Source organism: Periophthalmus magnuspinnatus, chromosome 7 (assembly GCF_009829125.3).
Source record: "Periophthalmus magnuspinnatus isolate fPerMag1 chromosome 7, fPerMag1.2.pri, whole genome shotgun sequence".
Taxonomy (NCBI): Eukaryota; Metazoa; Chordata; class Actinopteri; order Gobiiformes; family Gobiidae; genus Periophthalmus; species Periophthalmus magnuspinnatus.
Window position 1 is genome coordinate 23,670,256 of NC_047132.1, and position 144,179 is coordinate 23,814,434.

Sequence of the window (144,179 nt, forward strand, 5' to 3'; positions counted from 1 at the left end):
ATTGACTTGAATTAAAAGTCAGTGTAAAAAGTGCATTTTTAGCAAAGATTCCAGGGAAGTAGCAGCTCTGATGTCTAACACGAGGGCGTTCTGTGGTTTGGGGCCCACTACTACAAAGGCTCTATCTTCTCTAGTTTTGAGTCTGGCCCTTGGGCCGTCTACAAGCAGCAGGGCCAATGACCTGAGTGTTCTGCCAAGAGCGTGCGGCGTAAGCAATTCATATAAATCAGAAGGTGTCGGATCATGAAGAGATTTAAAAACAAATAATACAAGCTTAAACTGGAAAAACCACAGGGAGCCAGTGGAGGGAGGACAGCACAGGGGTGATGTGCTCCTGGCATCTCATTCCTGTGAGGGGGCGTGCAGCTGCATTTTGAACCAGCTGTAGATGGTAATTGAAGCACTGGTCAAACCCGTCATACAGTGAGTCACAATATATGTAATGTAATTATGCATGGACTACCTTTTTCAGCTGATTAGGAGGCAGGAAACGCTTGACCGTCCCCAAAAGTCTGAGCTGGACAAAGCTGGTTTCTTACAAACAAGCAGGAGCAGGTGGACAGCTGATTAAAAACACTGTTAAAAGAAGTCAGATTGGAATCTCCAAACACCACAATTTGCAATTCTTTGTCATTTAGGTTATTCAGTCTTTTACATTTCTGTAGTGCTTGAGCAGTTTGTTTTAGCATTGAGCAGCAAATAAATCTGCACATCATCAGCAAAGCAATGAAATGAAATCATATATTTTTCAAAATTTGAACCCAAACACTTGAGCACAGTGCCTTTAAACCTTGCACATGTCTCAAGCCTTGAACGGAAGGATTTTGTGCAGTGTCAAGTGCTGCTGTCAGACCACCAGTCAGAAGAGCTACCACAATCAGAAATTAAAAGCAGATTGTTAAAAAAAAAATTTAAACTTGAATTTTCTGTGCTGTGCAAAGATTTAAAACCAGACTGGCCGTCTTTAAAAAAAACAAATAAATCTTTAAAAATCTAAGCTAGCAGTACAAGGGACAGTGTGAGACTCTTCAGACATAGTTATGGACTAAAAGTTCATAAACAGGCACAGGTACAAGGAGAAACAACACTGGGCTCTCAGGCAGTTCAAATGGAAACAGAGCGAACGCTAGACACCCTATCACTGAAAAAAGTACAACATTTGACACAGAGAGAACAGTGCATGGAAAAATATTAGAATGTTCATGAAGATTTACAATCTTGTTCAGGACATTAAATAAAACTTGATGCTTGATGAGTATTGCACATAGGTATTGTTGAATGACACATGTTCAGTGTTAACAGTGTTCATTGTACAGTCTGACAGCAGCAGGAAGGAAAGACCTGCGAAACCTCTCCTTCACACAGCGAGGGTGAATCAGTCTGTCACTGAAGCTGCTCTCCAGGGCAGACAGAGCGTCCTGCAGGGGGTGAGACTCATGGCCCAGCATAGAAAAGACCTTAGCCAGGACCCTCCTGTCCCCCACCTCCTGCACTGAGTCCAGAGGACAGCCCAGGATGGAGCTGGACTTCTTCATGACCTTGTCCAGCTTCTTCCTCTCCCTCTCTGTGATGCTGCTGTTCCAACAGACCACACCGTACAGGATGGCTGATACCACCACAGAGTCATAGAAGGTCTTCAGGAGTGGCCCTCTCACTCCAAAAGACCTGAGTCTCCTCAGGAGATAGAGCCTGCTCTGACCCTTCCTGTACAGTCCATCTGTGTTGTGAGTCCAGTCCAGTTTGTTGTTCAGATGAACACCCAGGTACTTGTATGAGTCCACTCTCTCAATGTCCCTTCCCTGGATGTTCACTGAGGGGGTAGTAGAGTGGCGTCTGCAGAAGTCACAGTCAAATAATCCAATTTCAATGCAATATCAGCCACAAAGTCAAAGAAATCCTTGATAAGACTTAAAGCCTCAGTATGTAACTTTTTGGGAAAAAATTGACTAAAATAAAAATATGTTTTTTTCCTTATGGATATGTTTATTGCCCAGAAAAAAATTGAAAAACATGCTTTCTTACTTTCTTACTATTTCCACAAACCTGACTCATTTGATCTGGAGGAGGATTTTTTCCTGCCTGTTTCCATAGAAATGTCGTTTCTTTAGTGATAATAGTCCACAATATGCCACAAAATGTATTTATCTCCATAGAGAATGTTCTTAAGTATGGTTTTAAATTTCTATTTCCATGGAGCTGACTTTCCATTCCCAGAAAAAAACAAACTGTATTAACAAATTATAAGATTTTTAAGTGCCAACTTTGGTTCATCAATGGATACCTAAAAAGGCAAAGTAAAAAATAATAATAATCCAGAAAGGGTGTGTATGTGTGTGTGATTGGATTCTACATCTCTCTCTCTTGACAGCTCAGTATTATCTGTTAGTGTGATGAAAATATATTGGTCTCCAGTTTAATCTGCTTATCTCCTGTGTCCACAACCTTTCTGTACCTGATAATGAAAGTTATGTAACCTCTTTTATTAAACGCCAACATCTTGAGCGCAGGAAGATAAATCACAAGACCATAATCCTACATAATACTACTGTTTATTAGCTATTAGGTTATTTCATTTTCACTTTGGCTGTTATTTTGAACACCTTGGATTACATTAGCAGTATTCTCATTGTAGTTATGGTGAGTTACGACAGCAAAGAAGTCAACTACAATAGAACAAACGAAAGCAGGTCTTGCAGCGATGTAAAGAAAAGAGCCTAAACTGTGTGCTGTAAATTGAAATACAGACCTTGACAGAAGATATATGCGACTTGAAAGACCACTAATGCACCTTCTATTCAATTATGGTGTTTATCAGCTTGTATTGATCAGACCACAAAACAAAAAACATGCACTTAACCACTTTTTCTCCATTAAAACTAGTTTATCATTACATGTCTAACCCCAGAGAAAGTAAATAACAGGGTTAGGGCCAGAAAAATCTAGATTTATATAAAAAAATTATTATTAAGTCCAACCACAATACTGCCAATGTGGGTTATGGGGTAGAAATAGCCAGATATTCACTAATCTGGATGCCACCTTGCTGTTTATAAAGGATGCAGACTTGGATAAGCCTAGTCAAGCATGAAATCTCTGGAGCCATGCTGAAATCAAAGAAAGGAACATTTAATTCTCTGGGAAATTCTACTAACTCCAGAACTAAACTTTTTATCCAGTCATTCTAGAAGTTAATAATAGCTTTGTTATTATAGTATTATAGTATTGGGCAGATATCATATACTGTCAGAAGTCAGTCAAAAGCTGCTACTGCACTGCCCTTAGCGTGAGATCAGGAGTTTGATCACTGGAGTGGCATCAAAACACCAGGGGTATTTTTGTTTATCCTTATTAAGTAATGTGATATAGTGTAACCTTTGCCAAATGTAGTTTAAATACAGGTTGTCAAATGATTAATAACCAGATAAGGCTGGACAATATGGTGAGAAAAATCAAACTGTGATCTTGGCCCGTTATTGAGATGAAGTGCTTCTCTGTTTAATTTGGCTCTATGCTCAAACAGGCATTTACTTAATCTCCACCGTGGTGAGTGACAGGTGGGATTAACCAATCACAGTGAAGTATAAGACTTTCAGAAGAAGCAAATACCTTTTTTTTTTTTTGCATATTGCCTGCTATACCAGGATACTAAAACTACTGTCAAAACTACAAATCTCATCTTTCCTGGATAGTTTTAAAAATCGATTCATCTATATCAGAACAAGTACATGGTGACATATCAAGAAACTCTGAGTCTATAGAATGTATTATGCTTGTGTGTATGTATGTCTGTTTTGTGTTGTACTGTGACCAGGGGCGGTGCCAGTGGAGGCTTTATGGGGCACTAGCCTCCCCTAGAAAGGCCAGTGCTCCCCCTTATTGCCCTTAAAGATTTTTGCCCACTTTCATAGGACATCCAATTTAAAAAAAAAAAAAAAAGGTAACCGCAGAGTGTATAAAATGAAACTACAATAAAACAGCACAGCAAACATGGTAGGTGTTAAAAGGCTCTAAATAAATATGTTAAGTGAGCACATCGTACACCTTAGCTCCTCCAACCAAAAATATCTGGTGCTGCCCCTAATTGTGACCTGTGAAATAGCGTGCCTTTTTAAACTTACTACTGGGAATACAAACTTCCCTGCAAGATAAGTCAAGCAACCAACTTAAATGTAGCAAATCAGTGTTTGTAGGACGCTTTGTAAGGAACTTGACATTTTTGTATGGAAACATTTAAAATATTAGTCTTTTTTCAAATATTTCCACAACTATCATCCTGACAAATGCTTGGTTTCACTTTTAATTAAGTATACTCACCTATCTTTATCCGTTTTGTGAGTGGGCCGACACTTTCTTTTTAGTTGAAAGCCTGCTGTTTTCTCCTATCTGAATCCTGGGCAGCTCTAGCCATTAGCTGGGTTAAAGAAGAGACCCTTAGCCTGAAATATACAGTGCCTTACATACTAAAAAGAGTTGACATTCCCCATGGTTCTGAACTGTGAGTCTCTGCAGGCAACGCAACCTACTTAACTACGGAAAGGACAGATTAAGGTATTCTGTAGCTTTAGGTAAGTCTAGTAATTGGAGATTTCTAATTATATGTTTGCAGCACTATGCACTTCTGAAGATGATCTGAAACTAAAAAAGGAGGGATAAATGCTGCGTGGATAAGAAAAAGTGAAGGGGAAATTAGTTTATAGGAAAAATGGGGTAAAATAATAATTGTATTACAAATAATTTTGGATTGGATATACATTAGTTAAGACCAAAAAGCAGACATTTAAGTGGCAATAGCACAGTTATCTCAAAACAACTATGAGGATGTGTTAGTGGCATAGTGATTACTGCTTCTTCCTCACTACAAGAAGGTTTTTGGGTTCAATTCACCATGAATAGAAATGAAAATTATGCCAGTTGGTTTTCTCTGTGTACTACATTCTTTCCTCAGGACTACGTTTCCTCCTGGACCATGTAAAGATATTTTTAATCTCAGAGTCTTCATTTAAGGTGGGGTTCATTTAAACTGAAGTTAACAAAACATGATGAGTTTATGCGCTTAATGGTAAAGTATTACGTATGTGTATGTATATGTGTGTGTGTTTGTATATGAATATGTGTATGTGTGTGTATGTATTTGGTGGGGACAATGCAATCAGACAATCAGTATAGCAAGTAATAATTTTCAACTCCCGCCCCTGGTTGACCTGTTCTACGCTCCAATGCATAATACAAGACATAATCCAACACATAAAAAAACTCCAAAACATTCATCTATATCAGGGGTGTCAAACTCATTTTCACCGAGGGCCACATCAACAAAATGGTTGCTCTCAAAGGGCCAGATGTAACTATAAAATAAATGTCACTACTTATAAATGTTGCACATGAATTTGCATAGATACGAAAAAATGGCTGTCAGTCATATTTTTTAATTTACTTTGTCGAGAGCCACATAAAATAACGTGGAGGGCAGCATTTAGCCCACAGGCCTTGAGTTTGACACATGTGATCTATATAAACACAAGAGGACAATTTTACATTTTCAATACTCATTTCCCTCACACTGTTTACATGTGATACATTTTTGGTTTGGTTTTCTTAAAGGGGAACATTTTAAACTCAGAAATTTCTATGTTCCAGACCTCTTATATGAAAACGCTGACCAAAGAATACAACATGACTTGCCTGTGTTTTAGAGACCAAGCTGCACGGTCTTGAATAGAAACTGCTGTTTAGTCTTGAATGCACTGATCAATATTTAGACTCAGTAAAATATATTTCTGTCGCATGACCTTGCAAATTGGTTGTGTAAAAAGTTTATGTGTAAATTACCCCTGAGCTGGAGCTATAAACAGACAAATGGGATTAGATTCTTGCGATCCATGTTTGTAACCATGCTTTGCCTTCACTGGTTTATTGCATAGTTAAAGTGCGTAAGTGTTCAGTCCAATTCATAGTTTGTTTTCTTCAAGGTCATTTGTATAATAAAGACTTTTGTCACTGAAGTCAACAAGTTTGTTACACAATGGCAATTGCAATAAGCAGAACCATAGAGGAATGCAATAGTAGATGAATAGCAGCTATGTGTTATATTTTCCCCTTGGGTAGTAATGTTTGATTTTTCTACATTATTATGTCTTTGTGCTGAAGTATTCACCTGTTCTTATTTCAGATTTACTTCCTTTCTGTGTCTCCTGCCTTTGTGATTGTCTGCCCCACCCTAATGTATGACACCTTTGCCCTATTGTGTCTCCTCCCATAGTATTTATACCCCTCCTAACCCTTCTTTGCCACCTCTCTAGCATTTTGTGTGATTTTTGGATTTGATCACTGCTTGCTTGTTACTCGAGATTGCCCCATTGAACACCTGCCCCACTGAACACCTTTGCCTATGTATTTTTGCATGCTATATTCACGTAAAGACTTCTGAAATCAGTCTGCTCTTGTGCCTTCCCTGGAATTGAGTCCTGGGCCCTATTTCACAAAGCAGGTTGACCCTGTTTAATACTTGACTCAGAGTTTTCCAACTCAGACAGGACCAGGGAGTAGAGTTAGACCACTTAGAATTTGTTCACATTGAATTAAGCTGAGAAAAGAAGCAACCATCAATGAATCCCAGAAAAGAGGATTCACCATGGCAACAGTAAACCAGAGGGGGCTTCAAGTACCATCTTAGAGGTCATGTGACAATGGACAGGTTTAAGTCAGGTTTGATATTAAAATGGGATGTTAAGTAATACTTTAATGATGCAAAACTCAGATATGGTTTGTACTACAGCTCATAAAACACAAAAATGTTATACATCATCATTGTGCATATAAAGGTCTGATATATATTTGAACATTTGGAGTGCAGTAACACAAAATGTACTTAACGTGACATTAAATACATTTATTAAATTATGGCAAGAATTCAGGCCACAACCCAATTACTGGATCTATTTGCTTAATATCAAGTTAATAATCCAAACCAATTTAAGACGTTATTATGAACAGGAAATTGTGTTATATTAAAAATTTGAAATTGATGTCTCATAGCTCCTTCCTGCTGGTTAGGAATCTCCCGAGATTCCTATGCTAAAGGAACTATGAAAGGAAGCATGCATTTTGACTTAAAGAGCTAAAAGCTTCGTGGCTAATTTGACTAATTCGGAACGAGCCCTGTGCTGGACCAGGTTAGGTTCACAGAGTGACATACCTTGGTGCCTGACTCAGGGTTTAGGTTAACTCTCTCTGTGAATCTGCAAACTCTGAGTTGAAGTCTTTTCATGGTTAACCAACATTATGAAGCTAATGCATAGATTCAAGCCATGTTTTACTCTTTGATAGACACTTTTGGGATTGGTGATGGGATAAAGAGACCATTGGCAGCAGGAGTGAATGAAAAATGTAACAAATTATGACACCACCTACAGTACTAGCTGCATAACTACATTAACGGTGTTGTTATTCAGAAACTGCTTTTCTGTTTAGCACTGTCTGACCTGCATAGAAAAGTCCTCCCTCTCTAGTGTAAAAACACATTCAGACAGGTTCTCATTTGATTCCAGGACTTGACAGGCTCTTTCTGTGTGAAGTTATTTATGTTGTTTCCTTAAGGGGCTTTGGTTTCCCTCACCTCCAGAGCAGAGGGTCAGGCTAACTTGAAATCAAAGAAGCTCAAGACTTAACTTTTCTTCTGATCAATGACATTTTGTTGTTCAATTTATGTATAAAGCTTTACTTTTACTTACAACGGACATTAATTGCCGTTATTACCGCTAATCAGAACCATTATACCGTTGTGAATTTCCTATATTTAAAAAAAAATCTTCATACTCCATTCTACTGTTTCCTGATCTATTATAATGTTGTTTCCTCATCAAAAATATAGCTGGAGTTATGTTTTATTTCATTCCCACATATTTAACACACAAACCCTGAATTTTTAGTTGAGTTCTTCTCTCAAACGGAAAACACTCTGTTCCACCTTGTGATGTCATGTGGTAATACAGGAAGTGCCCCACAGTGTTTTTTAAAATTGTATACACCTTCGCTAGAAACATTTGGATCATTTCAGTCAGGAATTGCCAATTTCTACTGAACAAAAGATAAAAGGCAGCTGTTAACATCATGACATCACGAGGTGGAATGGACCATTTTGAGTTTTGGACATGTAGACCGACCAATAATAAATGGTCACTCCAACATATGTGAATGAAACAAAACACAGCTCTGGGTATGTTTTTGACATGGTAACAACATTTTAACATGGCTTAAACCTCACAAGCATCATGTTTGTGTTATATAGGACCTTTGATTACTTTTGTATGTGATCCTGACACTAAAGGGTCAATGCGCTACATTCTGTGCAACGCTTCACCTCCTACACTCTCCTTTGTACTGTATGGACTACGTAGGAGGAAACATGATGTGAATAGAAGAGTGAAAGAATGAAGAAGGTTAAACTGAAGAAGATGAACAGAGACTGTTAACTCAAGGCTCAAACACCAATGTACTATTCATTCGAAGGAAATTGACTTGGTGAGAACTGTCAAAGCTCTCACTTAACTTAAGGGCAGGCATTTTACTGTATCTTTATTCATGTGCATTCTCTCCATTTAAATAAACGAATAAAATAAATGTCATGTAGGACACAAAAACATTAAAATGTTGATCCTATATATGTATAAAAATGACATAAACCATCTATATTACCTTTTCAGTTTAAAAATTGGCATGTAATTTAAGAGATAATCCAAAAAACTGAAATGATTTGCTTTGGACCAACGTAGATGAAGCCGGATAAACAAGTTCAGACCAATATATTTGACCTCTCCGATCATAAAGAACAGGAGCTGAATATGATGGCCTTCCTTCAGTGTGCCTTTGTGTATTTCCTTGAGTCATTGGAACAGTCATTTGCCAACAGAGATTCTAACCTGCACAAGTTTTCAAATATTTGCATGGCTGACAAAGAAGTGGCTGATATCTAATAAGTTTGTACACATTAGGGATGAATGTAATTTGAATGACCAGTAGAATGTGTGGGGTAGGATGGGCTTATGTATTTGTCTGTATGCTGTTTGTAGTATTTGAACCCGATCCAAGGTAATATCTGTTTTAATTCATTTGTGGTCAGTTTATCTTTATACATTGAATTCATATTTTCAGGATTTCCACCAACCTGGTCAGAGACTACAGGTGAATATTAGTATTCGTGCTATAACCTGGCACCAGCGTCTCTCCTATGACTTGTCTTCGTTAATGTATTGTTGTGCACAGACCCTATACAAATAATAACCATACCATACCAGGATGCTGTCTTCTACACCAAATCTACTCCTGACAAGCATGGTGAGGATTTTGTTCTTTGAATTTTCTAGTGCATTTGCTGTGCACTGGGAACTGCACCTGCTCCTTTCCTCTACACTCACACTCGTCTGATTTCCAGTATAAATCTTATACTTGTAACATCCAAATATATTCAGACGACACACAGCCATTGTAGCTTGCGTTAAAAACAACCAAGAAGTGGAGTACAGGGAATTCATCACAGCTTTTGGGGAAAGAAGTATCAAGAATGCCCTTGTAGTGAACACAAGCGACACAACTTTCAACTTTTATAAGAAAAAGAACACTCTCCGGCTATTCCAAAACACAAATGAGCAGGACAATGAAGCTATGACCCACTTTCCTTTGCTCTGTCCCTCTCTGTTTCTCTGTTGCTGCTTTGGTTCTGAAAATATTTAAATATACAACATCCCACTGTCTCCTCAAAACTGATCATGTCCAAATGAGGAATCTGCATTGTCGAAATCCACATTCCATGCTAGTCCTGTAATGTCAAGGGAACATTAGGGATGTGCAAATAATTTGTTCTCCGTGACAGGGCAAACAGACGCTTTGGACTGGCCAGTGTAATAGAGGACACATGTACAGGGAGAGATGGTGAGGAGAAGGAGGACAGTCCAGAGCAGAGCTGGGAGCACATGAGTAATGAGTGTGGAGCGCATACAGCTGATTGAACCGCTGGTAGAGTGGATAACTTCTGAAATGCTGCTCTGGAGAGGGCTGCAGGATTAACATGGGGGTTCAAATCATACACATGATGCACTGCAGTAGAATTTGCTCTAGTGGCACCATAATCAACTAGTGGAAAACTCACATATTCAAATCATTTTACAGCAAAATGAATGTGATATCCTGAACTAAAACATGTATTACAATACATTACCATTCACAAACATAAAGGGATGCTGTAACCTATTTACCTCCAGTTAAACCCATGAATAAAAAAAAACAACCAGAAAATGATAAAAACATTTAATAAAACTTTAATAGGAATTCCACCTGAACTTTTGAGTCTAATTAAAAGCCCCTAAATCTAACTGTACTGATATTTGCTCCAGCTTTACCATGGGAATTGTGAAAATCCAACAATGTTCAATCTACTGTCTATCAGATGATCCTCTGCTGTATTTATCAAAAATAATCTAGGCGGGACTTGAAAACTGATTTTCCTCCTTTGTCTGTTCTCAATTATAATTAGAGACAGCAGCTTCACAAAAAGCCCAGTCATTTGTGTGTAATCCAAAGGAAAAAGGATTCAGCTTGTTGAGGGTCATTTTAGGGGAGAAAAGGACAGATTTGTAAGGGGTTAAAGCTACCATCATTAAAGCTGACCCAGCCCTTTTGTACACCAAAAGATGCTATTTACATTACTGCAGTCTGGTGGTGCTTCAGCTTTGGCCTGACAGAAGAAGACCAGAGAGCATAGGTGAGCCCTAGACTGTATAAAGAAGTGGACATTGCCTATAGCGTTCTGCTCCCGTCAAATGAAGCTTATAGAGGCTAAGTTATAGGGGTGAATTTGGAGTTGAGTTTTATATATTTGGAATTCTGACTGCGAGTATCATAGCAACCAAAGAGCCAATCTGGAGCGGATCTGTGGAAGGTAATGCCCGCCCCCTGCTAAACCAGCGGGACAGGAGACAATAGGAAAATAAAAATACCTTGATCACGTAGAGCGGGTTAATATGAACATTTTAAGACCAAAATGATGACACTGACAGCAGCACTTCAGAGAGATGACAGTTTTCTAACGTAAATTGAATTGGAGCCCGTGTCAATGGAGCCAGAAGCGCGCCCATGGTCACTTCCTGCTTGGAACACGGCAGCTAGCAGGTTAGTTAGGTCCATTTATATATACCGTTTATGGGTGACCCTGAATAAAGGCGAGATCAGGTGAGGGCGAACTGGTTTCACATCTGTTATCTACTGGCGAAAAACAAACAAACAATCAAAACAAAACAAAAAACTTGCTGATGGTACTTTTCATGTAATATTTAATATAGTACTAAAACACTGATGGACTAATTTCATGATGAATTTCTGTCACAAAGAAATTACTGTTTCATGTTGCAAATGTTACAGTAATGTTACATTATTGTGCAAATGTTACAATAATGTGTTTTATGTATTGTAATGTATTTTAGCTGTTAGGATGTAACTTCAGTGTTGTGACCCACATAATTAACATCAGTTTATTAGCTGTTTACTTTATTTATTTGGTACTGTATAACCCAAGAGTGCATAAAGCAAAAACATGCAAAAAAATTTTAAATAAGTAGATATGATATGAGAATAGGTTAAATTATGGTTTAGGTTAAGTTACGGTTTGAGAAATCATGTGTGTGTGTGTGTATGTGTGTGTTTGTGGTGGGGGGCATGAACCATGGGACCCTGCTGCTGCACTGTGCTGTTACAAGTGAGGCAGCGAGCACAGGCCAAAGACATAATGTGCTTTTTCAGCCTCAGGGTCAAGATCAGTCAGAAAAAAAATCACAGATGCATCAATGGAAAAAAAATATATATATAGGAAACAGTACTGGCCTGTTTTTTGTAGTATACAGTATAATAAGGTGATAGCTGCCATGTAGTGTAATTGCAAGATGACATAATGACTCTTTTCCACCTTTAAGACGCTCAAAGCACTTTACATCAAGGAACCACTCACCCATTCACACACATATTCATACACCAATATACACAGCCACTAGGGCCACAGTAGATCTAAGCTACTGTTGCCTGATTGAGATACATAAGTGTAATACTGTGGAACATTCCAAGCCAAGCGATAACATCTCCAAGAGCTGGTAGCATGCCCTGCACCAAAAATATAGTAGAATATTTATCTTAACATCTTTCAATTTTTGAGCTTTGAGAGAGAACCTGCCAGGAGGTTAATTACAGTAAAACAAATAGTTGAGTAGATGTCATTAGTTTGTTAAACCCACTTTGTCTTCAATACAGTGTTCTGCAGTTGAGCTGATAATTACCTTGTGAAGATCTAACCCAAACCCATAACCTCAATTACTCTGGGGCAGCCTGTTAAACAGACCAATCCTGATTTTAATGGGATCTGAGGGCTCTCACTGTAATTCACGAAACTGCTGCCAGCCATTACTCTCAATAATCTACAGGTGCACTTGTGAGGCCAGAGCAGGTGTGTGGCATTATGACTTGTAGCTCCTTTTTTTTGTCTTTTTATATACTGTGCTTAAAGGGGCCATGTTACACTTCATTCTGACCTATGCTATAATGTTTCCTCATTAAAAAACATACCTGGCGTTTTGTTTTGTTTCATTCCCACATGTTTAACAAATAATCCCTGCAAATTTAGGAGTTTTCATCTCAAACAGAAAACACTCTGTTCCACCTTGTGATGTCATGTGGTAATACAGGAAGTGCTCTACTGTGTTTATAAACTCCATACACCTTCACTGTAATGATTTTGATGTCAGCCCTGAAATTACCAATCTCTACTGAACTAAAGATAAAAGGAGCTTTTAACTTGGAAACTACCACTACATGACATCACAAGGTGGAAAAGAGCATTTTGAGCATTGGCAATGTAGACAGACTAATAAAAGGATTACTCAAAGATGTGTGAATGAAACATGAATGAATATGCAGCCTAAATCAAACCCTTCTGAATTTCAGCTATACTTTACTCAGTATTTGAGAGTTGGGCAATGCACACTGTTCTACAGTTGTACTTCAGACAATCTGCAGTACAGCTCCTTCTGGCTATGCTTTGTTCCTTCTGACCCTGTGTAACGACCTGGGACGTGCCATGCTACTCTAGGTGTCATGTTTAAGGTATAATAAGGATGAGATGAGACACAAATCCCACAAGAGGATACAAGACTTGAGATTTTGACACATTTTAAGGCACTGTCCCCAATTTTTAAAGGCTTAAAACAGAACCAGTTCATTTCGATGGTTTGCAGAGGTCCAGAGTTGTTCCTCACTTTCCTAATCAGAATCAGAATCAGAATCAGAAGACTTTTATTGCCATAGTCTGTGAACACAGTTCACAAACTAGGAACTTGATTCGGTGAAATGCATTCCTAGCATCCTAATTATCCTAATTATCCTAATTACTTTCAGAAGCCAGAGCTGAGCTTTACAGCCATAGTGATAACAACAGTAAACAGTTCTACTTCCTGGTTGACAGAGGGAAAAAATACTTTCTAATTTAATGCAGAGAGCACATAGTAGTCTCATTTCTAACCCTAAGAACTGCTTTTAAAATACATGTGTAGGTCTACTGAGGCAAAACTCTCTTTAATAGCCTATTGGATAAATTGGTCGGAGTTGATGATTTTTGCTTCACAATTGTCAGTTTATTAGAATTTTGAATTTCAATACTTTCCCCCTATTGTATAGCATTGCTTAAAAAAAAAAAAAAAAAAAAACACCTTCCAAAGGAGACAGACTTTATTTTGTTCACACCAGATTTAAACACACGGAAAATAAATCTCATGAGATCATTTTCCACAAGTCTGCGCAATCTTGTGAAAATTTTACCAGGTGAGATCTTGTGGCATGAGAGCTTATCCCATCCCTTTGTAGTACTGTTTTTTTTTTTTTTTTTTTCTTATATCAGAGCTGCAGGTGGTCATAATGTTGGCTAGCTAGTACACTGATTTATATCATACATTTTTTACATGCTTGAAGAACACATAGGACTTTGATCAGTAGTGCTGTTGGTCAGAGGTTGACCAAACAATATTGTGGGTCAGTAGTTCTTCTGTCTGGGGACAGTGAAGCCTGTGCGGCTAACACGGCTGGCCACGAGCTCCTCACAGAGACTCCGGTGAGACTGGGTCACAGAACAGTTCACACTAAATTACAATGGACGTTCACAATGAGACCAGAGTCACAGAAGACTTCCTCCACTTGCCCTACACGTGTGTGGTTTGTGTGGGGGCTGGAGCTGCATGTTGAGTGCTTGGGCTGACAAATGCATACTGACAGAATTATACTCAGTTATAGGTCTCAGATAATGTAACACTTTGATCTGACAATAGATCTCATAACTAACCATCTCATGCCATAGTAAATCACATGCTTGCATAATCTCACAGATGCAGAGAAAAGACTCATTTTAAATCAAGCTATTGCAGTTTTTAGTGATGGACTTTTGGCTCTTTTGTGGGATCTGAATCTCTTGGACCCGTTCATTTCAAAGAGCCGTTCAAAACACTGGCTCTTTTTATATTTAATTTTATGACAGAAGCCAATGCAAAAACTCACTTTATCTACAAACTAATCCCAGAGAGAGAGATGACCAAGGCTCGGATCTGTTCAAAATGGTTCAAGCTGAGAATGGTAGTGGATTTACCCTCGGAAATGATGAAATTTTAAATAAAATGTTGCACTACAATAATAAACTGTTATTATGATAGTAAATATGTTTTTGAGCTTGCTCTGCTTCTGTTCTGCTTCTTGTGTTGGTTCATTGGATCAGTTTGAAAATGCATAAAATGCATAAAAATTTGAAAGAAAAAGATTTGGATTTTTTAAAACATGAGGACCAGATCCATCCGTTCACATTAAGGAACTGTTCAAAAGAGCCAACTCACTCCCGAACATGCAGTGACTAGTAGCTTTTAATACAGATTAAACAAAAGGTTTAGGTGTGGTAAATAAATAAAAAAAAAAAATCTAAATACTGTATTTTATAGTTACCCCAGTGTATACAGTCAACCAGGATCATTGCTTCCAGTATTTAATATTTTCTGGCAAATCCAGCCTGATATCGCAGGCACCAAATGATATAAGTCTGTACGTCCTCGACTGTCCCAAACCCGCTCAAACGTGATCGTGCAATTAGTTTGTTTTTTTTGTTTTTTTTTGCAGTGATACATGTTAAACAAAGAAGCTCATTGGTCAGCTATGATTTACAAATAAAAGCACATTTCTCTCACAACAGAGTTTAGTGTTTTGTCCATTCATTTAGCAGAAATCCACAATGTTTTTCAGCCCTTGTGATATTTTTTTCCTTTATTTATTCTGATATTGACAGACCACGTGTGTCCCTGATTGGTTAATCCACCCGTTTACCGCACCCATTTGAAAACAGGGAGATTCACTGGGGACCAGACTCACATCTTCGTAAAGTATTGAAGCAGTGAGTATTCTGAATCCAGGCAAGTATTTAACCGTAACTTTGAGTAATGTATAATATAAATATGTTTCATTATTCATATTTTTTCCTTTCCTTTATGCATTTGGTAGTTACCACTGTTTGAACTTACATAAAATAAAGTCCTCCCTTTTAAAATAAAACGGCAATCCATTTTTCAATTATATTTCTGTACAATTGCAATAAAGATAAAAGCAAATGGGACTAATATAATTCTGACTAAAGATTAAACTAGATTATAATGCTGAAACTGCATTTTAGATAATGCAAGATGCCAATGTAGAACTCTAACCAATTTATCTCAAATCCATCTGCTTGCTTTTATGGTTATTGTAAAAAAAAAAAAAAAAAAAAAAAAAAAGCTTCATTTCTTCTATTGGCAAAAATCTGTTCATTTCTTTCCACAAGAATTTCATACTATCTGCACTAGGAATGATTTTAAATTCCTGCTTTAGCTCTGTATCTGTACCAGCAGGCGTACCAGCAGGCACCCAGATGCATTGTGGGTAACAGGCAAACATGAAACCAAAAACCAAGGCCAAAAAGACGTGTAATTTTGGAAAAGTCAGAGTATTTAAAAGCATTGCCGTTGGCGTCTTTGCACACAATCAGTGAAGTGGCTCATACATATTCATTGGGGAGATCCTCGTGGAGATGCATAATGGTGCCCTGATGGTGTGTAATTATGTCTGAGATCAGACAGGTTAATCAGAGAGACTGTTTCCATAGGCATTGCTAACATTTTGAAATGACAAGATTTAGACGTGGGTTTCAAAAAACTGTAAATAGTCATTTTACCCAACAAGCTTTAAGGGGGGCAAACTGAAGTATTGTGTTAAATAACATGTAATTATCACTACCCCCGGGTGCTACACTTGAGCAAACATAAAAACTGGAACAGATTTTTTACTTAGTCTGTTTTTGTTGTGAGAGACATGTGGTTGTTTTTTGCAGAACGTTGGGTACAGTATAGTCTTTGTGAACCAATAGTGATGAACTTTGTAAATATTTAAAGGTCTTATATTGACTCTTGTTTGTTTTATACCATGGTGTAATGCTGTTACCTCATCAAAAACATAGCTTGAGTTGTGTTTTGTTTATTAGTCTGTCTACATCTCCAAAGCACAAAATGCTCTGTTCCAACTTGTGATGTCATGTAGCGGGAAATGGTCATAGTTAATGGTCACATTTTTATTTTTATTTTAGCGCTTTTCTACCTTCAAGACACTCAAAGCACTTTACATCAAAGAACCACTCACCCATTCACACATTCACACATTCATACACCAATGTACATAGACCAGTGGTTCTTAACCTGGGTTCGATCGAACCCTAGGGGTTCGGTGAGTCAGTCCCAGGGGTTCGGCGGAGGTCAAGACACGCACCCGACTCATATGACTCGACTGCGAGCGTCTCCAGACGCTAGCCGTGTCCTAATTCGACAAATGCACCCTTTGCTGTGCCTATCTAACACTGCTCCCTCTAAGCTGTGCGCGTGCTCAATTGCACACTGCTGACACGGTCTCCGCGCACAGAAAATCTGTGCTGCGCACAAACAAATGGAATCAGAATTGAAAATAAAATAAACACACAACAATTCATTCTGCGCTATTTTTCAATGTGAGTCAGTGAGTGTGACAGGGGACGAGCTGCTCCAGACAATTATATGATTCACATACGTATTTGTGCAGCTTATCAACGTTATTGACAGGCTTCTCATGAGCCGCTACCAGAGTTTTAGCCGATGTGGACTGAAAACTCGCTGAAGATTCTAAATGCCGTTTAACCCCTTAATGTGCCGACGGCCCGCCCTCGGGCAAAGATCCGTTCCTGATCGGTAAGCGTGGTTTATTCTGCTATTGACTTAATTGTGGGTCAAATGTGTATTATGTGTAATCATTAGCATTAGCTAATGCCAATCTGCAGTAATAGAGCAGCTGGGTGTGCAGATACAGATTCCTCTCAGTGTGTATTGGTCATTGAATACTGTCACTTCGAACGGCATAAAAACATACAACGACATAAAAACGAAGAAAAGGAACAGACTTTGCTGTGAAAATGACATGAGAGTGGCCAAGGTGAAGCCCTGCATTTCTGACCTGGTCTCTCAAAGGCAACAACAGAAGTCACACTGATTTGCAGTAAATATTCATTATTGTAGCCTAATGGAAATTAGATGATGGGTGTGTGTTAAAATGTAAAAAATAATAAAAAGCATAAATACAGTAAGTTCATTATTGGAATACATAATACAATACAAAATTAAAATAATTTCAGTGTGGTAGTATTAAAAAAGGTAATGTCCTTGTTAAAAGGTATGTATGTAATTTGTTGTGAGTTTATGCATTGTATTGGTTTTATTCTTTGAACACAGTGATGTTAATACACGGTTTATTTTGTGCACCAGTAAAACATACATGTCTTGAATTTGAAAAAAAAAATAATTTATTCTTCAATAAAGAAGGGTTCGGTGAATGTGCATATGGAACCGGTGGGGTTCAGTACCTCCAACAAGGTTAAGAACCACTGACATAGACAATGGAGGCGTACATTGGTGTATTCATCAGTGGGAGCTGGAATTGCACCATCAACCTGTGGGTCAGTGGATCTGACTATTCTACCAATGATGTTGATGTCGACAGCGTGATTCAAACTGCCAAACTTCAGATAGTGGACAAACACCAACTGAGCTACTGTCGCCCCAGTAGTTTTCCAGTTAACAGCTACATTTTACATTTTGTTCTGTAGAGATTGATCATTCCAGGGCTGAAATTATCCAAAAGATTCTAGTGAAGGTGAATGAAGTCTGTGTAATCCCTCAGTCATCCAGGTCTGATCCATAGTAAAAGTGTGTGTTTTTAAAGATCAGCAGCAATCTACCGGTAATCTGACCAGAACTGAAGAAGCGGCTTCGATGAGCAGCGAAACGTCTTCAATCCTACAACTTTTTGTCCAGTTAAGAGATTTTACTTTTTTTTATGAAGATGTATGAAGTTTACAAACACAGTGGAGCACGTCCTGTATTATCACATGACATCACAAGGTGGAACAAAGTGTTGTGTGTTAAATATGTGTGAATGAAATGAAACAAAACACAAATCCACGTATGTTTTACCTGGATCATAACCTAGATCAGAAAATAGTATAATATAGGCCCTTTAAAGTTTACATTTTTACGTATTTATAATTTTTTAACAATTTGAATTCATTGAGAAAACTGAAATTGTGGGGTAAGGTGCAGTCTACAAACAGTTTGCTCACACCTTGGACAAGTGAGAAATCAGGCCTGTGAAATGCTAATCAGGCACATCGCAGCAGTGGGGGATGCCATCAGAGGACAATAGGATGGATTGGAATAACACATTATGAAGCTGGCAGGTAAACAAAGACAGCGCCATTTCAGGTATAACTCCTACTTTGGGTGTGACTAATCTAGCTAGGGGCACTATAAATTCTGTCTTCCGCATGGCAGTCGAAACACACGTTCAGATGAGTACTAGTGTTGCAACTTTTGGCTCCTTTACGGGATTCGAATCTTTTGGATCTGTTCCTTTTAAAGAGCTGTTTTAAAGACTGGCTCTTTTACTATGTATTTATATGACAGAAGCCAATGTGAGAACTCAACAAAACAAACAACAAACTAATAAAGCGTAACAAACTGTTCAAAAGAGCCAACTCGATCACGGACATCACATCACTAATACTACTACATTGGACCATTTCTCTTTTTTTTAAAATAATAACATAAAATATTAAATAATGTATTTTAGAAGTTTTAGAATGCCTTTTTTTTATTTAAGACACAATTTGAGATTAGTAAAACGCTTATAAAAACTTGCTGCAAATATACAAATCCATTCTTCTTCTCCATCTTGTAAAAGTACTTTTCTTGCCCTAAACTATCTTGATTTAATCACTGGGCCAATGCAATATGATAAACAAAATATATTGCTACAAGTTATCTGTGAAAACATCTGCTGATTCAAACTCTACATTGTTTATCTAATACATTTAAAAAAAGATATATGGTCACATTCATGCACATGATCACTGTCAAAGAAAGCCTTATCTGAATGTGTCCACTGCATTTCTGTACAAAGTTGTAGATCCATTGATGAATACTCTTGTTCTTGTAGTCACATGTAGTGTCACATTCAGAACGCATGATGCTAATGTCCTGGGAGAGCAGACACCCCTCACTTAGATCCGTACCACTGGTTAAGGTCTGTACTAAAGAGTTATGTACTGCACATGCTGCTACTTCCACATGCTCCGTCTGCATATACACAATACATGAGCTCAGAGCAGCCTTCTTCCCCCTAACAACCGCTTTTTTCACCTCTAGATATCCAGCCCATGATTACATAAGAGCCAGCCCAACCCTCCCTTGCTTCTCTCCAGGGACACATCTCAGCTGGTTAGTCAGGGACAGTAGCTACGCGTCAAATGTGAATATAATGAAAAATCGCAATATATTTTCTATGACCATGAGAATATATAGTGGATGTAAATCTTTACTTGATTGCAGCCACAAGCAGTACTCAGTATTCATTGTGTCAATTAAGGGCGATAGCAATAAAACAGCCCTGAGTGTGACAAACACTTCTGAAAATTGCTCTTCAACAACAGCAAATCAATTTATAGCTGTTATGTTTCATGTATTAGAGCGAAACGTGTCTCGCCTCAGTACAGATATACTGTATAAGGGTCTTGAGGCCAAATGCACTGTGTATTATCTGCATCTGCAATGTGTTTTACTGTCATATGATCAGGAAGTGCACAGTTAGCATGCTAGTTGCTGTCAGCATTACTGTGATGCAAAAAAACTCCGTTCTGGCATCTGAAAAAGCTTATCAGCTCATCACGGTGAGTAATTAGGATGTTTAGAATGCATACATGAGGGTAAATGAGGAATAACTTTGGATCACTGCAAACAGTTTAATATACTGAGTTTAGTTCTGTTTTTCATATTTCTCAAACATAACTGTATGTACCTTGTTTTGCTGGTCTTGCTTTTCTCCCAGCGGTGGATGAGGCGTTGTTTTGTAACTAAAGATAATAAACATTTCTAGCATGTGTCAGAAATGCTGGGGTTTTGTGTAGCAGAATGAGAAGAATGGTCAGTGCGGATTCCTCTACTTTGTGCTAAAAGGCACACACCGCTGTCAGCATCCAGCTAAAATTTTAAGATAAAACTTTGTGAGCTACATTGTCAACTTTTGTTTGTGAATGTAAACAAGTCCCATGGCAAGTTTGGTTCATATAAAATAATACATGCTGTGACAGAGGGAACATGCTCTTTCCAAACTACATTTCTTCTGTTATTCTTTATAGTTGTGTCTGAAGAGTGGACTCAAACCAAACTGAAGATTTTCTAGTTTCAGCGTAAATGCTTATGTTACGTTGCTTATGTCAAAGACCTTAAATAAGCTCAAACCAATGTGTGTTTGTATGTTTTTTTTCTATAATATTTAACATCAGTACCGAATGTGGGATTAAACACAACCACAGCCACAGTCCAAACACGTCGTGAAACTGGACAGAGCCTGGACAACCTAACGAGGGAGAGAGGGAGGAGGACGTATGACAAACAACTTGACTTGCACTTCAAGGCTGTACATCAGGCTGAGAACTAAGCGGAGTGGAGGCATGTGACGTCACAGGCCTTTGAAAATGCAGTGGGAGAGTTTAACCACAGTTGGCAGCACATATGGTTTTTGACTGTGACATTACCCTAGTTTGCATTAAAATGGCAAATAAATTGACTAGGAGCAGCTATATAATGCCATGTACACAAAAAACAGTTGATTTAGTGTTTTGCTAGTTCCCTTTAAAGTCTCAACTTCAACATTTGAATCCTTCTAACTGCACTTCTAAACACATACAACAACCAAACTAGCAAAAGCATAGATATATATATACCCACTCCACTATTTCATTGAAACATTCTGTTTTTATCCAGACAGAGAACCGGCACAAATATGTTATGAGTGTGTGACTGTATTTAAAGAGATGGTATTTTACTTCTATGGGGTATTAACTGTCAACACATAACACATTTAGATCACCATGTTAACTTCTACTGTTTTGAAAATGCAAAGTTTGCCAAAAAGCATGTATTAACAAGTTTTCTCTTTGATTTTTGATGCTCTGAGTCTCCTCTCCAATTGCTCTGTGCGCTAAGTCACGCCCCCTTCAGAGCACTATCACAACACAATCCGGTTTATCACGTTGTTGTGTATAGTTTTGTATCATGCTTTTCTTCATTTATGGAGAATTTTCACGTGGGATCATGGATGACGTCAGCTTGTGGTCAAAATCTTACAGCTAACAGTAAGGAGGGTTTGAACAGGGCTCCTGAGAGATCGCTCAAAAACTCAAACATGCATGGACGACATCTAAAACTTCTTCAGGCATATTTTTGATGAGGGAGTAACATTATAATATGGTAGAAAGCTCAAAAATTGATTTGTGTAATACCCCTCTTTACCAAACACATTTTCAGCAGTTAAAGTATTTCTGAGGCGGATGTTCACTGGCTGTCATAATGGCACAGAGACAGATGAAACAGTACAAACACCAAAGAGAATTCCTTGTTCAGCCCTGAGCTCCTTAAAACCGAACACATTCTACATTCAAACACTTGCCTGTAAGGCTGTTGTAGCGTTGTCACCTGATAATGTAACTTATATATGAATCAAATCAATTATGGTCACACGTTCCTTCACACGCTGCTTGTACTTAAAGAGGAAGACAGCTGTATTCGTGTCTCTTGTCTCCGTTGTCTCTCTGCATTATGCTAGTAGCTGATCTCAGGGTGCCGCAGACCCAATGTACTCCCGGCATCGTGCCTTTGCTGGTGGCAGTACTGCTCTGACTGGAGCAAAGATTAACCATGACATACTGCTTGCACTTGCACTTCAAAGACCTGTGGACCTCAGCTGCAAACCATTCAAAATGCAATGCTGTGCAAAGTCAGGGTTTAATATCAGAGGTTTGGGAGATTATTAAGTAGATGTGTCAATAAGAGATACATGATGGCACATTTCTAATATCGCTGCAAAAGACCAGAGGTGAATGATCTATCAGTGGGTCAGTGTAACAATGTTCCTTAATGTGAACAGTTGGAACATTTTTTTTTAAAGAACTGAATCTTTTTCTTTCCAAAGCTGGTACATATTTACACTGATTAAAGTTGAACCAACACTAGAATCAGCACATACTTTATCATAATTTCAAAGGGTAAAGTCACTCCTACTCTCAGTTTGAACTAGTTTAAACATATCTGAACCTTTGTTGTTTCTCTCTGGGAATAGTTTGTTGTTAAATGAGTTCTCACATTGGCTTTTGTCATGTAAATAAATGGTAAAAGAGCCTTCTGAACGGCTCTTTCAAAACAACGGATTCAGAAGACTCAGATCCGACAAAGGAGCCGAAAGTCCCATCACTAGTGTAATCCCGCATTCGCTCAGGAGTGGAAAAGGTATCAGAGGTACAATGTTTTTGAAATCGAGATGTTTCGAAATCATTTCCAATCAGAAGGTACTAGACGAAGAAGCAAAAATCTATCCTGCCCTTTGAAGTGAGCTTCTACCCATGAGGAGTGCAATAACTGAAATAGCCCAAGAGATGTAAAGAGAGGCTCGGGACGCTGGATATCTAACAGTTTATTTACCATAAGGAGCCTGTGCTGCAGTAGGGAATATTATAGGTGTACGGGTAGAGCTATTCACAAAGAAATGTCTTGAAAGTCTTTGCACTGGAAAATGCAAATGCATTTTTTTCCTATTCATTAGCTTATTCTATGATTTCTATTGTGCAATATGGTAGAAAATAGGGTCAGCAACAAAAAACCATACAACGATACTGAAAAAAATTCATAAAGAGGAGAACTTTTTTGTTTTTTTTTGTTTTCATCTATACATCAGAACTTGTATGTTAATATAAAAATATATGAATAACATTATATTCAGTTTGTATTTTTAGTATAGTGACAGTATGTAGTTGCGACTATAGGAGTGAATGCTCGTAGTCACACTTGCTGATGGAGGCACGGCTGCTATTCTGCTCCTTTGGTCCCTACTGGCCAACACACACGGTTTTACACACAAGAAAGGTGTCTCTCTTAAGAACACAATGACAACCCTGGCTTTGGGTGAGGCACAAATCTAATCCACAGCAGTATGTGTATGTCATGATTTTTGTATTTACACTTTCACAAATCCTGCCAAAATGTTGCTGTTGCAGAGCTTAAAGCAGCCTTCTCACAACCATCCTGACAGTGTAATCCTCAGCAGATTGATCTGGAGTATATTTGAGCTCTCAAACCTCACAAGATTTCAGATCACTTTGCTGTTCTGTATGCATTTTGTATTAAGCCTTAAACCCCTGGGTATTTCTTTTCACAGTTTATTCCCAGAGTCCATTAAGGATTTAATAATTGTTTGTTGTTTTTTTTAAAATCTAATGAAGTGAAGATATGCACTTGTTAATGACAAACCCAAAATGGATGAGAACAGTTATTTGCGTCCATTCCTCTGTCCAGTTAGAACGAAGAGAGAGAGAGAGAAAAAATACATGTGAAACATTAAGGGCTGAACGCGGTGGGAGAGAGGGAGCTCAGAGTGAGATTTAAGAGCGGAGTAGAGTGCGGAGCTGCACATACTATACACCAGAGAGAGGGAAAGACGAGAGAAAGAGAGATAGAGGGAGGGAGAGAGTATAGACCAAAGAGAGGGAGGCAAGAGAGAGGGAGAGAGAGAGAGAGAGAGAGAGAGAGAGAGAGAGAAGGGGGAGGAACTGCACCGAGAGGCAACAACCAGCAGCAAATGAGCACAACACAGCGGCACAGCGGCATGTCTGTGTCTAACACTGGAGCTGCTTCTACTCTCACTGTGAGTGTCCAGATCAAAACCGGCTCTATGTGAAGAAGCTGCAGAGGTCCACAACCTTGGTCCACAGCCCTGATCTACAACCCTGGTCTATAGCACGAGTCTACGGCCCTGGTCTACAGCTCTGGTCCCACAGCCTTGATCTACAGCCCTGGTCTACAACCCTGGTCCACAGTCCTGGTCTACATCTTTGGTCCCACAACCCTGGTCTACAGCCCTGGTTCACAGCCCTGGTCCACAGCCTTGGTCCACAGCCCTGGTCCACAGCCCTGGTCCCAGCGCCTTGGTCTCAGATCCTGGACAACACATGGGGACAGAAAAAGGTTTGACTGGAGCAGGTTTCGTCTGGACTCAACACTCATGAACTCCAGCCTCCTGTGGCATACCCTCTCACTAAGGTAAGCCACACTTTTCATAACACCTATTTATAACAAGCTGTTGAGTACTAGTAGTAATCTGTCCATATGTTGTTGACTTTAACTGTGCAAAAGTTTTAGTGAGATATAACAAAGTCAAGTTGTAAATGAACATGCAACAAAGAAGTGAGAACAGACATGATTTATACTTTTGATCTGAATCATTTTTAGAAATGTTTTGTTACCTTTGTAAAAATCACTAAATATCTAAGATCTTCTTCATTTGGGAATCAAACAAAAAACAAAAAACTGAACAATGAGTCTAATACAGTACAAGAATATTTACAAAATCCCATTGGATCAGTTTCTTAATATATGTTTGATCATCTTTGTTTATTCTAGTTTTGAGTGTACTTTTTATTTCATTTTTTTCATTTATGGCATGTATTTGTGGCTGTACTGTACTGTGGATCATGTTACGGTGTTACGCTGGTGTCACTTTCATAGTTTGTTGTGTAGTCAAACCTGCTCTCCCTCTGTAATGGGTTTTCCAGCACGTTGTCGTTGCCTTAGAGGGGACAGTGGCTTTTCATACTACTATTAAAAGAACCCATGTGTTTTAAGACCCTGAATACTTATCAATATTCTGAATGACTCTGGATTCATCATGTGGCTCACATTAGATGACATAACAGTCACGCCGATGTTCTGTATACCATGGTACTGCTGACATACTGTAGTAGTAGTCATTTGGGTTTAGGGGGAGGATCTCCGCTCTTCCTCTGGCTCTCAAAACGGATGTATTTGTTATTCATATTTTCCCCAAAAACAACAGGGCTTTATTAAAACATCTCTTTAAGCAGTTTTCACAAATAATGAATAATTGACCAAGGCTTTTGTAATGTGAAAGTAAGATGTCATTTGATCTGATATGGATAAGTGGATTAAGCGCAGAGAGAGGCTGTTTGTTCAGTAGGACGGGGATAATTGAGTACACCATCCCACACTAGTTAGATGATAAAATGGATAAATCTAGATTTGTATTACATTCCCTTGACTCAGTGTTTTTCCTAAGAAGACACCACGTACAAGGTTGTTTTTGTTTAGTTTTCATTGTATTTTTTCATTTATTTTCAACTTAACGGAACAATAAATATATCAACATTCAAATCTTCGCTTGCCTCTCATTCTTTTGGTGAGTGTGAAAAAACAAAACTGTCATAATTGTCACTTGACAGACCATCACCTATTGACCCTATAATGAGCAATGGTCAAGAGACAGTCCCAGACTTAAACGGAGGATTTTCCAGTGATATCGCTCAAGTGACAAAGCTCAGTGTCTAAGGCAGAAGAAAAACAAATGAGTATGTCCCCTAATCTCCAGACTGAAGAGACTGAAATGACAGAAAAAGCATTCCCCTGAGACTCCATTGTGCACAGAATTAAGATGATGTGACTTGTTACAGTTCTAATCAAAACTCATCACCACATCTTTATAGATTCATTATTTGAAACATGTCATCGTGAAGGGAATGAAAGAGTTGTGGAATCCAATAATGCTACTGATGTACCTCCGGAAGCCTGCCAGCAATAATAATCATTAAAGCCCCTATTTAGATTGATCAATCCCTGTTGGCAACAAAAGGCAGTCTGCTCCCTGTTCAAATCCAACAATAATGAATTGCATTACTGCTCCTAGGAGAGAATGTGGAGAGTGGGGACACATGCATTAGCACTACAGTGAGTATTATATGGTATTAATTAACAGATTTAATCCACTAGTATGACATAAGTTACACATATTTGATTCAAGCACATTTACAAAAGATTTTCAAAAAGGCCAGACATAAAAAACATAATATCTTAGGAACCAGTAGACAAAGATATGTGTGTTAGGGTTGGATTCTGTGCATTACACTGTCTGTGGGAACTTTTACATGTGAGATGTTTTATGATATGCAGATACTTGTTTTTTGTTGTGACATCGGCTTTATTCTTTGCCGCTAAACACTGCTCCCGTCAATAGAGAGCAACAGAAACAGTCAACAGAAAACAGCTAAATACGGCGTATTAAAAAATGTCTCAGAATTGAAAGCTTGTCATTTGAGTCAAATATCAAACCTGTACTATTTGTAAGGCAAGCAAAACTTTCTTAAACTTAATGATGTATTTGTTTATCTATGTGGATCCCCATCCACTTACACATAGTGTCTGCTAATCTTATACAAAAACACTGCTCAAGATTTGCTTCAGCAAATCATGTATCAGGCTCTGAACAGACAGACTATCTGCTGCTCGGCACTCTTTATATGCTCATGATGGAGAAGAATGCTCAATGATGACTCACTTTGGTCAAAATTTTAAAAGACACATTTTATTTATTTTTTTATTATTATTATTTTCATATTGTAGTGTTATGTAATGCATCTGTAGTCCTAACCTGACTTTTGATGCTGGTGAGTGTATGGTGAAGGTCAGTTCAGTGCATGGTGGTGTACATTAAATGAATGTCTGATTAAGATCTGTGAGTGGGCACACACACACACACACACACAGGGTTGACCCCCGCTGTCACATAACACCACACACACGTACTGTCCATCAAATGACTCCTGGGAGCAGCGCTAGCCGCATGCACATAAGTAATACAGTTTATCATCAAACATTAAGTAATACACTTTACACATCCTCTGTTATAGTAAATGTAGCATGCACGGAGACAGTGTGCTTGTACTTATATTAATGCCACACAGTACTGCTGAATGGAAAAACTGAACCATATACAAGAGACAAATCCTTACGTGAATGGGAATACATACAGTTGCATTAAGTATTTTTAGAACAAGTTAAGAAGACCTATTGTGTTTGTGTCTGTGCTATGGCTATAATTTATGACACTTGTGGGTCATTATGTTATAATTTGAACATCTGAAACCATTTAAAACAAGTTAATAAAAGAAACACCTCAGCTGATTTTTGTGTTAGAAAACTGCTGTACCCAATAGGAGCTGATGTCTGATTGATAGCTACAGATCACATGAGAAGCAGATTTTTTTTCTCATTTGTACCAAAATGACAGCGTCGAATCCAGCGCATATCACCAATTAAGAAAATAAAATTGGAGAAGTAAGTACAGAGCAGTGGGCGTGTACTGGTGGCGGTGAAAACGAGTTGATTAGCAATATGGTGTCTTGAAAATAAGCGATTAAAGATTGCTCAGACATGCACAAATCACTCCAAAAACAATGTTGGGTGAGTAAATGTTGAGGGGAAACAACCAATATGGTTAAAAGCTTTAAAAATGTAATTTTGCATAATAGGCCTCCTTTAACGTTTATACAGTAATAGCTAAATGAAGTATTTACTTGTTTCTCATGTATTCATTAGTCAGCTTATTTGTGAACTTCTTAAACAGAGTAAGAAGAATGTTGTTTCCCTTGATACTCTTGCTTATTACCACGTACCCTGTGGTTTTTGTGTACACTGTGCATAGAGTTTGTATATTTTGCCTGACCTTTACAAAAATATATTAATGAGAGCACCCTACTGCTGCTGCCTACTGAGAATACATTATAAATTCCCCATTTATGTACATATGCACATATCTAATGGTTTGTGTGGGGTTTTATGCTTGTTAATGTTTTAGGCAGTAGAGACATGTGTGTTTTATTCATATTCAAGCCTATTTCTATGTAAATAAGAGCTGGCCCTAAGTTTAATGAATATTGCTTTCTGTTGACTTGTTGAGACAGACTGGCCATATAAAGGTCACTGATGAGATGATCGCCTTTCACTGTTATGTAAGGACAGGGACATGTGAGTGTGGAGGAATGTTCACCTCTCAAGCTCTGAGGAAGTCCTAGGATAGCAACAAGGAAAAGTTTATGCTTGCCGTGACCTATGACCTGGCTCCTTTGTTGTACTGGAATTGCAGTTTTTTTTCAGTTTGAAGTAATATTGTGTACCTTATCTTAACAAGGGAGGCTGTGTTGTAGTGAAATTGCTTGTGAATGCAATGTAGGTTGTCTTCCTCCACTAGAAACAATAGCTCAGACCGTCTCTACGTATATGACATAGAAAAAAGTAATTCAGATAAGAAGACAAGATATTGTTAACTCATCCCCAGATCATGAGCTGTTCACCTTATCCCAGAGTTTTTATGGGCGCTGCCATCGTCCTTTGGGTTGTATTATTTTATATGGGGCTGCCGATCTTGACAGCAAGTGAGTTCTTTATGGACTACAAAGCTGTTTTAAAGCTTCTCAGGGAATCAGTGCATGGTTGAGTTGTTGGTGCACAAATCAACCAAATTTATACAATATTTTAGCAGCAAATTTTTTCTCAAAGGATTCCCATTCTCATTTATGGAAAAAGTGGGCAGAATAAGGTACTTAGACTTGAACAGAGTACATTATCTGGAGGTGTTTGCTTTTTGTTCAAGCTCTCTTCATAATATAGAAAATGAAATCTGTCACATTCCTCTGAGTGGATCTCTCTACTCTTGTTGTCACACTTTGATGCATTCAGTCAAAGCAGCAGCGGACTACTGGAGGCAGATGATTAGGACCACGTCTGCTTGAATGATCTCTGAGCTGATCCCAGTTTGCCAAACCAGTAACCGCTTGTCTTGGCATAGCAGAACTTTTTCCAGTCAATTTGGGAAGATTGTTCGTCATTTCAGACTGGTTGAAATGTAACGTCCTGGGGGATGTGACTGAGTCCACTGGCACGTCACTATCAATCCCACTGCCCTGTGAGACACACTACAGAAACACACTTGTTATACCGGGGGGGGGGGGGGGGGGGGGCTCAACTATGTGCGGCCGATTAGCTTCTGTTGATCAAAGGAAGGTCTGAATCCCATAGGATATCACGGCCGCCCTAGGGACCGGAGCTGTGGAGGGGCCGCAGAGTGTAGCATGTTGCTAATAGACTCAGGGTAGAGGTTCTGTTATGAGAACAAGAGACTGGATTTATTTAATCCTCTGCAGTCACAATGTTAGCTCCTGGTACTCCAAGTTTATGTTATTTATTTCCAGAAAATAACCCATCACTAAAGAATGCAGTTCTAGTTCTGACCCTAAATTAGACACAGAGAAAAAAGGTTATGTTCTAACTGTTGAAATGATTTGAAGATTGCTGCAACATTTTTAACCATCTCTATTACTGTTACTAATATACTTTTATTCCAAAATCACTAACAAACACTGTAACTTCTACTTATTTTCCCTTGGTTCTTACCACTTACCATTATGGCACACAATTACTACATATTAGTTCTTTACACTACCACAACAACTCTAATATTACTACTTGGTACTGCGACAAAAACTATTACTACCTACTACTACCTAACCTCAATCTTAAAACCCAGTATGTAACTTTATAGCCAAAAATCGACAAAATATGTTTTTTTTAATGTTTTTTTTAAGCCTTTGTGTTGATTAATAACCTCCCTTTTTCAATTCCAGTCACCTTATGAAACTCGATGCACCATTGGCTACGTACACATACATTATAATTTTATTTATTATGGCCCTTATATGCACACTATAAGCCCTTTAAGCTGCCTTAATCACATGCCACGCCTAAGGGATGTTATGATTTTGAGCATTCACCACACGATCCTTCTCCACTGCTCTGGAATAATACCCTCCTTTTTCCATCTTTGAATGTATAACTCTATATGGCGGAGTTAAGTGGCGCACAGGTAGAACAAAGCGGGAGCAGCCTCAGCTTGGGGTCGCCTTAAAGACAGCGTTCTGCATATGAAAAATCTTTGTGTCCTTCATGTGCTATATTCTGAGCTATGCATACCAGCAGCTGCAAAGACGATCTGTTCAATGAGTCCATGCATGAGCAGATATAATAATTCAGCTACACAAGCCTTTAATTAGGGGTTGAAAAGCTGATCTTTTAAATAGAGTCTAATTGGTTTGCTGGGTGATGGTTTGTGGTAACAAGGTGACAATGGCAGTTAGGCAGTGATGCGTTCACCTCTGATTTCATAAGCTTAATTGAAGAGGCATCTGGCTCTGGGTGTACAGCTGTAATTGCTTCTTATGTTTGTCATAGAGACCCGGAATGTTTCTCATTTGATTTTAACCTGAAGATGAGGTGCTGTTCCGCTTGGTTAATCAAATGATACCAGTGTATTTATTCTCTATCAGGGTGATGTTGTGGTAGTTTTAAGTAAAACTGAGGTTGCTGTTGTGGGTAAAGCACTGCCTCAGCCACTACACACTTCAGCTTCCATGTCAGTACGCCTGTATGACAATCTCAATATTTATCTTGTGGCCAATCTCTTTGTAAAAGTGGGGAGATTTTTGAGATTTTTCTTGTAATAAAATAACATTTGAACTGTAAAAGGTTGAATAAGTGACTTCAGTGACTAATGCTGCTCACGTCTTTTAATAATACTGTTTATTTAAAAATAGTTGACTGAAATTATCTTGCATTATTGTTATTGTGTCACTGGCATAAAGTATGTTATTTAAAAAAAATTTGTTTATTTATTGCCAGACAGACATACAAGTTAAACATAATAATAATTTTGGCCACTGGAGGCTCTCCCTACCAGTAAACACAAAAGTATTTTTTCTATATTCAGGTGCGCTCAGTAGTCCAAAATTTACGGTAAATATGAAACCATGAGTGAGTGTTTATGTGTGGCGTGTGTGTGCATGTGCATATTTTCAATATTATCATTTATTGCCGTATTTCTTTGTAGCAATATATATCATGCTTCAAAATTTGTTATCATGACAGACCAACATGGCACATTCAAATCTGGGATATGAAGCTAACCTATTGTGTGAGTAAATGGATAATTCCATTCCATGGCAAATAATTACCAGCTGTATGGGATGTTTTCCACTGGAAACATAGACTCTTTAAAGAAGTGGACTAAGTGAGTGTGATGTCACCCACAGCGCGTCAAATGAAGCTCATCAAGGCTAGTGGTTACAGGGACGAATTTGGAGCCAAGTTACATAGTTGGAATTCTGACTGTGAGTATCATGGCAACCAAAGAGCATAGCAATCCAGAGCTAGGTTGTTAAAGGCGATGCCCCTTCCCGACCGTACCACTGGTTTAGCAAGGAGTGTGCGCTTACCTCCTAATGTTAGCAGGAGCAATCTCTGAGGAAAGAAGGCGCCTGATTTGTCTGTTATTAATGTTCATATCTTGATTTATGGGCACAGTAGTGAAATAAAAACTGTAAGATCATGTAGAGCGTTGTAATATGAAAATTTTACGACCAAAATGACAAGCCTGACAGCAACAGTTACAGAGAGAGGCGCGACAGTTTTTCAATAGAAGATGAATTGGAGCCACAGTCAATAGAGCTGGAAACGTGCCCATGCTCACTTCCTATTTGTAACGTGCCAGCTAGCAGGTTAGCTGTGCCCGTTTATATATACAGTCGCTGATGTAAACAGGATTTTTATGGAAAGTAGCAACTGTAAATGACAAACCTCATTCAAAAATACCACATGTCGACAAAGAGAGAAGTAAATGGTGGAGATACAAACTCTAAAATAATTGTCTCACGTGCCGCCAATTGGATGTTTAATTGACTAAATATACAATCACATCCAAATTACATGAAGCAGTGAAGTTTGGAGTCACGCTGACATTTTCATTAGCAATGTTAATACATGCAAGTCTGGTGCAGTGTGTTTGAAACTAGGCCTATAAATAAACTCAATTACGGCATATTGGCAGCAGTGGAGGAGATAGGACAGATTTCTAAAATAGCCTCTTTGCTGGGAACCCTCTCCTCATTGTTCATACTTAAGACAATATAGTATTCAAGCATTATGATTGCAGACTTATTATGCGTAGCTGCTATTTTCAGAACAAGTATTAAAGCTGGGGTACTTGACATTCAAATGGTGAAAGGAAGAGGTAGGTTTTACACTGTCACCTGTGGGTCTAACTTATCCCTCGCTCTCACAAACCCCTATGTGATGTGCGTTATGTTCCAATGTAAGGAGCAGTGACATGATGAATCATAAGGGGCTGAGTGTGTTTTGTGTTTTGTTTTTTTTTTGTTTTTAAATATGCTGTTGTTTGGTGTCACTATATCCCACCCTGACTGTCAAATGTGCAGATCCGATCCGAGAGGTTTGCAGTTCGAGTCCCGCTCTCAACATAAAAACATTAGTAGAGCGGTCACATCCACTGACTCACATACTGGCGGTGTGATTTCAGCTTCCACAGATGACTGCTGCCATTGTATCCATGGGCAAAGCACTTAACCCACCTCACCCCCAGTGTCTGCGTACACTGGCATATGAATGTGTGTGTGAATGTGTGAGTGGTTCCTTGATCTAAAGCGTGTTGAGTGCCTTGAACCCCTATGGAACAGTCATAATGCTACGGCTTATGAGTGTAGTATATGTGCTACAAACAGTTCAGATTTATCTGCTGTCCCCTATGTGGCGTCTCCTCGCTGAAGTGTCACAAACAGTAGGTTTAAAAATACATCTGTGATTTCACCAGTGAGCCCAGACCAGCAGCTGCCTCCCCTGAGCACACAGCGGAGGGTATGCCGGGCCACCAACACGGCTATGGAGGGTCTAAGATTAGTCAAAGCGCTAAAACACGTTATCCATTTAGAGATGCACAGAACTACATTTAGAAAAAGATTAGCTAAAATAACAGAGAGGTGATGTTTCAGATGTAGTTTAGCTGTTAGCTGTACTGAAAATTCCCCTGAAGGAAATATCATGGGTCAGTTGGTAATAGATGGGTCATGTGCAAGAAATGCCACACAGCTCAATTAGCAAGTAACCAATAGTATGCTTGAAGGCTGCAGTTTTTTGGTTTTTCGTTTGTTTTTCAATGTTGATTGTGTTTATTGCACTGAAAAACATGCATCCTCTGAACTGGCTTGAATCTCCAAAAACTGACTCTTATTTGCATGGAAATGTTGTTCATTTTGGCAATAATCTTCCACATTATGGCGCAAAGCGTAGTTATTTCATGAAAAATGCTCTTAAGTGTGGGTTTATCTTTTTATTTCTATTGAATCATCCAGGTGATAGGCCGCCTTCAGAAAGATACAAACTGTATCTTTAAATTAATGATTGGAAAATAACAAGGTAGTATTCCAGTTCCTATGGGATATGTGCTGTATCTATGTAAAAACACCATTATTGTTACATGGCATTGAATAATTTACCACTAAGCAGAAAAAGTCCCTTTGACACTGACATTGATGTGTGCCAATAGGAATACCCTGCAGACAGAATGCTGTGCCTTTTGTTCCAGATGCATCTCTGTATTTCTACACTGTAGCAATACCCCTGGGGTGTCACTATATTCTGAATGACAAGCTTAAATGCCAACTGTCCTTATCATCATGTACGCCATGCATTATGTATCGCACAGTCACTTCTTATTTAGAATAATACAGCAATTCATAAAATATCCACTATTGCCAGATTTAAATGACTTACATGGCTACGGTGGGAGCAGGGGGACAAATGTAAATTAGAGGAGGTGAAAAATGAGGGGGGAAAAGCCATTATCTGTGGCATTGTTATGCAATAAGTCACTCACATAAGAATGTATACTGGGATTTGTGTCAAACTGTATTTTCATTTAAATTTTAAAATCACACAGAAGATTAGAACCAATTATAACTGCAGCGCTGACGACCCTGACAAGCTCACTGGTTTTCTTCTAACTTTATATCAGTCTTCTATGGCCTCTGTTTTGCTTGGCACGAGATAATGTAATCTCGGACTAAAATTTCGATGGAGCGTTTATTGCTTTCACCTTGAAGGGAACTGCTTTTGATCATGTACTACACTGTGATACTGGGCAGAGCCAAGCAAAGATCATTAACTATTATGACAGATGTAGCTTCAGGACACAAGTCTGACTGACCACTGCCATCTGGACATATATCTTTATTTGATCAGTTATAGTGAGATGGTCCATTGTGCTATGAAGAGAAAGGATTCATTACTTTTTGGTTCAATAAAGGTCTGATTACTTGTAATAATAGTTGTCAAAATACTCACTTCAGCCACAGGAGGTCAGTACAAGAATATTGATAGATGCTTAAAGATGCACTATGTAACATTCTACTGGAGGGTCTACCACCTATTTATCTACACAGACATATTATTGCTATCACTTTATGGCATTAAACTTATTTCTCTCCATGGCGACAAGAAGATTCCACTAAGCCAAGTTCCAGACCAGATTTTTGAGGAATGTTTGTTTTTCAATGTAATTTTGTGCAAAAAAAAAACACTTGTAATTTAATACATGCTAGATAAATGACTTTTAGAGTGTTCACATTTTGACAATCAATGTTAATACTTGTACTTAACCAAACCTAGACCAGGACTAAACAAGTACTAGAACAAATTACTAGAACAAATTTTGCCCAAACCAAGACAAGTGTGAACGCACCTTAAATATCGAAAACTACTCCGGTTAGTCCTTCCCCATTTTCTTGATCTTTCTCTATACGCACATTAGCTGCCACGTTTTTTGTTTTGATAGACCCAGCCTTTCACTGATTGGTTAATTCATTTACCAATCTGACCAATCGGGCCTCAGATTGAAGGAAAAACCCAGACGTTGTATAGGATAGGTGTTTCCTCAAATGTCTTTGCATAGACTCCAGGGATATTGTTACGTAAGTCAGTAGAAAGTGTGTGGTCTTTTTTTTATAAAGCATCTATTATCTAACAGTGACAATGGGCCGCCGCTCCAGCTCAGGATCCCAGAATTAAGTTACCTCTTCAACATATCGATATCGCCCCATTACTATTCATTAAAATATGAAGTATTATATTATGTCCTATAAACCCTGTTTGTTCCACAGAAGGCTGGGCAGTATATGGTTTAAATATGAGCCCACGTCTTTAAGCATGTAAAATTAATAGCTGACTTCACTTATCCACACTTCTGAGATGCTTTGAAACAGCACATAGCTCGGGCTTTTGTGTCTGTCCTTGATCTTTCCCAGCACTTTCTTTAGGGCCGGACACAGTTACATCACAGACCATTGCCTTGTTGCTCTTAAGTCCTCCAGCCGTTCCGAACATATACAATGTCATGATGATAACAACCCACGATACTTTGTTTGAGAAGCCAATCAATCAGTGGGTTTACCAGGTCATACACCACGATTTACAAACCTCAGGAGAAATCACTGTCAAGACTCAAAAGAGGAAACGCGGGGCTTTTGTGGTAGACTTTTGTAAAATGCCTTTACATTTCTTAATTATATTCTTATATAAAAGGACTGGTCTAATGAGGTTCCTCTGGTCTTTCATTAATTCACTTTTTTCAGACCAAGGATTATTATGTTATTTGTTTGACAGTTTCAACTGCTCACATGCAGTATTCCTCAGAGTGGTCATGTGATGTAAGCTGCTGATTTAAACAGTTTTTTGTGCCGTCTTCCTACCGATGGAGGCAGTACGACAGCGCCATCTGCAATCAGATTTCTTTAGGACAGTATCCCAGGTATGTCAGAGTAAAAAGCCTCCTCGTCCCAGTTTAAAGTCCAGTGGGCACGTTTCAGTTGTCTCTTTAATCCAGCAACAATGTTTGTTGTCCTCTATGAGCAATGATGTTTGCTCCGTCCCAGTCCATAATGTGGTTCTGTCTTTTACAATGGTCAAAAATGGCAGATTTGAGTTGCTCCTGTTCTGCTTTGTGTTTTGTTGCTTAAATCAGTTGACCGTGTCTGAGCAACATCATGGGACTACTCTGAGGAAAGTCAGTGGTTATCTGGACACTGTTTTTGCGATCAGGACATTTCAGCCCATGATGGTGTTAGCTAGTAAACAAGGGCACTCTAAAACTCCATCGTTTGGGCCTGGACTTAGGGTTAAGTGTTTCAAGCATAGACTATATATATAATTGGACATAGCTAACATGCTAGCCACTGCGTTCCAAATAGGAAGTGCACATGGGCGCACTTCCAGCTGCATTGACTCTGGCTCCAATTCACTTTACATTGAGAAATTGGCACCCATCTCTATGTAACTGCTGCAGTGAGCCTCGTTATTTTGATTTACATCGTCCTGGTATTTTTATATCATCTTTGTGTCTGGAAAACAAGATAAGAACAATAATAACAGACAAATCAAGAGACTTCTTTCTGCAAAGTCGCTCTCGCTAGAGTTAGCAAAAGATTTGATTGACAGTGTTGCTAAATGCTCACTCGCTGATAAACCAGAGGTACAGGTGGAAAGGGGCGTTACCTTCAAAAGCCTGGCTCCGGATTGGCTCTTTGGTTGCTATGATACTCGCAGTTGGAACTCAGCTCCAGATTCGCCCTTATAACTGCTAGCCTCGATGAACTTCATTTGACTGGAGCCAGACGCTACGGGTGACATCACACTCACTTAATCCACTTCTTTATACAGTCTGTGGTTTCAAGCCAGCACCTTCAAATTGAAAATAGCTTGTTGATGGGAGCCAAAACGTCTGGATCGCAAACAGTGTCCAGATGACCACCCTTGAATCCGTCTCTACATTATGAATAAGTCTTCATGCTTTATTAAGATGAATGTTGCCGAAACACTTTTGCTTTCATATTTATAGACTTGTACATGTATCTGTCAAAACCAGGGTATTTACTTCACTATGCAGTAGAATGATTCATGCTTATCAAAATTGATTGCACCCCACTTACTTTTTTAGTTTTCATGCAAACCAGAACACATGTACAATTTATTGTCAGAGCAGACCTTATATAAGTATTTTACTAAAAGCAAAGTGTATTTCGTGAACACATTTAAGGTCAGATGGAGCGAAAATTCCATTGGCTCAAAGTGAGTCTTGAGATCTGTAAATCCCAAAGGTTCAAAACGCGATCATTTAAGTTCTCCTGCTGCCAGTTCATTTACGTGAGGCCATAGAAGGTTTCAAATAAACAGAGCTTTATGAGGGAGCTAAGTGGTTGTTTGTTCTGCTGTTCACACTGCACTAGTGATGACATTATTCTAAAAATTCCTCCGGTTCTCTAAACTCTAACAGTCTTTTGTTAATAAAACCTGCTAATATAACTTTCTGACAGGGTCCGTTTTCATTTCCTTTCTATAACATCTCAAAAAGGATGTCAAAACATTCAGGAGAGCACGGCTAACTCTACTATAGCAAGATATGGAAATAATCATGTTTGTACTGATTAGGGGAGCTTTAACAAGGGTTAGGTCAAATATAGGACTCAGACATGGATCAGGGTTTAGGGCTTATATGGACCATACATTGAGTTTAAAATGATGGCCAAAGATTACCAGCATCAGTGTCTAAGCATGAGTGACACATAAGCCATAACATTATAACCACATGTAGCTCACATATGTGCACATAAAGGAGGAACTGTATTATTTTACCTTTAAAAATATCATTAAAAGTGCCATACCTAACTTTTACTGTCTTATTCCTCATTTAACGTATGCATTCTGAGAAGTTTTCACAACTTTTAGAGGCCAGAGAGGAGTTTTGGTATCACGGTAATGCTACAACAACCACTAGCATGCTAATCGCTCTTTCTGCTTTCAGACTTTATAATTAGATACTGACAGCACACAGCAGACGTATACAATATATCTGTACTCGGGCAAGACACAGTTTGCTCAAATACAAGAAAAAACTACTCTCCTTATCTGTTTCTAACTATGAGAACTGTTTTTTTTTTTACTTGCAACCCATAGATATCCAATCTCCCAGTGAAATATACCAGAAAACCCCAAATTTATGAACAGTTTTTGATGGCAGAAAGAACTTACCCATATTTATGTTGCCTCTGTGGGATCTGTGCCAGCAACAGACAAGAAATCCATAGACGAATAAATCAAGATCTAGTAGTTAAACTTTGTAAGGCTCTATATAATATCTAATAACATTGGTCTGGCTGTTCTTCATGCTAGCACTGAACATGCTCAACTCCCCGACAGTGCCCTTTTTAATCAAGCCATCCCTCAAAATGCCTTTAATGTAGGAATTTCTGCCTGGAAAAGGTTAAAAGAGCAGTACCTCATTTTTATTGTGTTAAAACATAAAAATTCAATCATTTTAACTTTCATAACTTTCAGAGGTGAAAGCAAAGTTTCACTGTCACGGTAAAGCTAATAACAACTAGCATGCACGGTGCACTTTCTGATTCTCGGTTAATGAAACGCTTTATGATTAGATGCAGAAAGCAAACGGCAGACTTATTTTGACCTCAAGAGCTGCTTTTACAACACATCTGTACTACATTTTCAAATACATGGAAATAATCAGGTACAGACACTTTACTACCTCTGTTTTAGTACAAAGTGAAAAAAGATGAGAAGTTTGTAGACCAGGCCAGCACAGTTAGTGGTACAGATAGATATGTTTTAGTAATAGTATAAAAAAGTACAGTATAAAAAGCAGCAATACACAACTTATGTCATAACAGTCTCAGGATTCACATTAAAAGTGAGCATTAAAAAGTGAAACTAATCCATTTGGAGCAGCTGTCTGGTATGTGACAGAGATTAATATGACAAGATTCAGTCTAATGTAATTATAGTTCAAAGAGTGCAAAACATAATCAGATGAGCTGCTATGTTTGTCATGCCTGTATAATGTATTCATTACTGCAAATTAGCCATTTTCTTCCATAAAGGCTCATTAAAGCGTTAATTAAAATACATGTACAGTATGACAGTTTTGTTTTATGCTGTGAATTGTTATTGGTAAATAGAAAATTGAAATAAGAAGAAAATCTGCTTCTTCGTAGGAATATAAGCCAGTGTACTTAGGAACAGGAAGGTGAAAGAAACTGCATTTTTCCGACTTTAATCTGCTGATACCAACCAATAGAAACAGGGATTTTAGCAGTTTTGCTTCACAAAAATGGAATACACTTCAAGGAAAAGTGGAATATACTGCTGTTGAAAACATAGATAATATTGAAAACTATTAGGCGACTGACACGATTACCTCCAAAAATGATTCTATAGGTACAGTAGTGTTAATGAACATGAACTGTAAATAAATAAATAAAACACTGAGTTAGAGAAGTTATTTATTTAAACCTCTACAGCTTAAATCTTTCCATAGTACAGAAAGTGACAAAAAACACTAGTAGAAAGTAAAAGTACCCCAAACATAATTGTTACACATTACTTTGACATAATTCTTCAAAATTAAAGCTACTCAATTTAATCTCTTCACCTTTACATAAGACATGGGCCAAGGAAAAGTTGAACTTCTTAAGGGGACTTCTCGAGCTTTATTTAAGACTTTTATGAAGGTGATTTTGTGACAGGTAACAAAGGGAGAACATGCAGTAGACTACAGCAATGTTTGTATATGCAGTTAAGATCATGTTATGACACAAAAGTTAGCTGTAAAAACACTTGACATGTGCTATACTGAGAAATGATATGTAAATCATTATTTTACATTTAGCATTACATTCAGCTTAACAGACTTTCATACTTGCTGTTCAAAATCGCAGAACTGATTCACATTTGACCGTAGCAAAGAGCAGAATTTTATCGATGCTTTTAATGTTGAAAATGGCTATGTGACATTTCTGTATGACCCGGTGTCTGTTTGGATGGGAGGATGAGGAAACTCTGTTACAACAAGATGAAAAAATACCATTTAATACTTGTGACAGAAAATCTTTATGCACCACGACCTGTATAAATACTTTTAATCATGGCTTTACTTACTTTGCAACATCCCAGTCACTTGAGGAAAAACTTGAGAAACAAAATTTGCATTTACAAGTTCTCCTGGATTTAATTCATTAGTAAACCTTTTGAAGTTATACGTTTGGCAGGCAGCCAGTTGCCGTAACACACACACTTTCTCCTTAACTATAAATCACTACAGCTACACTGGATTAGACAGGGTGTTTTGTAGAAATAGGAGAAAAACAATCAGCTATACAAAAGTAATCCTTTGTCTTTCATCTTTAGGACTACACACATCTGATAAGGAGGCACACGTGGGACAGTAGCGTCTGCAGGGTGACCCCGAGGGAGATTTGGAGAGAGAGTATTTGTTTTGCAGTGTACACAGGGATAATGAGAATGTCCCAGTGCATTTGCCAAAACCCTCTTATAACGCGTCATGGAAGAGGACAGACAGCCCACACGTGACTGTCAGCGAGGGCAGATCTAAAAACATGGGCTTTGGTGCCGGGGCACTTCAAGGTGCCCCATCCTGTGGATAGAATGTGATTGTGTTGTGTGAGGACACTACAAGGTCTGTGAATATGACACCCACTGTGTACATTTAGTGAAAAGTCAAAGATTTCAAATAAGAGTGACGGATAAGCCTATAGCCACCTACATTATTATTATTATTATTATTATTATTATTATTATTATTATTATTATTATTATTATTATTATTATTATTATTATTATTATTACTATTATTATTATTATTATTATTTTACGATTTACAGTTAAATCATTATTTCTGGGTGGCCACAACAGCAAATCTGGCTCTGTTTAAAGTACATTTTCTCTTGTGTTTTACAACAGATGCCCTTCCCAATGTAACCCTCTATGGCACAAAGATCTCATACTATACTTTAATCGGTAAGAAGTTCATTTTAAATAAGGTAGGAATTTTGTCTTCTGTCTCAAAATATGTATGAATTTTTATGTTAATGTGCTTTTTCAGTATCGCATTTCATTATTTATTTATGTAGTTTATTTGACAGGGACTATGTACAATAATTAACATTTCTGTAAATGCACCAGAATTAACCAGATTAGCTATTTTTCATCTGTAGTCCCTGGACCGATGGTAATTGATCATCCTAAATCATAGTAAATTAAACAGGAAAATCTGCTTGTCTTTGTAGCATGAACACATAATTAAAGTATGTTTTTATACGACCCAGCTCCAGACAAAGCAGAAAAAAACATTGTCTTATTTTTTCATATGAAATTGTGTTTTCTTCTACCAAGACAAAAAAACTGAATATTAAAGTGTGCCTCAAAAACAAATGTGAGACTGAAATATCAGAGCACCATCCAAGTTTGGACTTATTTGTAGTAGTCAACTTGTCTTCGATGTGAACCTAAGGGGAAAATTGATGGACACAGACAAGTAACTTATTTCATCTTGAACCACAGACTATTCATATAAATGGACATAGCTAACACCAATTCTGGTACCAATTCACTTTACATTAGAAGACTGTCACCTCTCTCTCCGTAAATGCTGCTGTCAGGCTCGTCATTTTGGTCTTAAAATGTTTGTATTGATCCGCTCTGCATGATCCTGGTGTTTTTATTTCGTTATTATGTCTGTAACAATAACGGACATGTGCTAAGAGGTTAATCCTTCATTTTATACTGTTCTATCACATCATATCTGTGCGACTTCATTCACCCACGTTCACTTGTAGTATTGGATATTTAAGTGCGTCAAGTAGAGGCAGGTCGATGTCCATCAAGCCAGTTTGTGCCAGTGAGTTTAACATTTGCAGTTAAGTAGTTCAGCGTTGCCTCAGGCGTGCATATCAAATGTGTGATCTCCCAGTGTACAAACATATGCTATTTTATTACATAACATACATGTAAATCCTGTTTGTGGCCTCATTATGTCAGGGGGCTTACAGAGACAACAGACAGTCCTCTTCTCTCTGTTTGCGGATGTTTCAGGCTTGTGTTACAGTTACATGTGCTTCATTTTGACCTGGGCTCCCTGGAGACACAGCACCTGCGGCTCAGACTCAAACGCTGCTTTGTCCTGCTGTGAATCCTGCTCAGCTTTTCTCTTACAACTACAGTACATGATCTGCGCTACGTGTGCTACTGGAAGGCAAGTGGAATACTCAAAAAAAGTCACTTTGACTTGTAAGAGATTTGTATTTTTTATTGATTCACTTATGATATGCAAGAATTAGAGATGAACATTGATAAGTGGCTTTGGTTATAAATGTTACAGTGTGTTACATTTACATACTTGTCCCGATAAAAAAAAAATCATGCGCCCTGTAATATTTTACCAGACTAATTTTGCTTGTATATTAGGAAATCAAGAAATGTAATTGCTGTCCATGGCAAGAAAAATGATGATGGAACAAAGCCAGGTGGCAAAGATTGGTGGTTCAGTCCCAGATTTACCTTTGCATATGCTGTTGTGTCCTTGGGCAAGACACTACACCAACCACCAACTATGAATCTGGTGGTTGAGTGATGGTGGTGCGTATTAGTCCTGGACACATCTGCAGCCTGTTTGTCCGTGGGAGTGAATCTCTCCTTCACTGTGGTTTTCCTTGAGGTTTTTTTTAGTTTTTCCTGGAGAGTCTAAGGACAATGGATGTTCTGGGACTTTTATCCATTTCATTGTTTTCTGTTAATTAATATGCTTGTCTGTTATTGACCACTGTTTGTTTCGTTGTTGATTTTCTAATGTGTTGGTTAAATCAATTATCATGTTAATCCCTAAGAGGCAACTGCTGTTGTGATTTTGGCTTTACAAAAATAAGTTGAATTGAATTGGTGGTCGCGTAGGTCCTTGGGTTACCAGTTTTACCAATGAATAATGTAATGTAGAGCTCCTTGGGTGTCTTTAAAAGGCACTGTATAAATTCAAAGCATTAATCGGGATTGTGTGAGTGTCTGTGTGCTGTCTGGTTCAATAGAGAGCGCCTTTACTCATGAATATGTGGTTTTGGTTTTGTATAGACACTATTCAGCAAGTTTTATCCAAGACTCTTTGAAGATACAACATATTTTCTCTCAGAACTGCTGCGTATTGTTTATAAAGCTTTGTAGCTTCCTTGTGCATAACCAAACTTATTTCTGAATCGAGGCCACATGAAAGGAAATTGATGGTGTCATCTCTTTAGCAGACACTGGAGTTTGTGTTGGACTAAAGAACAGATACTGTTCAGGTGGGATAGCCTTTTAACCTAAACAGAACGGCGTGTTACAAAAAGAAACGAGGAGCTATTTGTACTTATAAAAAAAAGAAGTCAATAACACAGATAACCCAGGCAAGGAAACTGTGAAACCAAAAGAATTTGTGAAAAGATTGTGGGAGTATTTCTTCACTTTGGTCTTGACAACCACCTTTTTTATACAGTATCTAGATATAAAAACTTACAATTTATAAAGTTCTGGTAAGGTGTTTGACTTCCTGTCCTTTGGCATTTTTTTAAACTATTGCTGTCCTAAGCTTTGCAAGCAAGTTACACCCAAATCTACCCTAGTCGTGGATACTTGAAATTTTACACTGTTTGTGTCTAGACAATCAGAGCTTTAAATCAAAACAAGGCATCCATAATGTGGATGCCAAGTGTGAATGCAGAGGTGCCAATGCTCCATTAGCCAGCGAGACAACAGGAGAATCCAATATTACGACTGAGAGATTAAACAGTAGCTAAAGCTGAGTCAGTGCTTTCTGTCATTTGAGAAGCGACACAATAAAGAGGTTTCAAGGCCACTGTATGTGTATGGTTACCGTGGCGATATATCAAATTAAACAGCCCTCTAACCCCAACATGTGATGACTTGCACTGGGTTGAATTTCACATTTGTATCTTTGGTAAGTGTGGGCTAAGGTTTCTGTGCGTGCGCGGTGCCACATGTGACTCCTGCGACCTTGACAAACTAAATGTGATTGAGTGCAGTGATATAAGATAACGGTGAATAATAGCTCTTAGGGAAGGACTTCTGGGACAATGCAAAACAGACCGATGACTGACAGCTCATTCACGGAGGTCATAGCCCATTTCATCTGTGCGTGAACTGCAACCTTTTCCTGACTTACTACTGCATGTGTTATATGAAAAACTTGCCAATATGGTTTTGCATTAGCAATATGAACAACTTCTCACTTCCTTGACCACCTTGTAAAATCATACCTCCTGCTAGTAAAGGAATTTTAGATTTTAGATGGTCTTTGGTGCATGTCCAGGCCTGTGAGTCTGTGAACCAGTAGTTGTTGTTAAACTTATGGTCAGCAAATACGTAGATAATAGTGCCCTGGCTTGTGTCTAAAGATAGGTCATGTGTAAAAATTACAAACAGTAACTGGCCCCGTACGGTACCCTGCGGGACACCTTTATTGTTTCTGAGGTAATTCCATCTAGTAATGCCTGCACAGGAACAATGCTATCCAGGAATGAATGGGACCAGTGATCTCATAATGGGACAGCTTCCCTCAGACCCATAGTTGCTGCTATAGTTTCCCCAAACAGGAATGTATCTATGCTGCTGTTTTCTATAGATGATGTAATACTATTGCTTATATCCCGGCAACACTTTTAGATCTTAGGTCTTCGGTTTCAGTAACTACTTGGTTCTGTATAAAACAGATATGAATCTGAAACTCTTCACATCTGAAGACAGGCTCTGACCCAAAATGTCACATTGTGGTGGCATTCAAAAATAAAATAATTGGGAGCTCCAAAGAACCGCTTTGCTGATCTACTTTCTTTTCTACTCTTTTTGTCAAGTCAAGACCTCATAAATTGTACTACATCAATGACCATGTGTCATGTGGCTATGTTTTTTTTCCAGATGAAAGAGACCAGACAACGCAAGATACCCATGCAAAATTACCACTCATGTCATTATGTCATAGTGTATGACTTACTCAACCTCATATTTCCTGTTTAGCTTGTAACCGTGACAGTAATTACTTCCCTTTTGTTTTGTCACACTGGTGAATGGGGTGGCTTTGGCGTGACTGTTGGAGTGGTATAAAAATTCCAATTACTCTACAGCATGTCACCTAGTTTTGTCATCTCAAATTTGGCTTCGATTTTTCCAACTTTTTCTGATGAATTACAAAATCACTCAATGCTTGCAATTGTCTCTCACTTCTGATTTTACAAAAACATGAAACTTAAAGTCCCAAATGACAACACCAAAAGGAATGAAAAAACACGAGAGATTACGCTTATTGTAATTCTTCTCAATTTATTTCTGTTGAAACTGGTCTCTCTCTGCAGCTTTAAGCAAAAGGACAGCTTGCTTTGATAATTTCTAGGTGACTTATCTTTTACTGTATATATTATATAGAATTCTGAGCCACTGGCAGAGACCCACTGAGAGTGATACGAATGCCAAAGAATATAGTGAATAAAACAACTATTGCTATCTAAACCATGATTAATACCTATGCTTAAAGGTGTATTGCACCTAAAGTACAATTATCATGAATTAGACTAAAAGCTAATACTCAAACCAAAATTAAACTTAATACTAAAACAAGACAAATTTCTGTTGCTGACCATAGACAAACTATAACATGTAATGCTGAATTCTCTTGTCTCAAGATCTTTTTGATCAAAGGTCACATAACTTGAAGAAAATCTCATTAAGTGCAATGGCTGAAACGTTCTGCTGTAAAGAAACATCAAAGGCAACTCTGAATGAGAAACTTGGGTATTTTATATTGTGTATGATAAAGAGCTTTAATGAGACCCGTAAAGCCTCCAGTGTGTAGGCACATATAAACACAAGTACCCCTCCCTGGCCTGTAACCACTGCACATTTAATCCATGTGGCTCATATGAAGATGTGATTCCTCCACAGGGTATGCTATAGAAACAGCAGTGTGTAGTGACATGTCAGGTTTCAACACTATTGTTAGTGAGAGTCCATTAATTAAAGCTGACAGGTGTGGAGAGCGCTCCCCTGTGGCTCAGTGTGAGTGAGCCAGGACAGTGCCACAGAAACAGGAGCAGGCTCAGGCCTGATGTGAGGAGGCACATGGGGAGTCCTGCTGTACCAGGCTGCAAAAAGAGCTCTGTGTTTATATTCAAATATCAGCCTGTATTCATCTGAATGTGCGTATTCAAATCTCTGTTTGTTTCATGTGATTCAAAAGATTACTCCAGTCACTAAACAGAACAGTGTGTTCCAGTTAATGAGCTGTAAGACATACAGAGCATGAATGTTGAAAACTAATTTCAAATAAATATAATGTGAATGCAGGCAGTGTAATTACAGAAAGAAGCGCTTGAGGCTACTGAAATAAACAGTCTCGCTTATGTAGACGTGGAAAAATTAAATTATGCTTGAAATCACTGCTGAGCAGCACTTCGATTTCTCTTGCGTTCATTACTGTATTTAAAGTTCTGTTTATTTAAGGCCCCAAAAAATAAGACTTTCAGTTGAAAATGTCTGAACTATTGTCATGTGAAATGAGCATCACATGTGCATACATGTGTTATAGGCCATGGGTGGTCCATATTAGTGAGTCGTTGAGGAGGTCAGAGGGTGAACACAGATCTGAAGACTTGTGTGTTTTCCCTGGACTCTCTCTTCCAGAGCAGAGGTCTGAGGGAGGCTCAGTCTGTCTGAGGCTTGGTCCGACGAGACTTAGGGAAAACATGCAAACGTCCAGCTCCTTCTGTTTGGGTACTTCACACTAATACAGGAGGCTAGTGCAGAGGGCTAATAGAGGGGGCTTATGCAGGGAGGGGGCTTGGATTTGTGTGTCGCTAGAGGTAAGTCTTAGGAAATCAGTAGCAGCTGCAGAACTTGTTTTTTTTTTTTTTGTTTTTTTTTTATCTCTAATAAATGTTTGTAATTTTTTTGCTGCTTGCAGGGAATCGATACAATGTAATGTAATGTAACACTGACTGGAAAATATTTCTGCTTTTGAAAGCTTTAAAAGGGTCACAGTTGCAAACTATTTAATCTTAAGTGGTCTTTCAAAGATACACATATTTCTCATACAACTTTACTGAGCACTTTTGGAGAGATTCAGATTCAGATATTTCCAGTACTGACTTGTGATTCACAATGGGCTATTCATTTGCAGCAGTACTCTTTGGATTCCCCTGAAGATCACACCCCATGTAAAACCTTCAATATCAGATAACCCCGATGTCAAAGACACAAACTTTTTCTTAAATCCGATGTGTAGCTGAGAAATAGATGATAGAATGATGGAAAGACAAAATGTGATTTCAAGATGAAATGAAGAATTCCAGATATCATCTAATGAAGGCAGTTTCTTGTGTGCAGTGGCCATTATCTATTAGTATTTATAGTAAGTAATTAGCATTTATTACGTACAAATGCAACTGTATTGTATGTTCATTCTAAAGTCAATCTGTTTATGGTTACCTCTTTATAATGTGTTTACTGTGTCTACAACGATGGAATAGTCACTGAATCAGGTCCATAATCCTCCACAGTTAGTGTTTTGATGTGCAGTGCTTTGGACCACTAGTTCTATAAATAGTGGTGCACCTGTCTGTTGAACTGAGTTACTATTGCCAACCTCTTCAACACAGCAAGTAAATCTGTCCTCAACGGTATGTTGCCTCTGCTGCCTTGTTTACAGCACCGCTCTGCAGTAAAACTCTTATATAGCATCCTGTTATGAGCGAGGTGTTGGAGAGCCAGCTGAGACAGTAAGGGTTCTGACTATAGAGGCCACAACACAAAGAAATACACTGAATGCACTGAATCAGAGAGTGCTTTTTTTTTTTTTTTCTTCTTTTTCACTTGTCATTTTTAGCTTGGGACAATGGTTATACGTTTACATGCAAACCAAAAATCTGATAATTATCTGAAGTTGTCAAGTTCACATATGATATGACAAGAAGGTATTAATTCTTCATCACAGTTCATCCTGTGTCCAGACAAGTCTTTCTTTACGTTGTTGCACATGGAGGACATGGTTTGGTGACAGAAGGCAAGACCACATTTGGAGTCATCTCCATGGCACCTAATATAAAAATGTATTCATTACATGAAATCAAAGGCTGATGTGTACAGTAGACTATGTTTTTGCTTGGACGCACCACAAAGCCAAACAGGTACATCATCCCAAAGCTGACAACACACATGGGCTCATTGTAGTAGTGCCACAACAATGTTGTAACTTACAGACAAGACTGGATTTTTTTATACTAACTGAAGACAAACGGCGACGAGGGACAAAAACAAAGGAAACCAGAAGTGTGTGAGGTCAGAGGTTAAATGACCTGAGTGAAGAGCTTATGTTCACTGACAACTGAGACAATCAACCAACTGAAAACAAGCTTGTAAGTGGCAGAGCCCAACTACAGCCTATACTGCTGCATTCTCTTAAAATAGTCAAGCTTTTTTGATCCCCCTAACTGTTCAATTTATAACATTTTCAATGTCAACCACCCCTACACTAGTGTCTATGCCTCAACCCCAGCACATATAAATCAGGCCGTAGATGACAAAGATAAATGCCCAGTGTGGAATGTGAACGTAGAGGTCTGTGTTCAACGCAGCCATGTGACGGAGGTGGACAGATGGAGGGGAGTGCATCACAACCATTGTTATAGTAAAAGAACCTCCAGTGAATGTCAATGTGCTGCTCAGGGCCACTTTGTCAGCCAGAGAGCAGGAGGCGACGGTACAACAGCCAATCTGCATGCATAACTGTCAGGCCTCTGATTGGTCTAAGATTGGTGGCTAAATAGATGGATTAGCTCTGGTGTTATAAATCACATCTGCTGCTAGACAAGATCGGAGCATCCAAACAGCAAAGGATAAAGGATACAAGACAGCTGGCAGTGTTATTCAAAATATATGCCAACACTTTTGAGGGATAAATGCTCTGTTCTTACAGAGACTTAGAAACCACAATTCACAAAAAGTTCTGCCTATTTTAGTGACGTGGAAGTCATGGTGGATGTTGTCTGGAATGTGCTCACAATCCTGATGTTATGCAGTTGACAGATTTAAACTTCATCGTTTGCTATCCCTTTATTTAGTTAGTCACTTCAGTATTCAATATTACTCTGTAGTAAAAATCTTCTTAGCTCATTGGGGTGTTGAAATTGCAATGAAAATGTAACTACTTTTTCAGTTGCATACAAAAAACAAAAACAAACCATGAAACACAACTTTCACAGCGGATGTATGAATTTGAGTATGGATGATTGAGATGTGGATTCAAATATGAGGTCACTGAAGAAACAAATACATGTGTTAAATTCACTTTATATTGCTGTGTTTAGTGTCATTGGCCTACGCTTTGGGTTGTAATTTTAGATTCTAAATGTTTTGCAGCATTTTTGAAGAATAGCATAGACTCTAGATTACTTAAAAGTAGGCATATTGTGCTTGTGTCTGCTATACAGTTATACTCTGACACCTGTGGATCATTATGTTATAATTTGGACATTTTAAATGGCAATGTTCATCTAAACTGACTTTTAAAAAAAGAAAAAAAAAGAAACAAGTCTGCTGACTTTTGTGTTCGAAAACTGCAGTGCCCAGTGAGAGCTCACGTTAACGTGAATGTCATTACAAGAAAGAGCCATGCAACAGTCAGCACCTCCCATGGAAAGCTGCAGATCACACTAGCAAGTAGCGTTCTTTTTTTTTCTACCAAAATGACTACCGGTACATGACACTGCCAAGTCCTATGTGTATCATCTATTAAGAAAAATAAAACTGGAGAATGAAGTAAGTACAGAGCAATGGGCATATACCGGATGTGGTGAAAAAACAGGGGTTGATTGGAGTGATGACGTCTTGAATGTGGGAGTATAAAGATTACTGAAACTCAAAATACAACTTCAAGTGGTTAAATAGTGAGGGGAAATAACTGTAACATGGTTAAAAGCTCTAAAATGTCGACCTTGCATAACATTCACTTTAAAGGCACAAACAACCTTTTCTATTATAATAAACTAAGCCTATCTGTTTACATGTATGCTCGGGACTTTTGAGAGTACTATTTATATGTATAAATCAATCTTAGTTATGCATCTTGCCATGTATCTTCTTTTGTTTATTGATGTCAGAAGCCTGACCCAGCAGCTAGCCTGAGGTGGTGTACACAGTTGAACAGATTGCACATTACAGAACAGCCTTTAATTGCACTTTCTGATAAGGGTGATCTATATAGTGGTAAGAGAATGAAATTAAAATATTCCGAACCAAAAAACGAAGACAATATTTGTTTGTGGTGCATTTGTATAACTGTGAGAATCACCAGCAAAAATGCCACCAGATTTAGCAGATCCTTGATATTCTCCTCTAGAACAATGGCACAATATTTGTTTAAAGAGTGGGTATTACACTTCTATGGGGTATTACGATCACAATGTTCCCTTTTATTTTTTGTTGAAAATGTTATATTCGCCGAAAACAACATATTAATTCCCCCTTCAGAGCGCTATCACAACAGAATCAGTGGGTATTTCATTAATGAAACTACTGCACATTGCATCAGGCTTGTGAAGTTGCAGGACATTGTTTTGTGCTTTTCAAGTCAAGTCAAATTCATTTATAAAGCACATTTAAAAATGATCACAGCTGCCCAAAGTGCTGCATAAAGGCAATATAAAGTGCAACATGGTAAAACAATACAATACAAGTGTCCGGCTCAGCTTGTGTTAAAAGTCAGTGCAAACAAATGAGTTTTCATTAAAGGTTAAACATATTTAAAGATTGGGCTGTTTTAATACACAAGTGTTAAACCTTTCCTGCTTCGCGTCCCCTGACCGTGGTCGGGAGACACAGGGGAGAGCCGTCCTCTCCAGGGCCGAAGGGTCGCTCGTCCTTCGGGGTTTAACCCCCAGTTCTTTACCTTGTTGTTTGGAGTGTGGTGCGAGTTGAAAGACCACTCCAGTCTGCTGCTCAAGAGTTGGCTGCTTTATTAGCTCTGCTGCACCGTTAATACACATCAGTTGCACCGTCTTGTCCCCAGGACCACTGTAGACTCACACACATCTCGCTTCTTCGCGGGTTGAAACTAAACTATATGCGCCACATGCACGCGCACGCCACCTCTCACTCACGCTCACGCACCACACTGAGCTAAAGCACATAAAAGCCTGACACATATCGCACAACACTACCCCCACCCTGGATGGCAATGAACAATTCCACTCCAGCAAAATAACACACAACTGGTACACAAACCCCTTATCGACAGGCCTGAGAATTGTAAAGAGGTAGTAGTGTCCATTATGAAAACACATTCAGCTATGGTGGGTTACAACAAAAATATGCTGGCTACTCAGTGACTAAAATTAGCTCATTTAAAAGGTGCACATGAGTGAAAAAATGAAATACAAACTTGCATTCAAAATGAATAAAGTGCATGTCATATGTAAAAGCATTGTCTCTTGAGCTTTTGATGTTTGTTTTTTTTTTAACAATCAACAATGAAAAGTGCTTCTTAACAGATGCATAGAACATGTAAACAAAAACAAGAGTTCTGAAATATTAACTGTAAAGTCTCTAGTAACTGTAGATTGAAACTCACTCGGTTAACCAGTCACCATACCGGTCAGGAGTTCTGTGCTGACGTCTGGGCCGTTGTCCTTGAAGGCCCGACAGGTGTGACCTTCCCATCTCACCCCCACCATGGTCAGGTATTACATGGGAAGGAGAGGATGGAAGAGGCCCAGCCACATCGGGATCAGCTGCAGCAGGAGGTGATGGCTGGGAGTAGCTGGAATCATCACTGGGCACTGGAGTGAAGAGACTGTGCAGGCTGAGGTCCTGGTCCTTGGGATCTCCATCCATGACTGGCGGTGAGATCTCTGCAGGTGTCCAGTGTTGGGCTTGGTCCTGAACCCATGTATTGTCCAATGGTTCACGACTGCGATAGTGCTTGAGTTGGTCATGATGAACGACTTTCACTTTTGATCTGGGGCTCTTTTGGATCCTGTAGACCAGATCATCCAGCTGTCCAAGAACGAAGAAGGGTCCTTCATAGGAGGGCAGGAACTTCTTGACTTTGTTTTTGATCTGCCGTGTTCCTTTGATGAGGTACCACACAGCGTCTCCAACTTTGTACTGTGTGCGGCAAGCATTTTTGTCGTACTGTCTTTTTGCACGTGTGACCGACTCACCCAAAGCATCTCGAGTGATGTGATGAGCCAGCTCCAGCCGCTCACGCATTTGTTGCACATACTCTGGGGCTGAAAGTGCATTGTCACAGTCTGGGGGCAGGCCAGCTACAAGGTCCACTGGTTCACTGATTTCACGTCCGAACATCATGAAGTTTGGTGTGAAACCTGTTGCACTGTGCCTGGTTGCTCTGTACGCCATAACTGCATATGGGATCATCAAGTCCCAATCCCAGTGGCAACGTTCCGCTGTAGAGGCCAGGATCTTTTGGAGCGTTGCATTGAAACGTTCAACTTGGCCATCTGACTGGGGTCTGAATGGCGTTGTGTGAGTTTTGTCGATGCCAAATAGATTACACATTTCTTGAAAAACTTCTGATTCGAAATTGCGTCCTTGGTCGCTGTGCATTGAGTGAGGCATTCCATAGCGACACACCCATTCTGTTGCCACAACTTGCGCCACTGTGACTGCCTTTTCATCAGGGATAGGAAATGCTTCAGTCCATTTTGTGAAGTACTCTTGTATTACAAGCACATAGCGGTTTTTGCGATCTGTCTCGTTTAGCGGGCCCATAATGTCCAGTGCAATGCGTTCCATTGGGGCTCCCACCCTGACAGTTCCCATGGGAGCTTGTGGTGTCTTCTGGGGTCTGGCTCTGCATGCACAGTTGGTACATGTACGGCACCACAGGGCCACATCTTCTCTCATGTGGTACCAGTAGTATCTGCTTTGGAGTCTGACTACTGTACGTTCGACACCAAAATGTCCGCCTACTGGCCCCTCATGCATCTGGCGCATAACATCGGGCTGTAGTTTGCGTGGCAGGACTATTTGTGGATAGAACTGGATATCGTTTAAACAATAGAAACGTCGGACTAGAACACCATCTTTGAAATACAGTCTTTTCCATTGACTCCAATATGTTTTGGTGGCTGGGCTGCATGGGGAAACTGTGGTCCATGGGGGGCGCTCAGTGCTGGCCTCCAACCATGCTCTGATTGGTGCGATGTCTGGATCTGTGGCTTGGGCCTCGCACAGCTCTTCCACGGTCCAGCCGGAAAACAGTGTAGTCTCTTTTGTGTTTGTCACATAGATTGTCTCTTTCAGTTTCAAAATGTCTGTTTTTGTCTCTGTGTTTGCTCTTACCCCCACCGGACTCACAGCTGTGGTGGTTGTCGGGCTTGTCTCTACCCCCACCGGACTCCGCGACAAGGATCTGGAGTCGGAGTCCATGTCACACTGAATTGCCTGATGACTCGTGTTTCTGGGTTGTGAGGAGGGGCCCTGCAGATTACAAGGACAAGACTGGCGGCAGGGTCTGCGGGAGAGACTGTCAGCATTAGTATGTAAGCGACCTGGACGATGAATAATATCGAAGTCGTACTCTGCTAACTTCTCCAGCCACCGGGCTAGCTGACCTTCTGGCTCTTTCATTCGGGTTAGCCAACGCAGGCTGCTGTGGTCAGTACGTACCTTGAATGGCCGTCCGAGGAGATACTGCCGGAAGTGTGATGTGAACTCAACAATGGCTAGTAGCTCTCTTCTTGTTGTGCAATAGTTCCGTTCAGTTTTAGTCAGTTTGCGGCTACCATAGGCCAACACGCGCTCTACGCCATGCTGCATTTGTGACAGGACAGCGCCGATGCCTGTGTCACTGGCATCTGTGTCAAGGATCATCTCGCCATGGTCCAGCGGGTAACCCAAGACAGGAGCTGTGGTCAGCCGGTGCTTAAGTGTGTCAAAAGAGGCTTGGTGTTCAGCGTGCCACTGGAAGTGTGCATTTTTCTTTGTCAAGTTGTGCAGTGGCTCGGCAACAGAAGCAAAGTCTTTTACGAACCTGCGATAGTATGAGGCAAGGCCAATAAAACGTCTGACGTCATGGATGGACGTGGGAGTGGGCCATGACTGGACTTTGTGGACTTTGGTGGGGTCGGTGGCCACACCGTGCTCTGACACTATGTGACCAAGATAGGCAACTTGGTGGCGAAAGAGGCAGCATTTGGTGGGTTTCAGTTTCAGGTTTGCTAGTTTGAGCCTCTGGAACACTTGACCCAGCCTTTGCAGCATCTCGGGCACATCCCTGGCCAGCACAATAACGTCGTCGAGGTAAACAAGACAGGTCTCCCACTGCATGCCAGCCAGGACGCGGTCCATTAAGCGCTGGAACGTCGCCGGCGCATTGCACAGGCCAAAGGGCATGACGTTCCATTCGAATAGGCCATTCCGAGTGCAGAATGCTGCGGCGCGGCGGGCTCGCGGCGAGAGCTCGACCTGCCAGTACCCTGAGGCAAGGTCCAGGGTGCTGAACCACTTGGCGGTGGCGAGCGTGTCCAGGGTGTCTTGGATGCGGGGCAGTGGGTATGCGTCTTTGATGGTGCGGTCATTAAGTGCCCTGTAATCAATGCAGAGACGATAAGTTCCATCTTTTTTACGCACCATTACGATGGGAGATGCCCAGCTGCTGTTGCTGCGGGTGGCGAGACCGGTGTGCAGGCTCTCACGGATCTGTTGGTCTGCACACTGCTGCTTTTCCCCGGCCATCCGACGAGGGGGCTGTTTGACTGGAGCACCAGAGCGGGTTATGATGTCATGCTGGATGAGGCTGGTCCGGCCCAGGTCACCAGGTCCTCTGGAAAAAAACACTCTCATATGCACACAACAAGTTTGTTAGTTGGATCTTTTCACTGTCATTAAGGTTAAGGGAACTCTGGGTATAGAGCTCCTGAAGGTGTTCTGGGACTGCAGGCGGGCTGGCACAAAAAACTGTGGGGTCACTGGATGGTGGAACAGTCTCTGCTGGCTGTAGGAGGCCTGCAATAGCACCTTTCCTAATAGTCACAGGTTTGTTGCCAGGATTAAAGAGCCGTAGTGGCACAACATTAGTGAGCTGGGCATTAACAAGGACTCTGGCTATAAGAACTTTGTGCTTTTCAACAAAGCCTTTGGTGGGACTGAGCATCATGTCTCCCTTTACTGCTTTTACAAAGTTCAAAGTGCCCTTGACTAAGTACTCTTGACCAGGCTCCACCACTACAGTTCTGGCTACTCTCACGGCATGTGATTTTGAAACAGTCTCCGGTTGGAAATAAGGCACCTCTTCACCAAACAAAACAATGCGGTGATTACCAAAATCAAGGCGGGCCTCGGCTTGAGTGAGGAAGGGGTGGCCCAGCAGCACCTCATTCCCGGCTATGTCTGCCACCAGAAAGTTTATTTCCATTTGACGGTGGTTAATATGGACAGGAAGTTTGGTTTCACCTAGCACAGGAACATCCCCAGGTCCCACACCAAGTAATGTCTCTACAACAGATGAAGTCAGTGGAGGTCTCATGTCCGGGTGAATGGCGTTGTAATGGGACAAGGGCAACACGCTCCTCCGGGCTCCGCTATCCAAGACTGCACACACCTCCAGCTCATAGATCCTCATGTGAATGCTCATTTCACGGTTTGTGGCCTTAAGGTGTAGCACAGTGGGCTTTGGGTTTTCACTGGAAGTGCGTGCTGGCAACGTATTAGTCTTTCTTTGAGGGGATGAGCACTGGCTTTGTTTGTGGCCCCACCCATTGCAGTTATAACAGCGAATATCACCCTTTGTAAAGCTTTTGCGGTGCTTTGGTGTTTTGGCTGGTGCGAATGGGACAAACTGATGTGGAAAGGGGCTTGGAGCCGGTGGAGTCGGAGCAGTAACAGTCTCATCTTTTTCTCTGACAACGGCGGCGCGGGGCTTACGTTCGGGTAGGATGCGAGTGCCTGGCTGCATAACACTTGTGACATAAGAAGCAGCTCTTTTTGTCGTCTCATGGCGACGAGCTATCTCATAAGCTTTAGCTAGCGTGGGCGGTCGTTTCTCTAACAGTTTTTGGACCATTTCTGCATCACCCAAGCCATTTGTGAAAACTTCCACAGCTATAGCATCTTGCTCAGACTCTGACCAGTCACCATAAGCTACAGCTACTTTGCCATAAATGTCATCTCTGAATACATGGAGTGCCTCACCAGTTTTGCGCACTCTCTGCCTCAGCTCCACTGCCACTGCCGCTGCGTGATCTGAAGAAGGGCCGTAAGCAGTTTCCAGTTCGTCCAGCAGGTGGCGATAGTCCCACTTGGATGAGCGAGGGTTTCGGTGGACGATGGCTCCGGCTGCTCCAACCAGACAGAACTTTAACTGGATTGACATTGTCTTTTCTGACCAGTGGTTAGCCTCAGCACAGCTCTCAAACCTGTGCAGAAACTCTCTCCAAGGTGTGCTGCCGTCATATTGGCCAGGACGCAGGGTAGGAACTCGCTCTCTAGGATCACAGTCCTCTTCACTGTCTGAAGGGGGAGGCCGCAGCCGGGGCACTGAGTTGCTCTTATGTGGATACGAGTGGCATGGTTGTCCATGTTTGGGAGTCTCTGGTGGATTGATATAAAGACTTTGAATAGGGAGTGTGCATGGTGCTGGTTTTAACGGGGCCGGTGTGCTATGTACGAATCTTCCCATATGAACAGAGGAAAATGGATTTGTGTCTGGATATTGTCCCTTCGTGGTCGCCAGTGTTAAACCTTTCCTGCTTCGCGTCCCCTGACCGTGGTCGGGAGACACAGGGGAGAGCCGTCCTCTCCAGGGCCGAAGGGTCGCTCGTCCTTCGGGGTTTAACCCCCAGTTCTTTACCTTGTTGTTTGGAGTGTGGTGCGAGTTGAAAGACCACTCCAGTCTGCTGCTCAAGAGTTGGCTGCTTTATTAGCTCTGCTGCACCGTTAATACACATCAGTTGCACCGTCTTGTCCCCAGGACCACTGTAGACTCACACACATCTCGCTTCTTCGCGGGTTGAAACTAAACTATATGCGCCACATGCACGCGCACGCCACCTCTCACTCACGCTCACGCACCACACTGAGCTAAAGCACATAAAAGCCTGACACATATCGCACAACACAAGGGAAGATTGTTCCAGCGTCTGGGACCAGCTACAGCACAAGCCCACTCTACTAGTTTTTAGCGGGGACCTTGGAACATCCAAAATTATCTGGTTTGCTGATCTCAAAGTTCTACTGGGAACATGGACAGAAAGAAGCTCAGAGAGATAGGGAGGGGCCAATCCAAAATCATTGCTGAAGCTGAGAGGGAGCCCGTGCAGAGAAGTGAACACAGGAGAAATGTGCTCATACTTCCTGGTGCCCAAGAGGATGCCTGTCCCAACATTTTGGACTAACTAAGCGATGGACGGAGCCCTGGTTTAACCCACAGTACAAGGAGTTTAATCTGCAGGTGATGAAGGCATGAAAAACCGACTTCAGATCAGTACGAGGCAGGTATGGCTTCACCTTACTAAGTAAACGCAGTTAGTAAAAGCCTAATCTGACTATCTGGCTGATTTGTTGGTCAAATTTGAAAGAACCATGTAAAACATCACTGAGATTTCTGGCAAACTGAAGCCTCTAGCAACTCAAACCCCAGAGATGTTTTGGCATCAGATAAATCCCCCAGATAAATACCACAATTTCTGTTTTTGATTCATTTAGCTTTAAAAAGTTTAGAGCCATCTAGTCCTTTTCATCCTGAAGGCAACTTAAGAGAGTTTAGGTGCTATCTGTGCTGGGTTTAAAGGGCAGGTAAACTTGTACATCATCAGCAAAACAATGAAAAGATAGTATGTGTTGTAAAAATATACTCAAGGGGCAGCATGTACAGAGAAAAAAAGCCCAAAATGAACCCCTGAGGAACTCCACAGCTAAGTTGGCTCTAGCTGAACAGAGAATAATCTTTCTTCAAGATATGACCTGAACCACCTTTGATGCCAAAATAGTTCTCAAGATGAGAAATCAAAATTTGGTGATCCACATGTTGAATGCTGATGTCAAAGTTAAAAGCAGTAAAACAGTAGAGGAACCAGAATCAACAGTCAAGATAAGATCATTGTATATTTATGGAATAAAGTTATAACATGGTATAAAGCTCCCACTTTAAACATGGAAATTATTTAAATGTAACTACATGACACATATAGTACAGTACAATACAATCTTGTGGACATACGCTGCACAAACTGGAAGAACGAAAATCAAACCACCAGCCCTCTACTCACTTAACTCTCACTCTTCTTGTGGATTGCTGCTTTTTAAGAGTTCAATCTCTGATTCCTTGTACCTTCACATGTCTCCACGTGATGAGAGTAAGACTGAGTACCCCTATAAACCCTCTGTAATACCAGGACAGCACGCAGACTAAACACACACACACAGATAACCTCTCTGCCGCACTTTCAGCATCTACAAATAACCTCTACTCAAAGGTCTTGACGATAAACTCAAATTTAAACCGCATGTGGCAGGCTTAACGGCACTTTGCTTTGACACAGATAAGACATGGAATAAAAACTAGCGAGTTAGTAAAAGAGGCTCATATCTTACAGGGCTGGGGATTTCATGAAAGATAGCGATGTGGGAATGGAGGACCTTTTAGTGCTTCTTCTCTGTTTGATGCTTGTCAGATGCAAGAGCTAAGACCTGACAGGGGCAGAATACTTGAGCTTTAAGTGACTCAGCCAAAAAGGAGGCGTCGGGGCAGCTCATCTTACAGTCCATTAACAGCAGTACAGGTTATTGATGCCATTCCATGTTGACGGAAAGGCATCAATGACCTGCAAATCTTCTGAGGTGAAGAGATATAGCGCAAGCCAGTACCACGGTGCATCCTCCCTCATCAGCTCTGATCAAAGGGGTTTTATAGTAGAAGTAAGGCTCACTGTTCTACGACAGAAGTGGGATCTCAAACTGTACATTTTACTAAAACATATTGAAGTAAGTTTACCTTTAATTTTACCTCTTGGTTGGACATGGGCAGGAGATGGGACATAAGTAGAAGTAATTCCTTAAAAGGCCCATATTATACTGTTTTCTGATCTATGTCATGATAATAGGTATGTTTTTGATGAGGTAACAACATTTTAACATGGCTTAAAGCTCACAAAAATTTATTTTATGTGATATAGGACCTTACTGTAAAGAAGGGCAGAAGCTTGGCGTAAATATTCAAAAAATTGTCCCCGTGTTTTGGATGAAATTTTGTATTGATGACATAGATGGATTATGTTTCAGAACACAGTGCTACTTCCTGCATTTTTCAACTTTTCTTTTGAACTTTTCTTCACAAACTGCCACTCGACTGTCATGAAACAATGATAAATATTTATGACAGGACTATTCCACTCCCATCAAACCAAGTCATAATAATGAGGACAGATTCACATCCTTTTTCAGTATTTCATCTAAGTCTTACCAGAGCAGCCTCATCATGTCCTGTTTACATAATTAGGCATATTTATTATTGTAAGATCCCAGTGTAGCCTTAGTTAGTTTGTCTTAGACATTCAGTAAAAGGTCATATGTTGGCATGATTGCGGATGGCCTTTCAAGGGACATTTCTGGTAATGTAATATGTTATATTTGTAGATGTTGACGTGGATGTTTTGTGATGTGTTATTGAAGAGTTCAATCCTTAGTTGTTGGTTGGACATAACATTTTGCTCCTTCTATTTTTTACATTACTTAAACTATTCCACCAGTACAGTACAATATAGAGTGGCTATAAGTGGATGAAGTATCTTGCACATGGACAATATTTTGACATAACATATAACCTTTTTGAGCTTGTTTAATAGAGACTAGTTCTGAGCCCAAAACCAAAGAGCATGTGCACTTAGTCTGTTTCGAGACACATTTAACTGTTGTGAATAACTGCTTTAAAGCATTCTGTCTGTCTGTCGCCTGTCCTCTTATTTCCTCTCATTTGTCTTTCATGCCTCCCTGTGTTAAAGCCTTTCCTATAATCCTCTCACACTGTGTTAATAACTGGGAGTCAGTCAGTTGCACCTTTTAATAAGCCCCAGACTGGGAGATAGGGGACTAATATGAACCCAGAGCCCCCAGAGAGCTCGATCGTATTTCATGCACGCTGTAGGTCAGTGCAATGCTACTTATACCATTTACACACTGTTTTCCATGGACATTTTCCTGATAATCGAATATGATGCACTATTAACATTTTGCTGACCTTGAAGAGTGTAGACTCAACCTTCAGTTTATCAACTTATAATTGTACCACCTGCATATGCTGCCGATTTAAAATTCAATTTGAACCAAAACTCAATTAAATATGTTGCTTGTGGTGAGCGCTCACAAAATCCAGCAGTTACAGGCATAATACCTGCTCACACCTGTGTACCAGGCGTTGATTTTTGGCATTCACACACAGCAGGTCGAGATTTTACACTACAAGAATCCCATTTTTACCCAGTGATAGTATAGTTCACATGGCAGCGGCACATAACTGAAAAATCAGGCTGGTGAAAGAAAATCCAATTGAAAAGAGTTTTTCTAACTGAGAGTTAAAAGAATTTAGCCGAAAGTCCCATCATAATTATTTATATTTAATTAATGATTTTATTAAAAGAAAGATGAAGCGTTTATTCTTAATCAAAACAAAAGTCATCCAGACTCCATGACCTTACACACTACGAGTAAGGTCTCTTTTGAGAGAATTGTTTCGTTTCTGTAAAGGCTTCCTATCTGTTCATCACTGTTGACTATGGCATTAAAACAATTACATGGTGAAGCCATCTTGGGCATTATGTCACAGACCATGTGACAAATCCCATCACATAGTTTTCCTGAATGATCTCCTCCAGCGTAGAAAGGCTGTAATGCCTCCTTTACCTTACCATTTCTGCCATGAACACATTATGAGATTTATCCTGGAGTCAGATTACTTACTTTAGCCTAACAGTAGTCGTGTGAAGTCTGGCTTATACCGGGTCACAGAAGAAGCACACCCCAAGGGCTAGCTAACTGCCTTGTGGGAAATAAATCAATCCAGGAAGTGTCTGAGATTAAGTGTATAGTATTGAATCTGTGCAAGGAACTTATCATTTCCCCTCATCTTCACTAAGGACATTTCTATTAGTGACACAGTGCTGGGATAGTGTGGGCAAGTATTTACCACATTGTGTGGACAAAAATCTATATACACACTCTGTACATGGGGACCTGCCCTGTGTTTATAGTGACCAAAATCAGGTCCCCATGATGTAAAATTTAGGTCCTGTTCACAATTTTTTTCATGTATTTGAGCAAAACAGAGTAACAAACAGAGGACAAAGAGGATATAGTGTCTATATGACAGTAATGTAATCAGTTAACCACTCTCATCTCATTGCAGTTTCATTTTCTGTATTGTGGGGGTCCTTGAGTATGAATGTTGAATGTTTTTTTGTTTTGTTTTTTTGTTTTTGGGTTTTTGACAGGTACTCAGGTTTATTCTATGCACCTAAACACACATGTTGATACTCAGGCTATATTTTTTGATTGGTTTGATTTGGAGCAGATCAGTATGGTCTGTAGCAGACCCTGGGTGGTACTAGCTTAAGGAGGGGCTAAGCACAAGTGAGAAATAAGTGGATGGATAAACAAAAATGCTTAGCAAAGCGTGTTAGCAACAGCTGTTTCCTGTTTAATAATAATAATAAAAATATATTTCTAGTACCTAATTCATCTAACATCAGGTAAACCCAATAGAAACTGACAAACCTGGATTAAACATTTTTACAGTATTTTTTGTTAAGTATCAACTTAAAAAGAGAAAAGTTTCACATTTTAACGAGATAAGTTTCAGATTTCACATATTTAGGTCCTGTCTAGCTCACATTAAGCAGGTTCGGGCGCACAGTGTGCAGTACAGGGAAAGATTAAGCCAAGAGCATATAATTTTGTTTATGTTTAATGAGAGGCTAGGCTCCTACTCCACTGCCTTATAGACATAAGCTTAGTGTAGTAAGCGCTGGCCTTTTAGACATGCCTCTGGGCTGCTGTGGCATGTTGGTGCCTTACTCAGTAGTGGTGACAGGTTGACAGGATAGTCTGTGTGCACATTTGTGTTTATCCCGCTTTGGCACCGTCAGAAGCATGCGTGAGTGCCTGGACCCTCTGGTCGCTCCAAATCGTCCCATGATTCTGCTTTTTTTTTTTTGGGCTTCAGAAAGAAGCTGGTTCCAAAATCATTTGCTGTATAGATCCTGAGCTGTAGTTTATTGTCACTTATTCTCACGGGTTCTTTCCTCATGCCACCAAAGTGCGTATGAGACATCCAAAGCAGCCTATTTCTGATATGTGTGCGCCAAAGAGCGAACCAGCCACGGTGGCCATACATATCGTCGATGAGTGGGACATGGCTAACTGAGCAATTGAGCAGAGTCTGCAAAGGTGTATGTTTGCCTCTGTGGTCTATAGATGCATTGGTACGTATAAAAGGAAGGCCTACAGCTTATTATACTTGGCCTATACCTATAAGTTAATGGAGTACGAGTGCCTTGCCCCTATTCAGTAGCATTGGCTATGAGCTACATAGGTTCACCTTAAAATAAGAAACTGGTGTTGTTAAAATTTGAAACTTTTTATGTTAAAATCAAACCTGTAATGATAACAATGATAACATTTTAATGACACAATGTTCACATTTTGTGAATCGATGAGACCAGCCTTATGAGTAAAAATTATCATTCAGGGTAATGCAAGTTGCTCATATATCAGAGCTCTGCCGCTGGACCTGGAGCCATGCCCGGAGCACGGACACAGAGCTGGCTCCAACAAACTGACCCTCGCCAAGGCGGCCCCAAGCGAACCATAGCCATGGAAATGAGGGTTGTTAGGAAGTGTGATTAATTGTGGTGGTCTGCTGCTCCATTGAGGGAGGACAAATTCTCCTGGATGTTCAATTAATCCTTATCTCAATTTAATTTTTAAATGTTTACCATTACACATATGAGCACACAAGGCACCCAATTCAAGTATCCCCTTTAACATGAACACAAAAACTGTTATGTGGTTTATTAAAATGTGGTGCATATTGTTTACTCTATCTGTAACTTTTACTTATTTAGTAAATTGACAATCAACAAAAAGAAATGTAAATATGCATGATTGTAGCCATGGCTAATTTCCCTCCTTAGTTCATTGCAAGAGTAAGGCAAGCCACACATTTCCACATTTTATCACACCTCGGTGTCACCCTTGATTCAAAACTCACTTTCAAATCCCACATAAAAATCATCAGTAATCGCATCAAATTTAATCTCAGCAATTTTTGACACATTCGACCTCAAATGTCCATACAGTCAGCCAAAATGTTCATACATTCCATGATACTTTCCCATATCACTTACTGTCTCACTGTCTGGTCTCACTCAACTTCTACAGCTCTAAAACTGATCCACTCTCTTTATAAACGGACCATCAAAACTCTCGATCGGAAACCACACTCTTATCACCACTGTCCAATCCTCCAAAAACACAATCTACTGAACTGGGAAAACTTGGTCAAATATGCTCATCTCTGTTTCATATATAAAATCATTCATGGCTTGTCATCTCCTCCACTCACACAGTTTATTCACATCAGGACCTCTGACCACAAAAGAACCAGAGGGGCATTGAGAGGGGACTGCATCATCCCACTCAGAAAAAGTGTCTTTGGCCAAACCACCTTCTCTGTGGAAGCTGCCCATGACTGGAACACCACCCCCACCACAATTAGAAGTCTCCCCACTTACACCTCATTTAAATTACAGTTAAAGAAATGGTTAATTGAAAATCAGTCTTGTCACCACTAACATCCACCTCTCGATGCTCCTGTCTCCATCCTGCCTCTGTTTGAGTTTTGTTGTATGTCTGTTTGTGTCTGTGTGTGTATGTAGACAATGGTATGTTGTGTTTGTGGCTGAAAATGAATGTATGTGGCTGAATGTGGTTTTATAACAATAAGAATGGAGTTGTATGCGACTGTATGTAAGAATGATTTTAGAGTGTAAATAATAACCTTGTTTTTATTCTATTGCATTTTATTTCCTACAGGTTGACATTTTACACCTGTCCCGGGACTACGGATGAAAAATAGCCCTCGGGCTAATTCTGGCATATTTACATGCAAATGTTTATTAATGTGCATTGTCCCTGGAATAAATAAATACATTTAAAGAAATAAAGTGACAGAAGAGAAGTTATTGAGGTTTCAAGATAAGTATACATACTTAAAAATCAAAGTGAGTCCCAATTAGATCTTAATTTAATGGCAGAATGTCTGTGAGAGTTCATAGAGTATAACAGATAGAATTCGAATAAAAGCCCAGTCAGCAGAGTAGGGAACATGTCCAGTGGTCCAAACCTTATCTAAGAGAAACTGCACGATATTCCTCCAAAAGCTAATATATCCAGCTCTGACTGATTGAATATGCATGAAGCAAATCTCTCTATTAGATCAGTGATATCAAAGTGGAAGTGGCCAAGAATGAGCTTCAACTATGATTTATTAAACTGTAAGTTCATAAAACAGGTTAGGTTTTTCCCGTTTGTCAAATGTACTTACTTACAACATGGTTTCAGTATGTTTCCTTCATTATGTCTGAAAGGTCAGTAATTGCTTAAAGGTCTTTTGAGTCTGTGTGCGTTGTGTGCGTGTGTGTGTGTGTGTGTATGTATGTGAGGGGTCCTTTATTATGGCATCTGATAATTGTATACACAGTCACTTCATGGGAACCTTTTGCTTTGCAATATTAGATCAACAATATGGTTTTAAGTTAAGATATGGGTTATTTTAGGTTAAGGCTAGGCTTCAGGTTAAGGATCTGTCTCCAGGAAATGAATGTAAGCCCATGTAATGTCCCCATACATAAAGCATAACCTAACCAAGACTGAACATGTTTCGAGGGATTCTGCAAAACCTTAATTTTACTCTCTAAATAAAACCATTTGAGCAGTTTTTTGCTTGTTTTTAGTTAGTCATTGAATAAGAATTTACCCCTGAACTGAAATCGATGACTTTGAGAAGGGTGGAACTCTCACTGAGCTACTTTTGATCTTACCCATGTGCTATTTTGAAGAGTTACGTATATTGTTTGGCACAGCATGAGTGACGTTTTGAAGGAAAATTGCGGCAGTGACAAACAGCTTTTGTAATCCATTTAACACATCGTCCTTGCGTCTCTTTTCCTTGTGTCTGCTGGTCTAAACTCTCTCTGACATATTGCTGTGTGCTTGTGGACAGTGACTCGTATGACTCAGTCCGAATGAAGTTGTCAGAGACGTCCTCTACAGTGATTAGCCCCAGTTCTCCCATTGAGCTGTGAACTGTCTTAAAACTTCCCCTAAAGCCTCTTGTCTGATTGACAGGGTAATCCCAATCCTGTCTCCTCTAAATCAGATTTGGGTGTACATGTTGGTCCGTGATCTCATAAAACTGCTAATCATTCTTGCCCTTTACGCTCACATTACTGCCGGAAGGACTGGCTCCATCTATGACACAGCTTAGACAAACAAGATGAGATGGTATTAGAGCCTCAAAGCTAATAATGAAAATTACTATGCTAAGACAACAAGGTAATACGTGTTTGGTGACTCGACTGACTAGAGGGAGGTTTGTGATTACAACTTTAAGAGGAGGTGGAAGTACTGCATCATTAGGTCATTAGGTAGGTTTTTTGTATCAGTAATCAGTAAATTCATCATCATTGTATCAGTGCTCTTGCTTGGGATACAGAATACACACTTCTCCAATACTTTACAAAGGTATGAGTCTGGTTACTGCTGAATTTCCCTGTTTTCAAATGGGCGTGGTGGACAGGTGGATTAGCCAATCAGGGACGCACATGGTCTGTCAGTGTCAGAATCAATAAAGGAAAAACTGATCACGGGAAACTGAAAAACATTGTGGATTTCTGCAGAATCAGTGAGCAAAGCACTAACCTCTGTTAATATGAGGTGAGACAGGGGACAAGACTGTATAAAAAATATAGACATGTCATTCTGGATTTGTCAGGCAATCAGTGCTCTGCTTTGGTCTTATAAGCTAAACATTTAGTTCAGGGGTAAAGGCTCCATCCGTAGGATCCAACTATCGAGTGAAAGATGACTACAGAAAAGGCAGCCATGAATATTCCTTACCTGTACAGCCAGAACCACACACTTTGACGAAACTTTACAAAAACGAGTATCCGGTCCCCGATTTCAGAGGGTGTGATTGACAGGCAGATTAGCCAATCAGAGACGCATGGTCCAGTCATGTCAATAACAAACATGGCTTTATCTCAGGCAAAATAAGTTATATTTTGTTGTAAAAGTAATGAGAATGTTCGAGAGGAGATGACTTTTGCATTTGAGAAACATGTGATACAAATGAGTGACTGCGCTTGGACCGTCTGAAGTTAGGATCAGAATGTTGAAGAGACTGGCTGGTTGGGCAAGAATATCCCATTGAAAGTAAACAAAAACCTATTTACTTCCTGGTACTGGGTGATTTCCATTCTGTGCCTCCAGCCTCTTCAACCACCAAAACATACAAGCATTATAACTAGGCCCGTCACGATAATTATTATATCGACTTATTGTTTCATATATGACAGATGGAACAATAGTTTTTTAGGGGTCAGTATTTATTGTGGGTACTTTTTCTTTACACAAGTGGGGAACTTTTTGGTATTGGTATTTGCTATGATAAGATTTGAGATGTAGAGACCCGAATAAATACGTTTTAGGACTCATTACAGATATAAACTAACTACTAAGTGCTTTATTCTACTATTGATTTGTTGCAGCTCATGGCATAAATTAGTTTCAGTATTATCGTTTATCGTGCATTGTCTGGACCAATATTGCACTTCAATTTTTCATATCGTAACGGGCCTCACACAGACTATGTAGAGGATATACAGTAATTAGCAGCAAAAAAGCCCAAAATGATTACTGAAATGCTGACAAATATTTACCATGCTTTTGTACGATATGTGGGATGTCTGAGGGGTTTAACTTTGCAGACATAAGTGGTTTTAGTTTTTCTTATTGCTCTGTAATTGTGAGAGTAGAACTTAAGGGGGAAGGACGTTTAGGGCAATGCAAATGTGACTTAACAGCACAAAAGGGTAAAACAAACACATAGTTGACAGCCATTTCAATGCTCCTCTTCACAGAACCACTTTGTGAGAAGCACTTGAATAAAGAGTGGTTTGTTTTTGTTGATGTGCTTGGCGTGTCTTTTTATAGTGCAAATAAACTCCATTCACATCTGTGTAGTGTAAGCCTGCCTCCAGGGCCTAATAAAAGAGTGTTCCCATATTCACTTCCACTGTCAGCAGACGCCAGCCTCGCACAGCTCACTCTCACTGTGTGTGTGAGAACAGAGGATGACAACGCACACTATGGGAAATTATCCACTGTGTACTACTACAGAGCATTGTACATTATAAATAAATTGGAGCACTGGATATTGCTAGTAAAATGCAGTGTTGCAGTATGCATATATTTACTACATATTTATGTGTATTCAAATGCATCTGTCTAATCAAAAGACTGGACAAAATACTGAACCTAAGTTACATAATACACATTTATTAATATTTGTGCCTCTTTCCAAAAAAAAAAAATTTTTTTTAAAAATCAAATTTTTCCTTTTTAAAATTCAAACTTCCAGTTGTTTAAGGATGTAATGATGGGGCCGGCACTGTTATTACCTTAACATTTCTTTTAAAAAACATAGACAAGGGTAATTTCAGTGCTGGAATGGCCAATCTCTACTGGACAAAAGATAAATGATAGTTGTTAACTTGAAAACTATCGCTTCATGACATCACAAGGTGGAACAGAGCATTTTGAGCTTTGGAGATGTAGACAGACTACCGTAATAATAAACAGTTACTCAAATACATGTGAATGAAACAAAACACAGCTCCAAGTGTGTTTTTCAGGAGGTAGCAACATTCCAACATGGCTCAATTTTGCGTAAAATAAGACCTTTAAGGTATTAATGAACTAGTTATTAAGTCTGAATTAGCATTTGGGCTAATTAAAGTATTCATTAGGTAGTTACTAAGCCTGAATCCTTCTTAATGAACTATTTGTGCATTATGAACTAGGTCTTTGTCTATGCTTTATTAAGGCAAATTATTCTAAAGTATTACCAAATTCACTTTTTCTTTTGGATCCCACGTAACAGCACAATTTAAATATTAAGTTTAAGCTATACAAATTTGAGAAGTTTGCTCCCTTTGAAGATAATAGCTTTAAAGTAATGTGGATTAAACCAGGAGCCGCCACACCTAACTCTATGTGATTTTACATGTCTTTTGTTAGCTTTCTTTAATATGGTGTATAGTGAGGCCGCTGAGTATAGACAGGCTATGAATATATTTCCACATTTTCTGCACCTACAGATTCCTTTGAAAAGATTGCCTTAGTGCCTCAAAGTAGCTACTATGAGAGCTGTACTGTATGGCAGTGTGGTGTATGCAAATTATGACTGTAGACGAGAGGAGACAGTTACATACAACTGTATATCACTACACATTTTGGTTAGTTAGCTTGCACTAAAATGAAGGATATTAGCAGACATGGGAGATGCATATTTGTCATAAAACTGGGTGAGCTGTGAATACCTAATTGAGTAATTAAGTTAACCTCATTACCGCCATAGTTTTCCTGTCAGGTAAAACTTAAGTTCAAGCTCATTATGTCTCTAAAGTATAGCACATTCATAATAACCTCACTTTTAATAGTAATCTCATCAGTGAGTGGTCAGCGTGCATACCTCATGGTCTCTGCAACTGCAATTAGTTATGTCTTTTGGTCAAAAATAGATACTCTAGATAAGATAAGTTATTCACTTATTACTTCCAATTGCTTCATAGAGTTTTACGGCTCATTTTATAAAGCATCAGTGCATGTGTTCACAGGACACAGTCCTAAAAATTCATTTTCATTATCAGAAATTGGCTTTAAGTGAGAGACAGACAATTTTTCTTACGGCATGATCTGCCATTTCAGAATATGTCCACCACAAAGATAAATGTGGTATATTTATGCCTTAGAGCTACTTAGATACCCCTCATTCCAATTTTTTTTTTTTTTTTTTTTTTTTTTTTTTGACAATTTGTTTATTGTTTCTTGGAAGACTGATTCAATTTACTGTCACAAGACAAATGGAAGGTGAGATTAGAGTGGTACTGGTTCAGAAATGCAGAAATGTTGGACTAAATGAATCTGGAAAAAGTCTCTGTTGTTTATTAAGTCTTCTCATGAACCCATATGTACATGTCTTACTAATCCCTCAGGAGTTTGGGAGGATTTCACTGTTCAGCTGAATGTAACCTCTGGTATATTCTGAATGTGTCCCCACCTTCTGGTTTGTTTAGAACATCAGTAGCCAAAGGGTGCATAAAACCATGAGATTTTCTCTTGTTTTTCAGATGGGAAATGCCTCTGAAACATTTATCCTCGTGTCCCGAATATCAAAAGAAAATGACTTCCTCATGGGGACCATTTATACCGTGTTTGGTAAGTGACATTTTAAATAATAGATTCATTTAAGTTGAGTTCATTTGATCATGACCGGAATTCACTTTATATTCAGTGTAACTAAAACAGGAGATAATTGGCTTTAATCATGCAGATTTAGTGGTTTGAGGTAGGCAGTGCTGTCATCATGTCCTTGGGCAAGACACTTCACCAAAACCTGTCTGTGTTTGAATGTGCCGTGTGCTGATGTGATTGCTGGTGGTCGATGGTGCAGATAGGCAGTCTCACTTCTGTCAGTCTACCCCAGGGCAGATGTGGCTATAACACCCAGTATGAAGTGAATTATACAAACTAAGTGCATTACAAATAAAGCATTATTATTATTATTACAATATAGACTAAAGTATGTCTATACTGCAGGACAAAACACCTCACCTACACGTCTTTTTCCAAAAGCACATACTGTAAAACTGTACTATATATATATATATATATATATATATATATATATATATATATATATATATATATATATATATATATATATATAATTTTTGACTGTAAGTGATTTCTCTGCTTCAGGCGTGCTGTCTGTGCTGGGGAACGGCACGCTGCTGTTTGTGGCTTATAGAAAGAAGTCCACCCTGAAGCCGGCCGAGTTCTTCGTGGTGAATCTGGCCATCAGTGACCTGGGCATGACCACTGCCCTGTTCCCTCTGGCCATCCCCTCAGCCTTCGCCCACATGTGAGTCCCATTTACACCCTCTCACCTCCAACTACTGCACCTGCTCATGTCTCACTCTCTCTCAATTGGAGCCCAGGAAGCAGCAGCGATGACACTCATGTAACGATAGGTCAGGTATGATAGAAATGTCTAGAATATCACAGCTCAAAAGCAGAGGACTATAAAATATACTTTTGATTTCTGCCACACTGCTGGTGTCAAGCTATACATCGTAATGTGCATATTTACTGTACGCTTCATTTCAGTGTATGTGTTCTGGTCAGATCGTGGGTGGACACTGCCTTATATCTATCTAAAGGGAGGAGTTAACTACACTGAAACTAACACATCTATTTCTGTTTGTTGGGACAGTTCACACTTACCTTGAAACTTGCAGTACAATAGAGCTAGGCAACAAAGTGAAACTGTATACAACAGGTGACAACAGTGAAGAAGTGACTTGGATGAGCAGCAAAACGTCTTCTCTCTTTTATCTAGTTGAGAGAATTGAATTTTTCTTTTACTATGTAGTAGTCAATGTCTTTATCAAATGCAGCAGTTCCAATACCAAATAAGTTAATAATGCACTATTTACTCATGACCAGTACTAATGTCCGTATCCACCATCTGTTTATGGAAACTTTCCTGTGGCACTTCGGTAAAAGGAAGAGGAGCTACTCTTTTTTAAAACTTTTTACGGGTGTTAGTGGTCTTGTTTCTTGTATTAAGTTGATTTTTTTCAGTATTGTAAAACCCTCCCGTGCCCACTAGAGAACCAAAATAGATCAAAGTTATGAACTGAAAAGTGAGACCGTGATGAACTGGCCAATCAGAAAACAGAAGAAGGTGGACCCCAAACCACATAAAGAGTCATATAAGCCTCTTACAGTATGAGATATTAGTATGAGAATGCATCTGTCTAGTCCAAGCTTGCCGCAAGACATTTTAATACTTTGTGAGACATAAATAATCAGTGCTGAATGAAGTACTCAATTTAGTTGCTTAAGTAAAAGCACAGATACAGAGGTTAAAAAAAAAAAAATGAAAAAAGGAAAAAATGTACTTCACACAACTGTTGTTCATTTGTTAAAGTGTAAATGTAGTAATATTAATTAAAAACAATTCATATTTTGGTCAGAAGTAACAATACAAATCAGTTGCTTAATTTTTCTTATGAATTTGTTTGCTCAAAGCCGAAGCTTGAACTCAAAAACTTTAGTCAGGATATTACCACGAACATGGTAAAAAGAACTCCTCAAATCATATCAAAAATACTTTTTACTTTCCAGTCCAGTTCATAAATGTAGGGGAGTAGAAAGTACAGATTCCTGCTCTCAAATGTAGTGAAGTAAAAGTAAAAAGTATACACTGTAAAATGTAGATTCCACAAAATTCAGCACTTTACTACTTGTACTTTGTTACTTTCCACCACTGTAAATAATAATCATAATGGTATTGAATCGATACATCCAAAACTGTTCCAAGTTAGTGACAGGTGATGCGGTTGGTACCATGCACTAATGTGATCCTCATCCGACAGCCGTGACGCTCTGTAACAGCCTTACCACTGAATACATGCATGTGTTGTAATGTGAAGGCATAAAGGGATTGGAGACCTAAGACCTTGTATTTAAGGCCGGCATCATCATCCATAATGGGCTGTCACTCATGCTCCACGGAGTCCCTGTCTGCTCTGATCCCCTGAGCGTCGGTGGCTGATTGCTGTCACCTGTGTGGCACTGGGTCAAATGCACTCCTCTCATCAATTTAAAGCAGAGAGAGAAGAACTGAATATTTACACAGGCTGACTATGAAAGAAACAATTCAACAAAAGGAGATTTAAAGCAGTGGTGGAAAAAGTACTGGAAATTTATATTTAAGTAAAGATGCAGTAACTGTCGCCAAAATGGTAAATAAGTAAAAGTAGTTTGTGTAATTCTTCAGTCATCCAGGTCTGATCCATAGTAAAACCCAAAGTTAAATCTGTCAACTGGACAAAACGTTGTGGGAGTGAAGACGTTTCGCTGTTCATCCAAGCCACTTTTTCAGTTCTGCTCAGATTCTGTATGTAGGCTATGTCTATTGTGCGACACTAAAACAAACCATTTATTCCATCCATCCATCCATTTTCTTCCGCTTATCCGGAGCCGGGTCACGCGGTCAGAGATCAGATGACCTTCGACTGCCGCCCAGATCTTCATGCACCGGCTCCTTACGGATCCTCTTGCGGGTGGTGGGTCCACATGAGGACGGCCCCACGTCACTCCTTCGGGTTGAGCCCGGCCGGGCCCCGTGGAGAAAGGCCCGGCCACCAGGCGCTCGCTGTCGAGCACCCACCCCAGGCCTGGCTCCAGGGTGGGGCCCGGTAACGCCGGTCCGGGCGACGTAGCTTGCCTTGATTGAACACTCGTCATAAGGGGCTTCTGAACTGCTCTTCGTCTGACCCGTCCCCCTGGACCTGTTTGCCATGGGTGACCCTACCACAGGCATGAAGCCCCGACAACATAGCTCCCAGGATCATTCGGGCACTCAAACCCCTCCACCACGTTAAGGTGGCGGCTCAGGGAGGGGCAAACCATTTATTTTCTCTGGCTAATATCTGTACCTCACTATCTTCAAAGGAGCGATTAGTAAAAGTAAAAAGCACAGATGGATTATGCTTGTCCCTGACTCACTGAAGTTTAAGTTCAAAAGTCTACTCAAGGAAGTACTATTACTATTACTCAATTAAACTAAGGTGATATTTGTAAATAAATAGGCACTTTGCAACCCTGTTAAATAGCTCCATCGTTATGTTTCTTTGAATGAGACTGATCCCTCAAGAGCAGGGGTGTTCATTACGTCGATCGCAATCTACCAGTCGGTCGTGAAGGCATTTTGTGTAGATCGCGTCCCGTCATCCATCCAGTCACGTGACTAATATACAGGACAACCAGTCAGATTACACCTGACTCTAGGTCACATCATGAGCACTGCACAAGCATAAACAAGCGCGAGTTAGTTTAACCCTATAGCATCGGATCCTATCGTCGCAGATAGAGCGGGTTGCGGACTTTCCAGCAGCGTAACTCCACGCCCAATCATGCTCTCATGTAAATTCAAACGGTGTCTCAAAGCGGAGACATGGGGCTATCTAAATATTTTACCGTCATTACGGTAATCTGCCTCTGTTTTCCCTCGAAGGTGACGAATGAGAGCGCGGGTGCTGCGGGGATTTTCCCAAAAATACGGATGGATGTGTAAACATGTTTTTTATGGCTATTAAAAAAGATAAAACCGTAAACAACATGATTGGCTCTGTTATCACTTTCAAACTAAAAATGCAATTTTCCTCCTGGCTGGCTGTCAGAAGCTACTGCCCGAACTATGCATCCCTCATTGATTCAATTCATTGCAAGTCATCAGAGCAGTAATCATCATTCAAGTAATTATGAACATGTAAGAAGTTCAATTGTGTTGTGCTGTATTATCTCATGACGTTGTACATTTACAAATAAATATATGTTTAACATTTTTGTATCAGGTGGTAGATCTTTCAGACACGATCAATTTAAAATTAGCTCACATACTGAAAAAGTCTGAGCACCCCTGCTCAAGAGCAAAGGTAAAATGTAAATACTAGACTGGACTGAGGCGATTGTTACCGCTAAAGCTTTGATTGTGTGGACTTATTCATAAGATGGAAAGGTGGAGAACATTCAATTTCACCTGTCCTCTGGGGCGTGTCTTAGTCAATATAATCACAAAGAGCCTGAAATGTGAGAAACCACAGTATCTATAATGAGTGACAGGTGGAACAAACTCAGAGCATTCAGTTCATGAATAAAAGGTTGCATACGTGGGCAGGTAGAGAAGCTTATGTAAACACTGTGTAATGAAAATGTAAATGATTATGCAGAGCTAGTGTATTTAAAGTATTACCTTTTATAATGACAATAATTTTTACAGTGAATAAAGGTGTAGTAAGTAAGTTCTATGATGGGTTGTGTTTGGCTGGCTCGAGTGTGGAGTGGAAAATCATTAGTTCCACTCCACACCTGAATTTGCATGAAATTACATCATTTACAGGTGCAATACATAATCTTTCTGGTGGAAGGTCCAACTTCTGCTTGTATCCATGGAGTTGTTATTGCTTTGCCTGGAATGTTCCACAGTATGACATTAAACTCATCTATCACCACCAGACCAAGTTATAGGTCAGATCTGTGGAGAGCCAAACCCACTCACAGTTTGAATGTGTGTGTTTTTAAGCAATAAAAACAGCTGTAACTGAATAATTTCAAGAAAGATAATGTCTTACTGAGGGGCACAGGCAAAGCAATAGCATCTCCATAAATTCCCACACCAGATGAGTTACATAGTGCGCCTTCAAGTATGTTTTTTAATGCACAATGCTTATGTTTTGTTTGTTTTTTTCCTTTCCCTTAGGTGGTTGTTCAACAAAATCACCTGCACTATTTATGCCTTCTGTGGCGTCCTCTTTGGTCTCTGCAGCCTGACCAACCTCACCGTGCTCTCAAGTGTGTGCTGGCTCAAGGTTTGCTACCCCAACCATGGTAAGACCCCTTCCCACCCCCTAACCCCGCCTCCCTCTTCCTCCCCTCTTCCTAATGAGAGTTGCTTGTCAAAGAGGAATGCCTTATTGACTGCCTCATTTAAACCTGCCCTGGGGCCCTATCCTTACAGCCTTAAGGGGGAAAATACAGCAAAACAGCATCAAGCCACTTTGGGAGTACTTTAGTTTCATGCAGAATTGGTCATTGTGTAATTATTCCCAGGGTCAGTGGTTCATCTTTTACAAAGCAGGATATGTAAATGAGATGTTTACAAGGTCTGCATTCATGTAAATCCCACAGGGGCTGTTTCTGCAAAAATAGAAAATGGAAAAAATAGAAACGTTCCAATTACAGCGATCTTATAATTTCCTGGGTGCTTATTTACAGGCAGAGTGCATAGCATTAAGTGGGTAACATGCTATCAAATTAAATGCATTGCTTTACTACACAGAACCTCTTGCATGTAACTAACTTTGCTGTCAGCTGCTGTTTTAGCCTTATTTAACATTCCCACTGCTGATTGGATTAAGGTGCAAAACCTGTTTTCTCTTTATCTACGAGCAATCAAAGCTGAATTACTTTTATTTCATGTCTAATCATATTTTTTATATTTTATAAGAGAACACTGACCTTAGTGACATCAACACTTGCTACACTGTGGTTGAAAGAGGAACAGCTGCACTAGATCTTATTATTACTCTACACATGAGCTTAAAGTTACGCTATTTTCTGATTATGTTATAATGTTGTTTCCGCATCACAGACTCAAAAATGTCTGGAGTTGTGTTTTGTTTCATTCACATGTTTAACACACAAACACTGCATATTTAGGCTGAGTTCTTCTCTCAAACTGAATACACTCTGTTCCACCTTGTGATGTCATCATGTGGTAATACAGGAAGTGCTCCACTGTGTTTTTAAACTCCATACACCTTCACTAGAATCATTTGGATCTCTACTGAACTAAAGGTAAAAGGTAGATGTTAACTTGAAAATTACCTCTACACGACATCACAAGCTTTGGAGATGGAGAATAATAAAGGGTTACTCATGTGTGAATGAAACAAAACACAATTCCAGGTATGTTTTTGATCTAGTAACACCATTATAACATAGCTTAAAGCTCACAAGAGTCAGTTTTGCATGATAAATACATAGAAAGTCATTTATTGCTTAAAGTATGAAATGCATTGCTGCACATTCCAGTCAAGATCAGTTTAAGATAGTTGCTCTGTCAGAGTCTGGTATAACTCTCCTCTCAGAGTTTAATTCATAAATTTATGCCATGTTTCTTCATGTTGCTTCCTACTTTTTATATACTGTAACTTTATTAGATTCTCATTATCAGCCTCTAATTCACAAAAGTAATGTCTTCTGAGAATTTAGAGCTATGTAAATAAATTCAGGACTTCAAGGACAGTAACACGGTCAGCTAATTACTCATCGCTATAATTGCTGTTGGCTCAAAACTCATGTTACGTAATGGGATTTTTCTTTGGGATTAAACCATGACCGTGCCAGGCTACATGTGTTTATGCTCCTGTCTCATTTTCTGTGCTATCCAAGTATCTTATTAGGAAAAGAAAAGGCCTTTAGGAAAAATATTTTTATGTTTTCATGCAAAGTTTAGCAAAACTTCTAGAAAAAGAAAAAAAAAAGATGAGTTGAGGCCTTTGAGAATAGAATGGCTGAAATTAATCTTGATTTGGAGATTTATGAAACACTAGCCACTAGCACCACAGCTCTGATTTGCATTTCCATTTATACCTTGAACATATGCAAATGAGTAAACTGGATGCATTACACTCACGGTATCTTATTGTTATTAATTTTTGTGTGTGTAAATTATACATAGCCTCGACCATGATATAGTTAAGTCTATATTTACAGTTCAGATGCTACTAAATGACTGTTGCACCCAAAACAGTTTGACATACATAATTAGCAGGTCAGGAAGTCTCATTAAAAGTCACCGATGCCAACAGTCTAACAGCTTATAGATCCATGCGTCTTTGAGAAGTTAATTTGATTTCCATTCAGTTTCTCAGACTCATCAGTCACTGCAATCTGCTCATTACAGCATCATTATATTCATTCATATGTGATAATGAGTGAATGCCCCACTGCCCCCAAGTCATACATCACCACTTATTATTTACTTAGGCCCGAGTATGGGCAAAGGGAAAAATCAGTGCTTCAGTCAATGACACTACCAGGCTCTTAATATATGATCAATATGATATGAGTATTGGCAAACAGGGTCTCAGCAGTGTAACAGATCAAAACGAGGAGTAACTTTCTTTAACTGGTCTAAACAGAAATGTGTAGCAATTCATTTAATTTAAGCAATACATGTTTTCCTATGCATTTAAACAGTCTGTAAAGTGAGGGACATGGGAACTTTGACATTTATTCTTACGCTTTTGACACTTTTTTGAAATATAAGTTTTCATCTGTTGGGCAAAAGACACTTAAGGCAATATCCCTCTTTGCAAACTGTACAATTGTAATGCAAATTGATAGAAATAATTAAACAGTTTAATGAAAAGGCATCCCCTTAAGTCCTTTCCAGACCAATCGGAACAAAATGAAATCCTGGCAAACAAGACACACATGCAAAGAAGCGTGCATATTGCTGGCAGAATGTTGAGCACAAAATATCACTGGAGGGAGGCAGACCTTATTTAACCCATTTAACCCGGCACATTTGCATGAGTACAATTGTGAATTTAGATACATAAATGCTACTCCAATTACCTCATGTTTTAATGTTTGAGGACCTGAACAAATCCCTTTGAATAACATTTATTCAGCATTCTTGGAAAAAAAACTGTTTTGTAAAATTTTGTCAAAAATGTATTTATATTCTATAACTAATCAAACCCACGTCCACGGTGTTTTAAAAAGACTCACTGTATTACGCTTTAAAGCAGACCTATTATGCAAAATTGTCTTTTCAGAGATTTAAACAATGTTGTATTTGTTTTCCCTTTTCATCTACCTCTCAAAGTTGTATTTGGAGTGACTCGTGCAATTTTTAATCGCTTATTTTCAAGAAGCCATATCACCGATCAATCCCCATTTTCACCACCACCATCATACACCTGCTGCTTTCTACTTCATTCTTCAATTTTTTTTTTTCTTAATCGATAATACAGCAGCGTCCTGTAGTCATTTTGGTATAAATTTTAAAAAGTTACTTGCTAGAGCTGCATGGCTCTTTGTTGTGAAGATGTTTGCTGAGACGTCAGCTCACATTGCATACCACAGTTTTCTAAAGTGGATCTCAGCAGACTTGTTTTTTAAATTTTTATTGTTGTTTTAATTTTTTTTAGATGTACATTACGATTTAAAATGTGCAAATGATAACATAATGATCCTAAATTATAACTTATATTTATAGCAGACACAATACATTCTTAACATTATGTTCCTGGATAGGTTATTTATGCTTATAATCTATGTACTATGAAGACAAATGCACTTGACAGATAGACATGGGTGCCCTGCAACATGCTAAGCTTTCTTCAACCTTCTCTCTCACTCTCACTCTGTGTGTGTGTGTGTGTGTGTCTCACTCTGCAGTAGTCCTTTTAATGAACCACTACTGACAAACAAATTTACCCCCGGTCCACTTATCTAACATTGGAACATAGCCCCGAGATTTCCTATGGATTCCCTATTTGCTCGAATCAACTGATAGCGATCTCTGCTGATGAAGTCATGGGTAACTACATCAAAATCTATACAGGAGGAAGAAGCGTACGGTCAAGTCAAAGACTGTACCAGAGCTCCTGCTGTGCTCTAAGTAATTGGGTTTCTCAGTGGCTTCAAGGAGGTGAACAAGACACTGGAATCAATGTTAGACGTGACTGGAAGGAGATGGGGGTGGATAAGATGAGAGTCCAGGACCAGGTTTTCTCAATCAAATACCTGATTTTCAAACTGTGAAAAGAGGAAGTTAAGTATTTAAAGGCACTATACCCTATTTTACTGCTTTAAAAACAGAATGAGTTCATTTGAAACAGTTATTTTTCACGTATCTTGTCCATTCCAAGCCTCCTGATTATTCACTGAGCGTTTTTCACAACTTTCAGAGACCAGAGTGGACTTTGTCATTGCAGTGAAGTTAATGACAACTACACTGCTAATGTGCACTTTCTGATTATCGGAAAATAAAGCGCTTTATATAACATATTATAACCCCAAGAGTTGCTTATGCAATATATCTGTACTGGAGAAAGATAAATTTAGCTCAAATACATGGGAAAAAATCAGCTCTCACAAACCCTTCAGCATGTTGTAGTTAGAAAAACTGCATGCCTGTGCTGTACTACGGGTACTCACAGCCAGCTCAGTCCTTATCTTACCCTCATCATCAGAGGTATAATACTCCCTACATTGGAAGCATAGCCAGACTGGACTGCAGTAGACAAGAATGGACAGATATTCACAGATTTAGAACTAGTTCTTTCAGACAACAACGAGAAACTGGGGTGGAACACCCATGCACAGCCAAACAGAGCATTGCTTTTGGCTCTTACTTCCTGGTTTGTGAGTGATCCGACTTTATTATTAGATGTAGACACGCAGTCGTCTCATTTTGTCACTAAGTGTTGCTTTTACAATATGGCAAATGTCAGGTCCCTTTGGTTTAAGGAGCAAATCCAAAGCCTTCTCATCACACAAGTGTTTACCGATCACTTGTGACCTGTTGAGACTGCAGTTAGTATCATTGGTTCACTTTGCGTGGATTTGTGGATTCAGGAGGTAGTGACTACTTGTAATGTAGATTGGTTTGAGTTTAGCTCTGTTACCTGAACCAAAAAATTCCAGTGAACGCACTTCAAGCCCTTTTCAATCGAGTTCAATGTTTCTCTGTTAATTACTGAAAGGTCAAATTGGAGTTTTGACTCACACAACCAATTAACGTTATTTTTAGATAGTGGGAACAGTGTTGAACAAAGTTTTCTTTGTCTTGCTGGAGTTTCAGTGTTTGGAAAAAAGATTCTTAGATTGATCACGTTAATCGCTCACTAAACCCCATTTTGATCGCTCTCCTGTTGTTTTGTCCCTGGCTAAGGTAACTCTGTCACAGTATATGTCATGTTGTGGCCTTATACTTCTGAATTGGACCCCACTGAGCATTCCTGCTATAAGATTGACCAATAGATGTGATGCTCCGGATGCTTCAAATCTATTACAGCCATCTGTAATGGCCAACCACGTCTTCCCTGCAGCTATAATCACCACTTTCTCTCCTCTTCTCCTCTTCTCCTCTCCCCCTCTTCTCTGTCCCCTATGTGTGCTTGAACCGGAGAGACTGTGACATGCTGTTGAAGAGGCTGGTGCCACTGCAGATAAGGATGCCTCTGTTTGGGAACTCACTGATTGCTCTGTGGCGAGAAGCCCTTGTACAAATCAATTCCAACAGCTGCTTAACTGTGTGCAGCATTTTGGGAGATCTCTGGATGGATCCTTATTCACAGTGTGGACCTTGAGTATAATAGATAGGACCCATCAGCATTTAAAGGCTATTGATTACAGCAGCACTCAACAGTACAAGCCAAACGGTGCTTTTCAGATACGCATCTCTTGATTATTTGACACATCACTTGCGCTAAGTTAACAGACCTCAGATCAAGTATTGGGTCCATCTCTCCGTGGTAAAGATTTGTTTCTACGTATCAAAGCTCACAAATTCGCTTTCAATCAATGCTGTCATCTACTAAGCTGTACTTCTTCCACCTAAGTGATATATGAGAGTGACAGCGCAGAACGATAAGAAACTGAGTGCAAAAGGCATTTACCTCCCACATCAAATACACCAATCTTTTTCCCGTATGAAATCATAAAACTGTCCATATCACTATGAATCATTATTTCAATGGAGAATTTGAAATGTTTTTTTCTGCAAAAATATGATATAATGTAGGTTGCAATAATGTAGGTGTAAAATGTTCAATGTTCATGTGCACCAACCAGTCAACAGTGTAACGATTATCTGGAAGGCTTTAAAACAGCTTTGTAGTCCCTATAGAATTTATTTCCTGTCAAAATCTGCAGCACCATGCAAAATATGGCAATGGCAGTGCCCACAACAACTTCCAGAAAAAGATGAATACTACTTTAAAATAAAAAAAATCTGAAAGGTTCCATTTTTTATTTTGGCTTCTCTCACTACAGTCTCCACACAGTGTATTTCTGTCACTCCTCCCAACTTGTACACAACCCACATACAATTTGTTATGCTTGAATTTGATCTTTTCTCATCTTCATTCGCATCTTTATGTCTTTTGTCTGCAGGTAGTAAGTTTTCATCCTCTCACGCCTCCCTGATGGTCGCCGGAGTGTGGTGCTACGCTGGAGTCTTTGCAGTGGGGCCTCTGTCAGGATGGGGGCAGTATGGAGCAGAGCCTTACGGGACAGCCTGCTGCATAGACTGGCACGCTCCCAGTGAGAATTCATCAGCCATGAGTTACATCATGTGCCTCTTCTTCTTCTGCTACATTGTGCCATGTACCGTCATCTTCCTCTCGTACACTTTCATCCTGATGACTGTGCGAGGGTCCCGACAGGCAGTGCAGCAGCACATGTCCCCCCAGAACAAGATCACCAATGCACATGCGCTTATCATCAAGGTACGCTATGAGCACACTGCTCATCAAAATGGGGCTGGGAAAACTCTGCTTGACTTTAAGTTAATTATTATCAGATAATGTGTAATAATATTTTAGGACATTTGCCCACCAACCTAAAGGTCAGTGGTTTAATCTCAACAACAACCAGTGCATGCAGATGTTACGTACTTGGGTCAGACACCTCACCTAAGTTGCCTAAACCTGATGTAGAATCTTGCAGTCTTGGCAGTCTTGCTTCTGTCAGTCTACCTCAAAGCAGTGAGCCTATACAATACACTTTTAATGTATCATCTTCATTTTTGGGATAAGTATTAGATTTAGCATTTATTTAATTATAAAAAGGCTAACTTTCTATGTTTTTTGTGTTTTCCTTTCCAGCTCTCTGTGGCAGTCTGCATTGGCTTCCTCACAGCCTGGAGTCCTTATGCTATAGTGTCAATGTGGGCTGCATTTGGGAACCCAGTGACTGTGCCACCCATGGCTTTTGCTCTGGCAGCTATTTTTGCCAAGTCGTCCACCCTTTACAACCCCATTGTATATCTCCTCTTTAAACCCAACTTCCGCAAGTCATTGTGCCGGGACATGGCCCAGTGCAAGAGCATGTTCTGTGCATGTTTTTGTGGTCAGAGCTCCCCACAGAAGGGAGTGTGCAGGGATGCTCATTTTAAAGATGAGTGTAACTCTACCCGCCTGTCCAACGGGCTGCCAGAGAACCACGGGAGCTGCCGGCACTGCCCTTGTCCAGCGTCACCCCTGGGGCATGGGGGGCACTGTGAGGGACACAGTCCACAGCAGACTGCCAGGATACTGAAAGGATCCATGCACAGCGAAGTGGCCGTCAGTCAACTCTCCAACGAGCTCCAAAGTGACTTTCTCTAGGCCAGGACAGCCAAGAGGAGAGGACAGTTAGAGAAAAGGGAAAAGATGAGATGATATTATAAATTACGCTCTGATGAGGCATACCATGCTCTTCTTTGACATGCACCTCTTTATCCTACAAACTGTGTTGTATGTATCCATCCTTACTGTCAGATTTCCATTAACTTCCCATTGTGGCACATGTTTTTGAAAATATACTGACGACAGCAGACAGGAAGTTTCTCTGCCATTACAATCATATCTTGATGCTTCTGACACATCAATAATAATAATAATGAGGAAATAAGCTGTGTTGTTGACATCACCTACTGATATGTTATACCTGGTTGGTGTTTACCTGCACATAAGCATGCTGATGGAAGGTATGGAAATATACAAAGAGGTTAGGACTATTTCATCCTTACTGGGAGAATACAACTGATCACAACCCAATACTATTTAAAATATCAAAGGAAAAAAACATTTGAACTATGCCGATCCATTTTCTCTGAGTTTACAGACTTGCAAAAACAGTTCCAGGGACTGTGGTGTCTTTGCTGGTGGAGATAATGCCTCTTTGAACAATTCTCCCTTTACTCTCTCAGATTTACATCAATATGAAGTCAATTCTATGCCTCAAATACAAGTTACTGCCAAAAAACATACAACAACAATGTACAATTCAAAATGAGCCAAACAGAATCACTTTATAACATGCATGAAAGGAGGACATGATATAGACTACCTTTTATATAAATATTTATTAAATACTGTGTATAAAGATGTAATGTTTGTGCATGCTTCTTACAAAGACAGGGTTGTTTCTCTTAGTAAAAGTTTAAACATTAATTTAACTAAAGTCACACCATCTACCTCTAAATCTAAGCAGGGTCTGTAAAGGATCCCAAATGCTATCAATGTTGGTTTTGTCTCAGTACCTATGGCACTTTTCAAAAGATGATATTTTGGAGATCAACATATGTTACCAAATCTAAAGTACTTAGTAATGTCTATTGGTGTTGTGTTTGTATATGTTTGTCTGGTCATTGTAAAAGCCATTAACAAAACGCCTCAAGCTTCAAACAAGAAGACTCATTTAAATTCATATTTATATAGTAAACGAAAATCCTAGTAATGTTAACGTTATATGTGTGTTTGTATGTACAGCATGTGAATGGAGAGCAGGACCTTTCAAAAATGCTGGAGAAGAAAGTTTACTCTACAGTGTTGCTATCTTTGTATCAATAAGACTTATCAGGTGCAATTCAAAAGATCGTTTTCAAGATTTACCTAAGTGCAAAAGGGCGACTGCTACTGCCCATGTTTTAACTCTTAGTAAATGGTCCATCTTCTCACAGATGTATGGGCTCGTAATGCCATATCCAAGGACTTGTGTTGAATAATAGGGTTCATCTCTGCTACTTCTTATTCATCTTATTCATTGTTTTGCAGACAAGCTATGGGAATTATTTTGTGGCTCTTTCAACACCCACGTGGGATACATAAGGGGGCGTTGTTGGAGAGCGAATTCACAAACCCAAGTAAATTGCATATACGCTGCAGTTCTGTCTAACGAGCCACCGACTGAAATTTGACTTTTTATTTGAACACTGAATCCCCAGAATGGATAAATACGATGCCCATATTATTTCAGAACACTCTACCCACACGCTGAAAGGGTGATTTTTTAGTTTGAAAGCACCATTGCACTTGGTAAATTTTTAGAAAACCAATTTTTTTTTTCAGTATTTGTTTTGGAAGTCCAAGCAGAAACATTGTGCAGGTTTGTTTTTTTCTAAGGTGTCTCTGCGTGTGTGTGCTTTCCTGAACTTCTAACCTACATTTCGATTTCTTCCGTGCCATCTGATAGCGTCAAAAATATCTATGTATATAAATATGTCTAAGCCAATGTGTGCTAAATGTTCTCTATGCATGGATTAAAAGCCTCATGAAGGAGTTGGAAGCGGTTAGTCATTCAAACATTATTCTAACAGAAAGTGCCCCGTGAGCATAGCTGGGCTTAGGGTTGGTTTGTCCAACAAGCACTTCTGCTAACAACCCAGGGAGGTCATCAAAGCAAAAATGCTTCAGTGTGTTTTTAAAGGTCCTGTATTACATAAAATTGACTCGTGTGAACTTTAAGCCATGTTATAATACTGTTACCTCATCAAAACATACCTGGGGTTGTAGTTTTCACGTTGGCTATTTCACGTTGGCTATTCCGGTTTAGAAATCATCCAAATGATTCTAATGAAAGTGTATGGTGTTTAAAATAGAGTGGAGCACGCCTTGTATTACCACATGACATCACAAGGTGGAACAGAGCCTAAATATGCAGGGTTTGTGTGTTAAACATGTGAATGAAACGAAACGCAACTCCAGGTTTGTTTGTGATGAGGAAAACAGTGTAATATGGGCCCTTTAAGCTCATGTTTTGGGTGACTATCATAGCGTTGAACTACATCCTTACATCGTCAGTTCGTCTTTGCATCTCTTTATGTGTTTTCTATGGAATACCTGAGCCTCCCGTTATGTGCTTTCACTTCCAGTTTAGTTTAAATCATTTGCTGGAAGTCATGCAGAACAACCGTGTCAGCACATATGAAGCATTCTGCTGCTCCCTGCAATCCTTTGTAATTCAGAGGGTGTCCTGTTTACTGCCACGGTTGGATGATAAATAGCGTTTCTCCATGAAGTTAAATTGGGCTTTTACATGATATTGACAACGTGGAAAAGACCCCTATACCATACAATGAAGATGGAATGCAGGTGTTTGCTGCTAAAGAACTCACTCTACTGTAAACACCAGTACTTGAGGAACCTGTTCAGGGTTTGGCCTGGTTAATACTTGGATGGGAGGCCGCTGGAAATAGCATGTGACAGTGGGGCAGCTGTGGCACTGTTGGTGTGTCCTTGGGCCACTTGACTTCGCTCACATTGCGTGGTCGTATTGCGGTGTATGCTTGAGCGTTGGTGATGGTTGGAGGGGTCGATTGAGCGGATTGCCAGCCTCGTTTGAGTTGCTTTCGTCATTAATTAAACCAATTAGGGAGAATGTTGCACTGTAAAATAAATCTGGAGCCATCAGAAAATTATAAATAAAATTGTTATCATATTTTAGCCATTGCACGCATGTATGACTGAAACCAAAACTCATTTAAAATATGCAGATTCCCATTCAAAGACAACCGTTAAACTGTGTCTCCATATTCTTCTGCCTGATCTTCAGTACACTTCTAACCAGGCGTCAAGCTGTGAAAATCTGATGTCTCTATTTTGTCTCAAGGAAAAATGCAAATGAAACAGTCACATTTGTGCATTGCTAGCCATTCCCGTTCATTAAGATTCATCAAATGTGCATAGTTTGTATAATGTAGATACACATGTGAACAGTCAGGGATTTCTATGTCAATGTTGTTTTGCATGAGTGTCTATGAGGTCTACATAAAGACTCATATTTGATGTGTGTATTATTTATGTTACGGGCCCAATGCTGCTGTGTTTGGTTTGATGTGTATTGGCAGCTGAGATGGTTGAGTCTGCAGGTGGCTTTGGTTTCCTGTACTTTACTTTCATAAGCTGTGTGGTAGACTGCTGCATGCTGGGTGCTCACTTTGAAAAGGTGGGGTGTAATTATTCATAGTGTTTACTAGTTCACTTAAAGTTACCATTTGCAAATATATATAATATTTTAAAATATAAAACATCCATTCATATTACCCAATACTGTCTTCAATAATCTAAAGTACAAAATATAAAATGAATCTAAAATAACTTTCAGAATTTACAATATAGAAAATATAATGAAACTTACGGATTTAATTATGTTGTTTTTAGGTGCCACATCAGAATATTTGTGTCATACATATTGATACCAGCCATTTTGAAAAGTAGAACTGTTAAAATTGAAAAACAGCATGTTACGTCTACCTCCAACTATCCCAGAATGTACATGGAATTTTTTATTTAATTGTTTGAAAATGCCCATTGTTGATTATAATAAAAGTAATTTATATGATACTTGTCTCCGTGGAGATGACATTGCTTTGCCTGGCGTATTAAACATGTCTATCTTCATTCTGTAATTAATTAATTAAAAAGTGAAAACTGGAGAAACTGCATTTTCACTTTGAGCAGGGTTGGCCCTCCATAGATCTGATCTGTGTCTTAGCTTGGAGGCATCACCTGCAATCTCTGTGATGATAAATAGGTTAAATGCCATACTATGGAACATTCTAGTCAAAGCAGTAGCATCTCCATCTCCTCAGAGTCAGTTTTTCTTATGCAGTATGTGTTCTATAGTGGCTTGACAATGCCCGTCCAATCATTTTGCCTTAATTTGTCTGTTGCTGCTCTGTTCTTTTTCTTTCTGCAAACTGAGGAAGCTACTTTATCAAAACCAAACATGTAAATTATGGTAGGTGAGCAAATGTCTCCTCTGCTCCTCCTCCTTTGTCCAATACAAAGACTGAATGTCCACATCTTGTACATACTGATTTGTATAATATGAAAATACGTCTAAAAGTATATCATCATTATTACAATTAAAGTTATGGTTATTTTTAATGTCATGTTTGTTCCTAATGCACTGTGACAATTGTTTACATGATTTTATTTTGAGCTTTCAAACATGTTAAAGATTGTATTAAAACTATATTCAAAGACATATTCTTTGTTCGGAGCTAAGACGATTTAGATTTCAATAAAAAATGATATTCCTGCCTTTGACGTCTTCTATACATAATTATATGCTTTTTATCATAGATTTAAACAGGCCTGTGTGTGTACGCTAAATAAAATGCATAATCCATAATAATCCATCCTTATTAAGGCACATTGTTGAAGGAAGCCATTATCTCAAGCAGAAACATTTTTCTTTTCAAAAAATACAATCACCTTTTAATACACACTGAAAGGACCAGAAGTGGCTTAGTGGCAGAACACGTGCACACCAGTGAGACAGTTAGTGGTTCAATCCCGATTCTGGGATTCTTGTGTCCTTGTGCAAGACACTTGTCTTATTGCATGAACATGGGGGTTGTGGGTGTGAATGTCAGGGCAATGGATGGAAATTAGGTCATGCAGTTAACGTATCGTATGTATGTTCACACTGTCCCCAGTAAATGAAAAAGAGAAGCAACACTGATTATTTAATATGCGTTTCATTAGTGTTTCTGAAGTTGAATTATATGTGCAAAATGTTTCTGCTTCTACTGTGATCTCTCTATTCCTCTCATGCACTGGCCTCTCATGCATTCTGAAAGGAGCTTCTCTGCAGGTTGACTTCACAGGTTAACACCACTTTAGCTCAAATTGGATTGGTCTAAATGCACAGAATATCAAAATGTAAGGCCGATTTCTGTATGTATTTTACACTGCTCTGCTCTTAAAATCATGAATACTTTGAGGATGAAGTGCTGGTGTAGTTATTCTTATATAAAACATTACCAAAAGAGAAGTCACATGAACATGGCTAAGAGTTTGTGTGTGCCTCCCAGCAAGAAGATTGTGGGTTCAACTCCTGGTCACGCTTGGAGTTTGCATGGCCTGGTTTTGTCCTGGTATAATGGGCAAGTTGAAATTTTTGCTCTGTATTACACTTAAAGCAGATCTATTCTGCAAAATCTTTTAACCATGTTATATTTGTTTCTCTTCTTCTCATTTACCCTCTCAAAGCTGTTTTCTGACTGATTTGTGTGACTGATGTTTGAGCAATCTTGAATCACTTATTTTCAAGACGCCGATAAACCCCAGTTGTCACCACCACCTGTATACAGCCACTGCTCTGTACTTACTTTTTCTCCAATTATATTTTCTTAACCAGTGATACATGGAGGATTCAGCAGTGTCACATAGTCATTTTGGTACAAATGAAAAAAAAAAAAACTGTTACTCACTTGCGTGATCTGAGTTGTCGACTCTTTGTAACCAGCCTTTGTAATCAGCAGTTTTCTAGCACAACGTTTGCAGACTTGTTTCTTTTATTAAGTTGTTTTTGATGAATATTGCGATGTAAAATTATAGCTATATAACAGGCTCAAGCACAATATGTCTCCTTTAATGTGATTCCACTCTGAAAATGAAAAGTGTAGATGTGCATAGCTTTTCAAGTGCGATGATGTCAGCGCACACATAAATCAATCCATAACCTTTCTTGTTATCTCTGAACAATACATATTTTTTCACAGTGTTCATAAGTAGCTTGTAATTAAGTGGACTGTGTTTGTATTTTAAGTACCATTAACAGATTAGATGAGCTCAAACAAGCAAATACAAATTCACTGCAACAACAGAGCGCTTCTACTGACCTTCACTTGTTCAAAAAGACAGTGACTTATAACAAAATATTAATAATGTTGTTTTGAAGTTATGCACAATTTCACATTCATCTGACACCTTGACCTCAACTAATGAATTTAAACACATGAAAATGCCAGAGAAAAGTTAAGGCTCATTAGGGCTTAAGGCTATATGAAGTAGGAAGGGATTAAAACAGTAGGTGGGGATTTTTCAGAGAGACGCAGAAGAGATGAAGGAATATTTAAACTTAAAGCAACACCATGTAACTCTCTAGAGGTGGTGCGTCACCCATGTTACCTGCAAAATTCCACGGAAATAGAAAGTTAAAGCCGTATTTTGGAACAATCTTCAAAGAGATAAGTACGATTTATGCCATACTGTGAAAGCTTGTAGATAAAGGAATCATTTAATAAATAAAACTAAAGTAAACTAGAACTGTTTTTGATGGAGATCTCAGAAGAACATATCCAGACAGATCAAAGGACAAATGTCACCCAAAAATAAATATATAACCACATTTGTTTTCCTATGGTGAAAATGGCGTTCATCACCATGACACCACATCAACTGTATCACGTAATGTGTATCTCCAGCTCCTATGGTCCCTATACAGCCATGAGTGCGTGAGGAGCAGAGCCAGTTAGAGAGCCCCATGGGAACAGCTCTGAAAATAAACATTCATTAAGCATCAGTGTCTTCTTTGTTCCCACAGTCTCGACCTTGGTTAGACTGGTGAATATATAGTGTGAAATTGTATAGGCAAGCACTGTAAAGTATTCACAAGTGCACCGGGTTAGCCGCAGAGTCGGACTGGAGCTATACTCTAGAGATAACAAAGGAGGTAAAGGAAAGAAATTGTGTCTAAAGGAGTTGGTTAAAGTTTATATCAACCTGAAAGAAGGACTTAAATGGAGAAAAAGAGAATGGAAAAACAGATACAATGAAAACGCTCAAGTTAAAAAACGTCAAAGATCCTGAACTTGAACCTGCTCAAGAAAACATGTGCGGTCATTTACGCGCCTTAAGACTACTGTACTGACTGTAGTTTACTCCGTGTCCAGACTCATGTTGTAATAAATAAAGTATGTTAGCATTTTAGACATTACCTTACCTCTGAATGAAAGCAAAGACCCTGCATGGACTTTTTTTGGCATTGTAGAACTGTTTCTGCCTTGGCTCTGTGTGGTTCATCTTGTTAGCAAAGAATTTACCCTAACCCAACTATTTCTGCAAATACTTTGGATTTTGGACAGAGCTTACACCATGTGATAGACTGGCTGGTACACCATTATATTACACAAAATGGACTCTTGTCAGCTTTATGGCATCTGAGAATGTTGGTTTGTCTTGTGATGTCATGAGTTTCAAGGAGTTGTCAAGTTAAGAGCTATTTTTTACCTTTTGTTCAGGAGAGATTGGAAATTTCAATGCTGAAATATTCCAAATGATTCTAGTGAGGTGGCGTATTCACTGATGGTGTATGGAGTTTAAAAACACAGTGGAGCATTTCCTTTATTACCACATGGCATCACAAGGTTTCTGTTTGGGAGAAGACTTTAGCCTAACTTTGCAGGATTTGTGTGTTAAACATGTGTTAATGAAACCAAACACAAGTTATGGTATGTTTTTAATGGGGAAACAACATTATAACATAGATGAGAAAATAGTTTAATATGGGTCCTTTAATTTTTTCTTCTCACTAGAACCAAAATAGCACTAGTTGTAGTGGAAGGTAACCATATAACATGGGTTAACGTCTGGGTTATGCTCAGCCTGAGTCATACTTTTTCCTCCTTACACATTTGCCAAAAGGAAAAGTTTTCCCCTTATCACTTGGGTTGCCGTCCTGCTTTTTCCATAGCTGTTTATTGTCTCATTGAAGCATATTTTTAACCAGTTGTTCCAGCTGTCAGAGCTACCATGTGATGTCCATATTTTCAGAGAAAACATGTCTAAATTGTGGTCTAACTGGCCACATGACCAGTGTGTTGCATAAGAAATAGAGTCTGCCTTGTTTTAACAAAGCCAATGGTGCGTCAAGCAGAGGAAGTGTATTTACCTCTTCATCCATCTGGACTGACTGGGCAATGCACAATTCAACATGTTTCTTGATTGTAAAACAAATATGTTAATCCAGTTTAGGTCCACATACAAATGTCACTGTATTTACATGTGTTGAACCTGGATAAACATATTGAGCCTGGGCAAAGTTTGAACCTGAATAAACCAGGCTTCTAAAATTACAGTAGATCAGATTTACTGTGATTACCTGAGATAAAAAAGAACACAAAAATGTTACATTTACATCACTACCAACATACAAGTAACCTTTTAAAGCAAAATTCATTTTGACAATCCTAATTTCAAATCTTAAAGTACTTACATCAAGGATCACAATATTTCAATTCAGTGTGGTTGGGGCTTTGAAGCAGCTCGTATCATGTATCACAGTGTAACCCAGAAAAATGCTAAATGTGAGTACAGTACATGTACCAGATAGTATTTCCCCATCAGGACACAGGTGTCATGGACAACCCTGAGAGAATAACTTATTTTACACTTGTTTGATGTGCTGTTCTGAGTTGGCCTTCCTCCCACAGAACTTTACTATCGCACAAGGGCACATTCATCAGAAGTAAACTTTCAGGCATCAAAAGCCTTGTACAGTTTGTGTTCTTTACATGAGTTCACTGTGTATGTAACAGTGGTAGTGAAAAATCTATTCCATATCTAAAAAGCATGATTTCATATATAAGAAAACAGTATGTTTTAGAGTGCGTATGAATCAGGCATACAATTATGACACAGTAGTATTTGTCATTGTTACATACTATGGCCAGTTGCGTTATACAGCCCAGCAACATACTTCTTCCTAACTGGCTGCAAAAAGATTGTTGAATTCTGTCGACAGGACAAAAGTCCCATCACTCAACCAAATTACTTCTTCAGTTCTGACAGGGTTCTGTAAGTCATTGCCCTGCCTTATATCTGACTGAAGGAAGAAGCTAAATACACTGAAACTAACACGCTTTAGTTGACAACAAGGATTATCAGTCATTAGTTAAGTACATTGAGCTGTCCTAAGATGTGAATTATCGCCTGAGTCATATTTATCATGACCCTAATTACTAATGAGGAATCTAGCTCTAGTACTTATTAGCCTATTAACCCCAATGTTTTTCTTTGGTTTGTGTCCAAGGATAGAGTTGTATCGTAGGCCCACATTTTTATCCAAAGGAGGATTGTTTCTTCTGACAAATATAGCCTCTTTGACCCATCTCTCAGACCAGTTTCAGTGTGGTTAACTTCTACTTTCAGAGAAATATTATCCTTTACCAAAGCTGATGAACCTACTTGGATGAGAGATACATTCACTCAAAAAAAAAGGTTCAGACAGAATTCAACTTTTTTGCTATAGACCCTATGACAGAGGTATGCGATTACTATATGCATATGAGTTACTGAGCTTGAATGTTACTTTATCTTATACCTGTAGTTTGTATAAAAACCTGCCCCAATTTGTGTGGCAGTCTGTTTTTCATGTTGTGTGAGATGTATGGATGGCACTGATCCAGTGAGGGACTATGGAATAAGTCTTGGCTGCATTCCTGCCTTTTTATAAGTACATTTATTTGCATTTACTTGTTTTAACTATGTTCTTTCTCTTTAAAAATAAATACAAATATATTAGATCAAAACACAATATCCCTTGTTGGGAATCAGTACATTTTGTGTTCTTCCCCTCCCTTTCTGTTTTCTCCTTATGTGGCGTGGCTCTGTCTTCTTGCTGCTGAGACACACCTGTTTCCACTTCCACCATCACCCTGCCCATAGAGTTTAGATACAATATATAAAAGGACACACTTTATCTTCATTATATATTTCATTAGTATTTGGTGCCTTTAAACTGTATGATTGGGTCAAATGTTTTGGATATCCTTCCACAAGCTTCTCACAATATTTGGCAGGAATTTTGGCCCATTCCTCTCTCCAGAACTGATGTAACTGAGCCAAGTTTGTAGACAGCCTTGCTCACAGATGCCTTTTCAGGTCTGCTCATACTTTTTCAATAGGATTGAGATCAGGGGTTTTTGAAGGCCACTCCAAAACACTGACTTTGCTGACCTTAAGCCACTTTGTAACTGGTTTGGCACAATGCTTCTGGTCTATTTGAAGACATATTTGCCCACAAGCTTTATCTTTCTGGCTGATGTCTTGAGAAGTTGCTTCAGTATTTCTTGTTCTTTCCTCATGATGCCATCTATTTTGTGAAGTGCACCACTCCCTCCTGCAGCAAAACAACCCCACAATATGATGCTACCACCCCCGTATTTCACAGTTTTGATGGTGTTCTCAGGCTTGCAAGCTTCTCCCCTTTTTCCTCATAACGATGCTCATTATGGCCAAACAACTCTCTGTCTCCACAGCCTGCCTTTTTGTTAAAGAAGACCTATTGTGCTTGTGTCTGCTGTCTGCCATATGGTTATATAATCTATGACACCTGTGGATCATTATATTAGAATTTATACATTTGAAATCACAATATTCATATAAAAAGAATTCATAAAAGAAACAAGTCTGCTGACTTTGGCATTAGAAAACGTAAAAGTAGCCAATGGGAGCTGATGTCATCATAAATGCCATCACAGCAAAGCGTCGGCTTTGATGGAGAGCTGCAGAGTACGCTAGTGTGATTTAGAGCTGATTTATTTTCATTTGTGCCAAAATGTCGCAATGTTGCCGAATCCAATGTATATCACCAATTAAGAAAATAAAATTGAAGAACAAAGTAAGTACAGAGCAGAGGGCGTACGCCAGTGGCAGTGAAAACGGGGAATGATCGGCAAATGTGTCTTGAAAATAAGCGCTTAAAGATTGCTCAAGCATGCACAAATGAGAAGAGGAAACAACTATAACATGGTTAAAATCTCTGAAAAGTAAATTAAACATAATAGGTCTGCTTTAAATTATTTTTTGAACTTTTGAACTGAGCCATCTCTGACTCTGCTTTGCTGTTTGCTAACTCACTAATTCCCAGTATATCGTGCATTTTCGACGGTTTCAGACCATCATATCGTCTGAAACAGCACTGTTCTAATGTAATCCTTTTGTATCTATAAATAAACTGAAATTGTTTCTCCCTCAAACGACTGCCTTTTTGGCCAGTGTAGTGAATATGCTTGATTGCCACACTTACTTATAACTTTAGGGGAATGAGAAAGCTGCCATCAAGCATGAAAAAAACACATTATATGCATTGCTCATTTTGTATTGTTTCCATGAGAACACAGAGAGCTTTTTATGATTTGCACAGTGCTTTTCACTCATCTCGTCTTTGAAAGGAGCATTTGGTACTGAAAGAAGAAGACAATGGTTAAATGCCTTTTTGTCAGTTTTGCAGAAATGAGGCTGCATTAGGAATAGAAATAGTATAACTGTATGACGTGAGCTGAAATGGGCAACAGTGGTGGAAAGAGTATAGGCAATGTGTACTCAAGTAAAGTACTGCTAAGTGGTTAAAATGTACTTGATTAATAGTACTGCTGCCAAATTTGTACTTAAACTTATTATGCTCAGTTGACTTTTTAGAGGTTTGAAGACGTTCATGCACATTTTTGAGTAACCTTTATACTCCTATATTTAAGAAGTCATTGCTCTGATGAATCCCCTTTTCCACCATAACCTGGATGTAGCCACTTCTTTGTAATTACCTCCTTCTCCAATTTTCCACTACTCGCTAACGTGATGTGCAGCTATCCATAGGAGGCGCCGACAGCTACACGGCAATTTGTTGTGATGACGTTTATAGCGACGTCAGCTCCCATTGGGCATCACAGTCAATGGACTTGTTTCTTTTATTAAGTCGTTTTAGATCAATATTGCAATTTATCACGTCCAAATTAAAACATAATGATCCAATGGTGTCATAGATTAGAACTATAGAGCAAACACAAGCACAATATGTCTTCTTAAAGCAAAAGTATAAAGTATTAGTCAATGTACTTTTTAATCAAGTAATGTTTAACCAGATTTTAGTAGCATTTTAGATCAGTCTTTTATGCAAATCTTAATAAATCTTAAATTGCTCAGTTAATAAAGTGCAGAGAGGAGAAGATACCGGGCTAAGACAGACCTGTTAGAGATGACTGTGCTGTACTCAGTAACTTTAAATGTAGTTAGTGACTATTACATGGTTAAAATACTCTATAACAAATACACAATGTTTAAAAACCTACTCGAATAGTACAGTTGTCTTACCTGTCTACTCAATTACAGTAATGTGAGTTCTGATAAAAATGTCCACCCTTGCATGGTAACATATGGTATAAAAACAGTATAATGTATGACTGAACAAGGCACATGACACATTTGTGTAATTGTCTGATCCGCACACAGGGAGCATGCTCTGTCTCTGGTGAATTTAAATGATGTTATCCTAAATCAAATGGCTTGTAATTGTCTAGCGCAGCCATTTCACCACCGCTTCATAATGAGACCAAATTGTGGATGCAGAAAACTACAATTAGCACTCATATGACACACCGCCCTTTAGACGCCAGCGTGGTAAATGGAGATTACGGGTGCGGTGGATGGGTTCAGCAGATGGTAGGCAGATTGGAGATAATCTTTCTGCTTTTCTGCTATAGAGTTACTTAAAACATTAAAACAACGATATCAGTTGGTAGAAACCAAGCAACAGCCCAAGCAACAGCTCAAGCAACCGTCCACCATCTACCTGTAGTGTATGTAATAACAGAATGTGCTGTATCACGCTGCCACTTACACAGAACATTATGGACTGTTGGAGCTATTGGTTTCAAGCTCACCCAATCAGTTAAACTAGCTGTGAAGTATGCTGGGTAATTAATGCATTCAGAGGTGAGTGTTTTCAAAGTGTAGTGGATGAAAAGAACGAAATATGGCCTTAAACATTTAAATAAGATGTTTATGGATGTATATGTAAATGGACAACCGCTCCGTCTTACATTCATTGAGTTCTCCTTACTTTACTTTCATATGCTTAATACATGAGCCGGTGATTTAGACAAAGTTTTAACAAAAGGATTTTAGCACCAAATGTTTACAGACATTTACAAAGAGGAAAAAACACGGATGGAAAGATGTGAGTGAGTTAAAGTGTAAGTGAGAGACACTTCAGCACCGTCAGCTGGTTATTTGCATTTACTGCAGAATATGGTGTCCATTCGGGGGAGCTATTACATTGAAGTCTATGGAAAAGATTTTTTTTTTGCAATGTTGCTGAACAAAATTCTCAAACTAGGAACTTACTTTGGTAATAAAGCACTGAATAATAATCAAAACAGCACAATATAAACGGTGATAAAAGCATGCATACAAATAAGGTCAGAGTAATAATATATACACTTTTCAGCACATTTCAGCTCAATTCAGACAAATACAGGCTGAATGTATTACTTTTGTATGTTATTGGCCTCATTTTTATTGCATGCCCTTTCTTTTATTACATCATACTGTTATTATTCATTGCTTTATGTTGCACCATGGTGCCAAAACAAGTTCCTACTTTGTGACTTTTGTTCACTGACTGATTCTGGTTCTGATGTCTGCATCTGGAGCAAAGAATTTCAGTAGCTTAGTGTATGTGATTACATTAGAGTCCTGTAATCTCTGCCTTTTAAAACATGAGAGCCAATAGATGAAATGCAAATATGTCTGTGTCTTAAGCGGGTGTAAAAGGACAGATACAAGGTGAGATAGGAGCCTTGAAATCCCACTCAGTGCAGCTCAGAGATGAGGTTTTAGCTTCAGGCCAACCATGAAGATCACACACTTTTATCAACAAAGTCTTACAATATGGAGCAAAGTTGAGCCTTCTGTAGCCTCAGCTCTGAAAGCATCAATTAAATCTGAGGCGATTTAAGAAAGACTGAGCCGAGGAATGAGTTTAGCTCTTCAAATCACGTTCAAATCAAGTTAGGAAAGCCAACATGGATTTCTCCTGTAGACATTGGATTGTATTTGGGAATGTGATGGATTTAGAGGAATCAGTCACAGCAACAATGGATATTTAAGACTTGGCAATGTTAAATGGGCAACCACTCCGTCTTGCATTCATTGAGTTCTCCTTATTTTAGTTTCATATGCTTAATACAGGGGCTGGTGATTTGGACAAAATTGAAAAAAATAATTTTAGCACCAAATATTGGCAGATTGGCATTAGCTAATGCTAATGATTACGCATGATATATTTGACCCACAATTAAGTCAATAGCAGAATAAACCACGCTTACCGATCAGGAACAGCATCCAGTCCATCAGCACATAAGGTCCTCTGCTCCTCAGTCCACCATGAGATCTTCACTCGGTTCCACGAACCGCTCCAGGTCCAACGTGCCTCTAGTTTAACTTGTACAAACATCCACAGTGTCCTCGGTCGCGTACTTCCTTTGTTTTGTCCGTTTCGTCATGTTTAAAATGCAAAACTGCTACAAATCAGTGCGTAACAGTGCGCCCGAGGGCGGGCCGTCGGAACGTTGAGGGGTTAAACACTTAGCATCATTAGCATCATGAGCGAGTCTTCACTCCACATCGGCTAAAACACTTGATAGCGGCGCATGAGGACGCCTCTCTATGACGTAGATAAGCTGCGCAAATACGTATGTGAATCATATAATTGTCTGGAGCAGCTCGTCCCCAGTCACACTCACTGACTCACATTGAAAAATAGCGCAAAATGAATTGTTGTGTGTTTATTTTATTTTCAATTCTGATTCGATTTTTTTGTGCGCAGCACAGATTTTCTGTGCGCGGAGACCGTGTCAGCAGTGCGCAATTGCGCACGCGCGCGGCTTAGAGGGAACAGTGGTCCTGACTCTGGGCACCAGCAGGAGGCCAGTCCCTGAAGTCCTCAGAGTGTAAGTTGGTTCATATGGCACTAACATGCCGGGAATGTACTTTTGTGCAAGGCCATGGAAAGACTTGTACACAAGCAGAGCTGCTGTAAAGTCTATTCTCTGAGCCACAAGAGCCAGTGCAGAGACCTGAGAACAGGACTTATGTGCTCGTACTTCCTGGTTCGAGTCAGGACCCGAGCAGCAGTGTTCTGGATGTACTGCATCTGTCTTGACACTCGTTTGGAGAGGCCAGTGAGCAGGCTGTTACAGTAGTCTAACCTACTGGAGACAAATGCATGAATAAGTCTCTCCAAGTCTGGTTTAGACACTATACCTTTGATTTTTCAATGTTTTTAGGTGGTAAAAAGCTGCAGATGTTATTGATTTGATGTGGCTGTTAAAGTTCAATTCTGTGTCCATTATCACCCATAGATTTCTAGGATTTGAAGGTTTTAGAGAAAGAGACTGGAGGTGACTGCTGACACTTTCTCTATGTTTCTCTGCGCCAAAGACTATGACTTCAGTCTTGTCTGAGTTTAACTGGAGAAAGACATAGATTTGTGTGAACCTCATGTTGATAGTTTGGCTTTTCTTTAGTCAATGGGGGGAAAAAATTGCAATTAAGTCAACTCCATGTTTGGTGATTTTAATTTATTTGTAGCCACAGCTGTCCTTGGGCTGACCACCACCATTCACACATTCATTCATTCAGTGAAGGGTTTTATCTGAGAGGAAAATGACATATGCATTAGTTCGATTGAGTTTGAATTTGCAGCCTTTGAGGTTGGGGGATAAATTCTCTATCCACTGAGGCACTGCAACTCCTACAGTACATCACTACATTTGTATGGGTATTTACAGCAGAGGGGAAAAATTGATTAATACAAACTGTGAAGTATAAACTCTGAACATTTTAAAGCATGACTGCTCCTCCTATTGTCCACTCACTCCAGTGACGTGAATACTGATCAGCTGTCTGACACGGCCTCCTCCTCTCTTCATGGGGTTAATAGAGTTCATCTGAACAAACTAATGCTTCTCTTATTTACTTGTATGAGCTGAACACCAGAGAACAGAGCTTTTGAGAAGATGTGGCTTCAGGCGTAGTTTGTGGAAAAGTTTTGCCAAATTGAGAAAACTTTACAAAAGGGCAAACTGAGGGCTGGAGTCTGGAGATGGTGGGCAGAACACAAGATTCACATTGTACTTATCTTGGCATTTCAATTCTACTGATGTTATGGTGGTATTTCGATTAAACATTTGGGAAAGAATTTGATACTGTTAAAGCTTTTAATGAAACAACTTGTCTCTTTGTCAAACTCATTCACATTAGATCACATCATGTAGCCACATCAGAATAACTCTCCCCTTTTCTTCATCTTTAAGTCTCCAATCCAGCAATTTCAGTGCTACCCTTATGACCCCTGAAATAATTGTGTCCAAGCAGAAGGATTGTGAAGTTTCCTGTTGCGTTGACAACACTGAGCTCCCACAGGCTCTATCAGCTGACAAACAGACACAGGCCTGCTTCATCCACTCTGGGCAGCGGACAGAAACATACACTTTATTTTGGCAAAACCTTATAATAAAAACAAGGTTGAAAGAAAAAACTGTTCTCTGTTTGCACATAAAACTTATTCAAAATTGTAGCCTCAAGAACAGTGTTTGATTACAGTTACCAGCTATCAAAGACACTTCTATATTTGAAGAGCATTCTTTTTTTATATATATATATCAATGTGATTTATACAACGGCAGAAAAGGCCTGACAAAAATAGATAGGCATAAGCACAGACTGTTCAGAACATTCCTCTGTCTCCAGGAGGATTCACTTCAAACCTTCTGTCCAAACAGCAGAAAATATGACATCAGTCTTTGAGCTTGTGTCTGCTGATAGTCAAATTGTGAGACTGATGTGGCTTTTTAAAATATATCCAGTTATGAAAAATCTAAGGCTGAGTTCAAAATTGTTGAGTAAAAATAATAAACAGAATAAACAGTAGATCAGAACGTTTAAAAAAATAACTATTCACTTGTTGTGAAAAGCTTACAGCAATTCTGACATATACTTTAAACTTTGAAGGGAAAATGAAGGACAGTGCAAGTTATGCATCTAACCCTGTTTAACACAGCAGAACCTTGGCTGACTCAAACTACACTATATCACTTTTAAAGTTATAGTTTCTAAAAATGTACATTGGCCAGTCCACTCATCCTCATTCATTCCTATCAGACATGCTTCATTTAAACCAGTCATTTGGGGGTCAATGAACGAGAAACTCCACTGAACACGAATGATTTTGCTTTTCAGAATTATGAAGTGTGTGCATGACCCGCAGCCTCATCCTCGTTTGGCCCATATGTTCTTTTGGCAGCACCAAATGTCTCAGTCTTTTCAACCCTACAAGTTCATAGACCACAACATACCGTAATGTAATGTAGGGTCATCAAGCCAATGAAGAGAGGTCAGTAAAGGGACAACTTACTAGTTTTTAATTGAATTGGTCTTTGTTGCCAAATTGAGCATTTACCCCTGAATCTAATGAACCAGAAATTCTGCAACGCTTGTTACAGTAGGGTTCTGTAGTCTAAAGCTCCTCAGCATACATCTGCCATGTATTTTATCATGTCTATAGCATTCTACCAGTATCCGCACTTAAGAAATCTGCTGTGTAAGCACTTCTATCTTCATTGATCTTTCTGTTAATCACCTGCAGACCAGAGAAAACGATTACTAACCCGACAATCTAAATGGTAATTAAATGTTATAATTAAGAAAATATTTATATACAGCAAACCTTAATATCACACGCTAATAGTCAATGCTTTGTTTGTTTGGAATGCACCGTCATGATGCCATTATAGATCTTATGGAGATATTTCAAAGAACTTTTCTTACAAAGTACTGCAAATTCCCAAGTTACAAAGTCATAAACATCTATATTATGTATTAGTGTATGTGTAGTAGTATGGATATGCAGTAATTCACACCACCCGTCACCTGTAGGCCCCACTTGCCTAGTATGAAAGTGTTTTTGCAACCCAAAGCACTTTTTTATCACATAAGAATACACAGACACAAAACCCAAGTAAGGTGAAATGTTTTGCTCACAAGCACATCGACAGTGAGGGTTGGTGAGAACTGAAGTAACTAACCAGCACTAGGATTCTAGGTGTATTTGTAAGTAATAAAAATATATCATAGGATCACATACATGTAGGTTTAACATGTATGTGCCTTTACTTATTACACAACTTCTATTTAGCTACTTTTAAAATGGATGCTTTGATAGGCACAGTAGCACTAACTTGTCTTGGAGGAATTGCAAGAAAAGTCGATTTGGTATAAACGTGCGTAATCAATATGCAAATGAGCATCCCCATGGAAACTGATTATTTGAGACAATGAAGAAAAAAAAAAAACAAGATAATGAAGATAATGAAACAAACTCCATTATACCCGGGAGACCGCAAAATCCCTGACAACATCCAGACTGTTCATTACATAGATCATCTTTTTTACAATGTCCAAATCCCCAATTGACTTTATTTGTTTGTGCTGGATAATTTAAATAGAAGACTCACTAATCCGGAAGAGAGAGTAGCTCATCATCGTACATCTATTCTCCCATCGTATTTCAAGAATCTCCTGCAATGTATCAAAACACTTATTGACAAATTAGGTGACTCATTGAAAGCAATTCAGATGTTATGCCAACTATCTTTGGTGTTTTCAGCCATTTTGAAACAATCCCTTTACAAAAATGTAATGAGACTTTTCCAGCTGTGAGGGACGTGCTTATCTCCTGTACAGGGATATACCGTAGTTTGTACTGTTATAGACAATCCTGCTCCTAATCTCTTCTCTCTTATCAATGAGGGCTTATCACAGGGTTTCCTTAGTGCAGCACACATCTGTATCCTTGTAATGGCTTTAGCTGCTCATCCACACGCACATGACTAGATTACACATGTGGGAGAATAAAGGGCGCGGATAAGGGGCACCTTGGAGGCAGATGGAAATTTCAAGGGTATGTCGTGGCAGATTTAAGGATTAGGTACAGTAAAAGAGGACGTGTAGTGGCAAAACGAGATTGGATGTGAGCAAGAAGGTTGTGGGTTAGATTCTTGGTGAAACACTGTAACCTGGAGTGCCAAAAAGGACATATTATCGCTGCAATATTAATGTGGAGGGAGGAAGGGAGAAAGTCCGTTGCATTTGGTGTCTTAAGTGATTACGGACAAAAGATTCAAATGTTTTTAAGAGTTTTGGATGAGTCTATTGATACTTTGCAGTGACATCGCAGTGGTGGAATGTTCAGCAAATACTGTGGTGGCACAATGCACACATAGCATTTTAAGACTGTCTGAAAACTCAAGAAAAAATCTAAAATGGATTTAAACAACACCTTTTCAGTGTAGTGTGATCAATACAAGTGTTTATGGTCCTGTTTAGGTGTTTGATTTTCAACAAAAAGGTGAGAGAGACTAACTGAAAAATTGTAGCAACGGATGAAGTTTAAATCTGTCAACTGGACAAATCGTTGTAGGAGTGAAGACGTTTCGCTGCTCATCCAAGCTGCTTTTTTAGTTCTGTCTCTCTCCAGAACAGAAGACAAAGTTTAAATCTCCAGTTGACAGATTTAAACTTCGTATTTTGCTATGGATCAGACTGGGACGACTGAGGGATTACACAGATAACTGAAAAACTGTTGGCTAATACGAATTAGCTTGTGACTTGTGACAGACATAAATCAGCTCACCTGTTGTAGCTCCAACTGAGTCCAACTGAGTTCTTTCTGGTCAGATTGTGTTAAAACAAAGCTCAGATTAAAGTCTAACTTGAGGAACAGAGCTTCAGACAGAGCAGTGCTTATAGTTAGCATCACACCCCCAGGGAATGTTGATGTCATCTGTAAAGTATCAAAGTATATCCTCGTGAGAAATGTACAAGGTCAGTGGATAGAGCATTTACCCCTGAATACATCTTGTAAGGTTAGCTGGACATTGTCTTTAATACAGTTGGGGCCACTGCAAAGCTTGTGCATCTCTGAATTTTTGTTGTGCAAAGTTGAACAAAAAACTTGCAAAGTTGAACAAAAACACCATAAAAGGATAAAGAGAAACTGTATGAAAAAGCTTATATTATTTGCAAGTGAAACATATTGTAAAACATATGCTTATGTAGATGTGGCTCCCTCGAGTGTTTTCTTGAATGGGTCAGTGATCTCACTGATTGGCTGGTTTTAGGTTCCTCAGTAGAAGTCGAGGCTGCGGTGAGCACACACTAACACCAACGGGTAATCATTGGCAGCCAGGACGCGTCTCTGCAACTAGAATCAATTAAACAGCTCCACACCGCCGGTTCCACTTAATTCCAGCCTTTACTGCATTGGATTCCTCACTGAATCAAACAGGAATAAACACATCGACTGAGTCAAACGTGTTCAAAATCCAAACAGTGTTTCTGAAGTCTGTGAGGAGACATGAAACTGGATGAATCATCAGTGTTCAAGTACATTCAAACATGTTAATGTCAAAAGTTTACTTTTCTCTGTCTGTAGTGTGCACTGTATTCTGCTATTTCAACTATTATAGCTGTAACATTAAGGTTCAATTGAAAAAATATACATATAAATATAAATGCCCTTCCTGACCACATTTTACCACAACATAAGTTGTTTGTGATTGCCTGGAGCTGGATTAAGATCAGTAAACAAGTCAATACAAGTGAAAAGGAATAACTTATTGATCAGGATATATATCCGTGTCTGCCCTTGGCCATCACACATGAAAGCTTTATCTGTCATATCTTTTGTTTGTTGAGTGCTGTTGAATTAACTAGCACTATTATTCTCACATTATATATATGCAATAGCTCTGGGAAGGTGCAGATTTGTTTCCCGGAGATGAGAAGGAAAAAGAAACTGTGGCACTGTGTCAATAAAATAAATGTTATTACATACCATCTGTTGTGTTGGAGGATATTAGAGGAACTAAGTGTGGACAAGCTGTTTTCTTTGCATAATAAACATAAAACAAGACTGTTCTCTAAGTTTAAATGGTTGTTCACATTGGCTCACTGGGCACCTCTGTAATTTTGCCTGACCTGCCAGTCCCTCCACATTCTGTTTGAATCCAGAAGGGTCTGGAACTGGACCAAAGAACATGAAAAACCTCCATCCTGAAGTCCTAAAATCTATTACTTATTTCAGACCATGCATTTCTCTGATTGGTTAATCATGTCCTCTGGAATCGGGTAGACTGGATATGGCTCCAGACCCACTCGTCTTTGTAACGTTTAGCCAAAGAGTGCGGTTCTGGCTGCCCAAGTAATCAGTGATCAGGTTTGTTTATTTTAGTTATACCTTGGAAACAAACTGATTGGCTAATCCATCAGCCAATCACGTCCTTCTGAAAGAAAAGCGTGTAGTATTGGCTGGCCAGGCTGTAGCGCAATGGCAATGAATCTGTAGAAAATGTCTGCAGCCGGAGTGTGATCCTAATCCAAACCAAACCCATCCTATTTCTAGGGAGAGATGGTAACTTCTTTTTTTCAATACAACCACATTTCTTCCCTCACCTGATCAGGACCAACAAATGATCTCAAGGCAATGTTGAGTTGAGGACCTGGCAACCCATCCACCAGTTCAACCACAGCCCCATCTTCTCCACTGTCACCATATATTACACCGTGCACGAATGTAATATCACACAACTGAGATTAAGACTTTCAAAGAAGACCATTGGAAACACGAAAAGCTTATCTGTGTTGTTGTGTTGTATTTTGTTGCTGTCAGCTATAAACGCGAACCTATTCTCACTTTAGATGAATCAGGGCCAACCAATCTCTGGTCTCATTCCCTTGGCCCCCAGCCCTATCTGCCTCACTGTCAGAGGTATTTAACATTTCAGGGGTAAATGTTCCATCCATTGAAACACATTACAACTGGCCAGTCGCAGTGACTCAGTTGGTAGTGTGGCCGTTCTCTTTATTAAGAATTATTCGGGCTAGTCACCAGTATTCGCATGCAAGAAATATTTGGTCACTAGCACAAAGTTAGACCAGCTTTTTCAGACATAAAAGTGAAATAGGCTGGACCACCTTTGGACAGCCAATCAGCTCTCACGCCAAAGCATGAACCATGAATAAAACTGCTAATTTTCTAATTAGCTGAAGATAGTTGACACAAAATTATGCTTTTACAACACGCTTTCTGGAGGGAAATATTGATTTGACTTAATTATGAGAAAAACATCAGATATTTCAGCTTAGTTTAGGGGTTAGGAGTTAGGAATTAAGTCAGAATCAGAATACGTTTTATTGCCATTTTCAGTGCACAAAATTCACAAACTAGAAACTTGCTTGGGTATACTGTAGGCACTAAACAAAGTGGTGGTCTGTCCATGTTTAACAGCTCTTCACGGGTGTAAGAGCAGACTTGATTTACACGCAAAAACAGATGAAACAAAAAGAGCACCAGAACATCAGAGCAATCGTACAGGTGCCATTTTGGATCATCACAAATGTAGTGTACCGGTAGTTAAGTGTTACTGCATAACATTATTATGGGAAAGTCAGCAATTGTATTTTCAGTAAAATTGTATTCCAAGTAAAAATCTCAAAGGCAGTAGACTGTAAAAATGACATTTACATTCGCTGGATGTACCACAGCTCTTCAGCGAATGTGGCTTTTACAACACACTTAACAAACACTGATCGCTTCTTTTACTTGACCAGTACGCTTCTGGTTCTGGTTAGTTAATCGGTAAACTTCAGCTGGATATCACACTGGTGAAAGGAGTGACATGAGCTTGAGCTTGTATCTTCTATTGGACAATGGATCACAAAAAAACGACAAACCAACAATGATAATCGAGGATATTAAAACGTAAAAACTGCTTCTTTGAGCTGGTTTGAAAGAATCCTCCTGACCATTTAGGAACCTTATCTGTGAATAAACCGATTTAGCAGAGTATTGCAGTGAAATGTTTTGTTGCAGTCCTCTCCCTTCAGACGAATCTTGGCCATCCCACCCCCCACCCCTCTCTCTCATTCTCGGAGCATTATCTGCTTCTCTATCATCACTCACTTGCTCCATTGGAATCATTGGCTTCTATCCTCCCTCCATTGATCTCCATCTCCCTCTCATTCCCATTCCCGCTTCTTGTAGTTTTCCGTCATATTATTCTCTCATATCCGGATTTCTTGCATCATTGCACTTCATTGGATCTATCTAAATGCGTCATTTTAGCTTATCTGGAAGAGGGAGTTTGCTTGTTCACAAATTGGTTGCTTCTAAAGACTTCGTGGCTCAACACATTCAGTCTGGTGTGTTTTTTGAGATAAGATCCAATGCTTCCTCTAGTAGTTATATAACGCATGCCTCTGTGAGTTTTTATAATGAGATTTCACATGATTTCTCCATATACTCACAGACATTGATGTGATGTGTTGGTCAAGTATTCATAATTTACTGTTTTGTGGTTCGGGCTAGAGTCTATGAAAAAGTATGATTCATTTCCGTTGTTTAAAGAAGACATTGTATATAGTGACACCCGTGGATCTTTATGTTATAATTTGCACAGTTTAAATTGCAATATTCATCTGATACGACTTAGTAAAGGAAACAAGTCGAAAACTGCGGTTCCCAGGAGGAGATGTCGGCGTAAATATCATGAAAAACAAAGAGCTGTGTTGCTGTTGGGTAGCTCCAAACTAAACTAGTGAGTAGCATTATTTTTCATTTGTACCTAAATCCAAAATCCTACGCGTAACATCGATTTAAAAAAGTAGGAATGAAGTAAGTGCAGAGCAGTGAGTGTACGTGCCGGTGGTGTTCAAAACGAGGACTGATCGGTAGTATGGCTTTTTGAAAATAAGCGATTAAAGATGCACGAATCACTGCAAAAACAACAGCTGCTTTAAACAAGAGTGGACAAGAAAGAAAATATCACGGTACTATTCCACTTTTATTTACAGTTAACATTAAAATGGCATTAACATCTCTGACAAGTTAGTGTCTGAGGACTCCAGGGACCGACCTCCTGCTGATGCCCAGAGTCAGGACCAAACATGGAGAATCAACGTTTCAGTTTTGTGCAACTAAAACCCGGGACAGTCTTCCTGAAGATGTGAGACAGGCCTCTACTTTGACAATGTTTAAATCCAGGCTCAAAAAGGTTCTGTTGAGCTGTGCATACGACTGAAAGGTTTTTATTCTTTTAATGTACATTTTTTTGATGACAATGTGTTATTATTTATGTTTTGATTTGTTGCATTCCGATTTGAATGTCTTTCTTATTCTGTAAAGCACTTTGAATCACTTTGCGTACAAATTGTCCAGTACAAATAACTTAATAACTTGCCTTTCCTGCAAATCAACAATTCTTACCATGCTCTTTAGTTGCTCAGATGCCAGTTAATGGAGCGAACAGACACAGCACACGCTCGCGGGCATGTGCGCGGACAGGTTCTTGAGTCACACGATCGATACTGCTGCTGATGTGAGTGTTGGAAGCGGCCGACAGTTCATTCCTCATGAGTGTCCAGCAGCACCAGTACAGTGCGCCCTTCACAAGGACGGCACACAGACATGGGGGCGACATCAGGGAAATGGGAACGCTCTTTTTATGTGGGCCTTTAGATATGATTAGGTCTGCAGACGTACAAATGCGTACTTACAGATACGTAGAGAGAATCAAGATGAGTACTTGAAGAAAGATATTACATTTACAAACAAAGTCATACTCAGCGGTGTCTTTAGATGTAGTAGTCCCAAGTATTAGTTAGAAGTACATACGTTAGTACATAAGGAAGACAAGAAAATACAAAATTGAGGTTGACACTGGTACATTTTGTTGGGAAAGATACTTAAATCCTCTGCCCGTAGTCACAATTATACAGTGGTTGTAACTGGAATGGCATCTGGTTTACTGTGGCTGTTCCTCGGGACAAATTGACTAATCTAAAGTTTAAGTGTGAATAGTGCTGAAGTGTGTAAAGTGTAAAAAATGCTAATAGTCTGTCCCTGGTTTTAATAAAAAACTACTGCAGCTGATTTACACACACGGAGACTGCGATGACTCTGGAGCCTTCAGCCAAGGACAGACACAGGTGAAAACACACCAGCATACTCTTTCATCTGAGAGAAAAACAGACAGAGAGAGAGAAAGAAGAAAGAAACAGAGAGAGGAAGAGACAGAGAGGGAGAGAAAGACAGAGAGGGAGAGAGAGAGGGGGGAATGAGACACAGAGAGAGAAAGAGAGAAAGGGAAAGAGAGAGGGAGAGGGACACAGAGACAGAAAGAGAGATAGAAAGGCAGAATGAAAAGAAGGGAGAGAGAGACATACTTACAGAAAGAGCGACAGAGGGAGAGACACACAGACAGAGAGAGAGGGGTGTAGAGACACAGATAGAGAAATAGAAAAAGAGAGAGGGAGAGAAAGAGAGAAAGAAAGGGAGGGAGAGAGAGAAATACTCACAGAAAGAGCGAGAGAGGGAGAAAGACAGAGAGAGAGAGAGAGGGAATGAGACACAGAGAGAGAAAGACAGAAAGGGAAAGAGAGAGGGAGAGGGACACAGAGACAGAAAGAGAGAGATAGAAAGGCAGAATGAAAAGAAGGGAGAGAGAGACATACTCACAGAAAGAGCGAGAGAGGGAGAGACACACAGACAGAGAGAGGGGGGTAGAGACACAGAGAGAGAGAAAAAGAGAGAGGGAGAGAAAGACAGAAAGAAAGGGAGGGAGAGAGAGAGAGAAATACTCACAGAAAGAGCGAGAGAGGGAGAAAGACAGAGAGAGAGGGGGAATGAGACACAGAGAGAGAAAGAGAGACAGGGAAAGAGAGAGGGACACACAGTGGGAAGGAGAGAGATAGAAAGGCAGAATGAAAAGAAGGGTGAGAGAGACATACTCATAGAAAGAGCGAGAGAGGGAGTGAGACACACAGAGAGAGAGGGAAAAAGACAGAGAGAGAGAGAGAGAAAGAAAGAGAAGAAGGGAGAGAAACACAGAGAGGGAGAGAGACACACAGACAGACAAAGAGAGAGAGGGGAAGAGACACAGAGAGAGAGAAAAAGAGAGAGGGAGAGACAGAAAGAAAGAAATAGGGAGAAAGACACAAAGAGAGAAAAAGAGAGAGATAGAAAGAGAGAAAGAAAGGGAGGGAGAGAGACACACACTCACAGAAAGAGCGAGAGAAGGAGAAAGACAGAGAGAGTGAGAGGGAAATAGACACAGAGAGAGAAAGAGAGAGATAGAAAGGCAGAATGAAAGGAAGGGAGAGAGATACATACTCAGAAAGAGCAAGAGAGGGAGTGAGACACAGAGAGAGAGAGGGAAAAAGACACAGAGAAACTGAGAGAGAGAGAGGGAGAGAGAGGAAGAGAGACAGAGAGAGGGGAAGGAAGAGAGACGATGACAGGACAGTTGACCAGATGGGGAGAGAGAGAAAGCGAGAGGGGGAGAGAGAGGGAGGGAGACACAGAGAGATAGAAAAAGAGAGAGGGACCTCTAGAACTGAACCAAGGACGAGTGCCAGGCAACTAGAAATGTAACTTAAACTTGAGTGTTTTATTCATACAGTACTAATGTCCTTATTCCACTTGTGTTTTATTTTTACTTCCCTTAGGGTTCAGCAGTTTAGAGTTTTTGGTGCATTTTCCTTAACTTGTTTATTTTATTTTCATAGCATACATGTTTTATACATACAGTTCAAATCTTGTTGTCTGTGTTAGTTTTAGTCCTCTTCAGGGAAGGCTTTCTGTGGCAAATTTTGACCTGAGAAAAAGATCATATCAATCACACTTTTTATTTCATAGTAAAGAGGGAGTATTACGCTAAACCAATTGTATGAGCTTTTTACCATGTTGTAACGTTGTTCCATCGTCTGTCTGAAGTGTTTTTATGAGTCATTTAAGCATGTTTGAGTAATCTTGCTGTCTCTAACAGGCACTATTCAAACCCTCTTCATCGTTAAGTGTATGACATAATGAGACCGAGCCCATAAGCCTACATAACCAGGAAGTTCTCTGCAGCGCTCTGCCTGCTCCCACCACACGATCCCTCCAAGCTCAGACCTCCTCTTGCAGGACAGTGGGCAGCAGATAGGTCAAAAACAAAACTGAAACTAACTTTTTAATTTGTACTGTATGAAGCCTAACCATTTGCTGTCTACACTCAGTCCAAAATGCAACACTCCCCCTCACAGGAGGGAGAAGCCAGGAGCACATGCCTGCCTGTTGTCTGAGTCCAATTTCAAATGTTATTATTTGTTTTTAAATCTCTTGATCTGTCCTCTTCTTGTGTATGTGAATCGCTTATACAGCACAGTCTGAGGCAGAACACTCAGCTCAGCGGAACAGCTGCTTCTATTGCCCAAGGCGACAGACGTGCAGTAGCGGGCCCTATTGTGGAACTTTCCCCCTTATATATCAGAGCGGCTACATCCCTGGAAAGTTTTAAATTTCTGCTGTGGCTACTACTATTGTAGACACAGCTGCCCTGGGATAGACTGATGGTGCGAGCCCGCCAATCTGCGGCATCGGCTCCTCCAACCATCCCACCAATTATTTCCGCACACACCACTTTCATAGATAAAGTGGGTGAAGTGTCTTGCCTAAGGACACAATGATCTTTGATGTCACACACTGACGAAGCCAAGATGTCATGGCTGCAAGATGTCAAGACCCTGAGTGGACCATGTTTAGTCGCACTAAGATTACTGCTGCAAGGCGTTAAGTCCAGTAATTGCAGAGAGTGTGCAGTCATCGTGAAGGCAAGTGGGAAATTGTCTTGTTGGCTCAGTAACAACTGACGTGAGGCTAATGTGGGATGCGTTTTTAGCATCCGTGGCTTGGCGCGATGAAGTTACCTCAGTATGTCACTATGGTTTATTTTGTGTCCCTTTCTGTCAACAATATTTTGTATTGTATGTTAAATGTAATCTGTTATATCTAGGCTCAAGCTGGCCGTAAGCCTCTCTTTTTTGTGTGCACTGCAATCATGGATCTAGACCTCGACCTGTCTGCTCCTTGGTGGTGTCCCTTGGGAAAGGACTCTCACTCTTTGGATTCGGACTTTCGGGAAGCAGTACTGCAATGCACAATGTTGACAGTTGTAATGGTCCTAAGGTAATTTTAAATAACGGTGTCACGTGATTTATGGATAAGAGACAATCAAAATACTATTCCATGTTAGAAAACTGTCCCCATGTGAGTTGATGTCAGCGTAAACGTCAAGAGTCGCCATAGGATTTGGATTGCTGCAGATCACACTAGTGAGCAGAAGATTTTTTTTTTGTACCAAAATGACTGCATAACGCTGCCGAATCCTATGTGTATCACCGATAAAGAAAATAAAACTGGAGAATGAAGTAGAGAGAAGTGGGTGTATACAGGGCGCGGTGAAAACGGGAGTTGATCAGCAATATCGCGTCTTGAAAATAAGCAATTGCTGAAATATGCACAAATCACTCCAGAAACAACTTTGAGAGGGTAAACGGTGAGAGGAAGCAACTAGAGCACAGTTAAAAGCTCTGACAAGCCAGTTTTGCACAATACGCCTGCTTTTACTTAAACTTGAACTACATAGTGGTGTAAGGTTTGATAAATATTCTTTATGAAACAAGAAAGCAACTCTAATATTTGAACTCTTTGAACTGCATTATCCCCAAAAGGAAATGAACTACTTTCCAATAGCAGTTGTGCCATATCTATGATTAAATAAAGTTATGACTGAATCCAGGCTTTTTTAAGATGACATAATTTAAGCTTGTCGTGAAAGTCAAGCGTCGTCTCCAGCTCTGACAGGCTAAAGTGCATACATAAGATTTAATAATGCCCTATACCAAGAACAGCTTTTTCCATTCCTCATTTATTTCTGTGTCATCTGTCACAGGCCAATTATGTTAAAGGTTATGTGTTCTCCTGTGGACACTTAACAACGCTCTGTATGATGTATTCGTTATCAATATGCCACGAGATTAAATGTGATTTGATCAGTCTTCATTACTTTGTTGGTTAAGGATACATCTTGAATAATAAATCTTGTGCGTTGCAATTTTACAAAGAGCACCAGAGGAGAGGCTCTTTCAGTAACACAGGAGAATTATTTATACTGGCCCACATAATAAATCAGTATCGTGCATTTTCCTCAAGCTTCTCTAAAGGTTAACACTGAAACGCTGTTGTCTCCTAAAGTGTTTATTACATTTACGTCATGATGGATAATAAAACTAATAAGCATTTTTACAACTGGAAGCATATGTCTTGCAATGAGAAAGGCATTTCCTACAATTTAAATGTAAATAAAAGTACCGTGACAGCTGTTTTGCTCAACTGTTTGCTCTGCTGACCCCTTCTGGATTGAGTAGGTATTTTTGGCCCTATCTTGCAATGCTAAACTGAAATAATATGGGGCTATATTCAGCTATGTGATTGGTATCTCAGATATATATATATAGAAAATTTATGGTTTTGTTCTCTTTTGGTTTAATCATTATTTAAAACAGTGCCTTATCCATGGTTGAGGTCTCATTTTAGTTTAGTTTTTTTAAAGTTTGAGAACCATTGTATTAACGCATTGGCTACTTTTCCCTCTTGTCATTGATGTGTGTTAGTAGGAGTAGATAAAGCTATTACATAAGTGGTGTATGAGGCTACAATGATGCTAATACTGGTTGTATTTAAAGGTTAAGCAGTGCCGCATCAGTCATTACCTCAGTGATGTCCTGTATGCAGCATGTCCAACACTCCCTGAGGGCCGGCGTGGGCTTTTAGTCAGCACAACTGTGACATGTCCCTGAGCAGAGGAGGAGGGGGGCTCGGGTCACTGCCATTGCTCTGCTCCTGTCCACCGCTGAAATGCTACCAGGCCAAGTCGAGGGTCAGATGTGTGGTTGAAATGTGGTTGAAATTGGATAGACACCGCTATGCCTGACCAGTTAATAATGCAAATATGACACTGAAATGAGAAGCATCCAGATTCAGGTCTAATAGTGTGGCATCAGCTTGGCATTTGTTCCATATTCACCCAGGGCCATTAATCTCCTCAGCACTCCTCCTGTCCTCACTTGGACAAAAATACCGCTGGCCTGACCATGGGTTACTTTTCTATGCCCTATTTATGATCTTGAGATAACTGTGAAGAGACAGTGACGGTACAGATAAGACATTCATTCTGTGCTTCCATCAACTCTAACTGAAAGGTTTCACTTTCACTGTAAGAGACCAATAGCTTATAGCTGCAACAATACTATGAGTCTTTGTTGCCCTCTGTTGGTAACTCTGAAAATTGCATATTTCATAATAATTTTCTGAAACCTAAAATGACCACAAACTAATTATTATTGGTTGGAATTGTAAGAAATATATTCAACCCAGTTTAAGCAAACACCACTGTGGGGGTGGTATTTACTAAATATGTGAAGTATGTTTTATTCCTTTTCTAGAAAGGCACTGCAGACCTGTGGATTCTTTAAAACAAAGACAAAAGTTGTTTTTTTTTCAGAATTTTATTCTTTAAATTATATTATAAAATCTTTGTTTCAATATATATATATATTTTTCACTGATCAACAATTTTGGCTATTTCCCTTTCCACCCCATTTAAGCCCAGATACTGGTAGCAAGTCCATTCCCCTTCACATAGACATTGTGCAATGGTCATCAGTGCCAGTGGAGATGAGGAGTTAGTTTGGGGTGAGAGGAAAAATACAGGGTCAGACCTGAACACAGCATGCCAGGGGAGGGCTTTCTATACATCAACAATATACCAGAAATACACAAAGAGGTAAACAGATGATCATTTTCACCATGACTGTGTTTGTGGACTAAACCAATTATGTTCCAATGGCTCCATGTGTTTCCTGTCTCTAAAAGTACAGAGCTCTTTAAACTTGTCAGCGTCAGTGACTCCGCTCTACTAATGAACGTAAAGTATCTGCACATCAGCAAAAGCCCCACACACTTAGCAGCAGCCCTGAAGCCTGTATAGCCCTTGTAGCATCCTCCACAGATGTTCAGTCCAGTGATACAGGTCCTGTGGTGTGCAGGTAGGACCACGTCAGTTTGCTCATATCTACAGACACGGCTAAGCTTTAGCAAAACCACATTTCACTATTTGATACAATATTTGTACACCCAGGCAAGCCACGAGAATTAAGTGTTTTTCTCCAATAGGACATTTGTTCTTCATTTGGCAATAAAATCACTCACTGCAAGTTGCAACACGGCTCATTACTTAAACATCTTGATGCTGGTATGAGTTTGAAATGAGCTGAAATGTGCAACTTTATGACAAAGATTGACTGTTTTAGAAAGGCATCATTAAATTGCACACCTCCCTAAGGTCACTCAAGATTTGGTGATATCCACATTTGTGTAAGTTAAAGCTGAGCTAAGAACATTAGCCAGCTACATACAGCTGTCCCTTTGTAACCCTTTGTAAGAATACACAAGGAAATAAAGGCTCTGGAGTAAAGAATGGAGAAAGAACGGATGTATGACTTCAGACATTAGCTCCAGTAAACCGTCACCACTCCCTGCTGAGACAGAGCAGCTTTTGATAACTAGGTGCTTGTCAGTGCGTAGTGTTGTAACTGAAATGTAAAATCCATTATGCTAATTTAGCACACTTTGATTGAAAACTCTGTGACAAAACAAATAATTAAAGCATCTAACATGTTTGGATTGAGAAAATCTATGGGTCAATCCAAGTTAAGACTTTGTGGAACTGTACGAATTACCAAATTTTAATCTAACACAATCATTAAAAGCATAACACTTAAACTTTGTTCTCACCTAAATGTAGAGACACTTGCGTCTCAGATTATTCAAAATATGATATCTTCACTATCCCAGAATATTTAGCTTAGAGCTACATCTCTGTATACAGAGGTGTCTTTGTTTAATAACTGGGGTTTAGATGTTTTTTTGTTTTTTTTTATAACATTAGTAGGTTTTTAAACCACTACACCTCAATGAATGTCAACGTTGAAGTCATTTGAGGTAGACAGGAACTGTTCCAGAGACCTTCAATAACTGCCTTAACTAAAATACTTAGAATGCTGTGATCTGAGACTCCATGACACCTCCGGTGAGCTCCTACACTGTAGGGGGTGCCACACCATCATGGACCATGAAGGGGAGAAAGGGGTGAGTGTGGGGGCCTGACACAAGCAATTTACCAAAGAGCTCAAACCACACATCTCCAGTATCTCAAGTCAACAGCAGCATCAAAACGCAGTCACACAAACAGAAAGGTTCATTTACAAGGCAAACCTCTTTTAACTAGAATATGGCATCTGCTCATTGTCTCATTATGTCCTTTGAGATATCACTGAACCCACACAGACAAAGCCTCATGCCTGTTTAACAGTCTCACATGTTCTACAGAATAGATAAAAATATATACTATCCACTTCACTGACTTCCAGTGTATGTTTTCTCAGTAATCCCTAATGTTTTTCAAGTTTAAAAGGGTTTTGTCATAACGCAAGCTCTTCTACACACATACGCATCTTCAAACATTCACACACACATATATATACTATATGTCATTTATATATATTAATATATTAGTAGGATTTCAGCTGAGAAGTTAGGCAAGTATATGTTCATTTGGACAAAATCATTAAAATGAGAAAGACTTCAATTCTTTTCTCTAGTTTCCTTAGAAGAGGACAAGCTTTGAGGGAAGCGCTACAACATCACGACTATTTAAGAGCATGTAGCAGGAACAGAAGAACTACACAGCAGATGGATGTGCAGTGACCGGGCCTTAACAGCAAGAAAAAATGTACAAGAGTTCAAAGGGCTCAGAGAGCAGAAAATGGGCCAAACCATGGATGACTATAAAAGGCAACAAAGACCTAAAGCAGTAGTGCAGGTTAGCGGGGTACCAGGGTTTACCGGTACACCAGGTGAGATATGGTGCCAGACTTGAAGTTGAGTTGATGATTGGGCACAAAGCTGTGCTGGGGGTTTTTGCGGGTGCACATGTCCTTGGCGTAGAGGCCCATGCAGGAGTCACAGGAAACCTTGGAGCAGTTGACACAGGTGTGCGACGCTCCAGGCTTATTACAGAAGCCGCATCGTGACCCTCCCAAGCTCAGGCGCTCGTTGCTGCCCCCCTTTGGTGTCGTCAACTGGGACACAGACTTAGAGGGAAACAGCTTGGTGGACATCAGGGGCTTGTCCACCATTTGAGGATGGGCGTGTGGGTGGGAGTGGGTCAGAGTGAGGGGGTGGGGGTGCAGGTGGGAGTGAGTGTTGGAATAGACTGAGAGCTTGTCCTTCACAGGGATGTATCCGTCCAGGGTGCGGGGAGACTTAGCATGGTACTCTTGGAGACCACAGCACGGAGCTGGGTCCACATCATGACAGGCCCCACACAGGATCATATCACACCTCTGGCAGGACGCCATGGAGGAGCAGCCCAGACCACAGCCCTGGCACTTTATGCTGCCATGAGGCTTATGCAGCCACCCGTCCCTCGTGTCTCGGGAAGGGGGTCTTGAGGGGGTCTGCCTGCCACCAGTTCCACTGCCCCTCTCTGTGTACAAATCAATCTCATCCAAAGAGGACAAGTGGTAGGAGGAATAAGGGTCAGCTGGAGAAGGTGTCTGGATGGGATAGAAGTCAGCCTCAGGGCTGTAGGAGGGGGGAGCTGCCACTGAAAAAAGAGAGGCCGTGTTACTGGGGCGCAGAATTTCGTCCTTCAAGTCCTCCTCTGCATCCACAAACAGCGGCTCCTTCCTCAGACTGAGAGAGGCCTTTAACACTGGTTTGCTGACTGCAGGGTGCCAGTGTCCTGCTCCATCTGTGACGTCCACTGATTTGGAGGGTCTGCTGCCCCGTCTCAGGTGGTGTGTGTGGGGCCTTTCGATATCCAAAGGGCGGACAGACAGTCGAGCCATGTCCGCCCCGAGGCTGTCTCTGCGCCGAAGTGCCTCCGCACAGCCCGCTGCATCGTCCCTGCAGCCTCTGCGCTGCTCCAGGGCATCCATTTCTGAGGCCGCACCACGCGCCAACGCCACCACTTCACTGAGAAGTCGACACTCGGCCTGGGCCAGGAACAGCTCAAATGCCAGTTGACGGAGGTGATTTGCACCTCCAGGGTGCTCCTGCAAATGGAACTGTGATTCATGGTCACAGGAGTAGCCAATGGTACGCATTAGTGAGCGGAGTTCAGCATCGGTAATGGCAGACTGCAGATGGTACACGTATGGGCCAGTAAAAGTCTACAAGACATAATTGAAGAGCATTCAGTATAACCACATAACCACAGAATCTTCAACATCAAAACAACAGATAGTAATAACATTAGTTCAATAAGCTCAAATGAGTAAATGTGGAATAAAAGAAAGTTCCATTTTAAACCAGAGAATGTGCTTCAATTGTATAGTAAAAAATAAGTAAATAATCGAACTAGTCTATGACAGTTATGTAGTAATGTGGCTAGCTCAATCCAAGCTCAAATGAGAGGCCATGGCCGCAAATTGATTGACAGTAAAGCTGCTGCCAGTCTGTCTCGAGCACAGTTGTAGCTAGAAAATTAGCTACCACTAGAATGTTGAATGAAAGAATAATGCAACATAAAACAACCCTTATGTTCAAGCTCATTAGACTAATGCATTGTTAATATAAATTATTATTAATTAACAGAGTAGTAGTAGTATTAATTATAGTAGGATACCTTGATACATCTGAACTCCTTCTTCCAGGGGAAGAGTAGGAGGTTAGTGCAGATGGTTTCCAGAGTGTGAAAGGCCCTCTCCAGGCTCCGGAGGTTGGCTCCTCGGTGGTAGCGCAGTGAGCTCTCCACCACTTCATAGAAGCGCACCATGCGGAAGCGTTGTCCTGGGTCAGGCTGGTAGGCCCCTAACAGGGCAGTCGCTGTTGAGAGAAGAGCTTCACTGTCCTTATGTTTGGCACTGTCCCCGCCTGGCACAGTGCCCACTCCAACATTTTCAAACCCGTTGTTAAGACGTTTCTCCAAGGCAGCCACATACCTCCGGAAAAGATCCTCTTTAAGCTTGGCATCCATGTCGGCAGCAGACTATTAGTCAGCTGTTGTACTTTTGTGAGAAAGCCTCGCCCCTTTCAGCATTCCCTGCACAGAGATGCTAAATTCAAGCACCATCTTCTGTTATCATAATTAACTGCACACACTGGCATCAGCTCAATGGTGACAGGGTTTTAGAGAAGTGGGAGGGATTCAGACTTTATGTCCACTCAGCAGTGCATCATCCACACAAGAGATGCAGTTGTTTCAGTTGGTGGAGCTGGACTGCAGTGTGTATGTATGAATGCATGTACGCCTTCTTGGAGCCATCTCCTCTGTAAGGTGCCTGATCTGTTAGCGCACAATCAGGCCTATGTAGTGGCAGATGAGCTCAATAGATTATTTTCTTTCTTTCTTCCACAATCAAAATCAGGATGGTTCTGTTCCACCCAGAAGTTTCAGTATGGGCACATTTCAAGGTCACTTAGGAGGAAGATACAGTCATATTAATGAGGCTGTCCTTGGGTCTTGTAAGCTGAAACAAGCAAAGAAAGAAATAAACAACAATGAATAAGAACAAACTTCAACTTTCCTCATACGTAAAAAGAAAAGAAAAAAATAAATTTAAGTTCACAACTCTCAGTTTCGACTGAGTCACATTTTTAATGCCCTAAGATGAGTTATTAGTTTTTATAAACCCTGCAACTGGCTAGTTACTACGCTGTAAATGCAATCTTTAACCTACCTTAATGTGCTCTTATCCGAACCCGTTAATAATTTATCTATACGCCGCATATATTCATATTCTGTTTTGGTTAAATCATTCGTATTTTTGCCTTACGGGTCGTTTTCATAGAAGCTTGTCCATATAAATACTTGTCCTCACTCTTGATTTTCATACAGATCGTATCATAGAAGACGGGGGTGCGTTCTGCGGGCTAACAATCTGAACACAACACGACTCTAAAAACAATGTAATTATTTTTAACACACAACACACAAGGGCAGTTTAAGAAGCTAGTTAACAGTGGATATTTTAGTGCACATAAATGACTAACTTCACCTAACATGATGCTATCTGCATGGGCCCCAAACTGAGGCAGTAAACGCCCATCTCAGCAGCGCAGCTAACGCTGCTGCTGAGGTTAGCTCTACGCTCGAGCTTGGAACAAATCTTTGGTGATTTAAGGGATCAGATGCACGTGTATTACTGTGTGGCTCGTGTACATACAAATCTAAGCCTAGGCCGACTCAGTGATTCTGCAGTGCTGTGACTAGAAACTGAAAATCTTACCTTTAACCAGTGCTAGGCTCGTGTTAGCGACGCCTCCTCAGCTGTTGGAAATTCCCATCTTCTCACTGCGCATGCGCACACCTCTGACAGTTCACCAGCATCAGGAGCCCACGTGCAGAGTCAGCGGAGGCGGTTGACCCGTGCAACTTTACTTCGATTTATTATATTCATTATAGGTATTTCTTGGTGCTTCCAGTGATGTTTATTATCTAAATGCAACCAGTTAAAAATGCAACTAGTCATTTTACGTGGCTACATATGGTAATCGTTTAAATCTTATAACACGAGCTTCTTCTGCTTTGGATATCTCCTCTTGCATCAAAATAGGGGGTTTTAACTTTATTGTGCGATGAGAAGAGACCTGCCACATCTAGTGGACTTTCTGTTTATCTAAAGACTGTGTTTAGATTAATATATGGGGCTATTTGCGCAATTGAGTATTATATTATTATTATTATTATTATTATTATTATTATTATTATTATTATTATTATGCTCATGGCTTGTTTTGTGCACCTTTTAGCTCCGCCCCCCACGTTAAACGAAAAGAACCAGGAACTTGTGACGTGACGTCTGTACGAGGACGGCTGGTGGGGGGACAGACAGTGAAGAAAAGAAATGGCGATGCTCGGAGGATTTAGCTCTGCACAGCACAAGAAAAATGCCTCCGACGGGACCGGGGACGTGTCCGAATTCCTCTGTCCCGTGTGTCTGGAAATCTTCGACAGCCCCGTAAGAACACAGTGTGGCCATACGTGAGTACATACGATCCCTTTTTCCTTTTAGATTTAGACATGACACGTCTGGGTTTACACTATATACAACGGAAAGGTAACAACAGCGGGAATGTTTCCTGCTAAAATGAAGCTAGAAATAAACATCCAATCACCAACGTTTCTTTGTGCGCGGCAAAATAATCAGACTTTTACTAGAATGTGACAAAAGGTAATTCAAGCCTGACATTTCGCTTTCAGTTTTGTTTACATCAAAGGGGAGGCATCACTTGGGATTTGTAGTCCAAATCGCTGTGGCGAGAACTCTTCCAGCCTTTCGGAGGACTACAATCCCCTCGCCCTCTTGTGGCCGGGGCATGGCATTTTAACAGCCATTGGCCTGTTAGCTATGCGAAATAGGGTTCATCAACAACTTGGAAATATCAACTTTATTAATCACATAAAGGAAGTGTGATTGTTAAACAAAATCTTACTGTAGGTCTATAAATACACATCAGCTATAGGAGTTTATTTTCACACAAGCTTCTTACTTATTATAATCCAACTGTCCAAAGTGGCTAATAGCAAAATATGCAAATAATGAATGAAACACACCTAGAACAGAAAAAATAATCTAAGAAGTTAGACTTTTCAGTAGCTTATTCACTGTATTTCCCTCGCCCACTTTTGCTTCTCACTGATACTGACTTGCACTTGCTGTTTTGACATTTCCAGTTAAACTGGAATTTCATTCATTTCAGAGAAAAATCTGACTGCTAAAATGTAGATCAGCACCTCTTTGCAAAATCACACAACTGAGCAAAGGGGCACAATGAATGGTGGCGCCTGTGGCAACTTCCTGAATAAGGTGGATATGAAGAGTGGTTAATGCTGTGTTAAGGGTGACATTAATGATTACAGAATATATAATATATATTTGATTGTTGTATGATTAAAAATATAATGTAGAAAAGTATTGATATATGAAACACGTGTCATTTCCTGGCTCTTCTGGGCATAGGTTCTGCCAGAGCTGTCTGCAGGAGTGTCTGCGCCCTCAGAAGCCTGTGTGTGCAGTGTGCAGGGCTGCTCTGGGTCACTGCACTAAAGCTGTGGAGGTAGAGGCCCTGATTCAGGCATCTGCAGCTGCGTGTAAAGGGTGTGGAACACAGGTATGTGCATGATACACATGAGCCTCTTGTTAGCATGCACAAGAGACACCACAGCTCGTGATCCCATTACAGTCTGGTTTGTCTGGACAATTGGTCAGATAACTCCTGTGTCACTCAACTACTCGGAACCATGGCTGAGATACATTTACGGCTTCCAGGAAATATTATAACATTATAACTGGACTCCACTAAACACCTCAGTTTGGGTCTGATTCTGAATGCACTGAGGACAGTTTGAATATTTTTTGTGTTAATAATAATCATTTCATTTATTAAGTGCCCTTTAAGACACCTAAAGATTTGCATTATTAATTCACTACACGCTCAGAAATAGTAAGCTACTGTTTTAGCCACAGCTGCCCCGGATTAGAATGATGAGTGAGGCTGTCATTCTGCACCATTTACCCCTCCGACAGTCACCACAATTATACTAGTGGGTGAAATCAAGTGTTTTACCTAGGGGCATAACAACAGTTCTGGAACAATAAATGATATAAGACATTCAGGTAATCACTATTTGAGAAGTAAATTAATTCAAATTTATTAGGTATATCAGGTCAAAATTTTGACCTTGTAACTGACCTTTACTGGAGTTTTAAAGTAGACGGCAAACACCTCATTATAAGACATACATGTTTGAACACTTAATGACATGGCACTTTCTTCCAGGTTTGTAGTGAAACAGCTGTGGATGACTATTGTCATGCTTTTCTTTTGTATAACCAGTAATAGAGTTTATAATAATTAAATATACAATTTATATTGGTGCCTAAGTATGCATCTATGTGACAAATCTTTTACTTTGAGGAAATGATTTTGAAAAATCTATTGCTTACAAGTTATTTGTTACGCCCACAGCTCAAGTGAACACTTCAAATCTCCAGTAGTTTTTCTTTCACTTTTAAGCACAGTGGATAAACTATGACGTACATAAATTGTCATTGATGATCTAAAATGAGAGCCTCTAAAACCTGTCTAATAAATATTAATATGAACCATGTCATTCATTCAAGGGATTAATAAATATTAATACACAAGATTATCCAAGACTTTGTGGTGTACTCATTTGGTGTTCTCATTCTTTAGGTCGGCCTGTCCCAGATGAGAGCCCACACAGCTAGTTGTTCTAAATTCCAGGAGTACATCGAGGAAGGGGTGAGGACCACTGCCCAGACCCAACCTGCCATCATCAGGTGAAAATGAGCCATTCATGACTTTGCATTACTATAGATAAGTTGTATGGTTCAATAAAATATGCAAAGGGAAATGTTAGATTCTCACCAAACTATTCTAACACTTTACCACAATTAAATATTATTTTAGCAAATACACTACATTACATATTACTACATCACATACATATTTTTTTTAACAGTAATCTAATATTTGCACCTGTTGCTTTACAGTCCTGTACCAAACCGCTACACCTTTACCTGCCCTTACTGCAACTGCCCCAATCTGGATCAGGATGGCCTAGTAGAGCACTGTACCTCTCTGCATTCTCGGGATAGTCGCCAAGTGGTAAGAATACACTGCATTGCTGAATGCTGATGAGGACATGTGTAACTGGTGTGTAAACCTGTTACTGTGTTTCGTTGTGTAGGTGTGTCCTATCTGTGCCTCTATGCCCTGGGGAGACCCCAACTACAGAAGCGCTGACTTTCTGCAACATCTGAAGATTAGACACACCTTTTCTTATGATACCTTTGTTGTACGTATTTACTGTAGTTTACATTATAAGTACATATATAATATATGTATGCACACACTGACTCCAGTCTTGTATCTGTTGACAGGATTACTCCACAGACGAGCACACAATGATTCAAGAGGCTCTACAGCGCTCTCTGCTGGACCACTGAAGAATGGCAGTGGGCCAGATGGAATAAAGCCAGTGATGCTGATGTCTTGTGAGGACAGTGCTGTATCATGAAGGTGGTGATATACATTACAATGGGAAACAGCTTCACAGAGCTCACCATTAGGTTTCCACATAACCCTATATAAAAGCCAGAGTTTGTGGGCTTAAGCCTACACTCTACTGATTTATGATGCTGTGCTTCTGGTGTAATAAGTTCTCTCCAGTCTGGTCTGTTGACCCGTTAAATCTTTACTATGTACATCAGTGACATACTGTCATATAGCCAACACTTCAGTGCAATCAGATATCCCAGTTGTCAATACTTGATGTTTAAAAAAGGGTTTGACCACTAGGTGGCTTCCAATTGCCAGCAAATGACAGACTTTACACAGTAAAGATGTCAGGTAAAGTTAAAATTCTATAATGTACATTGAAATATTCCAGGGCCCACTGCCCAGTATGATGGCAGTTAAAAAACGATGATGAAGCAGATAAGGTTAACTGCACAGTACAGGGCTCTGTACGAAGATTATTTTTACTTGTTTTTTCTTCTGTGTTATTTCATGTGTTTTGAAGATGTGCTTTCCACACATTCAGAGATCTACTGGAAAGAATAAATAATATGAGGGTTGAACCAAAGCCAGACAAGGCTGTTTGATTATTGTAACTCCCTTATGTCTTTGTGCCTGCTGGTAGATCTTACTTTTGACTTCCAAATTTCATAGGGCTAACAGTTCATCCCATAAACCAAGAGAGGCGCCTGAGTATTGGTCTTTGGCATGTCCTGGCCATAAGAGGGCGGCAGTGCTCCATGTAACAGCTTCTATCTGTAGCCATAATTAAATGTCCATTATCTCTGTATTTTGGCCAAGTTTGTATTTTGTTAAAACTGCCTCTGAAACATTTTTTTCTCCCTCTGTTTACTTGTTGGGGAAAAAAAAGAAAAGTAATACAATTGTTTTTTTTCTGATTGAGAAACATCTCAAAAAGATTCTCACCAATTTAAAACCTTCCACAATTTTGCCATGTAAAATGACTGGTTTATAACAATAATTTTTCATACATAGTTTAATGTGTATTGTAATGACTTAAAGTTCAATTTCAATATAGCTCCAGTTTTAATACAGCTGCACATTAAATAATCTCTTCGTTGGAATATGCTTAACAGTATTGGCTCAAATGTATTATAATATATATATGCCCAAGTTTGGCATTTATTTAGTCTGTTCTAATTCAATTCAATTGGCACCTGTAAAAGATTTGAAGATGATTTTTTTTTTTTTTTTTTTCTAATCTGCATTTCACTTAAAATAATGAACTAACACAGATATCTTTCCACAATCTTTTATTTTTTCTGATGCACTTGTACGGAATGGCCATAAGCGATACACATCACATACATGTTTTTGTTTTGCTGTCTAAAAATAAATCAATATGGCAGAACTTTCCTTTGTCCATTTATCATCAATCGCTTTCGTTGGTGACGTTATTCTTTGCCTGTGCGTCACATTCTCTGCTGTCAAGGCGCTAAATCCTGATAAATTAAACTTCTTTAATTATTTAAACCCTGGCCCTCACAAATCAGGAGTAGTGATTTATACATGTGTGTGTACTAGACATGGGGGGAACACTCAGCTGTGATGGATGACACCACTGTGCACGAGCAGTTTCAAACCAAGCTAATGTTGCAGGCTATGACAATTCATACAAGGATTTGAGTAAATTGTGGAGAAATTGTAAAGATGTATTTATTTGTTGTTTTGACTTGATAGGCAGTGTTAGTGGCACAGTGGCTGTGGTTACACACTCAGAATGTGATTATCCATTATGGTCATTGTGATCATGGTCCCTCTGATTAGTCACATCACACATGTCCTTTTAAAGGGTTAGAAATCAGATATTCATCAAATTTGGTGAGCGTGATAGAAATATTCTGAGGCGAAGAAAAAAGTCCTTCAAAAATTGAATAAAACTGAAATAGAAAAAATATTGCACAATGCTAATAGGTCACCTTTCAGTTAATTAATAGATAATTGCTTTCTTACGTTTATAAATATTGATCATTTGTATTCAGTTCCCATACTAAATATCTGCATGTTTTTACTTTAAATAATCATTCCCTCACTGTACTGATTTTGAAGAAGTTATGCTGTTTACATAGACTTTAGACTCAATGTAATGTCTCAAACATGTTAAAAATTATATCAGCTAGTCTTTGTTACAAGCAGTGTTATGTCATATTAACATTGTGTTTGCAAAGTGTTTGATGTAACAAGGACATTATAATGAAACCTTAGGCCTCTGGTGTGCATTGTCCAGAGGGAGATGACAAACTCTTGTATATGTGTAATTACATTGGCTAAATAACACAACACTCACACACCTTCCTCTACTGAGAATTTTTCCAACTTTCTTGATCTTGTCCCCCCTCCCCTCTCTCTTTTAACCTCTTTTCTTCTCTTTATTTCCCCACGCGATCTGCTTTTCGCTCCGGGCAGGTCGTGTGGAGACGGTGCGAGAACTAACGAGATCCTAGAGGTGCTCCTGGGCAGGAAGGAAGTTGCACCCAAAACACGAGAGATCCAAGTCTTTCTTGTCTATTTGGTGGCAGTGCTTTAAGCATGTGTGTGTGTGAGGAGGGGGGTACAAGGTGGGGAATAGGAATGAGGAAGAAAGAGGGGCGAAAAGGGAAGAAAAAGAACACATTGAATAAAAATTTCATAAAGTTCACTGCTTGGTTTCTTTGATGCGAGCGGTAGAAACAGAGTCTGCAGGCTCCGAACAGGCAGCAATTAATGCGACATGTTCCTCCAGGCAAAATACAAGAGGCATAAGGAGGTGGCTGCTTTCTCAAGTGGATTATTACAACTAGATGATCCACAAATCTGTGCTCTGAATAAGTGTCCCATTTTACCTGAGACATAGGAGACAACGTGTCAATACATCCATGGAAAAGGTACTGTGTCTGTTTTTAATAATGCCCTGGATTTATGTTGCACGCAAAGACCTTTAACAGTGCATTATTTATTTACTCCATATTTGGTGGTGGCGCTATCGTTGCCACAGCTGCCCTGGGGCCGACTGACAAAAGTGAGGCTGACAATCTGCACCATCGGCCGCTGCAACCACCACTACATTCACACGCACACCAAATTCATACTAGGTAATGTGGGTAAAGTGCCTTGCCTAAGGACACAATGAGCCTGTGCCACCCGGTATTCCCAGCCGTCTCCCTTCCAAGTGCTAACCTGACCCGACCTCGTTCAATTACAAGATCAGGCATTGACAAGCCAATTAAAAAACAATTCAAACCTATACTTTCCTATGCGCATAGTTTAGCAGTAGATAGATGAGTTTCTAGCATCATGCACTTAGAAATCAGGGCTGGTTGGAGACGATCACTGCAACTTTGGGCCTAAGATGGGAAACGAGTTTATCTCAACACAATTCACACCATCACAATAGACACAGACTCTATCGCATTACTTACATATTCACTCTGAGCAGTTTGGAAATACACACACACCTAAACATGCACATCTTTGGCATAGAGCTCTGGATCGAATGTCAAAAAACAACTTTTATAAGCAAAATCCCATGTGTTTATACAAATGTTCAAAACGTGCATAGAAAAACAATATAAAAAGGTAAACAAAAGAGCTCTATAGGGAGTACCCGCAGAAGACTGACCACAATATGTCCAAAATATTATTCCAAAGAATTCATTTAAACGACCCCAGAAATTCTCGAAAACTATTTTGGTTATGGCTAGTGATGTTTTTGCAATCTCAGCCACACCTGAATAAAACATTAAAACCTGTTGCTGTTTATAGATCAAGGCTAAATGTGAAACGCTTTAATGAAGATAACTCCTTAAACCTGTCTCTCCTGGTTTGGTTTTGCTGAAGTAAGTATCTGAGCAGAGGTGTCGGGCGTGTGAGAGGAACGCTAGGGATTCGTGCACGGTAAAATTCCTCAAAGTCAGGAGAAACAGGAAGAGCGGGATCCTCAGCACTGTGGGTCCAACCTTTGCGATGGGTGGGGAGGAGGGAGAGTGCCAGTGGGCTTCCCTCACATCAATCCTGGCACCGCACCAGCCTTTTCCGCTTTATAACTGGGAACAGCCGCCCCCTGCCACAACCACACACACAGATCATAACTCTAAAGGAAGCACTTCGATTTAATTATGCCCACAATTAACGCCACCATACACAAATTTGTTAAAATACACAAATCCTAGTCTATATTTAAATATCTAAATTCTGAATTTACCTTTACTTTGTTTTATTTGTGGTGGAAAACACTGGAGTAATGATGATACAGTATTTTATTTGACGTTATAATCTCAGGCGGAGGTCGAATGGGTGATTAACTCCTTTTGAAAATATCTTAACGTACATCCACACATGCGGTGAATAGTGTAATTGTTTGTTAAGGAATGGGAAACTTGCCATATTAATCGCCTCAGAGTCATTTTTAATTGACAACGGCCATTTTAATTGAAAAATGCCAGCACTTTTTGAAACTATTGTGAGGATTATTTTTCAGATTAGTGTTAGCGGAGAAGACAGTTTTGTGTCATGGGGACAGATCCAGTAATTACAGATGTACTAACCACAGCTAAATATCTATAATTCCTCAGTTAATACAGATGTGACCAGCGCTCCAGTTCAGATTTAACGTTTAGACAGTTTAAAATACTGTAATGTCACAACATGATCATTCTTGTACTGCTCAGTTTGTCCACTGATCTGAAGATTGCCGGTTCGAATCCCGCTCTGGACATAAACATCATTAGTTGAACGGTCACATCCACTGACCCACAGGTTGGTGGTCTGATTCCAGCTCGCACACTTAAATGCTGTCATTGTGTCCTTGGGCAAGACACTTAACCTGCCTCGTCCCTAGTGTCTGCGTACACTGAGGTATGAATGAAAGTGGGTCCTTTATGTGAAGTGATCTGAATGCCCTTAAAGTAGAAAAGCGACATATGTAAACATGTTCGCTTCTTTTCATATATTGCTGTGACGGTTGTGTAAGATATCGTAGTGTTTTGGTGTAAGGAAACACGCTAAATTTCTTCTGGTTGCTTATTTTCTGAACACAAGGGCAACTGTAGGCCGTAACCCACGTCATGACAAGAGCAAAACAACAGCAGTTTCAACACATTAGAGCCAGTCCTTAAAACAGACCAGTAACTGACGAAAAGTACCTTCACTTAAACTTGTCGGCATAGCAACCAAGTGTCACATACCAAAGCAATTATATTAACAACAACACATAAACATAAACAGTTACAAGAACAACAAAAGGTGTCAACTCTGAACTAAACGCAACATATCAGATCACTACAATATTGATCACTACTGTATATTTTGATCTGTTATAAACATCAGTGATAGGATTTGCAGTTTAATAAAAAGAGGAAGAATGATTTAAAAATGCTCTTTGTAGCTTTTTGTTCCCTTGTTCTAACTTTGGAAATATTTGAAAATAACTGAAGGTCATTTTTACTATTTCATTTTTAAAGCTATGTACAGGTTCTCAAAATATTACTTTATATTTCTATATTTCTATAATCATAAGTTCTATCAAGGGATTAGCGAATGATCACATCCTCACTTACTTCATTTATTTATTTGAATTCCACAAAGCCGCAGTACTAATATTTGTGAGTTTTGCCCTCAGAGGCGGCAGTGTCCCCGGTGTACATGCGTGTTGAGTTAATATGTGCGCCTCACAATGGGATAACAGAGCCACGGAGGCAAATGGATGTGAGTTTTACCCCTCGCCGTACCCCTGTAGACCAACTAACGGTGTGATTGAGTGTGTGCGCGAGACAGCCAGGCCCACGGCTATTATTCTCCCATTAATTTTTCCATTTGAAATCAAACCTCAGCGGGCGGCCATGGGGGAGTCAGAGGGAAGGAGGGGAGGAGCAGCAGCCTTATGGGAAGTGTAGAGGCAGAAGTGACCAACAGGGGAGGCACTTTGACTTTAGATAAACTTATACAGGCCTGTTTCAATATTGCAATGCCATTAGTGTTTAAAGATCTGACTTATGCTCTAAAATGGGCACCCTTAAGTGGATTTACAGCGATATACATTTCTGTTCTTGTTTGGAAATGTTTTATTTTCCTGTTCCTCACTCCTATATTTCATTTTCAGCTCAGTTTTCAGGGTTCAGATGTGATGAGGTCATACTCTTAGATGGGGGTTTTCTCATGAGAAATATCTAAAAGGTAAATTGACAAATGTTTAACCTGATTATTTCTATTAAAGGCTTGACTCTCTAACTCTCTATATCACACACAAAAACTGCATTTGTACTATTAATTTCAGCAGCCCTCATCTGTATTAAATAGTGTTGTGATGTCATTAGGAATTCAGTAATATGTCCTGTCCACCAGTCGTGCAAGAAGTACTCAATTGTGTTTGTTAAGTAAAAGTACAGATACCGGAGCAAAAAAAAAAAAAAAAACTCAAGTAAAAGTAGAAGTATCACATGAAAAAATCTACTTAAGTAAAAGTATCAACATACAAGTTTAAAAATGCACTTAAAGGGTAAAAAAATAAGTAAGTATTTCTTGCAGATTTTGAGATCTAATAAAGCTGCAAATGTAGTGATTTTGATAAAGATTTGGGCTGGATTTTGTTAAACTGAAACAACTGAATGGATTTTTTTAAATAACTGTTTTTATTTGTATATTTTTGTTTGCTCAAATAGTGAATGTGCGGAAAATAAACCCCTCAACCTTTTTAGAGCGTCTCAAACAATAATAAAAAATACTTTTACTCTTCAGTCCAGTGCAAAAGTGTAGTGGAGTAGAAAGTACAGATACTTGCTCTTAAATGTAGTAAAGTAAAAGTAAAGTAAAAGTAAGTACAGACATTTAAAATGTATACTTAAGTACAGTACTTTATTACGTTTACTTTGTTACATTCCACTAGTGCTGTCAACGCAACTGTTAGTAAAGATTTTTTTCAGTATTATTGTGTTGTCAAACCATTTCTATGTTTAAAAAGTTAAAAAGTGAGATTGTAAAAAGATTAGAAAGATAAAAGAAATATAATATGACGAGGAATTACAGCGATGAATGGGATACAAAGGCCTAACACTGCACCTGGACTATTCAAGTTTAGATAACTTAAGTCTCAATCCAAAGAAAATCTGTCAAATGAACCTGAGCGGTGAAAAGTTGAGTTCTGTCCATCTCAAACTTTACGATGATCAATCTCACTAGTTAACCCTCATTTCTGGATCGCCTCCTCCGCTCCACACCTCCTCCTTGAGTCTCCTTCCATCCCAATCTTCTCTCTCCTCCCTGTTTCCCCTGTCTTTCTTTGGAAAACGCCACTGCTTGCTAATCTGTCAGTCACTTGTTGTCCTGTGGTGGGAGTGATGGGCGGCCATGACGGTTGGGTTATACACCTCCAGCAGGCTGCAGCTCCGAGGGCTCGATCATTAACCAGGCAGGTACAGGAGGAAGTGCTGACGCAGACGCACACTGACAGATGATATGGGAGACAATGGGAGGCCTGCCTATACTTAACTTGTCACGGCTCCTTCTCTATTAACTTGTGACATATCTGAAGAGAGGCAAAACACTTTCACTAATAGGTATTTGGGGAAACATCACATGAGTATGATTTATTAGGTCTCAAAATGGTTTGGGAGTGATATTCTTGTAAATGTGTCGACTGCTAATAATAACAAACTGTGCAGGATAATGATAAACTGATGATGGTGAAAGAGTACACTACGTCTTTTAATGCACTCTATTTTTATTTTTTATTATTCTATTATTGAATTTATGCTTATGTTTAATGTCCGTTACTTCTATGATACATCATATAGCCTGTAACTCTCCTGTGCACTTCATCGAACTACATTTTTTGAGCGTTTCACTTAAGAAATAAAACTTTAAAAACAATTGGTAGAAGGATTTAAACAAATAAATAAATACAAAAAAATGTCAACAGTAAAAACTTTAAGAAGTTATTGTAATTTATGGATTTCGAACCATTAAAATGAACATTTAACCAAAAATATATTAAAATCAGACCATGTTTTTGTTTTTGTTTTGTTTGTTTTTTTTCATTTTGGTTGTGTATTGCACTGAAAAGCATGTGTCTTTACCCTGAGTGGGCTACTGTACTTTTAAGATTTTAATTGTACTGATATCATACAAGAATATAAGAATAAGATTAAATAAAGCGCCTGGCAACCTCACTGTTTAGCGTCACTACTTTTTTTGGCCAATTCATGCTAAAATGAACACATATTTAAAGATAAGACTGTGGGCAGAGATGTTTGTGTCTCGATGTTAATGTTAATGCTAATTTTGAGGCATAATAAATATTAAAACACCACAAACTGAAGTATCCTACATATATGAAAATAATTGGGTAGTCTTGATTTGAATTAATTCAAATTGTAATAGGTTGTTTATTTAATGTTTCACGTTCACCGAGCCTGTTCATATGCTGAGATTATAAGAAATTCAGAAAAAATAGTTACAGAAAAAATGTTCTAGTAAATATTTATGGTACAAACGGCCATAAAAGCGACTGGGTTCTTTCAAAACTGTATTAATACCTCTGTTATCAGAGTAAAAACATCCTTATTGTGAGTGACCATAGAAGGAGCAACAGGAAACAACAGGAAATCCTAATCCTAATCCAGCATAACTCTTCAGTCTTCAACAGTTTCCCATTAACTACAGTGACATGCTGAACAAAAGGCCCTAATATGAGGTTGTCTCTTCGATATAATACTCTAACATTTCCTAATTATTAACCGCCCCCATTCATATTCACTGTCCTCTACTTCCTCTGCTTTGTGCTCAGACGGGAATGAACAACGCCAGCAGATCTGTCAATCAAAGCGCTCCACCGCCACCGGCCCAAAGACAGGCCCCATACACCTCCAGTGGCAGCTCGGCTCAATGAGTAACCGACCCGCAGGTAGTGAATCAAAGTGCTGACAAGCGCGAGGAAGGGAGGGGAGGAAGGGGAGAGAGGGAGCGGGTGGGGGGCACGAGGGGGTATTAGTGGGCTGTGTAGGTGGACAGATAGAACACTGTAGAAAAGGATGGGAGGATGAAGATGACAATAGTGTTTTTTTTATAGCCCACCTCAGACACGTGACCTTTAACTTTGTCGGGAAAGATGGACGTGTCTCCTGTCTCAAAGTTTGATGTGGTGTAAGTACTGTAAGTCTTTTCCCTAATAAACTTGAGAATTATAACCTGAAAAAGCGACACTACTTAACATTCTGAAGTTTGGATGCAACACTAGAAGAGTACCGAAAGAAAGAAACAGATACAAGCAGGTGGAGGCCCTCGTTTAGACCGAGTAAGAGTCAAGTTTGCGGAGATGCAAGCCTGCTCATAGTAAAGACACGTGTTTTTCGCATTAACTACAGTCACGTGCGAAACAAAAAGCCCTTCTACTTCTAGTTTCTAATAACATTTCCTCATAATTGAATCATTTAATGTGCCTTAATGTTGTCTTTTCAGTTGCCACCATAAAGTGACCACAAAGATCTAGGTATGGGACTGGTTTGAACGGGAATCTAACTCTCAGTCCTCCAGCAGGTGCACGTCTTATTTCAATACACCATTTTGTCTACATCCAAACAAAACATAATCCCTATTTACCACTGTCCAGAATTTACCCGGTGTCCCCCCAGCAGAGTATCTCGCTCTGTAATCTCCTCTCCCAGACAGATGAGCGCTGTCAGGACTGCCATCCCCGGACAGCTAAACATTAATGACTTAGGGTTGACAGGTGTTGGCAGGACAGGGGCGAGGTGAAGGGGGGGGGGCCTGTGGACAAAACCCAGGGATAAAAAGCAGAAGTGATGGCTTTATCTGTCTGACACATCCCCTTTTGTCTTGTGTATATGTATGTGTGCCATCAGCAGATTCCTGGCGCAACATGACGGGTTTATTGCCCTGTTTTTCCTCTTCTGAAGTCGATGGAGGTCTTTGTATTCCCACTGCCCCTCCATCCTTCCTTCACCGCGTGTCTCACATTCTTTCAAGTGTGTGTTTGTGTGTGTGTTTGTGTGTGCGCTATGGTGATGTTGCCTTCATGTCCTCCGCGAGTTCCTTGAGCATCCTGGACTTTGATGTTGCAGCGGTGAGGGCAGGTCACAGGGAAGAGTGGTCCCAGAGGAGAGAGGACAACGAGGATGCAGAGGAAAATAAACGCCTGGGTCATATATGTGTTAGACTGTAATGTTGTGTAGTTATTTTAGGTTGTTCTGGTTCCTAAAACTTGCGTTATGATGATTTTGATAGAACATAAGTCATCGCAGGAATGTAGTGTAGAACAGAAGGACCGAGTACAGGTATGAGCAAGTTTCTCACATTTCAGAGATGTGGAAATAAAAAATAATAATATTTGTGTAACACTTTAAGATAAATACACTTTAATTAGCCTTAATAAAGCATAAGCCTTAATAACACATAATTCAGGCTTAGTCGTACTTAATTAATACCCTAACTCACACTAACTCCTTAAGTAAGTAGTTACTAAGACTCAATTGTTTTTAAGAAATAATTTGTTCATTATGAATTACATTTTTATTCATCCTTTAAGTTATTATATGGTTGTACCAATATTTCTTCAGACCATAGCCAGTACTAGCATATTCATTTATTGATTCATTTTAATAATATGAATATTCAAATTGCCCCAGTTATTACTGACTGTGAACTAAGGTTTTATTACATGGGCTTTTCAAACTTTTTGTTTGATCTAATGAAATTTAAAATAAAATAAGATTGTTCTATTGAATCATTCCTAATTTCACTTGTTCGCGTATGACTGAAAGGTTTTTATTCTGCACTCTTCTCTTTTACTGTTGATTTTATAATGATTATTTGTGATTATTTATGTTTCGATTTGTTGTGTTGTGATTTTAATGTCTTTCTTATTTTGTAAAGCACTTTGAATTACTTTGTGTATGAATTGTGCTGTACAAATAAACTTTCCCTGCCTTGTACAGTTATTGTATCAGTGAAACCACAGCTTTCTTGTAGTGATGGACGGACCTATACCAAAATATCAATATATCGATACTGACTGAGGTCGTCTCATGTAAAAATATTGATACTTAAAATTCCATGTTTATATTTTAGTTTATCTGCACACATATTTCTAGTAGAGGAATTTGCATACATTTTAACATAAAATCCATTGTTATGAGATAGATATCGTGATATGTGCCATGGGATTATTTGGCATCAGATCAAAACAAAAATCCCTGGTTCCTCCATCACTACTTTCTTGCTTCTTACTGTTTTCGAGTTAAATTTTCCTGAAGTGAAATTTTCATAAAGAGAGTGGTTGCCAGGTGCAAAATAATTCCCCTTAAATAAAGTCAGTTATTATGTTCCTAATAAAGTTTCTGCACCGGGTGTGTGATATTTGTGTGGTGTTGTCAGTCAGGCCTGCTGCAGACGCCCGCTGATCCTCTCCTCTCTTCTGAATTATTAAGTGTGTAGCTCAGGGATGGGAGCCGCTTGTGCTGAGTAGACACTGCTCTGATCCTGCTTCACACGGGCTACATTTCGGAAGTGCTAAGGATTACATTGCCTCACTGTCAGCCTACCTCGGGACCACCTCTACCCCATCACACACACACATCTCTAGACTCTACCAGTCAAAACTTCGGACACACTTTTTCATGCATGTTTTTTGACTTTTTTTTTTACTTTACATTTTTGAATTCTCACTGAAGTCATCAAAATTATGACTGAATCTTTTCTAAATTTTTGATGCACTATTCATACTTTATATATTTGTTGTCTTTTAAATCTACAATGAAAGAAGGAGTGAACGTAAAGTAGAAAAAAATATAAGAAGGTGTGTCCAAACCAAACATTTAACAGGTATCTGTGTAGTAAATATCTCTCACCTATGAAGTGGGCCTTGTATACTTGGCGCTGCTGGAGGGCACTCACACTCTGGACCCTCCCCAGGCTGCCTCTCTCTGTGTGCTGGGTTCCCGGAGCAATGATTAACCCGCTTCAGATGGATGGTGGAGCCGATTGGGATACATCACTGGGGCCTTGCAGCTGCCATGTAAAGGAAGCGTCAGCCGTAGACTGGTCCTGATGGAGGAGAGACACTCAATCACCCACTAAACAAGACCAACAATAAGCGGAGTGGAATATATGCATTTCAAAACAGAAGCTAAATATTAGAGCGTTAGTTTGACTTTTTTATTTTAGCATATTTTATTGTAAGTAGAAAAAATATGAATGACTTTTTGGTGTGTGTTTTTGTCCACCTCTGCCAGATGGACATCCAAAGGTCATTTAACTAAATTTAACGAATCTGTCTCTAGGGAAAAGCAAATGAAACAAAACAATTTCTTCCAGGAATGAGAAAAAATATAAAGCCTTATTTAATTTACAGCAAAATAAAATGAGTTGAATTTCACATAAGTTCAAATATTTTTTAATAAATATATCAACTATAGCGGCAGGATGAGGTTGATTAATATTAATATCACAAATTTGTATTATAATTTTTCATTTGCTGGCCCTCATAATCAATAACATAATATCATATAAATGCATGAAAACACAGCACAACAGCCCAGTGGCCATGTGAATGAGTGTAGTCTGCACCTCGTCATCCCCGGGCTCCCTCGACAGCAGGGGAAGCCCCGGTTTCCTGCAGATGACAGGAGCCACAAAGGCAGAGTGTCCCGTCAGCACATCCCAGAGAGAGCAGGTTAATGATTGTGTATGTCCACAGCTGGGACAGGCCCGCAGATACAGAGGAGAGAGCCAGAGAGAGAGGGGCGGAGAGGATACATTCACTTACACCTAAGCGTCTGCTGTATAAGGACTGATGGTTTGTTTTTGTCATTTTAATGATCTTTAATCTGAGCGTGGGATGCTAAAATGTATCGGTAATGAGCCAGAACAAAAACTACATGCCAGCCTTGTTTAGCATGTGTTTGTTTTGTCGCTCATACTCTGACAGGCCAGGGAGTTAGAGAGAGGGTACAAAGTTGTTGTTTTTTTTTCTTTGTTTTAGTCTATTTTATGGCAAAAAGTTACGAACTGTACCTTTAAATTGTGACATCCATATTATAAATTGAAAGTTGATACTGGTCTGGTCATTTTAAGGGGACACTATGTAGAATTTGGACCAACTACGTTTCAATCAACAAAAATATCAAGCTTTTTACGAAGGAGTTTCCGTTTAGATGTTTGAAAAGTGTTTTGAAATGTATTTTAACTGATATAACTCTTAATTTTTTTTCAATCTGTGCATTATTTTTGAACTACCTGTATAGATGTATAATGAGTAATAGTAAAAATTAGCCTTACTGTAAAAATAAATGGTTGTTTAATTACTGCGCTCCACCCCTAAGCCCACCCGGACCCCTCCTCCTCGGCTCAACAGGACGTGGTTAAACTATTAACCCACTGCTGCTTAACAATATTGCTGACTGGTGTGGAAGCAAGAGGGATCAAAGTTATCTTGTCAGGGAGAACTGCATCTTTCTCTGTGCCCATACAGCCTGTCCACTCCATCTTACCAGCCTATTGAGTCCTGAGCACCAGAGCAGGGAGAGAGACTCCCCCATACACCCACTCTGCCACAGCCCCACCCCCAAAGCCCTCTGCACTGCTATAAGGCTCTACTGGGACATCCTCAACACACCACTGTCCTCCGTCTTCTCCAAATTTATACTGAGTTTCTATGGAGGAGACTTTTTTGACAGCAAGTTTGTGTTACTTGAATGCATACTTACATGTAATAGGATTCAACTCTGTCAGTTTTTTGTCATCAATTCATTAATTGGAGGGGACATGTTATGTAAAACTATTATGAGTTTTTAGTCATAGTATAACTGTGTTTCCTTATCATTAACAAGCTCAGAGTTCTATTTCGATTGATTCATGAATGTTTTGAGTGTTGTCCTACATTCAAGGTGTAACTGCTCAAAAAATTAAAGTTTTTCACCAACCCCCTATCTCCATCCACTGCTCTGCACTCTATGATGTTTCTGAATAGGGTATAGAAATGTCACATAGCTATTTTCCAACAGTAAAAACATGCAAATTCTCATCTATGTATATTAAATTTAATGCAAAAAACACAATACATATTCTTTAAACTTATGGTGTGTTATCGGCCTCCTGCTTGTGCCCAGAGTCAGGACTAAACATGGGGAATCAGCGTTTCAGTTTTATGCAGCTAAAACCTGAAGCAATCTTCCTGAAGATGAGAGACAGGCCTAAACACTCTGAAAATGTTTAAATAGAGGTTTAAAACGATTCTGTTTAGCTGTGCATATGACTGAAATGTTTTATTCTGCACTCTTCTCCTTTAATGTTAATTTTATGATGATTATTTGTGATTATTTTGTGTTTTTAATGTCCTTCTTATTCTGTAAACCACTTTGAATTTCTTTTATGTACGAATTGCGCTATACAACTGAAGTATGTACTAATTTCCGCTGTATCTACCTACAGGCCGTACTTAATTCACTACCAGATTTCTAATAATTGCACATTACGTAGACATTTTGAAGTTATACAACCAATAGTAAACAAAATAATCCATGTTTTGAGTTTTGTTTCAGACTGTGATGAAATGAAGCCATGACAGGCCACCACTGCACTCATCTGAACTTCAGCTCTCCCCTGTCCATCTGTCACCTGCACCACACATCACGTCCACGTTTGATAAGGCTGGTTAGGTGGGTCATAAAAAGTTGATGCTGGTAATGCCTGCGTCTCATTTATTATCCCTGCTAATGTAGTGGCTGTGGGACGGAGAGGGGGGCGACCACATTAAGGGATCATTACGCCTCTGTAGACCCTGTCCCTAGCTCTTAGCATTGGGCCGGTCCTCCCTCTGCTTTATGTGCCGTCTGTATTTAAGTGTGCTGCAGCCACTAAGAGTTCAAGACGCTTATGGCCCAGGAGGTAGTTACCGTCCTCCGACCACAGACTGGGCCTATAGCCTTAATGCGCACAAACCACTGCTACACTTAGCTTACTTAAAGGCAGCACAGAGGCTATAGTGCTGTTTCCTAATGTAGCTGAGGAAAAACATCCTAAACAAATGTAAATGCACACTGCACCACAAAAAGCCATTTGGCCTTTAAATGAACGATTGCTTTTAAAAATAATGGCGCTATACCTGGTTTTTAAAATGGGAAAAACAGCGCTAGTTCATTTTAAATTATTTGCAGCAGTCCAAACTTATTCCTCACTTTCCTGAAGCATCCTATTCTTCACTGTGATTAGTTTATTAGTGTTTTACATAACTTTGCTAAGGACAACTAGCATGTGAACAGTGCAGGAGAGAAGCCTTACTTCCTGGTTTGGAAATGACTAAAATGCTTCATAATTAGATGCAGACAGCACATGGTGGTCTTATTTTGATCCTAAGAGCTGCTTTTACAATATATCTGTACTTTTTACATCTGGTACAGTCTGTCTAAACTGCATTTTGAGTGACCCCTGCTATTTTTATAAAGGTTACTCAAATGAATTATGTAAATCAGATCATTTTGTGTTTCACTGGAAGGATTTTCACAATGTATTTTTGTCTTGTGGTTTGTTTTTTTATTTATTTTTTTTGTTTTATTATTATTATTTTTTTTAACTTAACATTAGATCAAAATTTATGGACCTTTTTGGACAAGGACAAAGTTATCAGGTTATTACAAAGATTACAAGACTGCCAATTAGGCTAAAAGTCATGATCTTCACTTAATCTTAGTTTCCTGAGTGAAATTCCACCACTGCTGTAAACCCCAGTATGTGAATGTCTGTTAAAAACAAAAAGCATCTCTGATCAGAGCGTGCAGATGGGGCGGTGAGGGAGTATGAGTGTGTACGTGTGGGGATGAGGGGTGGAAGGGAGAGGAGGGGGGGTACCCAGAGGCTCACATAGTGATAGATTGGCCTGGGAGAACTATGATGCAGATCCACTCATCAAGATTGATGTTCTGCCATTCTGCTTTAAGTGCAATTAAATCGGCCCCTGTGTTAAAAAGCCCAGCCGATAGCAGGGCTGAGGCGGAGATTAGGCTACATTTCCCCTGTGCTTTCCTCCACCTGCACCGGCCACAACCATCTCCACATTCTCCATTCTGTTCCCGACATCTCACTGTTTTTATGTGCAGCTCTGTTTTTTCCACACAGCCCACAAAGTAGTTTTTTAATCAATGCCCTCTGAAAGTTTGAACCCCTTTCTGGTTGTAGTCTCACCACGGGATTGATCAGTTGTACATTAGTGCATGTTTAATGTGTAATAATGCACAGTGATTACTGAGAGGAAGGATGTTAAAGTCTCATAACTCATCAAGCAGCGCAAAGATGACAGCACGGGCATTTCACATAAACCATATACGAACAGGACATCTTAGGAGCTTTCTTTACAGCAACAATTTAAGAACCTCTCTTTGGAGTGATAGATTTTTGGATCAGTGTATTTGTAAGACTTTCACTTTATTATCATGATCATTATTCTAATATCATCTGAGATATCTTTATGATCATGAGATACCGGTGCCGATAAGCTGATGAAATGGAAGGTTCTATTGGTCAGTTGTTGGTCTTTTTGGAGACTGGCTCTAGTAAGTTGAGACTGCTGTTGTTTTGTTCTTGTTTTGGCTTAGATTACGGCCTACAGTAGCCCTTGTGTTCAGAAAATAAACAACCAGAAGAAATTCCGTGTGTTTCCTTACACCAGAATGTTACAATATCAACATGATTCCTCTGCTACTTTGAATCTAAACTGGGTCCCACAGTCAGTCCATGTCCTAACAGTTGTTCTTTGTTCATTCACAAAAGGTGCAATAAATTCACCAATGTGTTTATGTTTTGGAAGTCCTCTTTTAACATAGTTTCCTTTGTCCACTTGAAGCATTACAGTATACGCTTCTCAATTTTGCCCCGAGCTGGCCTGTTATTAACTGGCCTTCTCAATATGATGCCAACTCAACAATATTTAGACCTCCTAATATGGAAGCATACAGACTTGAATGGACAATACTATCACAAAGTGTTTAGTATTCATGCCTCCTAATGCAGTACAGATGGTAATGCTAAATGATCACATTTTTATATAGCGTTTTTTCACCTTCAAGGCACTCAAAATGCTTTACATCAAGGAACCGCTAACACATTCATACACCAGTGTACACAGACACGGAGTGCGAGGTGGCTTAAGTGTCTTGCCCAAGGACACAATGACAACATTCATCTGTGTGACCTGGATCTGATCTCTCAAACAGTGATGTTTATGTCGAGAGCAGGATTCAAACCGCCAACATTCGGATCAGTGGATAAACACTCCTACTGTCACCTAGATGGTAAACAAACAATTCAGAGTCCCGTGCCTCATAGGACGTGTTAATACACATCTATATATGGACATATTAAATATTTATGAATTTTTATATGTGCTTCTTGGCAGTCCACAAAGCACAGCAAAACTGTCCAAATTCCCCAAACTTTTAGACCTCAGCAGTACTCATAGTTTATGTCCAAACAGCTTTGATCAAACCATTCCAAACCATCACTCTGCCAGCGGCACCTACACCTGATAATGTACTCAATTTTCCACCTAAGTGGAAATATTTACAATAATTCAAATTGAACGTCGATCACGATTCAATCCATCTCTCTCCACGTCACCGGTTCATTCTGCCCGCGGGCCGGCCCACCTCCGTCAGTGTCAAGTTGTTAACCTCGTGTCAACAGTGGAACAGAGCGTATTTTGGCCTGCTTGATGGATGGGTCTTGGTGGACTTGTCCCACGCAGACATATTCTCCGAGTCAGCTGAGAGAGGTGGGCCGCACGTGTTTGTCGACCCCTCCACCCACACACACATGTTCAGAATACAGGGGTTCCCAAGTCCCGGGACAGGGGCAGTATGCACGCACCACACTGTCAAGCTTATACTAACACCACATGTCACCCATTGGGACCCAGATGGGCGGAGTCATGACCTCAGTGCCACGGGACGACCACAGCACATTTAGGATGTGTCTCTTTTTGGCTGCAAATGGTAAACTTGACCCATGTCCTTCATATCATTAGATTGTGTTATGGGAGCTTGACACAGTGTTCTCTAAGCAAAACCGTAAAATTAACTAAACTACTTCACCCATGGGAGACGTTTCTTAATAATAAGGGGAGGGTCATTGCAAATAAGCGTGATTTGTCCTGTTTTGTCCAGATTCAAACATTTCAAAATAATGTTTCTTCCTTTGATGCAGTTTATTCATTTTCAATTATCATTTCATTTCAGGGCTAACATGTGAAGACAAAGACGGATAAAGTAATCTCACACTTAATCCACAACATATAGATAGTACATTTTTCATTTGGAATATTGAGGGATCTCTTGGATGTAAATTTGGACATGCAAAAAGGAAACACTTAGACAGTTCAGCAAATAAGTTGTGTACTACAGCTAAAATATGTCTGATACTAAACCATATTATCCAATCAGTAGGCCTACATTCTTTAAAAAATATCTTAAATATGCAGGTTAGGCAGACAAACCTAAATTCGAACAGCTTCAAAACTTGTTTAGTAGGTTTTGTTCCATCCAACTTTCCCCATGTTATTTTTGTCACTTAGGGCACTATAATGTATCTTATCTGTTACAGTCATGCGAGAGAGAAAACAGCATTTAGATTGCAACAGTGTTTGCAAGGGTTCAAAGTGGAGATGCCATCAGTACATGACTGATCACTCGTCAATGCTGCGGGTTCATTCACATCCATTACTCATGCGACTGCGGCCTGTCACTCCACACAGCTGCTCCCTGTCGCTGCCTCCACCGCCATTTTTCAAACAACTTTCTCTGTTCTTTTTATACTCCAAAGCCAAATATGTTCATCTTCTAACACTTTCCGTCATAGGTTGTGGGGACCAGTGGTGTAAATAGGTTGAACAAAAGGAGAAGCATGGATGGTGTGTAGGCGAGCTTAGTTTGAACCATTTGGTCGTTTATGGCGAAGGGGGGTTGTCATAATGTGTGCCGTTGTCCACTCCCGCTCGAAGGGTCAGATTAACAAGAAGTCTGGGCCCTTCTCTGCAGCGGACCCTCAGCGCCACAGTGACAGGGGCGATCCATCACTCGTGTCCCTAACAGGGTGGGGGTCAGTGGGGGTGGGGGCGGTGGGCTCCACATCATGGAAGCTCATGGAGGATGGTGGGGCTGGTTAAACTTTAACCAGCTCTCTTCCTACACACTCCACGCTGCATTCAAAGAGCGTTCACGGCAGTGGGACATCCCTAGGTTTGATCAAACAGAGATGCGTGACCCGCCGCCTACTCGGGGCCCCTGCGCCCACCTGCCTCCATATGGATCACTATTGAGAAAGGACAAAGTTTGGGAGAAAGCGTGGGAAGAAAGTGCATCTGTACATGGTTTAAATGACTCACTGCATTATATTGTGTCCATGATCTGAATTACATAATGTCAACACCAGCAGCTTTCACTTTTTATATAATAACAAGCACTTTAAAATCACCAATCATCAAAATACGTGTAATCAGGTGGAAATCAAGAGGGGTATTTTGGGTAATGCTCTTTATAAGTAAATCCACTATAATCATATCAACTACAAACAGACAATTTGGTCCTAAAAATGGAAGTTATTATTATTACCGTGTTCATTTTGGGGGGCTCAGTCTGAATAGTTAGGGAACCCCAGAATGAGAGTTGAAAAATGTGTTCCTCAAGGCACTGTTTTTGATCCACTATTGTTTATGAAGTTATTAAGTACCGCACAGTTTATTCTCCTCTGCTTTTTTTTAGTTCTGCTTCTCTGGCTATTACTATATCTCCGTACTATAACTACAGGTACCAACACACAAAAATTCATCAATACTCTCAAACTTTCTGGTTGAATGAATTTCTATGGAATCAATAAAGCTAATTCAAATTAATATAGTGTCCCCATGATGATAACGACAAGTCCATATTCACTCCAGCGCAGTGTCGGCTGAGTTTGCTTCTGTCAACACGTTTCCACAGGGGATCAATAGCCCTTAGTGACTCCAGTAAGGTTAGTCCTGCGCTACAGCATGGTTATGGCATGAAAAATGATGGCTGGCCTTTTCAAAGTCATTTAATACACAGTTGCACACTTTGATAGAATTTGGCAAAAGCCTCTCCTTGGTGGGTTAACAATGCGTACCGAAAATCATATTTCCATGGCGGCCCCGTTCAATCTTACCCCTTCCATGCCTGTCCCATAGAAAAAGGTGCAGTGACAAATGGGACAGGAGCACACGCTTTCCGGGTGGCTGTGGGTCACATCAGGTGCGGAGCAGGTCTGAGGTTTTAACCCAATGTGTTCCTGTTCACTGGTCCAATCATCTGCATTGATTGGCCCAATGATTGAGAAGGTCCACCTTTTCTTTATGAGGAAAGGGAGGGGTTAAAGCTGTAGGAAGGTAATAGAGGATCATGAAATATGGCACACATAAAACACTGATCAATAATGTGGGGATATTACACATATTTGCATTATAGATATACTACATTTGATTGACAGAAAAATGTGGGAGCATTGCACACATCGCAGTAGTAAAGTTTAGGGGCAAATGTAAAAAATATAAATTATTTCATTAGATTTATAGCTAATTTAAAAGCAACAAACCTCAAACAAACAGAGAAATGGAAAAATGCAATAAAAAGCTGATATGAATCTATGTAAATCCTGGAAGAACAAAACTGCAGGCCTACCCGGACATTTATATCAAGCTATACAATATATGCAGAGAGAAAGAGGAGATATGGTACTTTCTATTTAGGATTTGCCATATTTCATTTTATTGGCCTATTAAAACCGCAATTTGCTGTCCCGTTCTAACTTTCAGGGTTAGGATTTGTTTTTAGGGGTGTGATTTTTTTTTTATAATATTCTGTAGAAAATACGGTTTAATGCTCACAACTTTTTAAATTCATGGTTAGCCTGAGGATTTCTAAATAGGTTATCGTTAATCCCCACTAATTTTCTCCGCCATAGAAAGATGCAAGTCACGAGACATGATTCTATTAGACTTGATGAGACACCTTGGCCGTGCACTCACACTTAATAATGCAGCCATTTCTATCCATTTGACGAGAGGCGGGTGAGCGGGTGACACTTGGGTGGGGGCTGGGGAGGGCAGGTGGATGTTTTCAGAGGGAAATGAACCAGGAGGGCCAAGGTGTGTTTGAGAGAGCGTGAGTGAGAGGAGGGGAGTCAGGGGAGCTGTCCATTTGAACAAACCTAAGAATATGTCAAATGTCGCTTCGCATTTTCTTTGCCCGG

At 39.6% G+C, this 144,179-nt stretch overlaps 3 protein-coding genes across 4 annotated transcripts; 2 read left to right on the top strand and 1 right to left on the bottom strand.

Moving 5' to 3' along the window:
• The first annotated feature begins 24,306 nt into the window (after nucleotides 1-24,306).
• On the top strand, nucleotides 24,307-87,344 carry opn7b (opsin 7, group member b). The gene is made up of 6 exons (XM_033970301.2): nucleotides 24,307-24,761; nucleotides 69,794-69,881; nucleotides 70,425-70,587; nucleotides 74,995-75,122; nucleotides 81,429-81,763; nucleotides 82,142-87,344. Exons 2-6 carry the CDS (start codon nucleotides 69,794-69,796, stop codon nucleotides 82,640-82,642), a joined length of 1,215 nt encoding a protein of 404 aa, XP_033826192.1. The 5' UTR covers nucleotides 24,307-24,761; the 3' UTR covers nucleotides 82,643-87,344.
• Nucleotides 87,345-113,312: 25,968 nt separating this feature from the next.
• spata2 (spermatogenesis associated 2) lies at nucleotides 113,313-119,182 on the bottom strand. 2 transcript variants are annotated; one of them, XM_033969568.2, is made up of 3 exons: nucleotides 119,102-119,182; nucleotides 117,499-118,342; nucleotides 113,313-117,043 (listed from the first exon to the last, which is right to left on the bottom strand). In XM_033969568.2, exons 2-3 carry the CDS (start codon nucleotides 117,847-117,849, stop codon nucleotides 115,709-115,711), a joined length of 1,686 nt encoding a protein of 561 aa, XP_033825459.1. In that variant the 5' UTR covers nucleotides 117,850-118,342; nucleotides 119,102-119,182; the 3' UTR covers nucleotides 113,313-115,708. The 2 variants fall into 2 exon arrangements, with proteins under 2 accessions (XP_033825459.1, XP_055078783.1); XM_055222808.1 differs by lacking the exon at nucleotides 119,102-119,182 and adding an exon at nucleotides 118,871-118,989 and having other exon boundaries at nucleotides 113,321-117,043.
• On the top strand, nucleotides 119,102-125,225 carry rnf114 (ring finger protein 114). Its single transcript, XM_033969827.2, has 7 exons — nucleotides 119,102-119,277; nucleotides 119,625-119,856; nucleotides 120,836-120,986; nucleotides 122,073-122,179; nucleotides 122,393-122,507; nucleotides 122,590-122,697; nucleotides 122,783-125,225. Exons 2-7 carry the CDS (start codon nucleotides 119,720-119,722, stop codon nucleotides 122,846-122,848), a joined length of 684 nt encoding a protein of 227 aa, XP_033825718.1. The 5' UTR covers nucleotides 119,102-119,277; nucleotides 119,625-119,719; the 3' UTR covers nucleotides 122,849-125,225.
• Nucleotides 125,226-144,179: the final 18,954 nt, after the last annotated feature.

Bases quoted from the DNA above. Each gene is read 5' to 3' on its own strand.
- rnf114 (XM_033969827.2), top strand. From the start codon at position 119,720: ATGGCGATGCTCGGAGGATTTAGCTCTGCACAGCACAAGAAAAATGCC. The intron at 119,857-120,835 runs GTGAGTACATAC...TTCTGGGCATAG, and splicing joins AGAACACAGTGTGGCCATAC to GTTCTGCCAGAGCTGTCTGC. The intron at 122,180-122,392 runs GTGAAAATGAGC...GTTGCTTTACAG, and splicing joins ACCCAACCTGCCATCATCAG to TCCTGTACCAAACCGCTACA.
- opn7b (XM_033970301.2), top strand. From the start codon at position 69,794: ATGGGAAATGCCTCTGAAACATTTATCCTCGTGTCCCGAATATCAAAA. The intron at 69,882-70,424 runs GTAAGTGACATT...TCTCTGCTTCAG, and splicing joins GACCATTTATACCGTGTTTG to GCGTGCTGTCTGTGCTGGGG. The intron at 75,123-81,428 runs GTAAGACCCCTT...TTTTGTCTGCAG, and splicing joins GGTTTGCTACCCCAACCATG to GTAGTAAGTTTTCATCCTCT.
- spata2 (XM_033969568.2), bottom strand. From the start codon at position 117,849: ATGGATGCCAAGCTTAAAGAGGATCTTTTCCGGAGGTATGTGGCTGCC. The intron at 117,044-117,498 runs GTATCCTACTAT...TATGTCTTGTAG, and splicing joins AGGAGTTCAGATGTATCAAG to ACTTTTACTGGCCCATACGT.